The following is a 144,179-nucleotide window of genomic DNA, read 5'->3' as shown; positions in this document are numbered from 1 at the left end:
TTTGTTTCAATTGGGAAAGCGATCTGACCACCTTTTTCTGTGTGTGAGGCTCCTCGGCTGACTGTTTACTGTCAGTAGAGCATTAACAGCATTGTCAATTGTAAGCAATTTAAATTAATGGGAGTTTTTACAATGCACATCAGGAATTACACTATCACATAAATGGTGCCAATTGTGGCCAGAAACATAGATCTACAGTATCTACGGCAGCAAACTCTGCTAATGTACAGCTCACATCAATCCAAGATGTGATTAAAAGAATACGTACATTACAATTTATTGTTGCATTGGCAGACTCAATCTCATAGCCCACTTAATAACCTTGAAGCTCAGTGGCTCTGCAGATGTGATGTGATCACTTCAGACATATCACAGCTCATATGACCAAAGGCCTAATCCAAGTACTGAGTGTGTTTTTTTCTGAACCAGCTAATCCTCACCTGTCCTTTGTACATCCAGGGCACATCCTCAGGCCTTCTTTTTACTTATGCCATTTTATCTGCCCGCCTATTTGTTGGTTATAAGCTGTCTCAGTAGTCCAAATAGGACTGTGAATGAACCATAGAGGTTTGAACTGCAGATGCTCGGTATCGGTAATTCCTTCAGGCCCTGACACCATGTCGGGCTGTCGGTGGGCATCAGTGGCCCCAGTGTTTGCAGCGTTTCCCGCACCGTTGGTACTAGTCTGCCCTTGTCGACGGCTTTTCGGACAATTGAGCACGTTGAAGTAGTGGTGGAGCCTGTCGGAGAGAGAAACCGCTCTGATTGGCTGTTCAGCTTAAGAGAATCGGTGCACAAGCCTGAAGCGAGGAAAGCAAAACAAACGAGTTAAGTGAAGCGGGCACACATAGAAGGCTCTTCTCATGTTTCATCTTCATCTCATCTGATCATTTCAATACACAAATATGTACACAATGACATGGCCCTCTAGAATGAAGCTAAATGGTGAGCAAGAGTGGTGGTCGGCAAATGCTGCTTTATGTCGCGTAGGCATCATAACAACATTAGACATGGTCTTCTGGTTTCCTTTTTTTGCGCCACCTGTTGGTCTGGTGAGTTACAAACAAACACAGGACTTTTACTCGGGGTCTGGCGTCCGTGTCCTGTGTAAAACGAGAAGTTTAGTGATTTTTACTCATGCCAGTATACGCATAACTTGCGTAATGCTTCAAGCGTACTTATTTTAGACAACCCGTGTGGTGTTTTCTAACCCTAACCAAGTGGTTTTGTTTCTTGAACCTTACCGCCACCGTCACAATACGTTAATTACATGCAAACCTTCAGCGTCAAGATACAGGGAAAAAAATGCAGAATATGACTAGGGATGAGAACATGCTGAAAGGTGAATTGTGCAACTTAGCCAGAGTTTATCTTAATTGTAACCTCTAGCACTCCATTCCCTCAAAGTTCAGCACGATCAAGACGGCTTGCTATTGGTCACCAGCTTGAATTTGCTAATTAAAATTGATAAAAAAATTAACCTGAAATCAAAGAGTTTCATCACCCTTCACTGTAGTTTGACCTTTTTCCATAAAGAGCTGAAAGGGGAAAGCCACTTTGATAGAAAAGCAGCCATTGCTACAAAGCAAAGGTTTGAATGCATGAGTATATAAGGATCATTGGTCAAGGTTGATCGACCGTGTTATCATATCTGTCTTCTAGGATCAGCAGCTCAAGGCTGGATGAAAAATAAAACCTGCAAGCCGTGGGCTTGGTTTTGTATATGCTTCTGAAGCAGGGGGAGAATGGATGAACAGGGGCGAGGTTAAGGGGCAAGGATAAAGCCATTAAGTGTTTATCCTTCTCCTCAAGTCTGTCTATAGTTGTGTTTTGAAGTGGTGTTTTTGTGTGTGTCAACAAAGAACTAAAATGGAGGAAAGATGAAAGCTTGCAACGGACAAAGACAAGCGGAGAGCAGAAAAGGGAAAGGAAGGACAAAACTTAACAATAAGCAACTCTTGCTAATAGCCTTTTTGAAGGTGAATGTGTGACAAATGAATCGCAAATTTAATATCTGCAATGAGGTGAGTGATGAAATAATCGCTTCTTAACTGTTTTGGAAGCGAGATTCATTTTGGTCATTTATAACCTAGAGACATTTGGATCCGTTTCACACACTTTCCCGTTTATAAACCTGCAGAACAGTTGTTCGAGAAAGAGACAGAGTGCATTGTCATGCAAAAGACCTAACACAGGGAATATCCTTCATTTAGTCCCTGCCATGGAGAATATTCTTTTCAGATAACTGCAGGGGCTTTTTCATTGCGACCTCATCACCACTCTGTTAATAATTCACATTTGTGTCTTTGTGCTTGACTGTTTGTGGATGAATTGGCTATTGTGAGAGCTGCAACTGATTCTAAGGGAGTCTCTTTAGCCTCTAAAAATGTCCACCACTTCATCACATTCATGTGAATGAAATTGTTGTAGTTTGACCCCACCAAAAGCTGCATTGGACAAAACATATTCCCATTTATTTAAAAAATCCTAGCAGTTCGTTTTCTGGTCCAGACTATTGGCCTTCCCCATGACGGGCTGCCAATCGGAGTGAAGGAGTACGGAAATTAAAATGTGATCAGGCATGTCCAACACAGGTCACATTTCAGTCTGTCAGCCCTGAAAGACAACATAAGGCCGAGGCATTTATATGACAAAGTGCCTTTTGAAATGCTAATGTAGGATGAGGGAAGTACAGAATTTGAATTAGATTGTCTTTGCATTGTAATAGCTGCTCTTTTGTTACTGCTCTCCAGCACTGATAATTCATTAACTGCCCTTTTGGCTATAGCTGTGGCATTTAATTAGAAGTTATGTTGGAAATTAAATACTTTATCAATTAATTCTAAGTGTGTTGATTGGATACAAACATTAGCTGACTTACTTAACATTTAAGGGGAAGGTTAAACATACAGTGACAGATGGTGTGTTATAATAGTGCTAGTGTGAGTGAGTGTTTGTCATATAAATTGTACTCGTACACTTTTAAAAGTTTGTTTCTGTTCTCTAATCACTGGAAAACCTTGGGTCATCTCACAGAAATCAGACAAGAAAAGTTACTTAAACTTACTTAGCCCCAGTGGTATGGAGCAAAGCAGGCAATTTGTTTTCCTGCTGAGATTTTGAGATATTGGCTTCATAGTTCTTTGCTGTCAAAGGAGGAGAATGGATTTGTATTTGTGGTTCTTAAGGCATTGCAAAAGATTAGCAAAAGATTTGAATTTTCTACTTTTTAATACAAAAATAAATATATAAGGACTCATTTTCGTTAAAGAATTTGAAATAGTTTTCTTCATGTCTGGACCTTAACAGAGATTTAACCTTTACGCAAATTTGCTGGCCACCAAAGCTTCCCCCACTGTTCCACCTGCTTGTGTGTGTGTGTGTGTGTGTCCGACTGCATGCAGCCATGTGAGTGTGTGGTCCTACCTATTGTAGCTGTCTGCACCAATAAACTAGCAGTCACATCTGATCAGGAAGCATATCACTCATGTTTCCAAGATTTAATTAACAGAGCCTGGGCAAAGCTGCCCTTGGGAAGACAGTTTTCCTTTTTCTTAATTGGTGCATTAATTAGATCAGAAAAGCACATTGTGTTTGCCCACTTGGAGGCTTGACACTATTGAAGCGTCTTATGAGTGTAGGTGTGTCTCTGCATGTAATGTGAAGGATAAGAGGAAAATAATTACACCCTCAAGATGGTGGGGGAGACAGGTTAGTGGGTGAAATCAAGGTCTGATCCACAGGTTCTTCGCAAGCTACAGGTGACGAGCTGACGTTAATGAACATGCTCCACTCTGCGTTCATTTCCTCATATCTATTCAGCGCCTCACCAAGTCACCACAAAGGCAAACGTACTGTATGTCATGGTCCTATTCGCTTTCAGTTGTTCAGTATTCACAGATCGACGTGTTTGCCATATCTAATCATGCTCTGAAACCCAAACAGGATTACACCCTGTGAACCCACAGAGATAACAGCTCATGCTTTGCAGGGGCCCATTACATCCAGATGATAAAAGCCCACAAAAGTGCCAGGTGAAACCCACCTGACTGCACAAACACACAACTTGCATACAAATTTTTGTTAAGTCTTCAGCAGGGGTGCAAAAATGTATTTAGTAGTATGCAAAATGTCCTTTTAAAAAAGGACCCGCCGAGTTATGCAGAGTAAAAAAGAACAGGTCTGCAGTAGTAAGAACTGCTTTAACTGCCTTTCAAGCTGAAGTTGACTTTGGCGCACACATCAAGATATTTGGCTTTTGTAAATCAACCATAGCTGGAATGCCATCCATCATCATCCATATAAACAAATCAACAAGTCACCTCTACATATCGACTATCACTATCTGAATCAACACTGGGATTTCCACTTCACAACAAGCATTGCATTTTCCTTGTGACGGTTGTGCTTCATTCATGATGTGACTTTTTTCTTTCAGCTCTGCAGCAGATCTGTGTTCCAGGGGAGGTGAAGTGGTAGAAGAGCTCTGGCATTGCTTCAGGGTAGCAATATTGCATCTGCTTGCACCTAGAGAAAAGTCTGTCCCCGTTCTTTGTGTTGGGAAGAGAGAGACAATCCACTACCAGAAAGTGATAATATTCCGTATATATATGTATGTATGTATATGTTCAATGGACTTCATTCTAACACCTCTCCTGGCCTTTCTTTACTTAATATTAAATAGGGGTAAAATGGAGGCTTAAGGCTTGCCTCAGTGCTCTCACAGCCTTATCACTCATCCTGGAGTAAATTAAGCTCATTACAATCCATTAGTGAGCGTCTTAGAGTTCCCTGTAGGCTGAGGGGAAAGCATCTCTCATCTCAGGGCTAGTATAGGCTTTAGAAACATCATAAAGACAATTATTTTTCTGACATTGCTCTTGAGGGTGTGGGAGCAGTGTCGCCAGGCCGCCCGGAGATGAGACATACAGTAGATGACGATCTATCGACTACTTGTTCGACATGGATGGTGAGAGTTACGTGCGTGTAGATAACTCTGTGTGTTTAAGTTAACCCATACGATTTTTGGCACCCAGACAGTGCTTCAACAGACGTACATTCATGCAGCAGATAAGACAGTCTCTTCTGATTCAGATTTACATGTTAAACATGAGCATTCGGCCGTCCTTCACACACAGCCTTATAATTGACTCAATTAGCAATCCTCACTGTCCCAATTCTCAAGCCCCGGGACTGGTGGGAAATATGTTCAAGTTATTCCATCTAAACCTTTGCCCGCCTACAAAGGCAGACTGCCTGAAAACTGCCAAGAAATTAGTCCCAGCGCTGCGATCAAACTGCAGCTCAGCTGGAGAGAATAAGTGGAGATCCAACGGTCTTGTCATGTTCTATTTCATACTCCCCAACCCGCCTCTTCTCTCACTTCGTTTTAAAGTGCACCATGCCTGTAGCTATCTAAAGCAATGCCTCATTATCAAGTGCACCCCCTATCTCCATCTCCACTGTCAGTGTATTCATCACACAGCGGGTTATATCCCCTGTTAACAAGGATGAACAATTGGGGAAATGTGGCTCAAACTCCATTTTCCACGTTAAATTGCCCTGCACACATTATTGGAGAACAGCGTATTCACCGAGAACGCGTACAAAATTGACTACCGAACTAACAAAAGGAGATATGCAGAATATATAATAACTTGTAGATGACACTGTAAAATCCCCAAGCAAACTAAATACTGAGAGAATGTGAACTCAAAGTGTGTGCTATTTGTATTGAACACATTTTAGTTTTCTTTTATTCTTAAGCCTAGGCAAGCCAGGTAAAACTGCAGAGTCTGTAGTATTAAGTACTGCTTTAACTCCCTTTCCTCAGCTATGGTTGCCTTTAGCTTATATGCATGAAGATATTTGGCTTTTGTAAACTAACCATTCCCGGAATACCATCCATAGTCATCCATAATAACAAATATCAACAAGTTACCTAGCATTGTATGTAGTAATGAACCTGTAATAGTAAAATAACACATTAATTAAAGGTTTCAATGATGCTGTAGCCTTGTTCAGCGTTTAGTGGTACTTATAGCTCCACCCTCTCATTTTGACTACTGGATGCAAAAACCAAGATGGCAGCAGCCAAAATGTCAAACATGAGGCTTCAAAACCGTAGTCCCCAAACCAATGGCTGACATCCTGGTGTCTACGTCAACTTCTTATACACAGCCTCTGTTGAATACAGGTGTGTCATGCTTTGTCTTGTGAAAAACAAGAAGGAGCAAACAACGCATTTTGCATTTTCCTTCATCAGATTAAATTTGTACCAGGTGTGCCTTTAAATAATTAGGTGCATGTTAATCTGCACCTGTTAATACAATGGTGTCCATCCCAATATCCAGGTGTGAGCTGGAGCTTTGAATTCTTTTGGTTTACTCTGCACCAGCTTGCACCTTGGAGAGATGCACTGCTGTGCCTCACTGGGTATCTTCTATTTCGTTTTATTACATTTTTTAAACTACTTGGTCAAGGTTTGGTTAAGACCATGGTTTGGGTTAAAATGATTGAGTTAATGCTATGGGACCTTTGCTGTCACGGTTACAATAATAATTAGTCCTTGCTGGGCATTTGCTGAAACAAGGAGGAATCTTCTATTCTTTGGAGGATTTGGGGTCAGGATTAAAAACCAACTATATAATAAAATGTCTGCCGTATTGAACTGATTAATAGTGGTATAGTGTGTAAGCTCAAAACAAAGTTGATTTTCTTTCTAAAATGTTGAAAGAGAGAATTATGCGCAGCATGCCTGTTTATGCCTCAAGACAGGTGAGGCTTAATTCTGCTGTCTTCTGGCAGTGTTCCTCACTCCTGAAATGAACAGAGCATCATAAATATGATTATATAACAACGTGAGTGATGCGATTGAAACCCCGTTTGAAAATTAGTTGTTTTCATAGGGAGCTAGGGGGTCAGGGCTCATTGTTGCAAAGAAGTAATTGGCTCCATAGCTGAAAACAGGAACCAAAAGCAAACCAGCAACTTGTGAACGATGGGCTGTTGACTCAGTGAGTCAGTTCGTTAGTGGGGGTGTGAACTCTAGCTGCAGGCTAATCTTCAGAATGCACCAAAACTGTGGTTGTGAACATGTTTTGAAAAGCATACAAATAAATAAGCAGTCAGATATTCATAGTGTTGCTCTAAAGCTGACACGTTTACCCTTTGTATTCATCCGGTAAATTAGTGATCTTATTCCACAGATTTTTCTTAGTAATAATAATGATAACAATGAATAAATATGCATGATAATCATAATATAAATATGATTAATATTGATACTTATTAATGTTATTATTATTATTATTAACTATATGATGTCTTTTGCACAAAATGAGAGAACCAACACTATCTTGAAGGTAGTTGATGCAAAATTTATATTTTGCAAATATCCCACAATATCCTCTGTTTTACCATTTACACAACAACTTCCACAGACTTTAGTTAAATAATTATTTCAGATTCCTCCAGTCTTAATTATTCCAGTATTAGATTGTTTGTTCCTCAGCAGAAGCCTTGAATACAGAGGACAACACTTTCCTCTATCGGAGAATATGTGACGATCTTTCAGACGCCCCACATCATACATCTCACTGTCAACTTCAGAGGACTTTTCTCATATTAAGTTTACATTTACTGTGGTTTGTATTGCACTGGGATCCATCACTGGCAATATTTAACATCTGCTCTTATGTAGATGACACCCAATTATATATATATATATATTCATACTTTATTTTATATCATACTTATATTATAACTTATATATATAACTTTTTAGCGCCATTGCTAACGGACGTTAAGATTTCCTCAGGTTTCCTATTTTTCACAGTAAACTGTTGGTTAAGCTCCTCACTTGAAGCAGCGATAACTGAGGTGAAATAATGCTAACAAGGATATGGGTGGTTGTTTAGGTGGTAGGAATGCATGTAGAGTGGGAATAAAAGATACATGAACGAACATGTTTTTAAAGACAAACTATAAGGTTAACAAACCAATGCCAAGAGAAATAATTCAGGATGAGATGATAAGAAGAATATCTGGTCCATGCCATGCCAAACACCATTTAGGATGTTTTATTTTTGTGATCATCTTCAAGCTCTGTGATGCTTTTGGTATGTGTAGCCTGTGTGTTCCTCGGGGAAGCAATGATACAGAATAATTGCCCTCCAAAGTCTTTTCAAGTAGGAAAATGGTAAAACTAAATGTAATTTGGAACCAATGAAACCCGATGTAACATATTGTCAATTTATTTACCTCTGTAAATCTTCTTTCGGTCACATACAGGAGAATAGAAATTTACCAAAGGCATGCATCATCAAGCTTATTTATCAGTAAGACAACTGTAAAGAAAATGACTAAAACATATTTGATTCATTCGTCTTGTCATGAATGGCATATCAAGCCTCTTTTTATTATCTTTTAATAATGCTCCTTTCCAGAAATCAATAGTCCTTTCCATGATTCATGTCTGGTCATATTAAAGAACTGTGTGCCCTGCACGGAAAGTCAATGTATCTTGCATCGCTGGCTTTATAGCAATGCTCCTGAATGTGAATATGCTCGAATCAAAAGGTTATAAACATGCATCAGCACATGGCTCCTTATCTCTCAACAGGGAATAGCTTAAGCCTTAGATGAAACATTGCTGTTATGCATCGGGATCTGGGAAAAACATGATGTAAGCCCATAGTCACAGTCCTTTCGGACTATATGCCACTCATCTTGTTTTTATTTCTTATTCAGCTATCTCAGTAATACGCCACTGGCAATGTTCTCCAAAAGTATTAAATTCCCTTATCACAATCTTGTACCAATCTGTGTACCACTCATAATTTAGTTGCTACAGCCTGTCTGACCATGTTTTCTTAATTTCAGTTGTAACTACATTGATGAACTGCTTGTATGGATCAAACTTATATGGATCAAAAAGCTTGAGAAGGAATCTTTCTGTTATTTCAATAATTTGCTTTAAATAGTCCACTTGCAGTGTTCATTTTGGGTCTTTTCATACATTACAATATATGGAAAAACTTTTAGAAGTACGGTAACGCTGTATTTTTTACTCCCATGATACTAGCTCGCTGGTGCTGCGTGCAGATTATTAAAATCAGGATGGAAGAAAAGAGTCTTCTCTGAAAGAGAAACTTCTCTCCTCGAAACTTCTCACAAACTGCCAAAAACAAGCCGACGGGATGCAGCAGCAAAACTTGGTGCTGAGAGATAGTCGTGGCTGCTAGTGATGGAGACAGAAGACTAATGTGCACAGAGAAAGCACTTGTGTTTGAAGCCGCCCTCAACAAGTGGACTGATAAAGACCGGTCATGTAACGCCTCTTTGAGTGCACCCTTGCTGAGTAACGGCAGAGTAATTTGAAAAGTGTTTGAAACAGTCAATAAAATTAAAAGTGGAGCTGTCCATTTCAGTCCTTTTTATATTCGTGTAATGAATACAAAAAAAGTCAATTACATGGTAATCTGGATGAGGAATAAAGAAAAATAAATTCCGTTTGTAATAATCAGCGACTTATGGTGTTCAATTTAACTTTGGCAAACACTGTGTGCACTACATTAAGTCATAATGCTGATTAAGTCTCGGATGACTTCAAATTATGATGAAGAGATAGAAACATATAGAGGGATGAGAGAGAGAGAGAGAGAGAGAGAGAGAGAGAGAGAGAGAGAGAGAGAGAAGGGGAGGGGGAGGGAGAGAGAGGGAAACATAAAGGATTTTTCTGTAAAGACTATTAAATTCCATGACCCAATGGTATGTTATGGCTCAGTGGCAAAACTGATATCCAGCTTTGATTAATACAAGTTTATTAAAAAGGAATCCTTTGACTCTTAGAGGAAACCAAACACGGCTGGCTGCCCTTTCCTGAGTGGAATAACTCGGACATGCCTATTGAAATTAGTCATTGGGGAGTCACAACAGTACGTCTTAGTTATTCTATACTGTCGTTTAAGAAGTATATTCTAATTTGCATCACCACTGGAAAACTCTTTTTAAATGTCATTTCGTTTGCCGTTTCTTCTTTTCGTTTATCCATAAATATACTTGAAGTTCTTGGTAACAACAGGTATGAACACCAAGGAGCAAAAACAATGGGGCCAGTTGACTGCGGGTTTTTAATTAGATTCCATTTGCTAAGTAATTGCATCAGGAATGCTCATAATGAACTCTAATTACTTGTGGAGGTCTAAATGAGAAAATCAGTGGCGGGCGGTGGTGGGTAAGGGAGAGTTCAGGCATGCTGCTGGTGACTCTCCTTGGGGAAATTTGCGTGACAAATGACTCAGTGTTCGCCTTCACTTATCCATATTCGAACAGGAAGAGGGTTCCGCACCACCTCCGCTGTCTGAAGCCGTGTAGCATTGTTTCGCTATTTTACCTGTGAATATTGTCTTTTCTGCTTTTTTTGCTTAGATGTAATTTTGTTTGGAATTGTCATCAACTGCATTATAGCCTTTGCTCCCATGTATATTGCCAATCATTTTATCCTTTCACTTCACTTCTTTGTCTCTCCGCCTATATCCCGAGGCTAAATGCCCTGCAGTGTTGCCCGGTTGGCCAGCTCCCTCAATCTCCTCAGGCTCTGTGTCTTGGTGTAGTTTCAGCCTTGTTATGCTGTCAGAACAGGAGATTAGTCATTCAATCAGGCTGAAGAGGAGTTGTTCTGCAGATAAGGCCTGTGCTGAAGGACCTCCTTTTCCACACTGCTCCATATGTCGCCTGAGATTGGCTTCTTGCTTATCGGCACGGGACATTTGCATCTTCACAATTTCTTTTTTCTCTCTATCTCCTTGCACCCTTCCTCAAACTCGCCCTATCGCTTAGTTCCTTCTCTGAACTGTGAGAATTACATTCTTATTCTCCAACTGCTTCTTATTCTGCTCTCACGCTGCTATCTTCAACAAATGCTCCGTCAAATTCTGCTTTTATCTATAGCATTAGGGGTCGGAGATGTAAATTACATTTTCTTTTCTTTTCATTTGCTGCCAGTACAGTTTTAAATTCAGGCATTCAAACGACATAAGAGAGAAATTGTTGAGCCTGCAGCTATGTTGCCCCCCCCCTCCCTGTGTATTATAAGCAGCCATTTTTGTCTAAGTGACTGCGCAGCATGCCTCAGTTAGTGAGCGAATAGATAAATTCAAGTGGCACAGAATATATGCGTGCTCCGTACGTGGAATTAAACATTTCACTCAGCAGACAATAAGGCATTTTATAGTAAAGGCATGTTCCTGCTAATTTTCCCTCATGTAATGTCTGTTTGAATATGTTCCTAAACAGTTATGTGTGTGTGAGTGTGCCAGTATGTTTATTTATTTGAACAGGGACAATGCACAATAAATATTTGCGTTCATTATATAAAATAAAGACAGATGCAATGTTTTAGCAATTTTCTATTTTCTGCCCTTAGTCCCTGGACAGCTCGATAGAATAATACAAAAACCTATATATATATATATATATATATATATGCTCAGTCAGCTTATCAGGCCAACTCTGCATTAGTAACTGAAGATTAACCATGAAGTCACATCTGCTGACATGCCGCCATCAAACCACCATGATTGAGGCTGGAGCTTTCAAGCAATGACTTTTAGTGGGTTTCTTTCAGATTTTTGTCATCACACACGCTGTGATGGTTTTCACACCAACAACGGGTGAGGCAACTAGCACATTTTGTTTGCTAATGAAAATAAAATTGGTCGCTCTAGTCAGAGGAGCATAAATTAGATGGGTTTTATTTGTGATCATAAATAGCAGACGTGAGTCTATCATCCCACACCAAATGGAGACATCTTGCAAAAGAAAGGCAGGGGAAGCCACAGCCAACAGTTATGTCTGTTCACATCTAATACCCACCCACTCAAGGCTATTCATTAAGCTTACATCTTGGCAAGGTAAACATAACCTACACATATAAAACAACAGTGCCGTTAAATATATACTTTTTGTGGATTGATTCTTCAATCTACCCAAAATGTACTATGCTAGTATATGTATCATTTACCAGTGGGATGTGCACAGTAACAGGCCAGACTTTCTGGATAAGGATGGATATCAAGGTAAGCAAATGACACCTGAGGTGAGGAGGTGCTACTCTGTACTTGATTTTAGCCCAAACATTCTCACCCCAGGGACACCAGGTGAACATCATTCCTTCCCGTTCTTCTGTTCTACCTCCTCAGTCTTCTCCTTCTCATATTCCTCTCACACCCCCCTCCTTACATACTAGCCCTCCCTCCTGGGCTGTGTGGCATGAAATATGATCCGGAGTGCAGAGAAAGGCCCAAACAGAGCAATTTATCTTCAGAGACATACAGGAGTAAGGCACAGAGCGTACAGCCCAAACAGCCTCCCAAATGGACCCGGCTACTAAAGGTAATCAGTGGTAGGCCCAAGTAATTTCTGTTTGTTACGCTGCATCTCAAAATGACTCGGCCATTAGAGAAATGTGCAGGCGTGTACAATAAATGAACCACAGGCACACATGTGTAAAGCCTCTCTCCCTCTTGCATTTACCGTTCACGTCTCTCCTAGCTCGTCTCTCTCTCTCTCTCTCTCTCTCTCGCGCTCACTTTGTCTTTATCTCTTCATCTCCCTGTTTCCTTGTTTACTTTTCCTGGCCTGCCCCTGTCTATCTCAAGAACCGCTTCTGTTTTCACTTCTGAGTCGCTGTTCTTTCTCATCTTTATTTCCCCGCATCCGCCGTCTGCGCTGCCGGTCCAGAGTACACAAATACACACCGGTCTGCACATGTAGCCTAAACACCAGGTGATTAACTATAGCCCCCTGTGTGCTTTATTGCTCATATGTGCCCATAATCTCCCCACTCTCACTGCAAAAATCCCCTTTGCAGATCTGGACTGTTTGTTTTGCTCCCGCCTCTTAGCATTAGAGCCTCTCCGTGCCTTGTATAGAAAATACCACATGGAGTACGTGGTTGCATTTGCCAAGTCTGTAAATAAGCAAAGAGTATATGAATGTCTGAAGGACAAATAATGATTATAATAATATATATATATACTGTAAATATATATAATGGACTCCAATATAAATATTAGCAAGATTTCATGATAAGCTGATTTCTGTTATTATATTTTATTTTGTTTTTACGCACGTTGTATTTAATGCATGGATACTCACGAAACCTTTAATGTAAACTAAAATAAATGGAACCATGTCTTAGTCCATGGCTGTCTGGTAACCACAGCAACAAATGACGATGATGCGTTGACACACAAATCAACTTGCAAATTACAGTGTGGCCGGTCAATCCGAAAGGTCAAATATGGGAAACAAATTGGATTTGCCAGGAGCAAATGGACATCATCATTTTTTCTAGTATTGATGACACAAAAGGGTAGAAATAGGGTGACAAGTCAGCTACTGTTAGCTGTTCACGTCACTACGTCATTACATGTCTTACATCTCAACATTGCAGTTGAGATCTGATTGTTCAATGGCTGCGTTTTTTTAGAAACAAACACAGCAAGATTTCATAGTTTTCACCCTGCAACATCAACTTCCAGATACGTACTTCCAGCAGCCAAATAACATTATTTTTTACAATCAACACTTGAAATGATGAAGGCACTTGCAAATGACAAGGTAGTCTTTTTTTTTTACAAAATGTACCAAAACACTCAGAAGGTAGAGCCGGTCGTCCCCCCCCAGTCAGAATATCGGCCGTTCAATCCCCGGCTCCTCTAGTCCACGTCGATTTGTCCTTGGGCAAGACACTTAACCCTAAATTGCTCCCTCAGGCTGTGCCGTCGATGTGTGAATGGGTGTGAATGCTTGGATAGTTTGCCATCAGTGTATGAATGAGTGTGTATGGGTGAATAACATGTCGTGTAAAAGCGCTTTGAGTAATTTACCATTTACCATTCACACCTAAAGAGTTCACTGATCCCACCTTTGACGCTATGAATAGTTTGGAGTGCTGTATCTGCAACAAGTGCTAATCCAGCATCGATTGCACTTGCAGCCTGGTGGTAAGCGAGATATATTAAGAGGAATAGGTGATCCTAAGTATCATCCCCATTTAACTTAATGGTGAGTCCAAGTTAATTGTGTTGTTTCTTCCACAGTGCTTCACTTGTTTCCGGCTAATCCTACAGGCGATCTCGTCAAAATCAATACTGACTATATTCAAGAAAGTGTCAATTGTCTGCACATTTCATGCAACAGGACAGTGGGAAACATGTCATGTGTGAACTCTCTCCGAACACATGAGTGTGTGTGTGTGTGTGTGTGTAGGGTTGGGGCGATGCACAATCACCAAAAGGGCACTTCTGTATGGATTGTGTGCTGTTGTGGAAGGAAGCCGGCTAATGAATCTCAATGACTTGCAATTACAGCTGCTGTACTTACATGCCAGAATCTGCCGAGCATGTCGGGGAGAGAGGCAAGCTGCTGTTACTGCAGTGGGACTCCTTCCCCAGGTGCTGCGCTGCGTTGTGTGGAGAGGCTGTTATTGATTCCGCTGGAAAGAGCTTCTTTATTAAAACCCGCATCTCAACCATCTGGTATGAGGATCCTGGAGGTGTCTGTACAAACTTCATGAAAATTTAATCAGCAGTGTCTGTCCGAAGTGACTGCACTTACCCTCTGAACACAACATAGATTATTTATTCGCCGACATCCGTCATGATGACCTTTTTGAATCGCGAGCCCTTTGATCACTTCATGTGAATAGGCAAAGCTGACATTGGAAATATGATTCGGCATCGCACAATGCTATTGACCTTATGTAACACTGAATATAAAGACCATGCTTAGTAAGGTCATTCACTGCCAACACAAACAAAAGGTGCCATGTTGCTTTAATTCCCTCAACACAATCATTGTACAGACATGCCCATGTGGAATATGTCATGGTCCAACATTGTGATGTAAACAAACATCCCAGAGCCAGCAATTCTTTGCATGTACTATAAACATAACGTATTCTGTTAAATACGCTTTGAAATTTATGTAAGCTTCAGTGAGCAGCACCTTGACTAACTACTTGGTGTGTAAATGCTACAGAGAACACATGCTCATACATCAAAAGAATGTCATGTGTGTCAACGTGTGATAGTTTTCTGCTCATTAATGTCCACACTGTGTAAAACAGTTAAACCCAGGCTATATGAGTAATGAGGCCAGAAACGTGTCATTTGACCAAGACTGTAAGTGGGTTAATTAACCCTCTCTTGCAAAATCACAGCAATTATATTTCATCGTCATACATATAGCTTTGATAAGGTAGATTCATTAAACTGGTTTGTTGTCATGGATGCGAGTGTTGCTAAATTGTCTTTACTTATAAATGGTCTGCAAGCTAAGCTGGGGGCTAAGCATTATCACAGTAAGAGCAAAATTAGGGGTTTTTGGGTGATTTGAATGCTTTTCATGTTCTTAGGCGATTGCATTATAATATCTGTTGATGGGATTTTGTATCAGTTCCCATTGTTAAAATCCCCGTTTGTCTTGGTTTTGTCTCATTATAAGTGCACTCAAGTCAGCACTTACCAGTGAGTTTATTGAATCAACGTTTCCTGTAGATCAGATTAAATAAAATGAATAATACAAAAGCTACTGATGTCAAATTGCTGAATACGTATGTAAAAGAGGACACATGCATGCATTTGACACACCTCTCACCTTTTTCTGAGAAGCTGCACTGTTAAATTTCTTGAATAATTAAAGGACATTATGTATAACGATGTTTCTATTAACCTAGCACAAGGCTTGATTAGATGGCTTTAGAATATTTTCCAATCTCAACACATTGATTTGGTAAGTGGCATTACAGTTATGTAAATATGAAAGGTCAATAAAAAAAAGAAATGAAGGTGTCTTTCTGAATACTTGTCAATCACAGGTGCTCAACCTAGTTTAATCACATTAGATCAAATATCATGTGCATCTGGCTACAGAGCATGCATCTATTTTTCTGTGAAAACACACCTCTATTAAGGCTGTTAGTGAGTCAATACAGACTAGAAGGGCAGCCAAGGGTATGTCGTGCACACTCATAATGCATTATAGTTAATTGTGATTCAAAACACACACTTAACGACTTGACAAATGGTTAAGCTCCTGTGTCTGAGGTTTGGGGACCTATTCCCGATGCACACAACATTTTATTTATCATTCCTTATTGATATGCTGTATGCCTTCAAACAAGGAACATCCACAAGACTGCAACCACACTGCCAAATCAAGTTGTGGCATCTGCATTATATATCATCAAGGTTGTGACAGACATGAATTAGTTGTGATGGCGTATCCTGGACCCAGTATACAGGGCTTTATCTTCGAACCGCTTCCTCCTTGTCTGCCCCACCCCTTCCTCTCCTCTGTCGCTGTGGAACAGAAATGAATGCCAGCATCTTGCCAGCCATTCCAAAGCTCTAACTTTGAGATGTCCTTCTTCAAAGGCGTGTATTGATAATGCTGTCCACTCTCACTTGTTTTCACTTCTTTTGATAAGCACTTCAATGCAAATAAACCCACATCTGGGCATGTTAACCAGGCATTGGTTGATGTTGCTGGCATCATTGAAAAATGAACCAACTCATAACATTACTGTCTGAAAGATGTTTTCCTGCTCCACAGAGTAAACTCTCTTCAGCCCTCATTGACATGTGGAATACAGGCTGAATTATAAAAGCAGGTTTAAAAACACTTTGTTCCCACTCATGTTTAGTGTGCTGATATGTTTGAGTCGACCCAGGTTAGAGACAGGAGGGAACAGAATAAAGACAGAAAGAGTTTAGCGGGATGGAAATACTGAGACAATTGGTAAAATGAATGAAAAAGGCCAGAAGCAGAAGCAGAGGAGGAGAGGACGATGAGAACAATAATGAAAAAAACGATACAAAGAAAAGTGATTCACCAAGATCTGCAGTGGCCCAGCAGCAGCCGCCACTACATTTGTGCCACACCCCACAGCGCCACAGCGCCACGACTGAGTCCAATAAGGAATAATGAGCTTTAGAAATCCACAAAGGTCACTCACTGCAAGGATCTCCCTTCTCGCTCCAACCCAATCAGAAATGCCACCACCAGAGCTCAAAAAGAAAATTCTATAGTCAGGGGATGGGGGTGAAAAATATTAAAAGGAACCTTAGGGAGAAGAAAAGCATGAGCCAAAGACTCTAAAGAAAATATTCACCTTTAACTGACAACCTGGGAGCAGAGGAGCAGTTGGGGGCTACAGCGGGAGATGAAAGGAGAGAACTGAAGAGGGAAGGAAGAATGGAAGGAAATAAAAAGGCAACGAGAAAAGGATAACATTGATGATGACACAGGGAGGGTGTGTACTAAATGGAAGGCAGAGAATGTTGAAATGAGACAGTAAGGCCTTAGTAGTGGGGCAGAGAGAGAGAGAGAGAGAGAGAGAGAGAGAGAGAGATGATAGGATTGGAATCGTTAGAGGGAGAGCAGGGCAAGAGGGAAAATATGCTACAGCCTCAGTGTGTGAAAGAGACACACAGAGCTTCTTCAATCCCAGGTAAGTGTGCTGGCCATCCACTCCTTCACCCGCTCAAACTCGGTGGGAGAAAAGAAAAATAGAGGGAGGAATGAATATATTATCTTTTTCCAGCAATATATCATTCAGGAACATATGACACTTAGTTGTCTCACTTGAACTTTACAACGGTTGAACTATTCAACACCATAGTAATGCAATTCATTTTAATAAAGCCCCAACACGCAATTAATGTACAGTGCTGTTTCTGTCCAACTGTGAATGTCCATGTGGCGTGCATTCCTATGGCAGCTAATGTGGTAGAGTCCACATGATCAGAATATATAATACCTGGACTTTAATTGGAATGCAGACCGTGTGGATAACTGCACACTTTCTCACACTTTGCATGGCTGATTTAAGGCTTTTAAGAGCTTAGTGGTACCAGCAATCCATTTGAGAAAATGCATAAAAATTATGGAATAACTTAGGATCCAGACTGGCCAGTAGAGAGAATGCAAGTTTAAGGCACTTCCACATTGGCTTCACTTTTCAGAAGCGGAGGTTGCTGCCTGATAGTAGCACATCTTAAGCTTAGTAATTCTACCAACTTTGGACCGAGCCAGGCTAACTGATTCAATTTTAGAGCCCAGTTCGGAGCTGAAACGATTCAAATTTATTCAGAAAACGATTTGGGGAGAAATCGAATGTGTCAAGAACAGCCGTCATTTTTACAGTATGTAATTTGGAAACTGTAGGCAAAGACCATGAGTGGTGCATTTGTCCAATCGAGTGTTGGAAGTGTTCATTGTTGGTGAGTGAGAGACGGAGAGAACTGTCAATTATCTATTGCACGGCCTACTTGAGATGTTTGTCTCAAACTAAGTCATCCATGGCACTGCCAAACCAGTGAGGGAAGCAAAACTACGGGGAAGGCTCTCCCAGATCACCTCTATGCTCTAACTCATCAGGCCTCCACACTAACAATTCTTTATGCTTATGGCACGACTCATATAGATAAGTTGCACAACAAAACTGCACCCACAGTGCAGAGTTTTTTTTCTGCACGCATATAGATGTTGCTTAAACACAATAGATTATTGACAGGATCTGTCTGTAAACTTTGGCAAAACTTTTGGGTAGAAAGTTACACTTCATTCAGTATGTTGCACCCAGGATGATTCCAATGTGCCTCCCTACCCACATAACTTTGATAAACCAGATGGAATTAAGAGACATTATATTGCATAACATTAAATGTACGAAAACTAGCTGTAAACGAACAGTACAATTCAAAGTGTCAACTGCTTGCGTTGCTGGATGTGACGATGTACAATAGCAATAGTTAGGTAGGAGGAAGAAAAGAGTGCTCTGCCTTCATATTTGATGTAAAGTATGACATCAATATTAGATGAGTGTACATTGCTCATCCTGTTTGCTGGGGCCATTTAACCGGCTGTGCGGTTTCAATCTCCTTTACTCTTGAACTCTGATTCAACTCGTTTCATGTCCTTTGTTCCTCTGCCTCCTCCGGAGAGTGTTGCACTCGGTTATCAGTTGACTCATCATGTACATAGTTAGAGTGAGTAGTAGTTAGTATGACTACTTCAAACCCTGTTTTAGATTTTTACTGTTTTAAGCTTTCCCTTCACCCTCACCCTGGAAAATCTGCAAAACAGCGATTTCTTGCCTTTGTACTACGTGGCATTGAGGGCTGCTGCTTTTTCGCCTTGTGAAGTTGAGGTAATTTAAGTCTGGCCTGAAAGGTAAGGGCTGCCTCAGCATACATTTCAGTAGTGACATGCCCTCTTCATCATGCCATGCTGCTGGCATCAAAAAAAACTAAATATCAAAGCAATATAATGCTTCTATAAAGAGACGGTGTCAGTGAAATACTGCCACGACTCTAAGGACAAGATTGTCAGTTTCCATATTGTAATTTTGGTTTAGTCTGTACACACTAGGTTTTTGGGGATTTGTGATATTGGAAAGCGAAATTGAATTGAGGTGACATGAGGGCAAGGGATGAATGTCCAGAGGAGACGGGAGAGTCGTTAGTGAAGGTTATGTTAGGTTATGTCTATTAACAGCGGTCGCTTCATTGCTAAAACTTGCAGACGTGTCTCACAAGTTAGATGACCGAAATAGCAAGATGCCCATCATTCTAGCTAATTGGGCCTCGAGTGCATCTTTCTCAGCATGTTGAAATTCAAAACTCTTGATGGTATATATTGTATGACTTGAGTATGCTGTTACTACCACAAACGTGTGTAACTTTATACATTTTTTTAATGCATTGATTTACACTTGAATCATTTGGGCATAAAAAAAACCCAAATCAGTCAATTGATCATAGTTTTAATACAAAAACATGAAGGGTGTGTCTACAGGGTCAGGGTTCTTGGTATGTAACAACCTGTTTAGTAAGAAGTGGAGGAATGGGGAGTGGAATAATAATGAATAACTATAGATGGCAAAGTCTGAGGATACACACTATATGCTGAGGCATGTACTGTCCTCCAATTGAGTTCAGGATGACTTTTTCCTATGCTGCGCTGCAGCATCCCTAATGATTCAACCCACCAAAGTGCTTAGATCATCACAAGTGTGCTTTTACACAACACACTCATTCAAAGTTTGCACCAACTAAAAAACACCCACGGACTACATGAGTCGACACAACACTGACGTACAGTTTTAAACAAAGATCTTCTCTGAGCTGTGAAATGTCAGTATGAATGACCTCATAGCAAAAATCTAAAATATGAACTTCTTAAATTACTTTACACTTACCGCAGGTCACTCTAACGGCAGGCAAGTCGACAAGGTCTGAGTTCTTGCATTTGGAATTATTTTCTCACCAGTGAAACTGAGAAATGGTTGGGTTTAAGATCATTTGCCAAGTTGTCCTATGAATTATGGTTGTAGAAAAAAAAACAAATAAACAATAACATCTTTCATGCACGTTGGCATGAATTCTACAACTCTAAAATGTTGGATGGACGCCTCTTTTCCAAATGATAATCCCTCATTTGGTGTGTGGATGATGTTGGTGGTCCAAAATCTGTCATGAATGTTGAACTGGGTTGAGAGATAATGACTGTTAAACCAGCTCATTTGCAGCGTAGCTGCTCCAGAGAGGTTTTCTTAATCAAAACAGTTTTGGCTTGTTTATAGATCTCAGAGGCCATCACAGAGCACAATTCTAGTTGAGTGAGGATTACCAGGTTAAAGGTTCCTTCTTGTAGATTTATTATAAAGCTTTATTTATTCTGGAAGACTCCCTGAGATCAACACGAGAAGCCTCAAAACAATTTACACACACCCAAGATCACAGCTAAGATGAGTAAATCACACAAAACAATGATTTGCATACAAATACTAAACTATAAATAACTAAAACAATACTATGCAAATATCTTAAAAAATAACTGCAAGTATAATTTAAGAAGTGTTTAGAGCAATGAGAGCCTCTAACTTCAGGATGCTTTGCTTTTCATCCCAGCAATATGTTTCTGTATTTAATAGAGAAACAACCTGTTTTGTTATAATAATGTTACTTTATGAACGGCATGTGTATTGTGACATATGTAGTTGCCAAAGTGTGTATTAATACTGCTATACTATATCAATCGGACTATCATTGATGGCATAGAAAAGAGTCAGAGAATTGAGGATTTGAGCTTTTTACACATTTAGTGTTTCTGGACTTTACAATAAGTTTTGAATTAATTAAGCGACCAAAGACGGACTGTAACCTGGGAAAGACCTAATCCCTATTAAGTCAAAGAGATAGAAGAAGGTATCGTTGAATTGAATATTGAATTGGAAAAACGTATCTATAGACTAAACAGCCAAACCTTTCTGATTACCAACTCGTCACATAAAACTGCTTGTAAAAGATGAGTTTAAATAAGTATTTAATGTGTAGATTACATAACTTGACGTTATTTGGTCTGGTTGGTTAAGATATCAGCTGAGATACATTTACTTCAAAATTGAGCTCTTTGAGCTTGTCTGAGATGGTGGAAAACCAGTTAAGGTCACTAATTTAAGCAGCTCAGAGATCCATACATTTACCATGTAGTCCTCATCTCCTTCAGAGATTTACTAATTGAGCTTGCGAAGGGGTTATTACCACTAGCAGTGACGTGAGCATTCGCTAGAAAACATGCATCCAGAGCATACATCATCAGGCACATTAAAGCAGTTCTTTACATAAATCAATACACCACCGCCTCTACCGTCCTGTTACAAATAAGCAAGGCATATCTAGCAATAGATATATATTCAGCTACAGCATGGGTATGGAGACAGTTTTCTGTACAATTTAAAACCTCTTGGGCAATTTCAAAATTCTTATTTTTTTTCTTTTTAACTTTGTATATCCTTTTAAAACGTAATGTACAACCCCCTGGAGTCCCTCCGTGGTAGTCTTTATGTTCTTTCAACACTCAGAAGAGGTGACATGTAACTGCATACAGTGCAAACACTGCCAGGAGTTCCCTGGGTCAGACTAAAACACATTGCAAGCAACTCACAGAATTAATCAATTTCCACTGTGTGTCCTTACATATAGAGGCTTGGCTGTTACAGTGCTTATTTCTGTCAATTGGCATATGAAAACGTATTAGTTCAACTGCAAATGTTGGGAGAAAACACGTGTAGTTTAATTACACCAGCATTCAGGAACATGCATTATCACCTCGGAGCTATTCATCACAACTAGTGCACTTCCAAAAAAAAAAAGCTGTATTTGTGACACAAGGATGTGCACACACAGACGTAGACCCTAGTACACACACATATTATCTCACTAAGCAGAGTGGTGTGCAAGAGAGTGTGTCCAGACCGAACCGTGGCAGGTCAACCTTGCAGAAGAACATTTTAGGAGGAAGGAGTGAAAAAAAATAGGACAGTTACGTAAGGAAAAGAGGGAAATTAGCCGGCGGACGTCACAGCTCTTATCCTCTGGGTTGATCACAGTCACCACACTGAGATAAGCCTTGGAGAGGTCAATAAGGAACACCATTATCTGACTAATGGCCTCCGCTTCAATGTCATTGTAGACTAGGCCTATAGGAATCAGAGGGTGGATATCAACACATGGAAAGGAATAACAACAGCCTGGACGTTAAGACTAATGCTTCCCAGTGATAATCCCTTACTTCTTACTTTGAAATGATCATTAAGTTGCACTACTCTGATATAAATGGGACATTTCAGTCATTTCAGTACTTTAATCTATGCTTCTATAATCCTCCATTCTGTACTAGAGGCTCAGAGCTCAGGCAGTCTCACTTAAGGTTGGACATTTAGATACGGCCAGCACCAGGCAAAATCATTTCTCAACTTTCAATGTCTTTTTTATGTCATCATAAAAACCTGCTGATACACATAGAATACTGAAGAATAACACTGGGACAGGGTGCCTCAGTAGCCTTGTTCACACACACACACTCTCACCCTTCAGTGATAGCCCTGATGTGGGATTAATGTTGTCATTCGCACCTATTGCTCACACTCGCCCCGCCTCCTCTTCTCCATCCATATGGCTGGGTCCCCTTGTGTTGCCGTTTTCTCTGTAGCCTCTAGCCTCTCACCATCCTCACCTCCTCCCAGCCTGCCTCCTTTCCTCCCTCCACTGACTTTTAAATGAGCAGAGCACCCAATGGATATATCACTAACTCCATTAAGCAGACACTGTTAGCCGTAAGGTGCAGCCCCGTGTGTGAGCATGTGCGCTTCTGGATATGGATGTGCAGTGTGTGCATATAGTGAGAGAAGGGAAGAGAAGGAGGAAAACATGCAAAGAATGGAGGTAAGGAGTATGCAATGGTGTTTGTGTGTGGGCGGGCTGCAGTACTGAGTTCAAATGTGCAAAGATTGAACACAAGCACCCAGAGTCCCCATCCTCAATTTGTCTCAGGTGGAATAGCCATTAAATGAATGACCTGGTCTTCCCGCTTGCATGCATGTGGCTGTATGTGTGTGTGTAAACAATGCATGTGGGTAGATAGGAGCCCAAACAAGAACCTCAAATAATGTAAAATATGACATGAAAGATGAGATGGGATAAAAGACCAGACAGAGGTAAGACCGTTTGAAATGAAAATGAGCAACATGTGATTTATAGAACACCTCAAAACAGCCTTAGGTCTAGCTTTCTAACACATGAATGAGTCATATTTGTCCGTCAAAACAGACATACCCCATTAGTTATGGGTGCTGGACTGGACGATAATCATCTTTATGTGTTTCTGAGTGCGTACTGCCTGTGGATGCAGTACGTACTGCATCTACTGCAGCAGCAATGTGAAAGATGTGTCTTTTCACACTGCAGCAGCAATGTGAAAAGACACACTCTTTCTCCATGCGTCACAGATCACCATTAGTGCCACCACCTTACCTGTTATCTCAACGGTGGAGTCAGATTTGCTGGAGGAACTCTGAGAAGGATGTCACTTCAAAAGTGCTACATTATTTGGATGTATAGGAATCATGAGACATTCTACGCTTTAGCGAGATCGGGTGCTGGTCGTTCGGTTGTATTTATCAGCGGAACTGAATTGGCTTTCCGTTCATGAGGTGTTGATTAACTCCACACTGCCCTTATTGCATTCTACCACAATCACTTCACACTGTACTTATCTGGTATTGTTATTATGTTAGAGATTGTGTGTGTGTTTGTGTGTGACATGAAGTAGAATTGTTGTCCCTTGTAGCCACACCTCTTCCTTTTCTGGGTGTATTCTTGCCAGAGGGTCACTTGAAGACTCTCACTGGTGTCACACACCAAAAACAAACTTTTTAAAACATGGATAATGATTTAAATACTTGTTTTTTTCTCCTGTTGTAAGGGCCCAAGGTGAGCGAGAGTCCTAATGCACCTTGAAGTGTTCTGGTTCAAACACACCTGGAGGAAAAGTATTTGCGTTCACTTTGTTTGTTGTTTTTGTATATGAGGCAGCATTTCTGTGTTTTATTGCCTATATATTGTGAAGCGAATGAACAACATTTTTTCATAATCATGTGTTCTTGTTTTTTTAACGAGGGAGAAGGAATAGATGTACTTTTTCATGAATTGAATTATTGTAGAAAAAAACCCCATATCAGACACAAGTTGTTATTCCAAGCAGATATTTTTAGTATGTCATAAATTAATGTCTGGAGGGGACCTATAAATGATTTTATAGCAAATAAACTACACAACTTTCAGTTTCCCCTTCACCCTACACTCACTACTGTACTTTTCAGGAAAGTGCAGTGATAGTGAGGCAGGGGAGGAAATGAATAACATTGAAAATTATCTTTGGTACAGCAGAAAAAAGTGTTTTTTTCTCCTTCTTGTCCAAACCTGTGTGGCCCCGCAGTCAGTCACACACAAATAAGAGGACAGAACATTGGCTCCACTTACAAACCGACTCAAGCACAAACCGGCTATGTCCAATTACGGGAGGCACAAATTAAAAAGTGCAAATTGCAGTGTAAAAATCTCAGAGTCAAATTTAAATGTGAAACTTGAAACCAGGGTGCGTGGAGCATTCTAATGAAGCCACTGAAGGGGATTAATATGCTGGGTAATTGCCGGATCTCTCCTTTCTCTCTAAAGCCCCTTTTTAATCAACAGTCAACTAATTACTTATCCCAGGGATGTTAGGAATAAAAATGCTGCTGGTTTCAAGAATATGGGTGGACAGAGAGATAAGACAATGTGGCCTTCCCTGATGTCCATTTAAAAAAAAAGGGAAGAAAACAGAAGGAAACTCTGCTCTGAAGGATGCAAGAGCAGAGGCGAAGCTGCAAATTCTGGGCCTCTGACAACAGCTTAACAACAGCTCAGACACAATAAATATCTACAATCCCTGTTTTGTTAGAGGGCCTCTGTCCAGCTCTGGGACCATTAAATCGTTCAAATCATTTTCCCCCTATATGGCACCCCTGTGCAAAAGTGTCATATTACCATGTTTGCAGGTCTTATGAAACTTTGAAGCTCTTTTGGACAGCAAGCTCTAAATCGATCCGTTTATTCCGTTCAGTGTTCCCAACACTGTAATGGTAAATTATTTTCATATCAGCCTTGGAAGCTGACAAATCCCTTTGGAAGGAAGACACAGTGTGAGCTAACGCTGTACAGAGCAGCAAAGTGGGCTGAGTTATATTGGGCAGCCGGCGAGTAAAGGGGTACAAGGCCTCTGCAGTGCACTGCCAAAATTTGGATGGCACCAACATGTTCCTGCTAAATTATTAGTGCAATTTGTATCAGTGTTGTAAAAAGTGCTGCTTTTTGAAACAAGTCAAATGTAGAAAAATGTGTGAATTAAATATTTCGTGAAGAAGTTAAATATTAATACCACTGAGCATCGCATCCAATGGCCCAGCTTAAAAGTGTGTTCACTGTGCCAATAACGAAGGGTTTACAGTCAGAGGTTTAAGCTTTTTAGAGCTAATTAAATACATTCAGCCATAGACGAGCACTGTCTATGGCTGAAAGGACAGACATTTACAGACACACTAAATATAAAAAGGATAAGTAGTGTACTTAAAATGACAAATAATTGTTATTTTCAACCTGTGTGGGATGGTTTCTAAACACTAAATCTCCTGGTTAATCTCACGGACATGCATTAACCACCAATTGTCCTCAGTGTGTCCCTATGAATGTTCCTTGAAAAATGTGACATATTCTGTACTATTTAACACCTGTAGCAGAAGAAAACAAAGGCCTAGATTTTGAAGGTAGTTGCTGATTTTCAACAGCGGTTCTCAAGAGAAGTCTAACAGGCCTCTTTCAGGCAGGACTGATGCACTGATGTCATTCCGCCTAGCTGTTCTGTATAAAAGGTACAGACACGGAATGCGGGGGGAATTGTTGTCCCGCCCCTAAACCTGAAAGGTAGACACAGCGCTACATTGATGTCTGTGTATGAGGGAGACCAAGCATGTCATGAGTGTACACACACACACATACATACACACTAGACACGGCTGGGCAGCATTATGCTGGCATCGTTTGGTTCAAGGTAAAATAGAAAAGCCAGCGTACTGGCGGATCTTCGTTTTGTGAACTCTCTGTGTAGAAGGGGCCACGGTGAAGCTATGGGGTGTATCCACCATCAGGTATGAAGAAGCAACATGTGAATACAATGACTTTGGAGTTATGGGGAGGAACATTCCTCTCGGTACGCCTTCAGCCCATCAAACTCTTAAGACGGCAAGCAAGCAGAACCCCCACATTTTTGAAGTAACAGAGTGTTGATTTTCAACTTTAGACTGGTTCCCTTGCGACGTTTTGGGTGGAAAACAAACCGTAATGACTGACAGCTAATGAGGGGATCATGAAAAGTTGTTTTTGTGCCGTACACTGCTCAAATCGCAAAAGTAATGGGTGGAAAAAGTTCGCTTTAACAAGATGGAAACCTCCCTGTTAGCTCAGACGACATAATTAGCTGTAGTATCTGGCAATCTGGTCCTGGGTTTTAATAAGGTGGTGGACAGTTCTGCACAGAAAATGCAGGAAGAAGTGTCGAATTTAAAACAGCTCATATTGTTACTGCACGTTGATGGCTAATTATTCAACACATTCTCACTCCCAACTCGTCACATGGGACACATGGTCAGGACGCCTTGCCGTCACATTCTAACACACGTTATTTTGAATATTCGAGGGGTTGAGTGTTCGAATCCACCCTGGAGAATCTTTTTCTTTTCTTTATAAAGACATTACCAATTAAAACCCTTTGATATATTGTAATCCATACTCCTATCCATTTACTAACCTAAAACGTGGCGTGCCTCCCTCAAATGTGGTGCGACTCCCTGAATTTAAACATGAAATGAAAGGTTATTTTATAGTATATATTAAGGTGTACCTATAACTATGGAGAACAAATGTAAATGCGCACCAGCTGCATGTGGTGGGGCAAGTAGGGCTGACACACATTTTCTCCACATGGAAGGGCATCTTATCACAGTTTATCTATAGGGGCATCATAGAGGGCACTTTTGCAGTGTTTTATTTGGTGCACTGGTAAACGTGGCACTGACATGAATCCGCTAGTGCATGACACTGTCTTTCTCTGATTTATGTTACAATGGCGGAGTACCACTACTCAGTAAGCTGATCCAAGTGCTGCTCATCCATACACGCCCTGAGGTTCACCACCATCACATCCAGTCAAATCCAAACAGCAAATCAAACAAGTAATTTCAACCCTTAAAAACACTGCTGTTACAGTTCTTTAAATAGCAGTGTTATCATGTCTCCGTTATATTTTAAGCATGCATTGCCCACGTTTGTTTACTTGGCTTGCAGTTGGTCTTTTTTTCCCCCATTCACATCATATCGGAAGAAGCAGAAACATGGGCTTCTTATTGTGACGACTTGAAAGCATTCCTGTGTTTTACTCACTGGAGCACCCACGTCAAAATTCATTTTTTATATGTGTGAATTTTGTGTATGAAATCAAATCAAAAAATTGGCTGAGAGCGAACATGACAGATGATTGTGACCGTTCCAACATATTTTGATTCCTTGTTCTCTTGGGAACAGACATCCATTAGTTCTGATGCCAAAACAACACCGTTCTCACAATTATTTCATATTCATCCATACAGCTTTAGTCATTGACCTATTTGTGCTTCTCTGACACCTGCATGTGAGCAGATGGTTTTGTCTGTGTTGTTCGACAAGCACCTCTTCTCTGCTCACGATGTACTGCTCCATTTGGCATGTACTGTACCGGAAGAGGGTAGCGTAGACCCGAGGTCACAGATGATTGGTCATTTTCAATCTGAATGGCTCATACATAAGGGCATTGTTAAAAGTCAGTGACTCTTGGACTCCTGCTATGATCACGCCATACGTGGTAATAGTCGCGGCTTGGGATATCTGTCTTTGAAATGACAGGCCTGATGGTGCAGTATATTCAAGGTTGAGGCGTCATGGATAATCAGCATGCCAGATTAAAATGGACTCTAGGCCCACTGTCCATCGTTCGGTATCACATTTCCTTCAAGTACGCTGGTGGCCCAATAGTTGGTTTCATAGGCGTCGAAGGTTTATGGTCATCTAAGTCGTAGTTGAAGTTAAACCCACATCGCCTGGTCCCTAACAAGTGTCCTCCATCACTAGATCATCTTCACAGCTGACCAAAATGAAGAACCAGTGATCAGGTTGAAGCTGCAGAAACTTCATCTTCATCAAACTGCAGAGAAACTAAGTTTACAGGCTGAAACACTGTGATGTTTTGACATTAATATCTCACCTCACTGGCATTGTCTTTTAGATAGCTCAACTGGTAGAGCAAGTGTTAGCTACAAAGGTTGCTAGTTCAAATCCATCTTTTGAAGGAAACAACCAATTTAAGCCATTTTAAATGTTCTAATCCATTCGCTTAAACATTTACATTTCAGCAGTTATGTCAGTAAAAAACAGCGACGGTTGTTATTTTAAAATGTCCTCTGTATGTATGTAATGTAATGGACATTAACTTGTATTTAGTACGTTGTATGGAGTCAACTGAGCCATTTGTCATCTTGGAGTTGAACCAGGCATCTTTGAGAAACAAGTACGAGACGAAAAATGTGCGCGTATCTCCTGTGCGAGTGACAATAACGGGAAAAAAGTGTAGTGCGATTGATTTGTGGCTGCATGCTGTTTTCCAAGTCGTAGTTTAGAGGCTAAGCAGCAGTACTGCTGATTTCATTCCTACTGTAGTCAAATTGTTGACAGTGAGGATGACATTTTTTATCGCGAGTAAATCTTGTTTATTGATGAATTCAGACCCGTGGCATGCTCTCTCCTTGGTGATGTTGATGTTGTTGCCGTTTGACAGATTACTGTGTGGATTACAGCCTTGTATGGCCTCTAGTTTCATGGTGGTAAACTGGTAGTAAAAGCCGTCCTGGGTGTGTTGACCCTGACGTGTGTGTGTTTTATGAATATTCTGCCCACCTTGTTCAGCTACTGCTGCAGCACCTGAGACTGGCAGATAAATCTCTTCCCCGTTATCTGAGGAGACTCTGGGCAGCAGGCACATTCCATATCATAAATATGTAAATGTCGGATATTCTTTGTTAGGTAATAATATTCACATCATATTATATGATATGATAAAATAATACTAAGCTAATGTTGGGTACGCTGAGGTGCACAAGGAGTAAATACAACAGAGCAGTTAAAGACTATATAGAGTATTTTATTAAAGTGATAAAAGAAATGATGTAGCAGAATGTGACATTACATTACAGTCATTTAGCAGACGCTTTTATCCAAAGCGACTTACAATTCAGATTCTATCACATACACCGTATGCACAGCTACAGGAGCAATTTTGGGGTTAAGCGTCTTGCTCAAGGACACATCGACATGTGGCTAGCGGAGCCGGGGATCGAACCGCCGATCCTCTGATTGAAGGACCGCCCTGCTCTCCACTTAGCCACATATCGTCAATATGTGTCACTATACCTTTAACTAATTGCAAATTAGGGAACTGTGCCTAATATTATTCAGGATTTGAGCCAACATCCTTCAGACTATACAACTGTTACTCTACCTGGACACAGTGAGTCAGTGTGAAGATGTTTCAATCTGTAAACTTGTTTGTTTCTGCACAGGTTGATGACGTTTCTGCAGCTTTAAATCTGTTTCTGCAATTGAATCGTCTTTCTCTCTCTGATTCTCAATGGTCAGCTGTGAAGATAGTCTGGTGTGTAGCACATCAGCTGGAGACGTGGGATCGATCCCCTACTCAGACATCCTGAAACGTGACACACGTGAGTGGGTGCAATGTTACATTGTGCGACGATTGACGGATCAACTGATCAAGACTTATTGGCGCACTTGTGCAAGCCCCTGCTGTGTTTAGGTAACAAAATCAACTACTTGGTAAGGTCAAGTGAAAGATCCTGGTCTGGGTTAATAATAACTTCTGGGTTTCACATGGTACACTAACAGTGGTCTCCTGGGTGAAAGTCTGGTGTTTTTAGACCCAACCCTCTACTCTGACCCACTCCCAATATAAAAATGACTCGGTCACCATTCCTGGCTCACAATTAAATGGATTACATACAATTCTATAATGTGAGTTATGTATGAATTATAGTGCATCACTTTTAGTAAGAATAGCTACAAAGAGTTTATGAGAACAGCCTGATGTGTGTGATGAATGTGTGTGTTGTTTTGTTGTCTGCTCCAAAGAACAAAAACAACACATCTCAACTTACATCTACTAATGAGGAGGGAACACAGAAAAGGTGAGCCCAGATGGGTCAAGCAAGCCAGTGAATTAAAAGTGCCACAGAAGGCATGACTCTTCTCAGAGGTTGAGTTGAGAAACACACAGAATTGTCCTGGTAATCTCCGAGTATTATTCCGTATTCCACTCATAATATTTAGCTAGTGGGAATATTTTTTCGGCACACTTTTTTCTGTCACCAGCATGTGAACATTTGTAGCTTTGTGCGTGACAATGTTGCAACCACAACATAATTAAATACAGTCATACAGTATAAACAGAGTCGTTATACATAAATGCAAAAGCTTGTTTTCCTTCACGCTGTACCAGAACTTTCATAAAGGTGTGTGATGCCAGGAAATCTTTGTGACGACGCAGCGCTTGTGCAGCGCTCATTATTTTGTCAGATAAAGCTTTCCCTGCGGGGATATGGCAGCTGCCTCCTGCATTGCAAAGTGGAGCGCTGACAGCTGTGACATCAAATCACTGTTTGAAAGCGCAACTCATCGCTACGACATTGTGGCATCATGAAAAGGAGGCCGTACCTGCTAGTCTCGGTGCAGCAGGCTTCACATGGTGACAGCCCGCTGCACCAATCTGCGGCATGAAAGGGGTAGGTGGCAGGTGCAGGCTAAAGGATCTGTGGCACTGAGAGAAGTGGAAACGAGGATGTAAGACGCATAGGGAAAAGGAGTAGAGAATGTGGGAGGGCAGAGAGGAAGTTTGAAGTGTGACATGGCACCGGGGGAGAAAGATGTCAGTGCAAAGGCAAAACAAAGGACAGAAAACAGCAGGGTTGAAGCAAATCTGAAGTATGAACAGACTGACAATTATCTCCATCAGAAATTAACATTCTGTTCATATTCACATTCAGTTGCAGAGAGGCTGGGACCAGTGTATCACGAGAGTCAGACGCTTTGTCTAATCACTGGTTCAGGCAGGGGTTCAAAAAGAGCTGGCCTTGCTCCGGTTGACACATATCATAGCCAAATGTAGCGCAAGCCAGCCAGGCGGCTGCAAACGCATCTTGTCTCCTAAACAGAGATGTATCAGTTTTGTGACATCATGATGCCTATCTTTTCGGTACAGAAAAAAAAAATACCAGAGTGTTTTGTAACACTGATTCAGGAAAAAGTGCATGTATACGAGGTGTACGTTTCTACATTTATATCGTAGTACGGGTATTGCGCATGTGACTTTCAAAGACAACTAGTTTGTATGAAGCCAGAGAAGTGACTCTGCTGCTCGGATTGTGTGGTCTATCTTCTGTGCAGCTCTGTGGTTGGCTTGCCTAAAATGGTTTCGAAGCAGTAGGGGGTCCCAGGGAATAGTATACCCTTGGGTGCTTTGCAGACGTTCCCCCTAGTTTCTGCAGGCCCCATGCAGAGCTCATTCACCCAACTCAAACACTGCCCACAATGTTCAAGTCAAGAATACGACTCTGTCTGTTGATTGAATTTTTTTTGCGGGGAACAATTTGATTCCCCAGCTTCCCGGATGAGTCACAGGTTACATCGAAATCATTATTCTCGGCGGATGAATTCTGCACTATCATGCTGACTTAACAGACCTAGACAGGCCAACTCATCTGCAGCTGCCCTCGAGAGAAACTGCACTGCCAGTTTCTGATGTATAGCAACATTTTCCCACATCGCCCCTTCCTTGCTCAGTGAATGCAATTCTCTTTTTGCGTATCGTTTGAACACATTGTCGTCCCATGCAACAGTTGTGTTCTCACATACTGCACGTGGCCTACAGGTGGTGTCGTAATGAACCTACTCAGTGAATAAAAAGTGTTTTTCCAGAGGTATTAGATTATTCATTATAATGGCTGATCCACACGCAGCCAAACAGATTTGACGGCGAGCGTGCCCTCAGCCAAAGCCGGCAGGATTCCACTGCAAATTGATGTGGTCCCTTTTACAATGTCCCCGCCTGAGTACTGATAGAGCCCCAATAAATCAAGGCAATCACAAGGAGATATGGGAAAGACTTTGCCGTAAATCCCACCGGGATCATAAATGTATAGCATCTAAATGTGTCTGTCCACACTACCTGTCCCTCTCTGTCTGGCGCTATCTGTCTTGACATTACTTTCTTTTGTTGTTCTTCCTTTTCTCCCTGTTCTTCATCTCAAACACTCCCATGACGACATTGATCCAATCATCATTTAGAATGCTCGTCGATTTGTGCTATCACAGTAAATGTTCCCGGGTTTTCTGGGTGATTGGGCCAAATTTCTAAAGGGATTCGGTGACAGTAAAATCATTAACGAAAAGAGGATTAGAATGCGCAGCATTATAGATTATTATGTTGGACTTGTCACTTGTGGGACTTGTTATACGACTTTGACGATGTAGTCTGCACGGCTCTACACTCTCACACTGCGGTTACCACTGATAACGCCGTCCTGACCCACGGCGGCGTCGTGAAGCATAAAGCCCCCCAGGTCAACACTGTCAGCTCTGTAAACACTCTTGCTGCTGTTTGCACTGTTCTTGCTGTTAGCTTCGATGGCTGCCCCGTCGCTAGTGCAGTCCTCGCCATGTTGAGAGCCGTGTGGGGGCAATCCCTCAATATTAGATATGCTCTGATGTGCTTTTTTTTTTTTTAAACACATAACTTGACAGCAAAACATTCCCAGCGATGGAACAATGGGGCTATTACCACAGTTGAACCAGCAGATAAAGAATCATTAACGAGTAGATGTGCACAGGATCGGTGACCATGATCTCCAATGCCTCTACTTTCCGTTGTGAACTTTTGAAATATAGAACACGCTTTTAATTCATGGCTAAGTCTAATCAAACACTGGCGGATGGGATGCATAGGACCCCGAGCAGTCCGTATGAATTACAGGGATATGCAAACCAGTTCTCACTTTCACGGTGGCTGGGCCTTGAGTGGGTATTGCTGGAAAAGCAGTGCAGCTGCTTCAGTCCTCTATTTTTGCAAATAAATTGTCCCTTTAGGTCACCGAACTCCCCTGAGCGACATCTCTTTATGGAGATGACCCGTGCCGGCTGAAATATTCCAGACACTTTTAGCACCTCCAGTCTTCCACTGTGAATCACTGCAGTCAGCATTTACCAGAACGTCCTGCTGCAGGGCCAACTGCCAAGCACATTTATCACCATATCGATGATATTTTGCGTTCCTGTAAGTGCTGAATGCAGGCGCTTTGGTACTCACTACCTCAATGCCCAGAGGTGTAACAACCTCACTCTAGGATTATTTAAAGGCGTTATACAATGTTTTTTTTCCTGTCAAACGACATTACCGCAGTCTGCTTTACATCTGAAGCTAATAGCGGTGCGGTGCTTTTGTTGACCAGCAGGTGGAGAGGTTTTCATGGACTGTTCTACCCTCCGGCCCCCACCCTTGTCCCTCCTCTGTCTGTCTTATGCTGCCCCTGATGAGAGGAGTTCCTGCACAAACTTCATTCCACTCCACAAAGGGAGAACACATGTTGGAGACTCACCAGAGTTAGGGCAGAGAGAGCAGACTAACAACACTCTGGACTTATTTCCTGTTGTTGGATTTCTTCTCTCAAGTAGGGTCTGCATGCGTTTGTCTTTGCATCGTAGTGTATAAATGGTAAAGTTTGTGTGTGAAGTGTGAGTGTAATTCGAAGTGCTTTTAGACATGGAAACATCCTTTGCCGTGCGTTCTCTTCTCCTGGCCCTGCTTCTCTCTCTTCATCTGCACCGCCGCCTCCTTGTTTGGGCCGCAATGGACTCCTGCGTCGATGAGGAGGGCGCCCTGAGCCGTTGCATGCCCAAGTTCGAGAACGTTGCCTTCAATCGCACTGTGGTGACATCCAATGTGTGCGGCTCCCCACCCGAGGACTACTGCATGCAGACCGGCTCGACGCGCTCATGCCACCACTGTGACGCGTCAGATCCAGACCGGAGCCACAATGCCAGCCTCCTGACAGACTTCCACAGGAATGAGGAGCCCACATGGTGGCAGAGCCAGTCCATGTACTATGGCATCCAGCACCCGGGTTCTGTCAACCTGACCCTCCACCTGGGTAAGAGCACATCAGCACACCCTTAGTTCAGCCTCACACCCCCCAGAACTCTTCGGTTTGACTTCCCTCCACTTGCAGTGTTTGTGGCCAGGCTGAGTGATCTAGGCCAAGCATGTGTGTCCTCAGGGTTCAATTATGGTCTCTGTTACTATAATGTTGTATATAATGTCCTATTTCATTTTAAAGTGCTTGAGAGCTCTTCATGTGCACTGCATTTGCTGTGTCCTGGAATAAAATATGATTATCGGTAATATATTTAGCGCTCTACAGAATGCAGGTGGTTTTTTTAGTGGTAAAGAGCCCGGCGATGGGATTTCACATCGATGCATGTTAGAAGTATAGCTGAGTTGAGGTTTCAGCACTTTTTTCACTTTTCTTTTCTTTGCAGCAAGTACATTGCTTTGAGTACTGCAAGTCCATTGATGTGGAAATATTTAATACAAAACAGCTGTGCTTAAGAAACACATTCTTTGTATTATTCAGTCGCTCTGTATGCTCTGAGCTGTCTTCGTCAACACACACTTTGGCCCAGACATGGCTTAGACTTGGAGTGTTTGCGAGCACATAGCCACAAGGGCATGTCTGAGAATTTGGTTGGATTTAAAGTGGTTGAGAAAGACACACACTTGCATCTGGCATGCCTAGATAGCAACTGACTGATGGTTCAGTGCTGGCCCAAGTTCACATTTTAGCCCACGTACCACCATGGGTATTGGTGATGAACCCATCCGAATCTGGTTGTCACAAACAGTCACAACTCAAGCTAACGAGGCTTTTTTTTAGTTATGATTTGGGCCAGAACGCGCAGCCTTCATAGAAACATGTAGCACGATTTGGACCAGGCCATGGCAGAAAATAGACCTTTTTGTAAACATTTTGGATTGATATCCACATTTCATATTAGATCACATTACAAATTCAACATCTTCTGCTGCAGGCTCCATTCAATGTTCTCATCTCAGCAATTTTCAGGTTTCACCGCAGCAAATATACGGTGCAACGGGCTGAAAATCAATACTAAGCCACTTCATTTCTTTCAGATAAATTCCAGGAAATAAGTAGCTGATAATCTTAGAAAAAAAGTCCCGACTTCGGCAGGAATAAGTCTATGATAAGAAACCAACTGAAGTTAGCGAGGCATTTACATAAATGTATTTAGAATTCTAACGATACGCTTACTTTCCAGGCAGGTACATTTCATTAACCCCCTAGCCAGAGACATTTTTGCATAGCCAGGGAATTGGTCAGCAGGTCTACTGTCACTTGAAATTATGCAAATGGTCCCTTTACTCTGGGGAAGGTTGTCTCAGAACTTTTGGAGAGAACCCGTCAGCTATGTATTTTAAACAAAGTTGAGCTTTTGGAGTTTTTGAAATGTTGTCAAACGCCTGTGGTTAACACACAGTCACTGTCAAAACTCAAATCAACCAAAAAATTACAGCTAAATATCTAAACAACAAACGAATTGTCTTGGCTGGATTGATTTAGACCAGCAATATATTAAATAGCCAATAGCCCTTCAGGAAAATGTGCAACTATTGTACCAATTGAGAAAGTCTTAGTTTCTGCCTTTTCCATTTGCAGTGGTTTTAATCGATCCAACTTATGATACAGTAAGCATGAGTCCAAACGGAGACCGTTGGGCATATGGGGAAAAGATGTTGATCATAATTGCAATATCGTATGATATTTTGTAAAATGAGCCAAATCATTTTTTGTTGGCACAAATTATGTCAACATAATGTTTCTCCAGCATGAAGTGAATTCTGTGGCATGTGCTTTAATTCAAACACTTTTCTTTTGTTCAGCATTTGAAAAGCTTGACTAACTGTTACTCATATGCATGTCCAGTGAATTTTATCTGGGCCAACTCTCCTTTGTTTCGGATATAAGGTTGAGGCTTTCTTGATTACAATAAGATCAGTAAAGAAATGTGTTTGGGGTTAGGATTGAATCATCGTATAGTGGGAGAACCGTCAGTTTAAATAATTAGACTTCACTTCATTTGAACTGAACCTGGGTCTTCGCAGTTCAAAACAAATACGTAACCGTGCACCACTTTTACCACGCTGCATTATTCCTGTGTTACTAAGTCTACGATTACCTCCTTCACGCACTCTTTACCTTTGAGCAAATGCCTTTGACTTACTTTTTGTACATCGTGTATATATTTGCATTTGAAGACATTTCTCACTTCACAAAATTTTATGAGACCAGCTTGAGCCATTAGCATTATTATCCCATTACCATGCGGTGCAAAGCTGCTGGAATAAGTAACAGACCACATTTGTCACTTTAACTGAATTAAATTGTGGCGATTAATGTTACAAAGCATCTATGAAATTACCTTTCCTACTTTCATTTATTTACTGAGCTGTGTGTGTAGGTGTGTGTGTGTGTGTGTGTGTGTGTGTGTTTAAAGGAATGTCTCAGCAAGGGCGTACACAGGAATGTGGCCCCCTCTGAAGAATATTGCTCTGGGGCCCCTTTGTTTATTAAACTAAATGAATACTAACTATTCTTTTTTTCTGTAAAGAGAACATCTAATATATTTCATTTATTCTCGGTTAGAGGTTGAAGTCAGCATTTCCTGTGGTGCTAAAGTTATCTCCTCTGGCTCTGTAAATGTCAAACACTTATACGATAGAGTCTATTACCAAATAAAGAGAACTCAGAAGTGACTTTCCTGTAACTTGCAACAGGCCGGCTGCTAACAAGCCGGCAGTACCACAAGAATAAACCTTTTCACAATTACTCCTCCATCTAATCTTAAAGAAATAACCCTACATTTTGGGAAATGTGCTTATTGGTTTTCTTGTTAGATGAGAAGATCGCTCTCACTCTTATATTTGTCCATTGAACATAAACATGGAGGCAGGAGTTGGTTTAGTTTAGCAGAAAGAATGGAAACAAGAGTAAACAGGTAGCCTGGCATTGCAAAGGTAAAAATAATAGCACCTGTGAAGCCCACTAATTAAAATGATATAGTTATATTTTGTTTTTAGATATGTTGTCTTCTGGACCACCACCATATGGCAACACACAAATGTTGACAGATTATCAACCTTCTTGCCTAACTCTGGGCAAGAAAGTTAATTAATTTTTTTCCCAAAATGTCAAACGATCAAAGTCCTGAGATTGAGCACTTGTTAAATAAAAGAGGGAAATCAATCAGCCTGAACATAGTTCATTTTAAAAATGTTCTCAAAGTCATAGCCAATTAATTGTGTCGCCAGACGAATGTTGGCCGATAATAACAGCTTAGACCGTGTGCATGAAACACTAGGGAAACAATACACAGGGATTTCTGACAAATCTCAGATTGACAACTCAGATTAGCGCATTATAATTTTGTATCGGAAAGGTAACCAGATTAGGTTGAGTGACTGCTTGTCTAATTGGTAGCAGTATTTCGTTGAATTAAATGCAATGTAAAAAGGTTTGGCTATTTGAATATCACCTTAAACCTGTAATAACTATTTCTGGTCACTTGGTGGCAGCGAAAAAAAAAGCTGTAAACACAGACATTAGCAATAACCTTGATAAGGCGAACTTGTTAGCTAACAGTTGCCAATCTATACTTCCAGTAACTGTTATTTACGGAGCAACACTGGAGAGTTGTGTTTTTGGCTACCAACCTGGCGAAAGTTCCATATTAACTCTCTTTTAGTTTTCCTTTGTTGTTGTTCATCTCCACAATCTCCTGGGGGAAATATATGGCTCTTTAGCCGCTAATGTTGAATGCTAACGTTACACTATGCTAACTCTGTTGCCGCTTAAGTTGCATACAGTGGCATGGAGGGTTACTTGCTAAAAACAGCTGCCTGCTGTGACCGGAAACAAACGAAAAACGAAAAGAACGTGTTTAAAAAATGCAAAAGATAAAGAAGCTCAGGGAACTTCAGAGTCAGGTGCTAATTCTTTGTGGGGTTGTCAATATTGATTATATTCGCTATAACTAAGATTAGAATCACCTTAACTGTAAGCTCCATAGCTGTGTGTTTGTGTGTTTGGACTCAATCAGGGAAGACGGTTCTTGTTCGAAGCTGGACATTTTTCTTGACAGTTTAGATTTCCTCCCTCCTCTTCCTCCTCTGTACCGGTGGAGTGAGCACTGCCCATCAAAAAGCTCTTCTTCAAAGGAACAAGAGACAGGGACAAAATGATGACAGAAGTTGAAAATGTCAGAGCTTTGACCGTTGCCGAACTGTCACATCACGTGCTCGGATGGCGAGCATGGCTTCCATCAAATGGAGAATATTGATTTCCTATAGCAAGCAGATGTCTGGCTGTGTTTTGAGGCTTTGTTGTTTAGAATCTGCCGTTCTTTTAGAGAAATCCGCCAATGTTTGCTGCTACAGAGGTATGTTGTGCGGAGGGTGTGTTATTCTTCAGACAATCACAACACCCACATGTCTCTCTTCCTCAGACTAAATTCACCTTTGCTCCCCTCTCCCAAACATGTGTTTTACTGGACCTGACGCATTTGAATAAATCTAGCAGTCTTAAAAGAATGATTATGTTTTCTTAACACACAAGTGAAAATCCCGGAATTGTGGACGTGTGGCATCTCTTTGGTCCAAGTGAAAGCTCTGTGATCCATCTGGGTTGGTGGTGGGGGGTGTCTTCGACCGCTGCTGTTTTCTTTTGCCTCTCCAAACAAAACAAGCTCTCTCTGAAGGGAATACAGGCAAATGCTGGGATGATAAACACAGCAGTAGGACGCAGGGACACACATTGCAGCCAGGTCAGACTGGTTCTGCAAAAGACTAGAAAGAAGGGGGGGGGGGGGGGGGGGGGGGGGGAGTCGGGCTGCTTCAAGGGGAGTAAACAAAACATAATGAGGAAGAAGGGGGTAGAACGAAGAAAATGCTGGGCGGTGTGCTGGTGAGGAATTGGGGTCAGGTTTTTCCCACAAAGACTTGTTGAGATACACACAGACCCTGCAGCTGGTTCTCATTCAGTGCCATCAAAGAGAAGCAACATCCTGTCTCGGATGTAAAACAATGATAAAAGTCTGCCACAGTTGGCACGACGCTCTCACAGCCAGAATATCGGCATGCTGCATGACTCACAATTCTCTGTAAAGAGTTTTATTTTACTTAATTCGCAATCCTTGAGACGCAGCATGATTGGAAGATAAATCCACTCATCCGTGTATTTGCTGATCCCAAAAAATCTCTCAGCTTGGAGTAAACAGATTGTAAATATTGATTCTGCGGTACTCGTGGTGAGTTTAGTCTCAGCCTGTCTCGGTCTGGGCAGACGAGAGCAGCTGTGTTAAGTTGACACTAATGACTCCGAGGAGGGTCGGACGCTGTGCTTCTGCAGCTCCCAGCTTTTTACTCTTAAAGTCGGTGTCCAAACAGTCGTTTTATTGGTGCGCTTGTGCGCAACGCGAACAGCTTCAGTCGGATTTGTGTTGCCACAAGATTCTGGATCAGCTTTGGAACGATACACCATGCTGTTCTTCTGGGTTTCCAAACTAACGCTCAAAGACCTATCGCTTGGCAAACAAAGACAGACTTCTGCTTCAAACTGAGCTGTCCAAACTGTCAAAATAAACGTGTGAATTCTATCCTAGGGCGTATTTTATCTACAGTATATATGTTGTTTTGCTTGGTTTGTGATTTGAGGGCTGAAAAAATCCCCTCTGTTGTGGCCACATAAACTCTGATGAACACAAAGTATGCACTCCTGAAAGACGATGAATCACGAATCATTAAACATAATGCATGACAACGTAGAAATATGATTTGCAATTACTCTGCATTTCATCACGGGATATCCAACAAATGTTTCATCTTCTGCCTCTTTTATGCCTTCGCCTCGGTCCCAGCAGGGCTGAGCTCACCTCATGCAGGGAGTAAATGAAAGCTAAATGATCTTCGGGCTCCTAAAGGAAAGATACCATTAGAGAGAGCTGCGGAGACAAGAGACAGAGCGGCTTCGATCTGACTTGGCAGAGAAAAGCAACAGATGTCATTATGGCTGTGCCAGCGGATGGCATCCCTCTATGAATGTGCAGAGCAGCAGAGACTTAGTATCTAATGATGTAGAAAAAATCCCCAAGAGTGCAATGAAGACGCCCGTTAAGAGAGTTTCTACATGTTACTTATCATTCTGGTGTCAATATGACTTCAGCTTGTGTCTGCCCAGTCAAAAGTAAAGCTGCTGAATCCGAACGTGTGCTCATATTCAGGACGTATAACTCTGCAAGCCTCCCTGACACGGCTCCAGGATTACAGTTTGAAGTGTCCACAGCGAGTAAACAATGGGAGGAAATGACACACTCGATCGAAAAGAAGCACTGACTATCTGTTTGCCCTGAGATTAGGGAAGAAGATGCCATCTTTCCTACAAAACCAAATGAGGACAACGGCTATGTTGCAAATCGATGAAGTTCCCACTGTCGTTTTCCACACAAGGAGACATTATGAAGCAAAATCACCAAATAATTCAAGCCATCTGAGTAGGCACAATGTGAAAAAGATGCCAGAAGGCATTCTTTCCTAACCTTTCCCCCCCATTACCTGTGAGACTGATCCCTCAATGTATTACACCTTCAGAAAATACTTCACAGGCTTTTCTTCAATTACAATGCAACACCAATTACATCGCAACTTAGTCGGATCTGCTAAATCCCCCAATACCAACTCAAATGGAAACATGGCTACGCTATATCTCCTCGTCTGCAGCGGATCTTCTTCCATATGAGATTGGAATCTGAAACCCATTTTCCTTCTTCACAGATTGAAGGCAAATCACTGTTTTCAGTAGAATACAAATCTATGAAAAGGTCTCCCTTCTCTTTCTGTCTCTTTCTCCCCTTATACACAAATGGCTGATGTACAACTGAAACCTCACGTTTGCTATATCAATCAATGATATGTTTAATTCTATGCCATACTCAGCCCCCCATGACACTCGTTAGTGTTTTGCATGTTTGACCAATCACTATTTTTCCTATTGATTACATCTGTTGCTTTCCTGTCGCACCACCAATGTTGCATCAGACTACATTGTAAATGAGTTGAGCAACAGTTTCCACTGTGATTTTGCACTCTATTGGGCCATTCTGTCCCACAGTTATTATAAGAAAAAGGAGACATTTAGTCTCTTTTCATTTGACCTATGTTTCACTTCTGGGGCCCATTATAATCTGGATAATGAGAAAATAATCCTGGGTATTCTTCTACTCCTGCAGGAGCGACATTCATTTACCTTGCATAGAGGCACGGGAAATTAAGTCTGTCCCCCATTGTTTTTCTTCTGTCTATAATGCAATTATGTCTTTTTTTCCCCACTTTGCTCCTGGGCCCTAAACTATCACCCTGCAGTATTTGTCTCTTATATGCAGCCCTGATCTAACTGTGTAACTACAATGGATCTAGTTCCAGCAGTAATTCTTTCAATGATTCCATTCAACGCTAATCATATCTGTTTTCCACAGGGAAGGCTTTTGAGATAACCTATATACGATTGAAATTCTACACCAGTCGGCCGGAGAGCTTCGCCATCTACAAGCGCACGGAAGAAGACGGGCCCTGGCTGCCTTACCAGTTTTACAGCGCCTCGTGTAGGAAGACGTATGGGAAGGATGCCCAGGCTTACATTCGCCCGGGAGATGACGAGAGGACTGCTTTGTGCACGGACGAGTTCAGCGATATCTCTCCCCTCACTGGAGGAAACGTGGCTTTCTCCACGCTGGAGGGACGGCCCAGTGCGTACAACTTTGACCAAAGCGTGGTGTTGAAGGTGAGGGCACATTTTAGTTTTGTGTGTTTTTATAAATGTAATGGCTATGATTCTTTTTTTATCAACATAAAGAATCATAATAACACATTTTTACTGCAATGGAAAAAATCGGTTTGAAAAAAAACATTTAATTAAAAAACTAATCAGTGCTAAATAAGTTTTTCTTAGAAGAGACAAATGTTTTATATAGATTAAATATAAAAACAGCCCAAAATGTTTTGCTTTAGTTGAATGCATTGCGTTTGAAAACCTTGAATCCATACTTGATGTTAGATTTTAGCTTTAAACGTTGCCATATTTTGGAGACACAAGGGCTGCACACATCACATATAGATAGCATGTTGTAACAGTGCCGTGCAACTGACATCGTTACCACCACCTAAGGCGTACACTTTTACAAAAACAAACATGTATACCAGCATGACTTCAACCATATTTTCAAAGCAACTGAAGGGAATCTAATGTTATATTTAGCTCTGATTAACATTGATGAAGCTTTGAGAGGGCTGAGCTGAATTAATGGCGGCCTCTTGGGGGAGAGTCCAGGAGGGGTGGGCACAGTAAAGCGTGCCTGAAAATGAGTAAATATAGCACTTAATGCAGCCCTTCCTCTTTCTCTGGCAGGGCTGTAAGTATGCATGTGTGCATCTGTCCACCCTACTTCAGTGAAAGACTTTTCTGTGAAAATACAGTATTATTTCTAGGCTAATTGACATGAAAATATACAGTTGGAATATATGCAACACATGCATTAAGTAACCCATTAGAGCAGAGATCATAAGAAGATGAAACGTGTATGTGTGTCCAGAAATAGTAGATGAGGACATGAAATAACGATGGTCCAGCTTCACAGAACAGCCAGTCGATTCTCAATCACATGCAGAAATCTACAGCAAGATTTATTCTGAGACAGCTCTTGATAATTCATTTTCAGGAAGTTTTGCGCAAGTTTTATTGAATTTCGGCGTTTCCATACAGCTTTTCTTATGCGATACTTCAAAATGTGTTAAAAAAATATGTGAATGAAAGGCTAGTGGCGTGATTTTTTTGGCAGCAGAGACCAGAGGTTTGCATCCTGAGTGCTGCGTGTGATTAGGGTTCGGCAACAAAGGCTTGTAAAAAAACATTCTGTTTTGTCCTTCATTTCACAGTGGAGTTTTTCATTATTTAACCAAGAACACAATCATTTTCTAACCATAAATGCGTGCTTTGAGTGCTTAAAAGTTACCATGAAATCATTAATATTGCTAGATGCAGATATTGTATCGCAAGAGCGGTTATTCTAGGATAAATAAATGGAAGACCATTTTGCGAGAAACTTTTTTCTCATTATGTTTGTAAAAAAACTGCAATTCAGGTGGCATTATGTGTCCCTCAAAATGCAATATTACAGTAAAACAATGTAAATGACGCATTATTAAGACCCTGCATGGCATTGTATTGACCAGGCGTCCATGCTCGGGGGAGGTAACCCGATTTATTCAGATCCTACGCCCTCATCAACGGGCTATCTTGACTCCGAAACCATTCAAAATCAAATTTATTCTTTCTCGGTAAAAGTCCCACCACCACCTCCATAACCTGTTTTGCAGGATGTGGACAGACTGTATACAGGCCTCCCACAGCCCCAATGTACTCATTCTGCATTTTGCATCTTTCCGCTGTCCCTTATCTGAACGCTGCTATTTTTATTCTCCGTCTCTACAACAACAAAAATCTACCCTACCATGTAGTGGACATACGTCTTCAACGATGATTTTCAATTACTTTAGGAACTATGTGCCGCGATGATCAGTCCACAGACATTGCCCTCCTCATGTTAGCTAATGACAACCTATTCTCCTGTGTGACCTTTCTCCCAAAATGCTGTGAGGGAATAGGTCTGGCAATGCAAGACTGCCGCCTCTGTAGGAAGCTGTCCTCCTCCACATCATTAAATAGGACGAGTATGGTTGTCTTTTGGAGGATGTGTGGCGGATCTGCAGAGTAACCCTGCATAACCATAACCCGCTCCCAAAGACAGAAACCATCGTCCAAAACTTAATAAAGTTACAATGAGGTTTGTTGTTGTTGCTCCGCCTGTCAGTATATTTGCAGTGTACTCTATACGGCTGTTATAAATCAATTTAAAGATGATTTAGCTACAGCACACCCAGATTCCAATATTCCTCTCGGCTCACTCTTGATGTTTTGAAACTCAACTATGAAATATGTTGTGTTTCAATTCTCTGAATGGAACCTTCAATGAAAAACTGCTGAAGACTAGACTCACAGCAGAATAATGACTTTGCGTCTGCCATCGCTAGTGTTTTTTGATTCTTTTTTTTTTCATCCAATCATTCCCTTTAACAAATTATATTTAGTTTGTGCACACAAGCTGCAATATGAGGTTAGATCTGAACAAACTACTTACATGTAATCTTCAAATACACAAATACACATTATGCCAGATTTGTAACTGATGAGGATTTGCTGTGATGCCATCCTTGTTTTGTTTGCACTCTTGAACCTCACTAAGCTGTACGATTTCAAAAGCAGAACAGTGTGATGCAGCTGACAAGCCCTTAGGGCTACACATGGTATCTCTGCCTGCACACATACCTTTATCCCAACCCCCTGCCACCCTTACACACACATACCTTCCGTGCCGGATGCTGTCTTCTCATAAACCCCCCCCCCCCCCCGCCGCCCCTCCCATCAACCACGGCACTTTGAATGGGTGACATCCCTGAGACCTCCCACAGAGTAGAAAGCAGCAGCTTTCCTCAAGAGTCATCCCATTTATAACTGGGAAAAGATGGAGGATGAAAAGACATCAGTGGTAAAGCCACATCAGCTCTCAAGCATGAGCTAAGCTGCACTGAGGAGCAGAGTAAAGATACTTTTGCCTCACGTCTGCTATGTGGGGTCCTCTTGCGTCTATAACGAGTGAAAATACAAATGAAATGCTCCGTTGGATTAGCTTTATCATTGCTATGGGTGGTGCACATGTGTGTGTGGCAGGCTACTGTAAGTAAGGCCACATACAGTCACAGGAAAGAGGAACCTGTACGCAGGACTGGATTGGGCTCTTAATCTGAAAGTCCAGTTCATCTATTCTTTTACGTCATGCTTGGACAACTAAATAAATGAGAGTGAAGGAAAAAACAACTATTAGTACATCTATTTATGTTGCTGAGCAAAAGCCACTTGTCCCAAAAAATGGCCTCTCTTTTCATAAGCACAAGGAGGTTCATCATCCCCTTCCTACTCAGTGTGTTTTCCTTTGCTTCACATCCTGCGCTGTTACTTCTACATTTTTTCTTTTGCTGCAAGAGCAGTTATAAAATGCCTACAAGAAAAGGTGGCAGCAGCCTGGTTTCGGTGTTCAGAGATTATTAAACTGTCCTTTTCTGATTAATCCCTTCACACTAGTCTTCTACCGCTGTGCTATTTGGGCCTCTCGCTCTAGCTGTTGTATAATTCTGGACTCTGGAAGGCTGGGACAATAACAGACTGGAGAGCCGAGCTTTGTAGGACATACAGAATTGATCCTGCTCTGCTGAGATTCTGTAAAGTGAGCATTATGTTTTCAGTTTGGAAATACATGCTCCATGCTTGAAAAGAGCTAGAAATACATCTTCTTACCATGAAAGGATAATGTTGGGTTAAGGAATTAGGGGACGAAGGAATATGCAAAGGTGGCATTGGTAGAAACAGGTAGTCTGAGTCTGAGAGTCAACAATAGCATGATGGGAAGAAATGGTTCTGTGGTCAGGGTGCACTCGCCTTCATATCCAATGACCCGTAGTCATGTAACAAGTCATGGAAGAAAAAGAAAATACTACGTATACTTGTACATGCTGTACACTGGAAAAGTGTAAAACAAGAGGAGGACATTTTGGCGCACTTTAAGCAGTTATACATACTCATCATGAGGGTAAATCACTTTGTGAGTAGCAGTGTTTACTGGGCCTTCTACGACGTTATCACACCTCGGGTGCAATGTGAGAGAATCCCAGAAAACACCTTGTTGTGTGAATAAGCTGTCGCTGTTCTCCACACCAAATAATTCAATAATTCTATTTTCTCTGGGCTCTGAAGCTTCAGCAATCAAAGCTTTGGCCAGGTGGCAAGCAAGACACAGAAACTTGGCTTGGTTACTTGAGGAGTTGTAGCATTTATTCAGCGACAAATAAACTGCACAAAAACGGCACTGCTACATTCACAACTATAACGTTACCGCTCACTTCAAACTCACCGTCACACTATCACACTATCACACTAGCTAATGTAATGCACACACACACACACACACACTGAGTTATTCCTGAAAGGCATGTGCTACATGTGTCACACAATTTAGTTAAAAGAGCATCTTAAAAGTACATAAAAGATTTCTGATGCTTAGGCCTGGCAAACCCTGTGTTTTATGCATGTTTATAATCCCGAGAATTTTGGTTGAACAACGTCCAATTTCTGCACAAAATAACAGCTTGTTGGCATTGTGATGGTGAGCACGTCTGTAGACTTTGTAGTTGACACTGAGGGGGCACCACTGACCCTGCAACATTTATAAAGAATTCCACTGATAATTTCAGCAGAAATAAAAAGGTGCTTTGACACCTGTTGAACCGTTGATAGACTCCAGTGACTTCAAATTAGAGTTTTCAGTGGATCTTAAAGCACTTCTATTATAGCAGCACCTCTTCTCATTCTGGCTTCTGAGAGGGGCAATGCTGCTCCAGTAAACATCCTTATGACTCAGTCTATTGAACTGCTGGTGCTTTTTACACTTCAGAGGACTCATCCAAAAACTGTCTGTCAGGAGAGTTAGATTCCCGGGAGTGTCCGTCCACAGCTCTGAGCTGGTCCCTGTCTCTCCTAGTCCAGGTCAGCAGCATCACAGCGTTCACTCTCTGGATGAGGAACAGCAACAGCCACTTTTGATTTCGGTGTCTGTTCTTCAGTCAACATCTCTGTGAGCATTGCTGTTGTTCTGCCTATGTGGCACCACGTCGACCAGCCGAATGGCGGGGGCGGGGGGGAATTAATGCATTAGTCAGTACGAGGGGTTAGCTCAACAGTATTCTGTTGAAAAATATCTATTTTCCTCTAGCTTATTCATTTCTATTCCATTTGGCAGTTTTACTCTAAAAATCATGTGATATCTCTCCCAGGACATCAAATCTCTCCTGAGGTAAAATACGATTACATCAATTATTATCGTAAAGGATTGAGTCATTCATTTTTTGTGTGCAAAGTAATTAAGATCACTATCAAAAGTCCAGATCAGATTCCGTGTCTCTAGATGTGAGAACTGCTGTTACACATCAAATAATTATGTAGAGAGAACATTTTCTTTTTTTTTACAAATGTGATTTGTCTACTGCATCTGATTTGAGCACTATAGCCCACTGAAGTAAAGATAAACATTAATATTACTCTTTCTTTTTTGCTGTATGCACATTATTATTGCATTCATGGCGGCTGATATGGAAGCTTTGCAATGAAAAAAATGCATTTTACGCAAAACAACATAAATTAGCAGCTGAGTGGGTTGTTATGACATTTGCTTCGATAAAATGCAATAATTGCATCTTTATTTGTGCCGTTATATAAGTCTCTGCAGGATTGCTCGCTTCATTTCAACAACTTAAGCCTGTGGTTGCTCGTGTTGATTGTAGTTACTGTACAGAAATGTACAAGCCACCTCTTTCCTTTCTTTTCTAGGCAGTCTATAAATGGGAACTTTTTTTCCCCTTACCTGTCGCAGTGTTGAAAAACGCTCGGATACTCTTTCATAACAACAGAGCATATATTATTTTCACATTACTATCGAACCTTTAGAGGTTTTTAATTTCATGGTGAGGCCATGTAAAGACAGACATACAGGTCTGGGTGATCGGTAAGGAGGCCTTACAGTACTTACATTAAGACCTGCCTACTAATGGTGTTGTTGGCTGGATTTCAGTATGCTTTGGATGACATCGACCCACTGATTGTAAAGCTGTGGGGGGATCAATAGAAGCCAAGAATACATAGATTGGGTGGTAAATCTCTCAGCAGACCCGCCAAACACCCCGTCTCCTTCACTCCACCTTCCCTCTCTGCCTTCCTCTTAAACAACAAGATGAGAAGACCCATAATTGACTGTGATCCGTACTCCCATTAGTATAAAAGGCGGATCAATTGCACCATTTCTTTCATTAAGCCTCTGATTCTCATTCTACTTTGAGGGTGATGGGACAGATGGGTGTGGTGAGCAAATACAAAAACCTATCAATGCCGGTTATGAATATTCTCCTTTTAGTGAATCATCAAAAAACAAAAAAGGGTGGCGGGGCTCTTCTTCTTCAATGACGACATACTGGTTGCCAGTTGAGCTACAAATCCTTGAAAAAACAAGAAGACAATGGGCAACTCAATACAAGGGTCGAGGGTGAGAGCAGCACTCAATATAATTCCCAAAACAGCACTATTTCTTGAATACAAAATGAAGGGCGTAAAAAGGAGGGAGGAGAGGGCAATGGAGAAGGAGCACATGTAAGGTTATAATAGCTGTTGGTTTTAAACAATCAATACAACCTCTGACACAAATCCAACAAGCTTCTTTTTTTCTGGAGTGTAAATAGTGAATAGTAATAGTGATCCACTCAGCATCCTGAATAATAGCGCATATCTAAGAAACAATTAATAAGACAATCAATACATTTCAAACGGGCTGTACAGTGTGTTGGTCACGTGTATCGGTGTACAGGTTTTCCATTTGAAGGCCTGCAGGCTACTTTGTTCGCTTGTTGACCTGTCAAGCTGATCCCAGTGAGCGTCACTACAACACTGCAGGCTTTTCAAATACTTTACAAATACTTCCCGAAATAATGACATTGCTATCAGCCTCGTGTTTACTTTGTGTTGAGTGAGAATTAACCAATCTTAACTCACTAACAGGCTTACGTTGGTCGAACTTTGTCAACATTACCTGCTTTAATTCAGCATGTCAGCCTTGTTATTGTCGCTACATTAGTATGCTAATGTTCTATTCAACTCAAAACCCCTGCTGTGCCTAAGCACGGCGTCACAGAGCCGCTAGCATGGCTCCACACGCTCAGTCTTGTTGAATACAGGACTCCGAGAAAACACACCACAATACTTTAATTGTGTCACAGTCATTGTTGTCATGTAGGAGTCTGGCAATCTTACTAAATAGCCCACCGGCATGCAATCACCTGAAGAAGTCTTTCAGTTTCAAATACCTCCGCATTAAGTCAAACCTTGTGTGAATGTGATTATATTGCCATATACAGGTGATTGTGGCTGTTTTTTTATGTGGCTAATACGGGATAATGGTCATGGGTGCCTAGTTATAGTTAAAAGTGTCGGTGCAAGATTAGTGACAGGCAAAGGGAAGTATGGCAGGAAATGTTTCGTTTTAACGCCGGAGAGTGCTATTTCCTGCAGTATAGAGCCTATAATCACGGGTAATAAAGCTGCTCTTCTTACAATCAGCATACTGCCACACTCCCATTTATCTTCATAATAATATGTTTGCTTTGAGGTGTATAAGGTGCAGAGTACATGGAATTCAGGTAAGATAATGTTGATGAATCCTGGACCTGTGCGTAAACTGTTCGCTCGGTTTAAGCACGGAATCGTGCGTACCAACATTGGAATGTAGCCCATCGTCGCTGAGCTTGACATTTCCTCATGTCTTATTGAGGTAAAAGAGCTGGAGAACAATCCATAATACCGTGTGGTTCGGTGTCTGGGATTGAACTCTTGAATTCCTCAGAACACAAACCTCCAAGAGCTAAGCCCAAGAGGACAAATGTCAGCGCTGTGATTGTAAAACAAAACAAGCCTCAGCCTCTGATTTTATGACTGTGTTGCTCAGTTTGTGTTGTGTTTTTCATTAAGTTGATGTAATCAGAGGAAATGCCCGAAGCACTCACCGTCCATTTTTTTCCAGCATTGTTTTTAGCAATATTGCATCTGACGTGAGCAGTTATCCCGCTAATGCACTAAAATCATACCCTGGAGGTACAAAAGAGGCCAAAGCCGACCATATTTCACCCGTCTGACCACAGAACCACAGAAAAGGGACACATTTGAAAATGAGTAGTCTTGACTAAGTCTTGAATGTGTGGTTTAGTTATACTGTAAAAAAGCCACTTCTCTTATAGGTTTTCAAAATGTGTCTATGGCAGATCATTAATTATCGTTTTCCTGCAGTGAGATAAAGATCGGCCACTTGTGTCAGGGGTTAAAATCACAGTCTTTACATACCGATTGCCAACGGAGCATAAAATGATCCCTGTTCCTCTCTGCGGCATGTCAGTGTGCCACTTCCTCTGCATATGGCTCATACAGAAGCATGCATATTTCATGAGGCTTAAAACAGGAATTGCATCCCGCCTGTTTTATTAGCATTTTAATCCCTTTGCAGATTTAACGCTTGTGGCTCAGTCTGAAGAGCGCGTAGTTTCAATATAGAGACTTCACACGCTTCATCAGCTGCTGTTAAAATATATCTCCTTGTCACTTTGAGAGGTCAAAAGCAAAGTTACATTGAAAAACAAAAACATCATGTGACACTTGAATGCACAGGTGTTTTTGTCTCATGTATATGTCACCTGAACAGTGCTCTGTGTTATACCAGTCCTTTAACGTGTCGTGTTTGCGTTGCCAAATGATTTGAATTTGGAATAAACAACACTCACCTTGTAACACGGCATTTAGATGGGTTTTTTTTTTAAAGTAATGGCTTACTTCAAAGTGGGCTCTGTTGTCAAGTTTGTAAAGCTCTCTTTTTTCAATAATAACGCAGAAGATGAAAGCTGCTTTTTGAATTCTAATTTAATTTGTTCAGTCATCCATTAAAACGGTTTGTCTGTCTGTTCTGCCACCAGTCCAACAACCACCCCCCCTCTCCCCACCTCTCTCTCTCTCTCTCTCTCTCTCTCTCTCTCTCTCTCTCTCTCTAGAAAGCTGTGTGGAAAATTGGAGCTCCAGCGTTGAATGCCAATGAGTAAAAGGGGAAAAAGTACATATTGAGGCCACAGTGAACATAAGCAATTAAATTAAAAAGTTATTAACTTGAGAATGAGGGACACTGCTCTCTTTTCCGCCAGTGCCTGCAGCCAGAGGTTTCCCAGTTCAAGGAAACCGACTGAAGAAGACAGAGGTGAGGAGGGAGAAGGGAAGGAGACAGACGTGTTGGGGGGAAAAGGTAGAGACAGACGGGACAAGAGACAAGAGATATTTTCGAGGTGAGGGTGAAGGTTATGATCCCCCGAGCAGAAAAACGGTGTTTGATATCATCCAAAAATGAGCTGTGTGCTGCCTGGTGCATGTCTATGTGTGTGTGCACCTGCTAGTTTGATCATTAGAGCGTTATTGTCTTTAGCCAAGGACTGGCTCATTGCCACTGAATGAACGCCTCAGCCTATCCCTAAGTCAGCATCATTGTAGCATTGTGGGCCCAAATTCCAAGGGAGTGAGAATCAAAGTTAATTAAGCTTTTGCTGTGGTTGGCAAAAATTATACGTAATGGACTGACTACTAATTAACCCTAAGAAAGTGCTTCCTTTCAGTACAGTATGTGATATTTGCAACTATGTCTGCTTTTCCTCACATAGTTAGCACAGTTCTACCAAGCAGAGCTAATAACTCTTCCATATGATGATGGTCTTGCACTCTATGATGAATGGAGGAGAGCATTTGCTTTTATTGTGCTGTAAGTAAGAACTTTAATAAAATGCGAACAATGCATTTAAGAGATTTGATCCTTTCTGTGCGCTCTAAAGCGTGGGAGCTGGATGTGGGACACGATGGTAATGCAGTACCAGTGTTCAGACTCCCCTCTTGTTATGAGGGGCGAGAATGTCTGATGGATCCGAAGGGAGTTCCATTCACAAAGAATGGTTTGCGGCCACCGATGCACCATGAGCTGTATTTGCAACCATCATCTGCGCCGTTTTAAGGTAGAATTCACAAAATATAATATGCTAATGATATTACAACCCAAGCCCTTAATTTGTAAATGCATATGGCCAGTGGGTCAGTTTTGAGGGGTGAGAGTCAGCCTGAGCCAGAGGCCTTTTCAGGAGCAGCCCGTGTGCCATTTCATCCAATCCTCCCAAGGGCATTAACAGAGAGGAAAGGGAAACATATAATCCCAGGATTTTGGAAAGGAGGGAGAGGGAAGACATACTTTGTTTATTTGTTTATACAAGAACCTTATTGTTCACTCTCATGTATTTTCAAAAATTAAATGTAGTGGAGCTTCATTCATTTATTTATCATGACGCCTTCATTGCATCCTGTTACCGCATCCCAAATGAAATGAGTTGGAGCGGACGCCCCTTGTAGCCTAAATGCGCTTCAGTTACCACCAACTCTCTGAAGACGCTAATAATTCCACTGTAATGCGTGCGTCTATTAGTGTTGATCTTTGTGAATTGGAATGCTTTTGCAATGAGGCTCATTTGCATAGAAAGGGCCCAATTTTGCGCCAAATGTATGCATATTACCTACTTTAAATAAGTGCAAATAGCAGAGGAGCACCGACACACTATTTGCTTGGCAGCAGGGGTAATTTACAAAATTAGACGGTTTCTTTTTGTCTAATTTGTGCAGGTTTGGCCCCCATTTTACTTTCCACAGCGTTGCTTCTTTATTCAATACCTTCACTTATTGAAAACCTCACGTATTGTGCAAAGGGCATGTATTATCATTATGAGAACATTATTTCACTTTATGCCAGGAGTGCAGGCTCTGAGATAACCAGGCACTAGAAAAGTACAGCACAGATGACAAGATAGAAATAATGAGCATATCGCACAGGGTGAGAAACAGGATTCTCGCACAGGATTCTCTTGTTCTGACCCCTTGTTTCTATTGGAAAGTTAAACCACTTCTATTGCCTCTCCATTTTATCGGCATAACTGCCCCTCACTTCACCTAAAAGTCTTGCCTTGCAGATACGTTTCCCATCCCAAACCCCACAGCTCACCTCTCATAAACCATGGAAGAAAACCATGTAATGTCCAGGTAATGTAAAACAAAATAAAGAATTAGCATCTGTTTTCCCCGGCAACTGCAGTGCATCGGGGTCATTCAGTGTCTTCCAAACCCCATTAGCCAGTGGAGCCATGTCAAGCAGGGGCAAAGTCGATAAGCAAGGGCCGGGAACAATAGAAACGCCAGCCAACGGCACTCAATTCTCTGCAACACTGTAGTTACGCTTACGACAAAATAACAGCTCCATAGCCCTCAATAGGCTGCTAAGGCACAGAACCGTCTGGAAATCCTGAAGTGCACTCCAGCTAGCGGAAGAGTGCAGAGATAAGGCTGTGAGAGGGAGAGAGAGGAAAAATGACACAAGGTTTAGGGGAAAGCGAGAGGGCATTTCAGGTAATGACACTAAAGGTGGGATGACTTACGACTGCAGAACACTCAGTATTTTGCTGAAAGGAAGCCACCAGCTGGCCTAGTTAAAATAAAAATAAAAAGAATGTCCTCTTGCTTTCAAATGACCTGTTAATTAGAGATTTGTATATGCTCTGCCACTGGAAAGTCGACTTTTTACTGACAATGCTGACGCCATTCATGCAAGGTTTAAACCAATCAGGAATACATGTGTGGCATATTCACACCAGATGCTCCAGTAAGGGGTTATGACCTCTTGATGCCCCAGCAGTACAGCTCTCAGGACTGCAGGCACAGACCCAGCAGGCGGTCTGAATCCCAAGACCCTTTACTTTGAAACAGGAGGACCGTAGTCATGCTGACAGAAGAAGAAAGCCCCTGAAAAGCAGCTCTTTTACAGAGAACTTGGTTGTTAACTTTTACTGCATTGCTATTTTAAGCTGAGAGAGATCATGTTAGGTAGCTGTAAAGAGAGCCTCAGAGGGCAGTAGTGTCACCTTTGTTCAATTTCTTACTACTAACCAATCAAGCCCCTTTCTTCACTTGCTAAACAGAGAGTATTGCTTTGCTTTAAATGGTAACGGCCATGAAGCTAACGAATCCAAATGGTGTTACATTATCTCAATGCTTATTATGGACTTTATAGGTTCTGCAGGGGCATTGCATCCTAATGAGCAAACCAGCTATTCTAGTGCTGTTTAGTCTATTAAACACAATCCTGTAAACTTTGTGCTTTTACATTGACTTTAACCACCAGAGAGATACTGCTAATGTTATCTTCTCTATAGTATGAACAACCTGCAGACATTTGAAACTTGCTTGAGATCAATAATACGTAAGTTGACTCCTGCCAATTATTTCATAATGATAGTTGTCAGCAGGGACAGTTGACTCCAACAAAAGACCCAAGATCAGAGTAGGCTGCCAAAAGAGCCATGTTCTGTTATTGCAATGTTGGAGTATCCCTAAATGCACTATCAGTTGTCAGAATGGTTATTTGCTATCAAATGCAGTAACATTTGCAAAACATACATAGATAGTCAGTCTAAAACAAGACTAATAGTCAACAGCCACGCTAATAGCTTTGTCAGGCTGCACTTAGGCACAGTGGTGCTTTAAGCTAAATGATAACATTACAATGATAACGTGCTGAAGTTAATTATGCATAATGTTCACTACGTTCACCATCTTTACTTAATGACAAATAACAATACAAACAACAATACTGCAGAATTACGCAAGCCCTCGCTGCCGATGCAACCTCCAGAGGCTGCATTACGCACAGGCTTGCACCCGGGCACTGCCGGAGAGAAGGTGCGCAGTGCGCGGAGACACCAGCCTCAAAACACGGCCGTTCACGAGGAGAGGGTACGTCTTACACTCGCACACACAGAGGAATGAGGAGAGGAGACATCTGGGCATGTGCACTGTCCACTGTTGACCTGATGGCGGCGCCAGTTAAAATGTCTGTGGATCACCGACGTGATTAGGATTCATCCTCTGGAGAACATGAATGTCTGTACATATTCCCCAAGGGCCCTGCTGCTAGCATGGTAAAGCTATGGTAGGATATACTTTATATTGTGCAGTACACTTTACCAAATGATATAAGGTATACAGAATTTGTACTTTTAATTAAAAGGCTTAAACCCCAGTGCTATCTGATGGGCTTTAGCACTACAAAGCCAAGCTGTAGTGTCTGAGAAAAACATGAATGGATGAACTCACCACACATGTTTTTAAGTCTGAGGCCCATCCGTTCCAATCTCCCATTGCCACACTTCAAAGACACCTCTGGGAAAAGCTTCAAAACGTACTTATAGACTTTTTCAGAACTGCCACGGAGTCCCAAACCAGCCAAGAAACAGACAGAAAGTTTCTCTTCAGCTATTTGTTTTAAAGTTGGTTCTGTTCTGGAGTAAGAGATTCCTCATGTAATTTGTTCTCCCTTTACCTGGCCTCACTTTCATCTTGCACCCCACTATTGCACTTCCCGTTCGCGTTTTCTCTGTTTGTGTTATCCCTCTCCACTTTCTTCTCCCACTCTTGCTTCATCCTGTCTTTACATTTGCAGTGAGCTCAAACATAGGAGCTTAAATCATATCAGGAAAGGGAGCTTTACCATGTGCCATCCATTATACTGAAGCAGTGCTGCGGTGTTGTCTCTTTTCTCACTTTTTTCTTTCTGTTTCATATTTTGTCTTTTGTCTCCATTAATCCCCTTCTTTCTTTGCCCCTCTTTCTGACTTTAACTTAATTTCCTACACCAAACTCATTATCTCCCCATTACATCTGCTCTCTCCCCTGCTGCTACGCCATCACCCCTGTCTCCTTTCCTTTATCCACCAAATCTCCAATTCATTTCTTCTTTTCTTTGCTCTGTCCACTTTTGCTGGATGACACATCCTCGCACCTCTTGCCTTTCTCAACTAAAGCCCAGTTGGTGTTTTCCTCTTACATCCTGTCTGCTTCCTTGTGCCTCCAAGAGTGGCAGCAGCCAACACACTGACTCAAGTGGATGACATCAAATGGTGTTTTCTAACATTACTCTCACCTTTTTGGTCCTTTTCTTCTTCCCTACCTTTTTTCTTTTCCAGGAATGGGTGACAGCCACTGACCTACTCATCTCTTTGGACAGGCTTAACACCTTTGGAGACGAGTTCTTTAAGGATGCCAAAGTGCTGCGATCATACTTCTATGCCATCTCTGATTTCTCTGTGGGTGGCAGGTAAGAGACACCAGAAAATGTGCCATCCAGGATAATAACCCTGCACAGCCGACACTCTTTCTGAAATGTAAAAAAATGTGTCACTTTAGTATTTTACCTTGAGCATGGTCCCATGAAACTCTGGTTGAGCCAAAAAACTAATAAAAACACAAAAACTTATTTTTTTGTGCCACGGTGTTTTGTTATATATATTTCTTTTTTTGCTTAAATCATTTTCAATTGCCTGCTTCCAGCTATCTCACACGAGATAGTGTTACAAAACACATTTATATCATACTAATTGACTCTGCCAAATGTGATTTGGAGGAAACGCGACTGCTGCCTGAGGAGGTAGGGGTGGGTGGTTAGGCGCACAAAGCGCAGATTTTAAGGCCAGAGCATGCATGAAGGGTTTATGTCCTACATCTCACATATTAAGCTCGTGAAGAAAGTAGTTAAGTGTCGGAATGATTATGGATTTGGTTAAATATTGAAAAATCCAGCATGTCCCATCTGGTGTTTCAAGTTGGCTTTGACTTTTTCACTATTTAACCAATACAATCAGAGAGGGTAAGGCGATTAATACCATTTTATTTTCAACTAGGATTTTGACTTCCAACCATGATGTCTCGTGTTATTAATCCAGCGCGCCTCTTTTTATTATAGCCGTGCTCTTTCAGGTGGCCGACCCTCACCGGGGCCTATTCATTCTGTGGTGGAATAAATACAACCTTTGGGTTTTTGATACATTCTTTACAATAACACATTCTTCAAGGATCTAGCCTCTTCATATTTCTCTCCAAGTGCACAAAATTGATGCATTTTACTTTAAATGTACAAAATATTTGCTAAATGCCAAATTTCCAAAGTCATCCAAAGTAGTTAATCATGATAAATAATCATTATTTCAGAATTGACCAGAATAATCGGTATGATGATTTTTGGCATATTTGAGCAGCCCTACTTTCAGTATGAACATGTTGCATTTTCAGTGAACAGTTTGCAGATTTCCTTTTCCTCTTTAGAGATAATATTATCCCGGCAGTGTTATCTTTTTGTTCAAAACATATTTAGATACGTGCTGTATTTGTATGAATATCACTTTTAGGGGACAGGGGTTTTGGGTTTTGTACCACATGGATACTGTATGTGTCGAAAGCATGGCAAGCAATCAGCACCGTCTCCTGGAAAGCGGTTTGCAAAACTGATTAAAAAAAGACAGCTTGCTGTCTGTCAAGCTGCCATTAGATGAGAACAAAACCAAGATAGTCGTCCGTCCTGCTTCCATTTCTTTTGCTTTATTACTCAAAGTAATGAGAGAGGACGTGGTGCCAAGGACCAGGCTGCACTTTGGAGCTTTAGATGGAAGTAGACGATTAAGTAGTTGAGATGAAGCCTTCAGACAGAATATAAATGCAATCCGACACATGTCATAAACACTTAGGATCACTGCAGGGACAGGACAAATTACCCACCAATGCCGCAACACCTGAGGGAGAGACCCCACATGACAACATGTTAGCCTTGTCCTTTCTCTGTGAGTACACATGCCTTCACACCTCAGCGCTACACCACGCCAAGTCGGCCCGTCCTACTCACAGATGCTTTGAAAGACTCCTCATGATTTGTACAGAATGTCAATGCAACCATAACCCAAGTTCGACTGCTACAAAAATAACTGTGCTAGAATTGTGGTGGCAACAATCCTCACGGGAAAAATGGTTTTCGTTTACTTGTCACTCGGGTAAAACACGATAACTCAACATGTTGTTTTTGGAACAGCACATACGCCGACTGTACAGCTCAGGTCACCTCCCTCACTTTATATTCAGTTTGAATTATCACCGAGCAGCTCACGTCTACTCCAGCAGAAAGATCTGATATGTGGATTGGAAGCACTTTGGAGTTACTAGGGTTGTTGTCTGTCGTCTCAGCGACAACAGCAATAACTGGGTCTGAGCCTCAGGCAAGCAAGCGTCTGGATCCGGGACAGCTGGCTAAATTTGACAGAGCCTGCCACTCAGCGACAAGTCCCCGTCCCCTATCGCAGCCACTTGACAAAACCCGACGACGCTGCCAGGAAATATTACACACAGGAGGGCGTAGCTGCCACCGTGCTGCAGAGGAAATTATAGGCTTTCTACATTCAGCGAGAAAAGAAATTAGCTTGTTAGTGAAAAAAATGCTTAATAAATCCTGTATCCCAAGATTATTTACTCATCTATTTTTGGAAAAAAACTCAACATCCACGAGTTTAAAGATGCTGTGTGCACAAAAAATATAGAAAGCAAATATAGGCATGCTTGTCGGTACACGATTAAGACAAACACACACCCTTCCGCTCACATGCTCGATGCTGTGTCTTCTACTGTTGGACAGACTGAGCGCATTACCACAGAGTGCGCAGTTGAATAGTTCAGTTGCTAAAGGGAAATGAAAACCCCACCTCATCTCGAGCCCTGTTTATGCCCGTTATAGATAATAGGAAGTGACAACTCCTTAAGGTGGAAATACCTTCTCACTTTGCCATCTCCTCTACCTTCAACACCATTCACTGTGTGCATTAGTCTGTCTACACTTGAGTCAGTGAGGAGAAGCAAAGAGAGAGAGAGAGAGAGAGAAAGGGTATAGGAAAAGAAGTTCTTACCTCCCTAACATAGCTATGTGCCTGTGTTTCCCTCAGATGTAAGTGTAACGGTCACGCCAGCGAGTGCGCTGAGTTGGAACATCAGGGCCTGGTGTGTTCCTGCCAACATCACACGGTGGGAGACGACTGCCAGAGATGTCACCCCTTTTACCAGGACCGGCCCTGGGCCAGGGCCACTGGGGACTCCGCCAACGAGTGTTTGAGTGAGTAGCCTGCTCCTGGCCCTCTGTCACAAACCCACCGGGGGAAACCTGTCGGGCAGATTCAGCATTTGCTGGTTGAGCGAGCAGATACTGACAATCAGTATTGCCCTTAAGTATTTATAGATATTGAAATTCATTGATTCTTACTATGCTGTAAATTGAATGGAATGAATTATGCTGAACCTAGCTTCATATAGCATGTAAGTATTTGTCTACACCTTTGGTCTCATTTATTAAGTATTTAACATGTGTATACAGTATGTATATCTCTTGGAAATGGCTGGTTTACCTATTCAAGATAATGTAACGTGATGCGGAGATGGCAGTAAAAATGGTTAGGAACATTCATTCGCACACAAATTTCGCTCTTCTCACTATTTATAGATTAGGCCTTTTGTAAAGTTGGGTCTCGATGGTTTTTCATTTTAGAGAGTGGCTCCCCAGGAAAAAAAGTTTGTGAATCACTGCCGTAAAGTAGACGGAGTCCGGCCCCAAGTGTTCACCGGGAGGAAATGCATCTCTTTACAGATGGATAGAAACACACAAGACGTATCAACCACTATAGATGCAGACGATACGTTACACAGCTAGCATTCTACCAGTAGTAGCTATACATGCGATAGAACTTTTCACCAACAAAGCATGTATAGACAGATCTGTATTACAAGTATCAATCAGTTGATAAATCACCAATTCCATTGGCACACAGTTTGGAGCAAAAAAGGAAAAAGAAGGAGGAGACCCATATGATTGAATGGACTTCCTGTTGGCTCTCGTTGACTCAGGCCTTTGTCTTTATTGCCTTATAAATACAGAATTAAAATAAAAAAATATAACATTGAAACTTATAACTGCAAAGAGGAGTATAACTTTTATACAATGACATTATCGTCAATAAAATCACACAGCGCCGAGGTCTTTATTTTTTAACCTAATCTAGTTTTCCAATTTCATGTTGAACTCATCGTCTTTTATTCTTAGAATAAGTGATTTTTTTTCCCATCTCAAATATGTCTTGTACCATAACTAACCACTGTCTGTGTCTGTTTCTTGTAATGGCCTTTCTGCCAGCTGTGAGTAGGATTTTTGACCAAGTCGTTATCTTCTTTCAGCACCACTTTAGCTATATTGCCCCGGTATGAAATGGAACACTTCTTGAAGATTATATATCTTAATACCTCATTCAACTCTGAATTCACTCTATCCCAGAATGGCTCTACTTTTGAGAGACCCCCAGAGGTATGTGCACGATTTGCATCTGGATGGACACATTTCCTCCAGCCTGTTTGTTGCATTAGAAGTTGTTTGCTTTTTATGTTTTTTGTAATTAAGTTAGACGAATACGATTTTTTCAATTAAATTCATGTGATTTTGTGGTCTGTAGTGACACACACGTATGATGCCAGTCTTCTTCTGAAAAGGTGATGTTCAATCCTTTTACCACATAGGTTTTACATTACATGTTGTTTCAGCCTGACATTCTATTTAACTATAAAGTTAAGAAAGAATCCTTTATGTTTTTCGATGATACGCATTGACCATCACTTCTACCTCTGGATTCTTTTCTTCTGGCCCTCAAAGATATCTAATCAAGTCATGGTTTGGAAGTGCAAATTGATTCTTCAAACTTATTCATCAATAACAGTAAAATGCAGTCATTCCTTTTTTTCATCCACTCCTTAAATGTTGAATTATACATCTACCTTCTTTTTGTCCTTTTTCAAGATCTCTGAGTGAACCAGATTTCTAATTTGAATATTGTAATTGGATGGATCATCCTCATAATAGGTCCAAGGAGCGCTTTTTCCCCCAAGATTGTTTGGATGAGGTAGAGAGGGATATATGTCTTAGTCTGATCTAACTGTAAAGTTATACACACCAATTAGTGGTCCTCCATAGGCTGCATAGAAATATATCTTAAAATCATTATCCTTTGGCAACTGGAGTGTTGTGTATCAGACTCTGGCTTTCTTCCCTCCCCAAATGAATCCAGGTAGTAATTAATCCCATTCTGTGCAATGCTTTAGTGGTATTGACAGGGATTGACATGAATACAATACCCTTGGCAAAATATTCATATTCATATTCACTGCACTGATCTGACAGTTAAAATCCATGTGGACCATCTTTCTATATCCTCTCTTATGTTTCGCTTGATGTGATTATAATTGGGCCCATACAACATTGATAATTGTTCTGTTTTATACACCCCTAGGTATTCGATTGATTTTCAATCACATTTAATATTAAACCTCTCTTTCAGAGTATGCATAATTGAATAGAAGAGTTTTAGTTTTTTAAAATATTCAATGTGTATCCTGCAAATAAATTACATTTCTCAAGATCCCCATCATCCTTGGAAACAAGGCATTGGCGTCCATGAAAAGGACAATGCCGTGTCCCCTGTCCCCAGTAGCTCAGTTCCAAGTCTTGATGGATCTCTTGGGTAAATGGTTCAATATGGAGAGCAAACAGGGTAGGACTGAGACAACAGCCCTGTCTCCTTCCTCTTGCTAACACAAATGTCTAAGTTATGGAGCCATTCACCTTTACTTCGGGCAGGTCGTCCTTCAATCGGAGGATCGGCGGTTCGATCTCTGGCTCCGCTAGTCCATGTCAATGCGTCCTTGGGCAAGACTGAATCCTATGTGTCACATGTAGAATTATTGTAGTACGGTCCTGTGTGTTTGTTGGCCTGTTATTAACCCAGTCTGGTCTTCATCAATTCAATCTGGCATGAACGTTTGAATCGCCTATAAGTAGAATTGATTATGGTCTGTAATTATTACAGTTCTCCTTGTCTTCGTATTCTTTGATGACGGGGCAGTCTTGCCTTCTTTCATGAAGTTCTTTTCAGCTCATTCTGAAATGTTTTGTACCACTCCAAAGGAAACCCGTGCTGCTCGGAGCCTTGTTTGTCTTTAACCTGCCGGCAGCCTTCTCTATCTCCCCCGTGATATTTCTGCTCTGATTGTTCTATTTTGTATCAAAAAAATCCTCATTTATTCCCCATCTTCTGTAGAGGTTTGTGTATACAATTCTTTATAATACCACGGGAATATATATGCTATATCTTCTGGCCACTCTTCAATTTGTGTGTAAAAGGGGTCCTTCATTTTGTGAGTTGTAAGCCTGTTGTTTGCGTAGCCTTCAGCAAGTCATTTGGTGGATTTAGGGCCCAGCTCGTAGTAAGCCTGTTTTACGAATCTTGCATTTTTCTGTAACTTTGGACCCAATATCTCATCCATCTATCTATTTGTTTATGAATCGAGTATGTAGCATGTATGTTCTCATTCTGGACTGCTTAATGTGTGTAGTCTTATTAACCAATGGATGGATCTACCTCACCATTGTCATTTTCCTGAAGAAGTCTTTCTATTTCCATTTTAACGTCACAGTTTTTACAGTCGTGTATTTATTCGCCAGGATGTATACTGTCCATTTGAATTGTTGGTGGTATTGTAAGGGATATTTCATTATAAGCTATAGGCCAATTCTTCAGTCTGTTTGCCTACAACAGTCTTCTTTCTGCCTTAAAAGTAGTCTATTTTGGAATAAAGTCTGGCATTATAGTTACTAGCATATTTACTAGCATCATAACATTATTTTCCACTTTGCTCTTCACTACGATACATCTCCATTCTTTTTCTCTCAGTTCCTTATAGTTTTAAAATTTTACTGAGTTCGATATCCACATTACTTCCCCTCTTTTATGGCTGAGTGTACGTGAGGTGTAATATATAGTTTTAGACCCAAATCTTTTCAGTTTCTCATGCTCTTGTTGTGGTAAATGGGTTTCTTGAAGAAAAGTATTATGCATCTTCTCTTTTGTCATTATGTTGGCTTTTTAAATGGATTACCCAAACCCTTAACATCTAAAGACATCAGCTTAAATCTTTGATAGTGTATCATTACACTTGATGTGATTGATTTCACTGCATCCCCTCATTTCTACACTGGAGCATTTTTTAACCGCAAACTGGATTATATATCAACAAACAAAAGTATTTTGCCCCGGGGAAAAAAGAACAGAGATGGAATCCCAAAAAAGGGCATTCTGTCTCCCCTCAGCTCCCGAATCCCTTTCATATATTAGGGGGAGGGCCTAACACGAAGAAAGGGCCCCCTCACCCACTCATTCTAGCTCTAAAATGATTCAGTTTGATTCGTTGAGGTTGTGTTTATAGCACTCACATGTCTGTAACGTTTGCATATCCATGCAGCTATATCACGTTTGTAAACCTAAATGTTCACTCTTAACTGTAGGAACTCAGTATTTCAACACATTGTGGTGGCTGATTCTCCCGTTATCACTTTTCAAGCATAAAGACATGGCGATAAAATAATTTTTTAATTGCATTGAATTCATTGAATTTGCATTTTGGCATCTTGGAAGATGTGTGTGTGTGTGTGTATTCAAATCAGCTTCTTCAGTTCTCGTTTTCAGTAGATATTTGCACATATGTTTGCCCCCCCCCCCCCCCTCCTCCTTGAGAGCTTCACTATGTATGAATTTGCATTATTAGTATTATCAGGTTTGGCTCATCACACTGTGCACATTTACTGAATGCTGTTGAGGATGAATTGTAATTGGCTGAGGGATAAAAACCATAAACGAGAGTGGCTCACAAATTGTATTTGTTTTTTGTTGAAATTCCATTAAGCAGCAAGCTTGTTTTAATTACTCTTACTCTTGGTTCCAAGCAGATGGCGTCTTAAATAGAGTACTGCGCCCAACTTAATCAATGCGGTATATTAATAAATAAACAAACACACACACACACATACACACCATATAAAAGAGACACAGAATATGGAAACACAATGTTGAATGCTCAGCGCAAATGCATATGTCTATCTGGCACAAAACTCATTTTGCCTTGGTTTGCCCCACTAACCTCTTATATGTCCCTTTCAGGCCGGAGCGGCCGCACACCATTCTCTCTGTGACATAGTTGTGTGTGCTGATGATGTTGATTGGCTAATTTGCATCAAGGAAATTAAAAACACTAAATAAACCAAGACGTTAAATATGAACTAAATATTTAATAATGCACTTACGAACAGTAGAAATGCAGTTGCTTTTTATATTTCTTGACAGAATGAGATCATAATCTGTGTTATTTTACAATCAATTAAACAATTGTGTCATCTTGTGGAAAGGTGTCAATCACAGCATTATACAGTTTGACAGTTAACATGAAAGGCTGAAAGGAGAACTGCCTTTGAAACAACGGAACATCTAAACCACGACGGAACAAGAATTAGGATTACAAAACATTTAGCATAGATTTAAAATAGTTTTTTGGAATAAATTGCTTTATACAATTATCTCAAAATGTACCTAATTCGGCATCTTCTCTTTCACAAAATAATTCTTTCCTATTGATTCTCTGCTTTTAAGATAGAGTATTGTGCTGTGCTGTAAAAAACGCATAGACTGTGCACAATGTCGTTATTTTGTCCACCTTTGTTGCTCCCAAGAGGTGAAACAATGTCAAGATGGTCCCGCCTCTCTTCTTAGTTATGGGAGAGACGTCTTCATACTAACAAATGCGGGCTGAGAGGTCTAAGGTGTGAAACATTTGTGGGCTCGAGCGGACTGAGGCCATTTGTTATACCTGATATCAAGTTTGGGCAGCAGCAACAGCACCATTTGCAGCGTGAGACTGCTTCGGCTGCACTACTTCTGAAATAAGAGATAAGGTTCAGAATATATAAAGCAGGTTGAATTGAATATAGGGAACATGATTTTTGGCTTTGCAGGAACTAAGAGAAAGAAAAGTAAAGTCATGCACGGGCTTAGTTTTAGACTATGCATTCGTTTTGCTGAATTTCAATACGTGTGCTGTTTTTGTTCATGTATTTGCTTATGTTTGCTGTTTATATAGCCCATCCGCCATTGTTTACTGTAGCACCTGTTGGCACATGGATTGATGTGCATGATGTTTTGTTATGAATCGGTTTTGTCCTGGAATATGCAGGAAAATCCATACAGATTAAAAGAGAACCAGGATGGTTTTGTGTGTCACACACACACATCTATAACGAAGCAGCTTAGGAAGATCAGTGACTAGAATCAAATTGGGAGCTTAATACTTTTACCTACTTAATGCTAATCTTGCTTTGTATGTGCTAGTACCTTCTATAGATTAGTGATGATCACAGTGGTATTATTCTTACAAAGAAATGGACCTTTTCTGACACCTTTTGCTTCCTAATGTAACTGCATTCCCTGTGGAAATGTCAGCGTTACAAGACTCTCACCATAAGTCAAAGCTAATGTAAAGCACATTTGCATAGTTCTTACATCTTCGACAGTGATATAGTTATGTATATGCAAGTAAGAGGCAGCCCCTAATTCACAAACACTTTGCAACAGCGACTCCAATTGTTGCGGCACAAAAAACACATTTTGAAAGGTGGTGGTAAGTCACAACACGTGCAGTGCAATTGTGTTGGCTATTTACAATGACTGCCATCGCTGCGAATAGAAGCCGACAATTTCCTACAAATCTTGCAAAAGTGTCTCTTTAAAGCAATGTTTTAAGCAAATAACCGTTGAGCAGAGAGAATAAACTAGAACAGACTCATGACCTTTTGGGGCTAACAAAGACATGGAACCCAAGAAGAAGAAAATAATTGCGATAAAACCTGAACTTAACAAAATAAACAAAAAGTGACACACAGTTAATAATTCACTTAAATGTTTTCACCATTTAACTCTTCAACTACACAACCTCTTTGTCACATACAAACACCCTGGAAAATACAAACGCAGCAATCTTTTTCTTAAATGTGCGTTAGTCTCTGTCAGTGCAGTGTTTAATATGTGTTAAGCATCATATTCCACAAACCCGTCCAATGAATCACCACCACTACTAATGGCATGTAATTTCTCAAAGGCTCTGCGTGTCAGAACAAGATCAAATCATAGTGGGAGGTGCCTGATTATGTACATCAACCAGAATGCCTGAAATAGCGAACAAGCACCATAATTCAAACTTGTTAAAGTAACCCCAGCGGTGACCCTTGGTGGAGTGTGCGAGTATATTGCTTTGATCAATTAGGCAAATTAGCGTATTCCTCCCACATACTATGACACAATATCAACTTGCTTCAGTGATGCAGTACGGTCCTTCTTATTTCTCTTCTGTATCTGTTTGTTCTGTCTCCAGGTCACCAAACATTATTGTTGAAGTTGTTTTAAGACATTTATAGCTTCAGATTCAGAATGTGTCTCAAAGAGCAAAAAAAAAGCAGAACGGGAGTGACAATCATGTGTGATTATTACAGTTATCTCTGCAACTGTTATTGAATAGTGAATAGTAGTAGCAGGTGGTAAATGGAAGCTTTAGGGGGGCTTTTTATGTGAGTGTTTTAGTGTTATGTGAACATGTCTGAGAGCTTTTATTATCAGTCGAGGTTGTTTATCAAAACTGGATATTGAACGGCTGAATTGTTTTTGCTTGCTGTTTGCTTTGTGGTCTTAAAATAGGTGTGGAGAAATATGCAAAGGGTTGGTTGTGTGTGTGTGTGTTTATGTTGTGTGTATCGGGGGGTGAAATGTGATGTCATTATCATCAAGATTCTCCCCCTATGGGACTGAAACCATTTATAGCCCAGGTTGCATCGGGTCTTCATGATTTCCGTTGTGTGCTTGACGTTGTCATCGGCTTAGCCGGAGGCTGCTCCGGTACGAAGACACTTTAAATCTTCTCTTGCCACAGATTTAAGGTTGAAGGCTGCAGGTGTAGCTGAGAGACTGTGATATTTCTTTGGGAATATCAAATGTGAACTCATAATACTGCAGATTCTTATCATCTAAGCTTCCTGGTAGTATTCCGACTGTGACATATATAATAAATACAAGATTTAAAAGCTTTAAATCTGGTTTAATCTCCTCTTGTATGATTCTTTAAGCTTTTGTGTTTGTGTCGTGAACTCATAATCTAGCTAGTAATTTAGGACAGTACAAAAAAATGACATGATCTTCTATTGAACTCCCAGCGCTTCTGCGCAATGCTGTACTCATTTACAAACAATCTAACAGTGGGTAGGTAGAAAACGAATTGCCGAAATGTCATGATAACTTGGATGACTATATACACTGAATTTCTAAATAATGTAACTTGCTGGAAATCAGTAAAAGGCTGTTTTAGAGGTGACTTTGTGGGAAAACAGCAGCTATAGCAGTGATGATGTAATCTACCTGTGTGTGTGTGTCCCAGACAATCACCAGCTTCAAGCACAGGAGCCCCTCATGCAAGTAAAGGAAGCATGAAATCCATGCTGTTGGCCTGCTGCACAAGAGCAGAGGAGCCCCCTCTCATTCTGCATATTATATTAGTAATGTACGCATGTATGAATACTTGAAATGTGCCGACTGTGTTACCTTAAGACGGTAAAACTCATGAGATGGTGACAATACAGGATTTAATCAATATTTTATCAGCCCTTCAAGATGATAAAAATAGACTCGGCACACGGAAACTGTAAACGCAGATCAAACTAAACATTCATGAGATGAACAACATCATCATAGAGCAAACCGTTGCAATATGCATAGAAGAGCCAGAGGTGTAGCAGCAACACCCATTCAACAGCAATACCACCAACCTAGGCTAGCTCTGTCTTTCATGCTAAGCTAAAGAGACTGGTATCAATCCTTTCTAACTCCCATCAACAACGCAAAACAAATTCAAACTGCTCCTACGATAAAGGGCGTCAGCCACACTAAAATGACAACAATATAAACAATATGAAAGACTCTTTGCTTTAACAAAACTAAAGTAACATTAAAGATTAAAACATTTAATGGCCTAATGTATGTATCACTGCAGACACCACCAAATGATGAGGATGTTACAGTTAAGAGACTTGAGCACTTATCTGGTGTGGTAAACAATGTCGATGGACAACTGGGCTGATTTTGATGGCATGTGCTGCTTTTTTTGTAAGATTAAAAAAGTCATAATCTTAACCCACGCACAAAGGTAACAGGCGCAATAGTGTGTGGGTCAGGTAGAGGTGTCATTTGTCTGTAACAGTACACTAAAGGTCGCACAGATATCTATGCAGCATGATCCCTCATAGACCGCTTTCTTATCACTGCCGGTGTCCTGCTCTCTTGGCTAGTCCGACATCTCATTCGTCCAGCAAATTAGATGTAAAAATGAGAAATGATTGTGCCTGCAGGGGCCGTGGTTCCTCTATGCAATACATTCTGCTCCAACACTAAGAACGTATTCATATAAAAGGGGAGAAGACAATGAGATGGTGAATTGCATCACTTCTCATGCAGGTGATGTGAGGTGGCAAACTCCTTTAGGCTCCATAAACCATGCCTTGCTGCTGAAAGACGGCTGATGCACATTGCTAAATTTCATAATCCAATCATGAAAGGGTAGTGCAGCTTGTTTGTCACTGACATTACGTGTTTCATCAACCACTTAACTTCTATCATTCCAGCCTTTTTGCTTTCGCCAATAACAAAATGAAACATTCATAGATTGGTGTCAAACATGACCTGGGTTCCACTTATTATTTCATGATGCTACCACTGACACGTTTGAAATCAACCTTGATATTCCATCATTCTATCTCTGTGACCTGATTTAACATAGTGCTATACCACACTGGAGTAACAGTTTATTCTGGGCTGTAAGAGAATGTGTGCTGTTAAAGGTACAAGGTGATATAGAAGGAACATGGCTTTCACTATGTGTCCAGGCTAATCTCCACGAGACAAAGCCCCAAAGAGCAATATTAGGGCAATGTCCACATCTATCTGAGCTTGATATGTAAATGAAAGAGTCCTTAAAAGCCTTAGGAAGTGCTGCCGTACCGGCCTGTCAAGAAAGGTGGGACCGTCCCTTTTTTCACACAGGAAGGTTTTTTTGTGGTGGCTGCACTTAAAAAGTGAAGTTGTACAGAATCTGTAGAAAAGGGTGATTTGAAAAGTGAAGGATTCTTAGCTTTTGGTTTCCTGCTGCCCAACAAACCACCTGTGTGATACAGGGCAATGACTTTGTGACCATTTATACCAGACTGCTTTCACAGGTTGTCAACATTAACACCAAACCTTCCTCTTGGAAATTGCATTACAAATACTCCAAATTTCTTTTGCCAGGTAGCCTATACTGAGGAAACGTAATCTTTGTCTGCGTTACGTCCTGCGGTAACAATATTCAAAAGGGAGGAAGTGTCACCTTTGCATATGGGAAGAATAAAGACCCTTTTACAGTTTGTGAACCCACGTACAACAGAGTGCAATAACTTGTCAAGCTCAGCAAGGCCATTAACCACACAAAACTGCGCATGCAGCCTAAATAAATAGACTTTCCAAATCTGTGTGCTGAATGGGTAGAATACATTTGCAAGTGTACATTTGCAAGTTTGCAAATATTTCCTTTTAACACAAGCGTACATATCAACCTTAAACCTTAAAGCATACCAGACTTTGTGTAAAGCTATGTGAGAAAGTCACAGTTCAGTTTCTCTACTTGTTCACCTCAGCAAAAATGCAACTACCACTTGTCCCTGTGTCTATGTAATGGAGAAACAGAGAATGTATGGCTGAAAAAAGCTGCAGGCCACCTCAGGAATACTCCATAGGGTTTTATTCTAAAGTATTTCTATTGTAATCCTGTCAATTTCTCACCAAAAAAGGTGTAAGGCATACTGTTTAAGGAGGTGGCTCCATCAATCACAGGAAAAAGTCCTTTGGGCACTATTGTATTCACACGGAGTGTGGAGCTAAGTCTGCCTACTGTGGCAGTGATGCACAGGCTGAGCAAAGCATGTGGAAGAGGTGGTTGTGGGCGTGCAGGCCAAAATATGGTCAAGATGGACAAACGGCTGTGGAAAGGTTGTAAAGGTCTTTGTGTTGCATCTGTTGAAACACAGCTTTAAGTGATTTGCCGTGTCCCAGTTTCCCTCTGCCGCACTGTGTGTGTGTGTGTGTGTGTGTGTGTGTGTGTGTGTGTGTGTGTGTGTGTGTGTGTGTGTGTGTGTGTGTGTGTGTGTGCACTGCTTGTAGCAATCTTCATCCCACATGCACCACCTTTAAACATGCATTCATTGTTCACTCCTTTACCTAGATAGAAGACATGCATTTTACGATGCATATTATGTGCGTAATGGTTTAATGTTTCTTCATTCAAGATAAGAGGTTGACATGGTCAAAATTGCATTAACATCAAAGGCTGTTAATGTACATTATTCTATTAAAAATACACAATTGTGAATGATCCAAAATGAAGCCAGATGTTTAGTTTGCTCTGAAGCTCATTTCAGGATCAAGGACCATAATTAAACAAAGTCATTTTCCTTGCTTCGGTTCACACATGAAGTAACTTTTGACATAACCTGTTGATTGTTGTTAAGCGAGTAAAACATCATTTTGAGATAATTGTGAACTTTTTGGAGGATAGCCTGAGAGTATTAAACGATCTGGTATAACAGTTCACATCAGGTATTACATCACATTGTATGAGGTGTTGTCAGAGTCAACATACATGTTATAAAGGAAATGCAACAGGGGCTCAGGTTGTTGACAGTACTGCCGTCTGGCTATCAGCTAGCCTGACCAGCAGTGGCAGCACCACTAGCTGGCTCGATAAAGATAGAGTGGAAGGGAGCTGACAGGTAGAGCTGGCTGGTCGTATTTGTGCTGTAGTTGCACCACCGGAGCCAATCAGAATGGAGTCATGCTGCTGCGACTTTCTTTGCAGAGTGTCAGTTTTTGTCTTTGCCTGTTGCCCTGTCAGCAGAGGGATTGCAGATGTGATAACAAGGGACTCGGCATCAGTCGGGAGGTGCATGTTGTGTTCAAAAGGCCACTCCTAGCCTGTGCAAAGGCTACTGGCTCCTACAGTATCTCTTCATTCCATCCATCGGGACTACAATTTCAAGACAGATGCTTAAAGCTGCAGCAGTCATTGTTTTTATATTAACAATGGTTCACATTCCCATGTGTAATGTGAAAGGTGTAGCTCGTAGTAAAGAACCTAAACAGAGAATAATCACCTGACTCTGCAGTTCCCTTGAGCTCTACGAGGTGATTTAGCACCTTTCAGCTCGTTGCTTTAGTTTTTTGGCAACGACCTTACCGTATTGGATCATTCTGGAAGCTCTCATCGGGGTTCTTCACAGACTCAGACGGCAGATGTTTTCAGTGATAAAACTCAGATAAATTCACTGTACTGTCAGTGTTCAACAAGTTACCTGACAAACTATGAATTACCCTTTACAGTTCACCCATAGAGAAAGTAATTATCTTACTCAACACCAAAAGTGATTATGTTTAATTATTTGTTAATTAGTTTCTTGACTTACAGCTCTATCAAAAGGTGCGTTTAAACAACTCCACACCCATACGTCTCATGTATTTGACACATCTAGGAATAGAAAATGAGACAATATGTTTCAACAAACAACCAGTTCACAGTTTTGAATAACAATATTTACCAACAGCATAACTCTGGTGACTGCACGCAGCATTTCGCATGCATAGAAGCCTCTGCCTTGCTGTGAAGATGTGGATTTTGCACAGCCTGAAGAAAAGCCAGATGATGATCCATGTAGGTTTACCAGTGGCTTTATTGTAAGCTAAAAAGAAACAGTGTGTGAATTATACAACTTTAGAGTTAAGGCCTACAAATAATGACAAATAACGCAAAAATGCAGCGATGCGAATTTGGGACAGTCGCTAAACTTTTTCTATTAAATGTTCGAATTGAGTTGTGTGGGCAGAGGACCAACTACCAATATCCTGTTGACTCAGAGCAGCGTCTGGCACTCTGTCTGAGGTAGGTTGTTGTGTAGCCGAAGCTACTGTAAGATATTTTATTGAGCTTCCTTTTAGTGAAATGGTCTGAGTGAATTTGAGTTTCCTCTGGTAAACGGTCACACAGCGTATCTGTCTGTGGCTTTTACTGTGTAACGTCAGAATGGAAGAGATGGATCTGGTATATAAAAACATCGCCTTTTTGCCAAGTAATATTCACATTCAGTGTGAAAGTATAGTCATGACAAAAAAACAACAGTTCGTCCTGTTTTGGTCGAGGCTAACCTCTTAGCGCCAAGCTAAACCGCTCTGAATCCAGTGAATTCACAAAGACATTTAATAGCTTTGTCCTAAGAGAGTAAACAAGCTGACCACACAATTATAAAGAGTCATTCTGTTGTTAACTGAGAGTTAGTCTCCTTGGACTAGCAATTGTACTAAAATGTCTAATTGTAAAGCCTATTACTCGTTATTGATAATAAATCACATTGGAGATATTTCCCTCAGAAGTTGGTAAGGACCAGACAAAGCTAGAGGGAGAGTGAATATTTGGATTTTGACAGGTGGAATGAAAAGACAACCCCAAAGGAACGCTTATGTCTCCTCCTGCTTGCTGGATGTGTTGGTTCACTGTTTGTTTACATGTTTGCAATATCAACTGTGTGAGGTGATGAAATGCCGACGGCGGGTTTATAGCTTGTTGTGTACTTGTGTGTCCAAGTATCCCAAAAAAAAAGATGTCCGCTTTAATGAACGTAACATTGGTGAGATCCAAATGAAACCCATTTTTCACCATCAAGCCAAAGTTTATAACGCGTTGGGTTTCAAAGCAACTGGTGATCTTTTTTTTTTTTTATTTTTAAAATAAGGTGAACACTGCTAAGACTCCTTATGAACAGGGAGGAATACTCACATGGTTATTGCAGGCACAACAGAGAGCTTGATTCATAATAAAATGGGCAATTTCACCTAAATACCCCCTCAGGGTAACGGGTGAACTAAGGAGGGATTTGATGTGAGGGGTATGAGAGCTGTGATGGTGTGTTATCAGCTGAGTAATTTGCTCTTGTATAAACATGAATTACTGTTATCTAAGTGCCCCCTGACAGCCGATTGGCTCCTCATTAGGCCTGTGTGAAATGAGATTAGCAGCGAGCCTCTAAATTATGATCCAATCCCAGAACGCATAATCTCTCACACGCATATCTTTGTCTCTTTCCTCCCGTCTATTTCTGGATCCGTCTATTTTGCCCACTTCTTCCCCCGTGATTGCTCGTTCCTCGTTCTCTCCTCGCTTGACCTCTTTTTTTCTCTCTCTCTCTCTCTCTCTCTCTCTCTCTCTCTCAGAGTGTAACTGCAGCGGGAGGTCAGACCAGTGTGTGTTTGACATGGAGCAGTACCGGAGCACTGGCAGTGGGGGGCGCTGTGTGAGCTGCAGAGACAACACTGACGGGCCCCATTGTGAGCGCTGCAGAGAGAACCACTTCAGGACGTCTGCCGAGGAGCCCTGCCTACCATGCGACTGCAATATCAATGGTAAACTGCGGCTACAAAACCCTTAATTGTTTTGATAATAACTTAAAAGCCCCTATTATAATCCATGCAAATATCATTACTCACTATTTTTGTTTTCTCTGGCATGAGAAAATTTAATTATGGTTAGATTGGAATGCTGTATTGGCACAATTACGCAACCGTATGCAAGATTTAGCTACTCATGGGATTAGTTGTAGCAGATTTTATGGCTAAATGCTTTTTAAATCATTATTAATATTACATTACACTAACCCATCGACTACTCAACTGTCAAACCTAGCCTGAGAGTAGAGGCTTTCTGGTTCATAATTTATACAATCTTGTTCGTCTCATGTCTTGCACATCCCATCAGATTTATCCTCGCCTCAGCTTCCCAAATGACCATTAAATAAATCCATGACTTTGGTGCTCGAGCCTTGCTGTTGTAAATTGATCCAGTTGACTCACTGGACTTTATCAGTGAATAGACTCAGTGCTCGTTTAACAGTCTAATTTTAGGTGGAGGTACATTACATTCAATGTTTGGTCTCTTAATTACACCATCGCCCGGGTAAAGAAAGAGAACAAGATGAAGAAATGGACAAATACATCAGCAATCTTTTCCTCTACATTTACTAGTGTCAGACGATTGCCAAGAGTTGTTGGAGTCCATTATATTGATCAAAGGTTATAAAAAAACTCCATCAGGCTTCCTTTTCTCATGTCCACAATATCCCAGCTGCTCTTTTTTCTCCATTAACTAAAGTATGTCAGCTGCAAAACTCATCTCCCGGGGTTTTTGAACACAATTCAATAACAGGTATTCAGTTATCCCCGTCATGGCAAATTATTAATGATACATTGATCCATTTCATGTAATTCACCATGTGGATTATGAGGTACATTCCTCCATTTTCTTGAAAATACTCCCCGTTTCCCTTTTGTCGTCCTCTCTGTGTACCCTTTTCATTCCCTTTTCTTTTTTTTCCTGCCTGCTGATCCATATGCTGTCCCCCCCCCCCCCCCCCCCCCCCAGGTTCAGTGAGTTTGCAGTGTGATGTAGAAGGAAGGTGTGCGTGTCGAGTCGGCGTGACAGGGGAGAAGTGTGACACATGTCGGGCCGGCTTTCACTCGCTTGGCCATGGCGGCTGCAGGTGAGCAACACGCATACATCCTGATGTGCTCACACAAGAGCCACAAAAACAAAGCAAACATTTAAAGGATGACTAAATGATAGACAATAGAGAGAAGGGGTTATTAAAACCGGCAAAAACAGACACAGACTTTGTTTCATACATCTTCCCTGTTTTGCAGTTATATCCCCAGACCTGAATCGATCAAACTACAAAGCAGCCGTAAACAAGAGCATTCTCATTTCTCTATGTGACACCACTGTGAATTAGGGACCTTCTTATCAGCGACTACCAGGATGTTTTGTACACTATCAAACTGCTAACAACCGCTGTAAAAAGCAAGCCGACGCAGAGCTCTGTAATATTCCGCATGGAAACATGAACTTGTGAATAAAAGTTTTCTTTCTTTCAATTTAATCAAGATTTCTGCAATATCATCTCCTTCCTAGAAAGAATGTCCATTTCTTCCGTCTTACCTGACAAGACAGTAGGACAGGGCTGATGTTTATACAATCTGATTCATCTTTATGGTTCCATACTGCATTTAGTGACGCAAACGTCATATGATGTATAGGATCTATTGGCATAAATGGAATATAATAGTAATAAGTACGTTTTTTTCAGTGTATAATACCTGGAAATACGAATCATCTTTTTGATACCTTTAGAATCAACTGTATACAAAGCGGGTCCTCTTCATGGGGTCTCTGCTATGTTGCACCGCCATGTTTCTACAGCAGCCTAGAAGGGACAAACCAAACACTGGCTCTAGAAAAGGACATTCGCGTTTTTGCGCCAGCCAGCGTAGTTCTCATACGCGCTTGTTCACACGAGGAGAAGTTTCAGTTGTAATCTTTAATCTTGCCTAAAGAGTTTGCTGGAGACAAAAATATGGCTGAACAGAGGTTAAATATTGGACTTACATTCATCAAGTGGCCTCAAGCATGACTCCAAATAAATGCTAATGTTTAAATATCTGGACGATGTGTGAATATTGAACTCTTTTCAATATCTGCTTGAGAAAGGTAATATGTCAGTGTTGCGTTTACAGCTACCGTTGCTGCCCCCAACTGCCCAAAACAGGTATTGTATTGGTTTGAGGAAAAAACTTATATAAAGTAATTTAAAGACAATTAAATAGTTTTTCTTTTCAATCCAATGTTCAAAAAATGCCTACTGGAAACACATGAAAAAAAAGAAAAGAAAGCACCATTGGTCTACTCTATGGAGACTGTTGGTTGGTAAGCCAGCCCTCCTGACGAGGAGGAACAGACCTGGTGTTTGAAGATCTCGTGCGGTCTCCTCCACCTGTTACCATGGTGACCGGATCGAGCCTCACCGCCTTCAGAAACTTCAGAGAACCATTTTAGCCGCAGCCAACCCCGAGGACAAACTTGGCTTCAAAAACCTGCTTTTCTTCAAAGAACAGTGTCATGCATGACGCTTTAGTGAGGAGAGGTTCGTGTTGTATAGCTGTGCATGTAGCATTATCCCATAATAATCTGGTTTCATTGACCCGAACGTCCATAAACTCTTTCTACTGTCGCCAACTATTATTAGTAAGCTATCTATAGATCGTGAATGATTCAACTCAGTAAAACTATAATTCCTGTTTTTTTCTCATTTATTTAATGTTAAGTACTGTTTGGTGTTCCTTGCAGAGACAAAACGAATCGCTGATTGGAAAAAATATCACGTAATTGTCAGATTCATGGCTGATCACAATTCTCTAGCGTCCTGAGTACGAACAACATGTCTATTGAAGTATTGTTTTTTGTATATTTGTACTTGGCTCTGATTTGGATTGCTTCAGTGTGCTACATGGATGAGCTCAGTGGGTTTAATTGATTTTAAGATAGGCAGAGTTGCTTTCATCCCTGAGATATGAGGCTGATTTACCCCCGAGGCTTTGCACACTCACACACTCAGTCTGGGTTTTGCGTCCTTTGTTGCAGCTTGAAGATGCGCTGACCTGCTGCATACATTTTGATGATGAAAAGCACATTCCTACTTTCTCTGACCTGAGAGTTCTCCTACTGCGTATGCATGCATAAGAGCCTGCTTGTAAATGTATATGATGGTGCATATGTGTGTGCCGCGGGTATGAGAAGTATATGTTGCAGTATTTATATTCATAAGAAGTCTATCCAAGCTTTCCCTGACCTCCTCTCTTTGCCGAGGGAATTCTAAGTTGCGACGGTGTTGAATTGCATATCAATGGCTGTTTGGTGTTTACATTATTTCTCAACACCTAACTGTGGCAAAAAAACAGTGGAACTGTTAAACAGAGAAGTAAAACTTCATTTTTACGATCTACGATAATTCTTTTGGTATAAACAAAGGATGTGTAAATGAAAGGGTGACTCTTAGCAGGGATCGAAAACAATTCTGGTCCTTTGGTTGCGATTATTGGCCTCCACCTTTTAGCGTATAACATTCAGCCCAATATGAATATATAATCTTTTAATTTGTTTCATTAGTGACTTAAATATTGCTGTAACAATGCACATGCCTTGATGCATTTACTCGCGTGTGCAAAGGCATCTGTTTTAGAGACAGCAGCGAAGCAAGTTCAGTTGTTTGACTATAGGGTTTACACTGCACAGTGTCAGCTAATCACAACACATGAGGGTGGGAACATTTAAACAGACTCAGATTTTCTGAGATCAGAAATTCGCCAAATTCTGTGGAAAGAACAGCAAACACATCCGTCTTCTCAAGGAAAGTCCAGTTGATTGTTCTACCTTTGGGGAAAATATACAGCACGATAATGGCTTCAACCAAAAGTTCAACATCAGCGCTCAACAGTGCTCCTCCGTACAGTCATCGCCTTAAACATGCCCCATATTAGATAAACTGTTGTGATTGGCCCAGAGCAAATAAAACAGTTCCCAGACAAGGTGGAGACCAAACTTCAAATAAAATGGGAGTAAATATTGGGTTTATATTAGCAAGGTGGGTAAAAAACACAACTCCAAATGAATGCTAATGTTACTTCATATCTGGATGCGTAGGAAACTGTAGCTAACATGTTCAGCACATCAACTTCAGTGTTTTTTATAGCCACATACGGCTGAAGTTAATGACGGTTTAGAGTGGGGCTCACGATAAAGGAGGCTTTTCTGAATATCACAAGTTTTGACGAAAACAAATTCATAAATCAGAAGTGTACAATAATTGTACAGCTGACTCTTAGTTTGGATTATCTTCACAGATTCTTTCAATACACACATATATGCATGCACACATGCTAACGTCCATGAACACACACACACACACTGTTTTTTCTCATTCATGCAGCAAAATCAGTCTGTCGAGTTGAGGTGTGAATTATTCAGACCACTGGAGCAGAGACAAGTGCAGACGGCTTGCCTTGGGATAATTTAATTATTTGTAATAGCGCCTCGTTAAAACAATAGATTCTGTGTTACAGTTCGAAAGAAAAGTAATCAATCAATCAATGAAGGTGATCAAACCCCGCTGACGCATACTGTACACCTCGCTTGCTTTTCTTCAAGGTTGGTCACACGGCCTTTACATTTTTCTGACAGATTGTGTACTAAATCTCTCATCTTAGTGTTGTTGATGATTTGAAAGTTATTAGGGAGACCCAGGTTCAAGGCCCAGGACAAGTATCCATGTTGTTGAGGCTTCCTTGAGCAAGACACCCCACGGTTTCCTGTGTAGCTGTGTAGCGGACCATCTGTGATGTGGAAGGGGGCAAGCCAATAGATCCTCGTGGAGTTCAAATGACATTATCCCTGTCCTGTAAATTGTTGTTCACACACACACACACACACACACACACACACACACACACACACGTTTGTTTGGTGCAGTGGATTTAAATCTTTCATCTTGACTTCGCTTGTTGTCTGTAGGCCTTGTGAGTGTGACCCCAGCGGGAGTGTGGACGACTGCTCTGCTCTGGATGGACGTTGTCACTGTAAGCCAAACGTGGAGGGGCAGAGCTGTGACAGGTGTGTTATCAGTTCGCTGCTTACGTCACGTATGTGCGCACATCACCCGAGGTTACCGAGGCAACTGTTTAAGTCCTTCCCCTGTAGAACAACTGAAACCCTTCCTAACCATGTTACAGAATACAGTGTTTTTAATAATGCATGAGCTTGAAACATTTATATTATCACTTCTAGATTTGATAGTAATGAATACAAATATTTGTTGCAGCATTTTCCTTCCTGCAGGTGCAGCAGTATGTTGAAGGTTTAAGAATAATTTGTCTAAAGATTGCTCCATGTTTTGGGGCTGTCCGTCATTGTGACTACTTTGACAGTGAACATGACTTTTCCAACATGTCAATAACCCCGCCTCTGCTTCCCCCTCTGTCTGTTTCCGTCTTGCTCCTCTGGGGATTTGGGATCAAACAGATAAACCCACCGTGACATTAGCAATACACACAGCCCCCCGGTCTCAAACTATTGAATAATTCTGTGCTGCCCGTTTGTTGACTTTTTTTGCTGATTTCACGGCTCGTTGAGCAGGCCCCTCTCCTGTGTAATGTGACCAGTGTAGTGGCTGATTTTTAGCGGTGTTCCTCTCCCACCCATATGGCAGCTAGTGTCTGTAGGTCAGAGCTCAGGGTCCTTTCATCTGAGCTCCAGTCGGTCCCTTCTTCCAAAACACTGCAGTCCGCAGCACTTAAAGCGATTAGTAAGAATAACACTATAGCAAGGATGTGGTAAATAGCTGCAATGAGGCGCGTGTGCAGCATATGAATGTTAATTACTTTTTATGCATGAGGGTATGTGTGTGTGTGTGTGTGTGTGTGTGCACCCACAGATGCAAGCCAGGTTTTTTCAACCTACAACAAGTGAACCCAGCAGGATGCCAAGCGTGTTTCTGCTTCGGCCACTCGCTGGTCTGCTCCTCGTCCGATCACCATGCTGCTGTCAACATCACTTCTGACTTCTTTGAAGGTATTGTCCTTGACTCAATAATGAGGTTTCCTTGTTCATGTGGGATTGTAATTACTGCAGCTAAAATTAACAAGACCAACGATGTTTACTTTGTTCTGACTGAATTTGCACCGTCTTAATTTTCCTTAACTACCACCTGTTTTATTGTGTGTTTTGTTCATCAGTGAGTGTGTACTGTTTTGTCCACGTCGCTGTGTTCCTTTCTCTATATCAACTTATTGGATATGTGTTTATTTTTTGTTTTTAGAGAGCCTTTTTAACATGTGGCCAAGAACAGATGAGAACTCAAGAGCTCAACGCTCTGCAACTTAAGAAAAGGCATTCAAACAGACAAAACACTGACTAATTAGAAAATCAATTTGACAACACATATGCAGCTTAACGAAAAACAAGCTGCAGACGCAGAAGAAAACAATCAATTTTAGAAAACACAAAAAAGAAGTTGACTACCTGCCAATGGTGTTGGAAAATAAGCAATTTAGGTTTATTTCAGTTTTAACAGTCTGCGTGCATGATTCATATATTATTGTATATAATCTGCTAAAAGCTATGTGTGTTTTTTCTATTTGGTTGTTTTTTTGTATATCCATCATGTTTCTCTCTTTGCATGTGTTTTCTTTAGTTGCAGTGTGTTGATCCCTCAGAGCCACTGTGTACACTTGTTGTATTTTTCTCTGTTGATCACAGATAGTATAAAACTAATAGAAAAATAATCTGAATTCACATCTCCGGTAAGAACTCAAATGTTTAAACCCTTTGCGAACACTCGTATGTGCCATATCTATCCAGGCTGTTTGTGATGCAGAGGAAATCTATGATTCATGTTTTTAAATGTTTTCTTTTGTCTCCAGATCAGGATGGCTGGTTGGGAAAGTTCTCCGGAGGGCAGGAGTACCCCCTGCTGTGGAAGGAAGGTGAAGTCTACCTGCTGCCTCTTACCGAGGAAGACATCGGCTTCTACAAAGCCCCCGGTGAGTCAGAATGGAAAATAATAGAGATTTGAGTTCATCCATGAAGACAGATCGTTACCTCAGGTTGGGTCAAATGGGTGGGAGACTGTCCCCAGGAAGCAATGTTAGTATTGTTGACATTTATGTTATTAGGTAAATAAATCCTCCAGTTGTTGCTCCTCTAGCCAATATGTAAATTGTATTGGTGTTAGTAGGGCATCTTTAATACCCGTAGCTTGTTCCTGTTGTTCCTTAGTGAGATTAATCAGGTTATTTGGCAGCGGGTCATGCGGCGGTTATTCTGACACCATTTCCTCCAATCCGTTATCAGAGCCATTAGAAGATAAGGGAATAAGCTGGCCCAGCTACAGGACTTAGGGCCCATTTCTATCAGCCGCCCCAGCAGCAAAGGCCTGATGGAATTGGATGTCTTGGCCATGCTGGAGAAGCAACAAAGTGAAAATTGGCTTGGTTTCTTCTTGTCTCCACTAAGTCGATTCTAGGCATCAACTCACAGCCCCTCCAGCCGCCATGCAGTCCACAGCCAAAAGCAAAACAGGAGCAATCCCATTAACTCCGCATCCTGGAGGTTTAATGCCCAAAACGCAGAGAACGACTCCATTTGGAGGAATCTTTTTTTAGAAAGATGAAACGCTTACAGCAGGATGTGACAAAGCCTGGTGGTCAGGCGTAATTTGTATAATATTGTTATGAATGCGCTCATAAGGCATGGATGTGCAAGTTTGATTGCTGTGTGTGTGCATGTGTGTGTGTGTGTGTGTGTGTGTGTTTACATGTGCAAGTCCATAATGAATGTTTACATCCTTTGGCATATGTGTAATTATAAATATACATATTTAACAGCGTCTTTTAAAGTTGCTTTCTTCTTCACGCGGGCTATAGTGACGTCTCTGTAGGCCACAACACACAGATTAGTGGCCCAACTGGCTGAGAGCAGCTTTGTGGCAGCCTGCTTATCTACTTCGCGCAGTGCTTGTTTATGTTGTTTCTCCACATAATAAATGCACAAATCTATTGCCTTGCCATCCCTATTAACGATCTCATTTTCTCTCCGTTTTTCATAGTGGTGCATGTGTACAGTAACTTTAAAGATTACACCAGAGTTGCAGCGGCTTTGAAAGCAGCTCTCAAATTCTCTCTCTTTGCCACTGTCTCTGCTCTTTTACCGTTTAATTTGTATTTGTGCTGAAATCCCTCCACTGTGTTCTTCACCAGAGTACGAGATAATTCTGAGTGACAACTCCGCGTCGAGCATCATGCGAAATGCAATTTCTGTGATTCCCATGAATGTATTTGTCACCGTAGTTTGTCTTGGGCTTCAGCTGTCACACAAGGGACCGGATTCAATCATAGGCTCTTTTTATTGAATTCTTAGAGAGAACGAGGGGTTTGGGATCTGCGTAGCTCACCCAGCTCCAGAAATATCAGCCGACACTGCAGAGGACAAGAGGTCAATATTCCCTCAATTGTGCCTGACAAGGAGTTGTTGGACCAGACAGGAAGAGTTTGAGACAGTATGAAAGAGAAAGAATTTTTATTAAGTCTCCTGAACTCCCAGTGACAATGAGGCCAACAAGGCGCTCATGCCTTCGTTCTTTTCACCTCTTCCTTTCTTCACCCCAATTGTCAAATGACCAACTCAGTCAGGACATCACTATTCCTCCTTCTTTTTCACCGCATGAAAACGTTTTATTTCTGTACACGTCTTACATTGCCTGCTCACCCTTTCTTCCTGTCACTACTAGTACGCCAAGTGTACGCCAAGTCCTAAATGTATGTAGGTAGACATGTGAAATGTGTATGCATGTAGACACTCGGGGACACAGTCTTCCTCTGACGCATGTGCAATGCGACTTGTCCTGCTCCTGATCCTGGACATCTGCTTGACAGTTGACACAGGCGGAGCTCAAGTCTCCCGTCAACAGACTGAACACTTGAGGGCAGCTGCCAGGAACGATCATAAACAAACATGAAGTACCTCCCTAAACAGTTGCTTTGACCTGCCTCCAACAACTGTGGTCACCACTTGATTCTGCTGGACAGTAACTGTGGCTCTCTTGGCTGAGCAGCGTTTCATGCTGAAGGGGAGATCATCTAACATAAGTCCTTACAGCCATCTGTTGAGGAGCTTGCAATGTTGATCCTTTTCATATCTGCAGCGCACGCCAACCTGCTAAGCCCGAAGCAACAGGGAGTCGAGCAGAGGAAAAACAAAGAAAAAAAGTCTGAATTTAAATGAAACAACCCTCTTGTAGAAGGCAAGAGAGCAGCATATGGCTGCTCTTGTGTTCACTTTAGGAGTGAAAGAGAGTAAGGATCCTTGAGAGCAGCTCCAGGCTACCTGTCACTGTGATTCAAGCAGCAATTGCTAAGCTAAGAGCCTCACACAACCTGAGCAATACCTGCACCCATGTCTGCATATAAACCGGTCTGGGGGCTTTGTCATCTGGAAACAAAACAGAAAGGAGACGTAGCGAAGGGAGATGAGAAAAATGAGTGGAGGGATAGAAAGAGAAAGTAGAAAGAGTACCTAGAAAGAGAAGCAGGGGGACAGTACACTAACCTAGAAGGTGAAGGAGTGCTTGAGTGTGGCTTGAGAGGTACAGTAAAGTATGCTTGAAACAAACTCAGTTGTGCAAATTGTTGTCTGGCCACATCTTACTGTAAAAGTGTTGATACCCGTTCCAGATGTGCCTCACTCAAAGGCCTGCTGTAAAGCCTGCCATCATAGCCTCCTCCCGGCTGCATCCCAATGCATCCCCAATCGCTCTCCGAGAACTCTGCGTCTCTTGCATGTTCTGTTGTCTTGACACAGATCATTCTTCGGCCAGTGTCTTCATCATGTTGTGCTTGAGAGAGCTTGAGAGAGCTTGAGAGAGTGACGCAAACCCTGCCTACTTTCTTCCCCTCCAAACACTTGACCAATCACTGCGTGGTCCTGCCAATTCCAAGGTTGGAGAGATTTTGGCTGAGAGGACTTCAGAGGCTTTTAGACAATCTGTCGACCACTTTGTTAGAGCATTCTGAGGACTTCAGGCTGTTCCCACTGACAACAGCGCTTTGTCCAAACACATCCAATATCTTCATTCATTTTAGATCACAGCATTGGCACAACGGTGCAGATGCAAATGGTAATAAATGAGTGTATGGTGAAGTACATGGCATTCATTGTTTTGTTTCTTACGTGGTATCGAGAATGTCAGTGGTATCGGTATCGACACTGGATTTCTAGTATTGTAACATCCTGTTAGACCTGTTTAAAAGTTTAAAGTTTGTCCATCCAACCTTTGTCCTCAGGCTGTCTGCATCGTTGGTCGATGTTCGAGCCTCAGTGGGGCTTGTGTTTGTATAAGGCGGCTGGGATTTAATTGAAATTGAGTTGATTTAATTTGGTTGGAGCAAAGTCTAAACCCCCTGATTGATCGCAAGCTCCTCTGCCATTCCCCAAAAGTTATAGGGGAATCTATCACTTGTTATGCTAGAGACTGTACGTGTTCCTGGCAGAGTGTCAACGGCAGCACAGCCGGTGGACTTCAGATCATTCTGAAAGACTCTGAAATGGAGTGAATGGCACAAGTTAAAGCTTTGGTTCTCTTCATTCTGTTCAGTTTCGGTAGTTTCAGTTTCAGTATATATATATATACATTTTTTACATTTAAAAATGTTGGGAGTTTTGCTTTAAGGATTCTTTGACATGGTGAGGAACACTCAAAGTTTGCACTGTTAACAATGTTAGTACCGTTAGATTTAAGCCGCTCCCTATTTCGTATGATGCAACCTGTAACAAACCATTTAATGATGAATTAGCTGATCAATTCATCGCCTAATGGTTGAAGTACTACACATTTTCAAAGAAAGTGTACCTCAGCTTTGTGAGAAGAGAAACATCCTCATATACTGTATGTGCAGCCAGCACACTGTGGTATTTAGAGATTGCTAAACTTTTTAATTCTCTCCAATTTGTCATGTGAGATATAATAATGAATATAAATCCACAGCAATACACAGACAGCAGATCACGCTTACACATGATTAATCCTTTCATTGTTTTTTTTATAGTGATTCATTGCTTTGGAGAGGGGCCCGCAAGTGCGGCCATTTTTGGATGGTCTATTAGGGTTATGAGTAATTATGCTGTGGTACCTCCGTCCTCACAGACAAAGAAAGAACCACCAGGAACCACACTGACGCAAATCCGACCTCAGCAGAATAATGGCCAGCAAGCTGAAACATAACCACTCACAACCATAAGGGAGCACTTTAGTAAAGAATATTAGCTTAGTCACACAACAGCATTACTGGGCTCATTACCCACCGTTATGCAAGGAATGTGCACTACATATTTACTATTAATCATTTCAAAAGTAATATCTGTTGACTTTTATTTTCTGTGAACACGAGTTTCCTGTATTACTCATTATTACAGTGCATCACTTCCCAAATATAGGTAATTGCCTCTTCTCTTTTCCCAAAAATGGTGGCTCTGCTGAGACTGTTTCCACTTATTAACTTAATGTAACAATGATCATCTGTTGGCCGATGTCAGATATGCAGGACCTAATAGAGGAGAGTGTAGAGATTGTGTCTAAATTGTATTAAAATATCCACACAAAGGTGTGCTGTATGGCGCTCAGAAACTACAAAAGGCAATTACTAAATGCTATTATTATTATTATTTAGTAAAAAAAGGCTATTTTACGCTTTTATCTATTTATTTTTCAGCCTTTTAGTTTTCCTTGTCTTAGGTCTTGGTGCACACTTAATCATTCATTGATTCTCTCTTTTCATCCCCCAAACATTTACTGTTCTCTTGCCCGCATTTCCTGAACACACTAAGCGCCAGCCTTCTTAGCTAGCTACCTAGCTGCTGCTAGCTTTCATTATCAAATCATCCCAGCCAGTGGAGCTAATGTTCATGCTAAATGAGTAAATGTAATCCATATGCTGTACAAACTTCTTCATATTAGCAAAAACGTCAGCTAAAGCATTTTAGGAGCTAGATTTAAATGGTGACTATGAACACTGAAGACAGCAAGTTACAGCAAGTACGAAGTAAGAAAATATATTTTTGGGGGAAATTTGGGCAAATAGTTTTAATACTAAAAGCAGTTTGTTTTGTGTTTGGGTCTGACTTTGCACTGGTATGAGTGGTGGCTTGTTGGAGTCAGGAATGAGTATTGATCTATTGTTTGTTTTTTTACTTCATCCGTTTCAGTTGTTTTTCCGCTGGGTAACATGTTTCGATGTGAGAGCTCATTGAAGGCATTCATGTCTAATTGGTGATGGATTTAATCTAACGATCTTTTCTTTTCCCGACTGCCTGATTTTTCTTATTCTTTGTCATCAATATGTATTGATTCTGAAACTACACTGAGATGTATGGAAGCTCGTTTCTCTTGAGAAAGCGTTTTTGTCTTTACTGCCGATGATTGGTGGTTTTTAAGCCGCTCCCCCTGCTCCTGATTGGCTGTAATTATCTATTTTCTATTGATTCTGAAGTCACATTGACAAGAATGATGCCTGACTGGACTCGGAACAGAAAGTGCTATTGATTGGTCATGTAATTGAAGCCTTTCCCCTTCCATCACTGCTGGTTTTTCATTCCTTACAAATACTGATCCCACAGTGTTGAATGGTAAATATAGATAACACATTGTGTTGTACTTCAGTCATGTATCCCTCTCATTAAAATTGAATTGCTTAAAGTAACAGCTGAGACGGAAGGCAGCAGGATATTTTCTTTTCTGTACGAATATGAAAAAAGCTCAGCTTTTTGAGTTTGGTTCCTTATTTGTGAAAGTGTGCAGCTTATTAGAGAGAACAGAGACACAGTAATGTATCATTGTTTCAGGGAGAGTGGAGCAGGTGGACTTAAATGCAGGAGACAGCAGGCAACAGGAACAGAACTTTTTTATTTAAAGTCTGTGCAGGCAAGGCAAAACTGAAAATTACAGAACAGAACCAAGGATTCAACCAGGACTTAAATATGACACCACTATAAAGTAGAAGTAGTCACCGTGGTGTCACTCATTGGTTTGTGGAATACGGATTGAAGCCTCGAGTTCAGCATATTGACCGGTTTTGTTTGGTGTCATCTTGTGTTTTTGGAACCCGAAGTGATACGAGAGTGTGGAGTTGAGTATAACCGAACGCTGAATAAGACATTTTTAGGCGACCAAATCGTTAAAATTTACTTTCATGAACACTGTGAAAGGGTTAAAGTTCTAAGACGAAAACAACATGAACAACGCCCAGACTGGACAACGCTGTGGTAGCAACCTTTCAAAAAGCCATGCCCTAAGAACATAAGCACGTTTTGTACTATTTTACTCTGAAGGTCCCCCTGATGGCCAATAGAGAGAATGCAAGCTTAAGGCACTTGCACAATGGCTTCACATTTCAGAGCCAGAGGTTGCCGCCTGATTTAAATACAAACGTATCTAACGAGGAGTGAAGTGCAGGTGTGGAGATGGGCCAGAGAAGCTCAGGTGAGGGGAATGTGTTGATTGGCAGGGGAACAGGAAAGGACTAACGAGGCTGATTCAGAGCAGGTGTGTAAATAGGGAAACAGAAAACCCCAAAACCAAGAAAACAAAGTCTACAACTATCCCCGGTCTTCACAATAAATCTGAAGGCATCTGGACACAGAGCCAGAGTGTGACAATTTTAACACATGAGAGCAATTTAATTTTAACTCTATGATATATAACTAATATATGTATAATAAACCAAAATAACTGATTTGTAAAGCCAATATTTATTGGACCATGAAACAATAATAATAACAAAAAAACTATTGAAACTAATTGAAATACTAATTACATTGCTCTCTACTCAAAAATAGAGAATATAAACTTACTACTAATAACTTCAACACATCACTGATTAGTACGTGGCCTTACAGAAGTGCAGGTCAGATGAAAACACTGACTGATCTGGCCGTCAATGTCACAGTGCGAGTGGGCTGAAGATGTACTGAAGGGGGGCGGTTGGTTGAGCAGATATTAGAAGATCAGACAGTTGAATTGCTCCGTATGACGCCAGAGGCACCTCGCAAGCAAAATCACCCACTCAAGTCCTTAGCCCTTCCAACCCCCAGAAGAGCTCAGGATGTACTTCACACACGATTACACTCAAAAACAAGGTGGCAACCAAGCGTGCAACCTGTCGGTTTTGCCCACTCGCTCACCCAGAGCAGGTAGAGAATGGCAGCATAGTTGTTTTTTTTCCAAAGATTGTTGTGATTTTTTCATTTTTACTGCTCAACTGGTGCAAGATGTTCTACAATAGCATGTGATGTGTTGGACGGCAAGACTTCTGTCTATTTTTATTTATCAAAAGCACCACTCTCCACTCCTTTTTGCCAGCTTTGGGATGTTGGTAGTGAGGTGGGGTTATGCCTAGTGGTGGCTAAGATCTTTGAAGTCCTGTAAATGTGCTGTGATGAGCCAGAGATGAGAGGGTGGGTAATTACACATAGACTGCTGCAGTGCTTCATGTGTGCTCAAAAAAAGCCTGTACCCCTCTGCCCTGATGAACACACACACACACACACACGGACTGAAAGAGATAGGAACGGGCAGAATATTTCTTAATACCCACAAAAAATAAATGCTAATTCAGCTTCCACCACAACACACTTGCACATGCAGAAATCTGTGTGCCCTCTGTGTTTACCACATTAATGGCAGAGAGTTGGCTGATACTTCAACAATAAAGCTGACTCCACTCACCTCTCTAACATCCAACCTCTCTGATCGCCCACTAGAGAAATTCCTGGGTCATCAAGCCTACAGCTACGGCCAGCTCCTCTCCATCACCTTCACCTCCGAGACCTCCGCGCTGCTCCCCGACCACGTCACCTTGCTCCTCCAAGGCTCTGCAGTCACCCTATCTGCTGACCTTTCACCCCAACCGGTGCTTGACCACGACCCTGGCCTCACATTGCAGCACTCCTTCGTTGTCAGGTACTAGGGTGCAGGCACGCGGCTGTCAGTTTGTAAGTCTGTGCACATGCTTTTCTTTTCTTTTTTTTTACTGTTGAACTTGTGTCTCTCGAGAATACCAAAGCACTTGCCTTAATGTGTGCATAAGAATGGATGTTGGGATGTTTGTTTTTCTCTGCAGCTATGCAACTCCCTGTTGCCTGACTTGTTCCTTGTTACAATATATACATAGAGTCCGCAGAGAACAGACTATCCAGGACACCCATGCACAGACTGCAGCTCAACTACGTTGACTGTGCTGTCACGGTCCCAGCGGTATGTCAGGATATAAATGTAGTGATGAGCCAGCTCCCCCATGCGCTAGCTGTCATGTAGATCTGCAGGTACAGAGCAGCAGCATTACATTTACAATTTTCCATTTTATACATTTAGCAGATGGTCTCACCCAGAGTGATGTGAAATGTGTACAGAAGTGGAATGACTCAAAAGTCACCTAGAGTACAAAATAGGTGATACAAAGGGAGCACAGGAGTCAAACGTACACTTAGCTGACAAATTATCAAGGAGGTAAAATTAAGGGATTACAATTATTATTGCAATTCCTCCTCAGGGGGATGTGAATGTGTGTACTAAATCTAATTTTACTCAAAACCACAAATTTTAACCTTCTTGAGACTTGTCTGCACAAGATTTTGTATCAATCCATCAAGCAGATGTTGAGATTTTTCACTGGTGAAAACTTTGACCTGCAGTTGGCGCCAGTTTTAAAGTCAAAGGATCGCCTAAGCCTTTATGGACTCAGGGGGGACCATGAATGTCTGTACCGAATTTCATGGCAATCCATCAGATTGTTGTTGAGATATTTCAGTCTGGACCAAAGTGTTGGGCCCGTTGACCGACCATCCCTTGAGCCACGGCGCTAGCATGGCTAAAAACAGGTTTGTATAAGAAAGATGGGATTCTTTTTTTAAAAGGTCACATCAGGCCACAAATATATAAATATAGGAAAACTTCTCTGAAGCTTGTAGGAGTTTGATGTCTTGACGGGACCGGCGAGGTCACTCTAGTAGTATGCTCCAGGAGGCAGGGAAAGGAGAGCTAAGTGGATTATAGCGACAGCATGCAGAGTGCTAGATTGAGTGTCCGTGGCCTGGAAGTACAGTTATGTGGGCAGTGGTCCCTTTGCAGCATGATATGCCAACCCCAGGGCTTCAAATTGCATGTAAGCAGCCACGGAGACGGCAGATGAATTCTGATATTATTGATTTTGATGAAACTCTGTCATTGAAGGAGCGAAGAAAAGGTAGAATCTAGATTATACTAAAAGGGGGTCATGTAAACAAAACTGACAAAGTTGATTTTTTTATTTAGGGTGGGGTTTAAATGCACTTAATGCTTTATTCATTTATTCATTTAGGTTCATGGTTAAAATATTATATTGTTCTGTATTTTTATTGGCAGTTTAACCTTTTACATATACCTACATATGAGCAGGACAAAAGAACAAAAGAAACAATAAAAATGTCTCTCTAACCACTTTGTGCAAAGTGTTCTGTATGGACAAATCAACACAAATGTATATATATATATATACTGTATATGTAGAAAGTATGACCATGAATGAAACATTGATGAAATATCAATGCAATATTTGTATAAAAGTCACCCGGTCAAGATATTATCTAGGCCTGTACACAGGATATATTTATAAATATAATGTTGCAGTAAAGAGCTGTACATCTTATACATTCTAACAGAATATTCGAGTTTAAATGTGCACATGCAGGTACATGAAGACAATTTCCTCCTGAGACCCTGTAGAGGTTTGTAGGTAGGACATATTCCTAAAGGGAATTGCAGTGTATGTGTGCTCAGGCTGTACAGAACTCTGATATGCTTTACGTTTGAGCATGAATGGCTGCAGCCCACATGCCCCGATTTAGCTCAAGGATTTTCTCACTTAAGTTAAGTTTGAATTACATTTTTTTTTATGAATGTCTGAGTTAGAGCATCTCTGACCTCCGACACTTTGCTGTTAAGTTTGTTTGTGTTGATGACAGTCAATTAGCATCTCTATTTGGAAACTGGTACTAAAGCAAGGCAAGGCAACGCAATTTATGTTGCAAATTTCAGCAACTATTAAAAAGCGTTTTCCATAAAACATCAAAAGAAAAAAAGTGCAAAAGAAATACTATGAAATGACATTTATATACAATTAAAAATAGCCATTTAAGAGCCAAGAGAATAGAAAATAAGAATCTAAAATCAAATAAGACGGGTATTAAAGGCAGCGGCAAACATAAAGTCTTCAGCCTTGATTTAAAAGAAGTGAGACATGTAGCTGACCTGCAGCTTTCCTCTGGGTTTATTCCAAATTTATGGTGCATAAAAACTGAATTCTGCTCCTCCGTGTTTAGTTTCGCCTCCGGGGACAGAAGGCAGACCAGTGAGGTCTGGATGGTTCATAATGTAGCAGAAGAGCAGATCATAGAAATGTAAACTATTACGATCCACGTTCTTGTTCCCGGTGAGGACTCGAGCAGCAGCGTTCTGAATCAGCTGCAGCCTTCTAATCCATTTTTTAGGGAAACCTTTGAAGACACTGTTACAGTAGTCGAGTCTTTTGAAGAAATCCTGCTGAGACATAAGTCCTTTAATCCTTGATGTATTCTAAAGGTGATAGTAAGCTGACTTACTAGTTGTCTCAATGTTGAATGTTGAAATTCATGTCTGAGTCCATGACTACACCAAGTTTTCTGGATTGGTCTATTGTTTTTAACATTGCCGATTGGAGTTGAGTGGCAACTTTGAATTGTTCCTTCTCGGCTCCAAAAACAACTACCTCAGTTGTATCTTTGTTTAAGTGAAGAAATTCCTGGCACATCCAATTGTTCATTTGATTGGATGAGAATCGTCTTGTGCCAGCATGCATTTAGTTTTTTCTTTACTATATTATGACCCTGAGTTTATTTGTATCACTGTTTAAACACGTTTGTTCTGAGACATTCACAATTGTTTTTAATGTATTATTTAATTCCAAGGTAATCCCAGATGCAGTTATCTTGAAGGATATGTTGACATAATTCTTCCAATATACTTATGGGCATGTGAGTACTGTCTAAAGATTCAAAAACATGTGAACCTATCTTGAGCTTTTGCCTTCGGCCAAGTGACAAAATCAGCCTCTTCCTTCAAGATGTTCACAGCGTCTGCCTCACCGACAGACCAAAAAGGCAGACGGTGCTAGAACATGTAGTTCCTTCCTAAAGGAAACAGCCGACTCTCATCGTCTGTGTTGTGAGACCAGTCCAATTTGTTGCCGTGACTGACCGTCAGCTATATGAAGGACTGTTCCACCTCCACTTTCTCCGCTTGAAATCCTCTACACGAGTGGTTCTCCTTGCAACAATTTGCTCTCTTCTCCTGCAAGCCTTTTTTCCATCTTGCCCTTCACTACAAAGTGGCCAATCCGGAGGCGGGAGTGATTGGGGCGGAAAAGCTGACCCCTGGTGTGACGGCCTGTGGGGAAGCGGGAGCGTAATCAGTCATATTGTTAGAGAGAGAGAGATCTCATATGGTCCGTCAACTTGGGGGAGTGGGTGGGTCTCCGCATTCAACCTGTTAAATACAGACTTAAGTCATTCACTCTATTTTTGTTCTCTTCCCCCACTTGGCATGGCGCCTTGTAGCCAGTAATCCTTCTCATCCCACTCAGCACCTCCTTCACACTGTTTTGTTGCAATTTGTCTTCAATTTTGCCCCAGTGTTTCTATCTTTAATTCTCCTCCTCAGCACACGCGGACCAACATAACTTCCTCCCTGTAGCCGGCTCTGCAAGCCCTCCTCTCCCCTGGGTAGGGATTTCATTTTCTTTGTTTTCTACAGTTTGTTTAAAGAGAACTGCAAGAAACAGCAAACTGTTCAATGGCATTGAAGGGTCCACATGGAAATTGACATGTTACGCAGCCAGGGAGCTGGGTATGTTCCAGTCCATTAGCTCGAAACAGTCCTGTAGAGCCTCCACATACTTCTGGGATCACACTCTTAGAGTCGTGATAACAATCGGCAGCTGTCTGTTGGCTGCATGCTGAAAGGAATCTAAAGTAGGGATATGTTCAATTTTAAAGAAACTGAAGAAACAGAAGGCTACAACATCTGAGTAGGATGCACTTTGCTCTAGTTGGGGAGCTGCACTAGTTCAGATTGGAGGTGATTAAAGCATGAGCAAAGCGTGGTCTGACTGATAGGGGTTGTGAAGTGTAAACCTGCAGAATCGTGTTGTGGTTGTAAGGAAGTGCTCATGCAGCCGTTGGTTTTCTGGAATCACACTAAGACTGTTGGCAGTTTGGGCAGGAGTCAATATACTTGTACTGTCTGTGGTGGTGGGAAAACACAATTTGACAAAGGCCAGGACAATGTTGTTGAAATTGCTTTTAGTGTGGTGGGTAAAAGAAGAGATGCCCCTTCAGCTGATGGGAATGTTTGTTACAGGCAAAGTAATGACAGTATGATGGAACAATACCTGCTTTAGTGTGGAATATAACGCTTTGACTCTGCACATTGAGCTGCTATATTTGATATTAATGCATTTGCTGCATGCAAGCCGTCTATATCCTTTATAGTTTGAATCATTTTAGCCGTGCTGCTAGCTTGGCCCTAGAGGTCTGATCAGTTGTCAGTCTGGTCATGACTGTTTAATGATTATGTCAGCTGCTGACTCCCAACAACGTTGGTGATCCCCTGACTTTTCCTCTCGAACCACCACAGGCTTCACATTTGTGGTTTTGAGTAAATGTTTCACCAACTATTTGATTTATCTCTGAAATTTGGTACAGCTCTCCACATGTTTATAGGTTTTGGAAGCTGCCCAGTTTCCCGTACTGGGCTGACAAAGACTGTTTGATTACAGCGTCTCAAAATGTATGCTCAAAAAAATGCAATTTGAATTCAATGGACATCCTCGGTACAGCAGAAACAAGCTGTACGCACACAACATTGGTGCTGAGCGGGTACCTACGGTGGGTTTGTAAGAGCTGCATGCTGCGGTGAAAAACCTTCCTGATGATCAACATGTAAATATTTGACCGTACAAGTTGACAAGGAGCTCTTGGATGCACCATTAGTTCGGTTCCAGTGAATAGTCTTAACGTTGGGCAGAGGCTCTTCAAGTCTAGTAGGATGCATCTTCTTTGCCTGCGCCATCAGGGGATCTAGCCCCTGAACAGGGACACTTCTGGTGTCTTCCTGTCCCCTCCAATATTTCCACGCCTCGCTCTGGTGTCTGCGCACTAGTAATGACTTTCCCCATTGCACCATGAGCCGCTGGCTAAAGAAGCTCTTTGGTTCCTTTTCTGAAATGCACTGGAGCTTGGGGGACAGAGACTGTCATTAAGTGTTCCTCTCTGGAGAAGTTCTCCACAGATCTCATTACACGTCTCAGGTACATGCACAGATGCACTCCAGTGCATGCTCTCTATCATTCCCTCACACTTCTTCTATCTCTTCCTGCCTTTCTCTGCCACACACACACACACACACACTCACACACACTCACACACGTGTCTAAGCTTTCACACAAGCACGTCAATCGATGTGGCCATCTGGCCGTGTGATTTGCAACAATCCGATGCAACATGTGTCGAAAAATAATCACGTTTTTCGAAGATGTGTACAGTATGTACACATTTTCAAGCGTTTCGCTAAAAGCATGTGAAAGCTTAAATTAACATGAGCAGAAACACACACAGTCCACAGCTTTGTTGACTGACTGCATCTTTGTTCATGGCTGACAAACATGTTGAACTGTTAAGTGGCCATGTGTTCCCACATGGTGTAGAGATCATTTCAATATCAGATGATGGGTAAATATATGGAAGCGTGGGGATTTGAGCGCAGGGGACAGATGAGAGGGGGAGGTGAATAGCTTATCTAAGGTAGCATCCACTCTTCTCTCTGATGTTCCCTCTGTTCACTTTCAGTTCCCTTGAAACCAGTGGGCGGGGAGGTTTTTATTGCCTTGCTTGTAGCTGTATGTTTACGTCTCCCGCATGTAAGCATAATATATATGCCATGAAGAACGCCACAGATGATTAACGTTCCACATACAGTGATCAGCTGTTCACTGCTGTCACTGGCAAAAGGAGTGTTTCAGGTAACTGCTCATATGACTGCCTTTCAAAGGTTTGAGCCAATTTGCAGGAGTCAGCAGAGCTGTCGTAGCGCAGGCATGTGGTCCATCTGGCACTGAGCTCATTTCTGTCATGTTTTCAAAATTCACTGACTTTGATCATAGATCAGGGCCGGCTAAATATATTAAACAGAAAGCGGGCCCATTGCTGCCAAAAATAAAAAAAAGAAGAAAATAAATGTGATGAGTGACTGAGCAAAGCGAGAAGAAACATGGAGTCACTATGGGCCTGGGTACACCTATGATTCATTTCTGATTCATTACATTCCCAAGCTCACGTCTTGTATTACTTGAGTTTACAATAACGTTTTGTGGGTAACCAGAGCTGTGGTATTTGTCGTCAATAATTGCATTCCTGATTTATGATATGAAATACTGTATATGCAGATTTTAGGTTTGCCTAGAACATGTCTGTTCCAAACTGCATTTTATTAGAATTCTGATAGTATCAAATGTATAAATGTATAATTGGCAGCAACGTTTGGCTTTCACAGTCTCATCACCAATAAAAATAAAACGAGGAGAAATTGATATGGTAGCCTTACAACAACAAAGCTTTACTTAAAGGAGCTTAGACTATAAGACATATCGCTGATCTTTCTAAATTTGTTGAGGTTAAGGGTCAAAACCAACAGGTTAAATAGTTCATCAATAAATAAAGCAGGCAACTATTCAGTAAGCTCTTTACAGTCTCTTCCATGGAATGAGTCACAAACTTTGATGAGTGCGTGTTGCTTCAGACGGCGGAACGATAAGGAATAACAAGCAAGCGTGATGACTAATTTTACTTGTGAGGATCAGAGAGCCACTGAAAACTTGGCTGATAGTGAGATACTCAGTAGGTTGGACGCCATAGTCGGTATAGTTCTTCAATTTGTATCGACAATCTAATTAAAATGTTGTTGTTTTTTCACAAGCAGATTGGCACAATTAGAAGAGGCTATATGTATATGTTAATGATTTGTCCCCCTGCACATTTTATTCAAGTAACTCTTGTATTTTCGATATTAGACTAATTTGCATGCATACGTATTTTCCCCATTTACCATTTCTCTGTTTCTCTTTCTGTCTCTCACACACTGTTCATGTCTTGCTGTCTTGCTCACCTTGTATCTCTATCTCTGTTTTCTCTCTAAGGGTACTTGTGCGTGTGCGTGTGTGTGTTTTTGTGCGCAATTGTCCAGTTTTCTTTTCGGCTTTTCTCTCCCGATGATCTCCTCTCATCCTCAGCGGAGCAGGCTTAATTACAGTGTGGCTCTCCGCGCTCTGCTTGGTGCTGATTAAAAGGGACACTGACGCTCCATAGGGAAAGCATGACTGGGAGTTTGTTCACTTTCATGCACACTCTGCTTATCTCTGTCTGACCAGCTCCATTACCATGGCTTTGAGGCCCAGTTTGTAATTGCCTCTCTTTATTACTGCGCCTACATGTCAGGCCAAGGAACAAGGACCTGCCGCACCAATAGAGAGTGTGTGTGTGTGTGTGGCAAGCTAGGAATGCACACACACACACACACAGGGATGCTGTCATGTGCACCGTAAATATGTGAATGCTGGGACAGAGGCCATGTACCAAAAAAACAAAAAACATTTTGAAGGTGAACTAGTGTCGCGCTGAGAACTGTTGACCTAATAAAATAGAGGCCATTAAACACGCACACATGAAAGGCCTGACCAAGGCTGATATGGTCAACAAACTTAAGGTTTTACACTTCATTCGTTCCAGGTTTTTGCCTATGACTACAAGGTCCATATATTATAATTGATTGCCACTTTCAAAAAAGACGCCCTCTTTAATTTTGGTTTATACCGAATGCCTCTACGAGTCTACAGCCTTAAGGCCTTACTTAAGGGGCCAGTATACTCAGTCAGGACTGCTTGTCGAAGGTCAAATAGCTTTGGAAACCCTCTCCCCCAACGTATGTGTAGAATGTTCACCATGTTCACCATCTTACTGTAGTTCAAAGGGGTTTGCATGCTAACATTTGCTAATTATTGCTAGACACAAAGTACAGCTGAAGCTTCAGGTATTTGGACAGTTTGGACAGATACAATGTTCGTGCCTGTCGCCGGATGAATATTAAGAATTCGCCAAAGTTGCCACAATTCATCCTGACGGGGACACGAATGTCTCCACCTAATTTCCTGGTAATTCATACAGTAGTAGTTGTGATGTTTCGCTCAAAACACTAAATGAAAAGTCCCTGGTTGTGAAAAAATTCCTTTCCTTTTTCCTTTTCTCCTTCTGGAAAAGAGCTGCAGACCACCTGGACCAAAATCCAGTCATTAACACCTGTATTTATAGCTGCACACTTAGTGGCTTATTAGAAACTGAGACACTCATGAATTCTTATTAATGATTAGGGAGAAAATGTTACCTAATTGTGCTTCGTACACCTGTACGTGAAGATTACATGAATCTGTTCCTTCATGCAGCAGCTCCTCTCCCTTGGGACCTTCAAACGAATGCTGGGAGAAAACGTTGTAACACTGCATCGTCTGTGTGGAGCTGACACAGCAACTCTCATCAAGATGGAAAGAGTGCATGATTCCTGGAGTAAAACAGGCAGATGTCAGCTGTGCAGCCTGGCTTTGCGGAACATCCCTCCGCAGATGGCAAAGCTCAGAGATCAAGACCCTGAATATGTGTTGAAGTCAGCACATTTCAGTTTTTCGTCACACTGTGTGTGTTGCCTTGGTAGTGCTGTAGATAACCTCCCATAAAAAGGTTAAGCACATTTGTGACGGGTCGTGCGGTATCTTCTTACTTGTGGAGAGTAATTAAATTGCTCTAAAAACCACTCCAGTTGTTGATAAGTCTGCCACACACACACACTTACACACACTTAGGCTTTTGTACTTTTAAAATGTTTGTTTGCATGTGAACGCACAATACTGTCACTGATGTGTTTTCTGTTTTCTCGTCTCACAGGCTTCATGAAAATGAGATGAGATTTAAGCCTCCATTGTCTGCCTTTGAGTTCCAACAACTCCTCTACAACCTGACAGCTCTCAGAATCAGCAACGCCGGAGGACAGAACTGTAAGTGTCTGTTTGTGTGAATATAGTATAATAAAACATTTAATTAAATTAACACAACTAGTCTAGGCTCTATTTTGTCTTTTAACTTCACCACTTTGTCATTTACATTACAATTAGAGTTTCCTTTTCCATCGGGGGTTTTGTTGTGTGTGCATCTGCGAGAGCACTTAGGCATTATGGTTGGAAAATAAACATTGTGTAATATCATTGTTAAATGCATGACTATGTCCAAACAATAACAGAAAAATTTGAAGTGACACAGAAAGATTTCCAAACTTTGACATTATTATTTATCAAATATACATTGACATCACAAAGTAGCTACAGCTGCACTAAAAATACTTGCAAAAACAATGTCAGTGCCTGTATTCGGGGAATAGTTCCAACTGTTCCAAATCTGGCTCAGCGAAGAACGGGACATTTATTCCCAGATGTTAGTAACTAGTTCTCGAAATACTCCTCTTATTTGTATCATGTCCCTGCTCCCTCTCCATCTGATAGTCTGTGTAGTAACGTACAGGCAGGATCTTAGAGGCATTACTGCGGATTAGAGCACCAAGAAGACAGAACAGCTGGTCAAAATCACCAGCTCCCACCCACTTACTTACACCATTTTAATTAGTTGCTCAGTGCAGGCGTTGTGACGCACACACACTCTTGTGGGGTTCCACGGGCACTTGCAAAAAGACTGGCACAGAAGTCTGAAGCCCAGTCATGCATATTCCACCAAATTGTTTCCTGTAACCAACCCACACACATGAACGTGCAAACAAAGTCATGCACACAGTTTACACTGCATCTCCTGCACATCACAGGGGAGAAACTCTGTTAATGATTTGTGTTAGGTCTCAAACACTGTGTTGAAAGTGTCTTATCGCTGCAGGCTGCGCAGCAAACTTTAATTCCAAATTCTCATAAAGCTGTCCTCTCATCTTTCTCCTCTCTCCCGCTCACACTCTCCTTATTCTTTAAATTCCTCTGCATCGCAGAGAGAGCGAGAGAGAGTCTCCTCGAACAGAACTGCATTATTTTAATGAGAGTATTGTCTCTGAGACTATAAAGGCGGGCTTTGACAGCAGTCACAGGAATTGTCCTTTCATCTTTTCCGCCACATACAGAGTTTTGAAAAGAGAGCATAGCCTTATTGGGAGTTTATGATAAATGGCGTAGTGTGCAGGTACCAAAAGAGAGCTAAACTGTCATAGTCCACAGGGCTGCAGCGAGCCATTAGAGATTCAAGGGAATTAAAATCTTGACTTGTCTGACAGGGTTTCTTGTAGAAAGGATTGATGGCTCGAACTTGCACAGCCTGACTTCAAATTAAATCATTTGAATTAACTGCGATATAGGGTTCAGTGTCTGAATATTGTTTTAATTTCACATTTTCCCTCGTTGAATGAGCTAATGTAATTCAGGATGTAGAGGGGAGTAAAGGGTAGAGGATAAGGCGAGTCGTGGAGAGGGAAGAGGACAGGCTTGCCTACTGATTATCCCTCAGAGGTGCAAATGAACTGGGTTTCATCACCACTGAAGGATTGGCTGGATCATGACTTCTTAGAAGTCAAGGTCCGTCCTCTCCTCTGGATCTTCCGCACAGATTTCCCTCATTATGCAGCCACCCATTCACACATGGTTAGTTCCTTATCGGACAAAGCTACATAGTCAATCGTGCGGAGCATTCGATCCGTCCACCTATCCATCCTTCTTGTGTGTCTTCAGTGAGAGCAGACACAGCGTTGGCCCAGGAACAAAAGTAATTTTGTGTTCTGTGGCTGTGGTTTACAGAGTGTAGGGTGGAAGGGATTCGGTTCAGGATGGCCTGCCGCCATCACTATTCATGAGAGGAGAGAGGGATCTTGAAACCCCACAGGAACTGCACATCTGACATACCTCCGCCGAGTCTCCTGTCTCCTTTTCTTCTTGTCTTGCTGTGCTGCAGTGATTTATTCATTTGCTATATCAAAGATTCCCTGGGTGACGAGTGTACGTGTGCGGGCGCATTGCGTGCGCTCGTGTGTGCAAGTGAGCATTAAGTGTGGCATTTACGGGCGTGTGGGAGAATGAATCTGTTATTGTGTGTTTCTGTGTTTGTGTGTGTGTGTGTGTGTGGGTGGGTTTCAGACTGTTAACTGTAAACACAGGCCAGAACCTGTAATGAGACAGGGAGGGAGGGACAGCCCTGCAACAAATGCGAATAACCTACTGCTTAACGAGATACAGAGACCCACAAACACGAACAGACACACACACACACACACACACACACACATATATCTACACATACCCTAATTCCAGAGAAAAACAGATGCCCTAAACACTTCAACAGCCCACTGAGGCAACAATTGGTCGGTTTACTGCTGACTTTTGCAAGCATCAGTTTTATGTCAAAGCGATCTTCCCGTCTTTTCTCCTCCTTCCTCTCCAGACACATCGCAGCTTGCGGGGGTAACCCTGACCTCAGCTCTCATCTCCTCTGGTCCGGCCAACCCTCCCGCCCCGTGGGTGGAATCTTGTTCCTGTCCCCCAGGGTTTGCAGGCCAGTTCTGCGAGCGGTGTGCCCCGGGATTCACCCGGGAAGACTCTGCCAGAGGACCTCTCTCGACATGTGTGCCATGCAACTGCCACCAGCATGGAACCTGTCATCCAGAGACAGGTGACAAGTGAAACATGAACTGTATATTTGTTATGTACACAACTGTGTTGAAATATCTGTACGCATAATGACTTTGGTTAAATTAAGTGCACAACTTTTTATATTTAAAGGAGAACTCCGCAGCCCGTAAAAACAGCTGTGCAATGTTTTCTATGGCTTTTGAGTAGGTTTGCGAGGTTTAAGAAAATAACGGGATCAAGTCATATTACTTAAGTATATCAGCTTGAAGTTGAGGCTACAAATACTTACCGAAAAGTTAAGTTTGAAAGACACGTGCTGTGCCGAAATCCCTCCCCTTTAACGCTGGGTAAGTAAGCTAGATTTTGAAAGTTTCCAACTGTGGAACCCAGCCCAGTGTTGCCAAGTCCCTTCAGCTAGCAGCACTAACTTCAAAAGTTGCTAAATCTAGCGGGAAAGTCGTCAAGTTGGCAACACACTTACAGCCCCGTCCCTTCAGGCCTCCCTCCAAAGCCACTCCCCCAAAATTATCATTATGATTGTAAAACAGCAAACATGACTCACAGCTGTCAAGCTAGCAGCTTGTGGAAAACTCCGGTGACACGCAATGAGTGCACTGGCAGAGTACGCCGCAGTAGGTAGACAGGCAGGTTATTACAGTCCTGCGACCACCATTGGTACCGGATTTAAACAAATATAACAAAACTTTTTCCAAAATACATTACCCATCCTAGTTCTAACCGTATACTGCACTATATTCAGTGTATCGGAATTGTGTGTGCAAGTTTATCCACTATGTAGTACTCTCCACACTGAAAGAAAGATGCGGCGTATTCGTTGTGCAAGGCAATTTAATCATACTTGTAAGACAGAAATGTTCTAGTAAAGTCATTTAAAAGTCCACCATTTCACAAGTCAGTGCTCAAAACGGTTACCACTATTGGCCATGACAACAAGCTCCGCTCATTGTTAAACAGTGTTATAAAATATTAAAACCAATCCAAGTTGCTAGTTAGGCAACGATGCCCTTCTTCCGAAGCATTCAGCCGGCACTTCATGAGATGAGGGATCATCAGAAGTTGTTGAGACAATATTTTCTGTCACTGTGCCTCTCAGAGAGCAGAGGGAACAGAAAGAGACGCAGGCTGTTCGACTGAAGCATTTTTCTGTGTCTTCCCAGAGCTGACATTCAGTCATCATCGCTTCAAGGGAATGTAACTCAGTCATTCCTCAGGTGTATTGGCAAGCTATCACTCAAGCGGAGAACTGGAACGCTGGGCTAATACAGCAATACCTTCATTTCACACAAGAAATCTTTATAATAACAGCTAAACTACTGTAGGCGAGTGTACTTAATGCACCAGACATCTTTTATGGGGGATAATAACAGCCGCTGCAGTATTCTTTCAGATTCATATCCTAAACGCAGCGTCCCGTAAATGACAGAAGTAAAACAGCAGCTGTTGGGTGTGTAAACAAGTCAACCTCTATGCTGTTATTTATTTGCAGTTCAGTCTTTTTTCACACTATCTCACTCTCCCAGCTTTATATATGTCTCTCCATCTCACCAAGAACAGACAACTCTCCCATCCAAGGTCCCACCCTCCATCTTTTATCTTTCCTCAATCTCTCTCTTCCTCTCTATCTTTGCCTCCTACCCTCAGACTTAAAGTATCAGAGATCTGACCTAGTTAGGAGATGCCTGAAGCTTTGGCTGTGAGTGTGCTTTGTGACTATGTGTGAGTGTGTGTTTATGTGTGTGTGTGTGTGTGTGCATCTGAGGTCCGGAAGCAAGTCTGGTATCACTGCCTGCCTGCTTCCCCCCTAATTAGACTTGTTAGCCGCCTCTTGGCTAATGATGTCTAATTTGCTTGCAGATTCCCTGTGTGTCTTTTGTCTCTTCTCAATCTGGATGTCTCTCTCTCTCACACACACACACACACACACTTGTTCTCTGCCTCTTCTTATTCCCCAGACTCCCTAGTCAGCTGCTCTCTGGCTTCCTTCTTCCTCTCAGCTAGGATTGCACCTGCATTCCCCAGTCACCTTGACTTTGTTTTTAGCGTCCTTGACTCCCTTCTGTGCAGTCTCCTCTCAAGTTTCCTCTCCTTGTATATCTTTCACAGACACATTTCCTTTCTATTAATACAGTATCCAACAGTCTGTTCCTGCACACGCTGTGTAATTTGTAAGTGCTTTAATGTAGAGCAGGATTCAGTGCCAACAATAACTTCAACCTGAATCCAAGAGCAGATGTGAGAAGAAGAGTGGTGTGATTAAAACACAAACACATTTTTTTCCTGTTTTTTTTTTTAAATATTGAAAGTGTCAGAAGATAGGAGAGATTGCGGTCGAAACACAAATGTGCTTGTGTTCTGAGTTGTTTGAAAGAAACCCACCATTATTTATTAATGAACCCGTTCAACTGCAGGTTGAGCTCAGCTGCATTTAGCATCTTAACGGAGTTCACACCTGACAAGTCCCCACAGGCTGTGAAGATTTTTTTTTTTATATACACCCACAAACACACAATCGCTTCAAAGGATGCTTTTGAAATATTTTGAGTGTTAAATATGGAACACGATGTGTCCTCTTGAGTCATGGATCGAAATTCCTGTGCTTGTTGTGTTCTTTGGCATGACGCTCGTGGTTTGAATAGCGTTAGCTGACTATCAGGAAAGGAAGCAAGTTAAAATTAGCCCGTCTTTTTTTCCAATGGCATGTCATGTTCTGACAGCCGGCTGGCTTGTCTTCAATAAAAAGGAAAAAAAGACGCTCTCCATGAGTCTGAAAGTTCAGGTCAAGGGGAACTATCAAAGTGAGTTGATTAGAGACACCCTGCTCATCATTTGTCACCAGGAGGGCGGACCAACCTGCTGTTTCTCCTATCCGAATCTTAATTGCTGTATAATTACCTAACGACTTGCATCATCATGCAGGATGTGCCCACAGACAGAATTGGGATGGAGTTTATTCACTGGCTGCCGAGGGAAGCTGCAGCCAATGGTGCTTCATAATCATGATTTATTAACAGTCTCTGAGTCGTATCGGTTCTATTTGCTGTAGCGCAACACAACAGATTGGAAATGTTAATATTTGTGGTGGAACGAGCAAATTGCGGTTTCTGCCGAGCACTTGTGCTGGGGGGGGGGTTGATGAAGGCAAACATATGTCCTTCAGATGCAACAAAAAGTGTGTCTAGTGCATGTGTTCCCACCGTTCTGGACATACTTTAATTTCGGTGTACCACTAGCCTGGACATGCCTTCTTTGCAGTGTGTACACCGTGTTAATTGCATACACACAATCCATAAAATTGGACAGAGGCCACGATTTATCAGGTGGAGAGTTGAGGAAAACAAATGAAACACCTTATGCTCTCGACACTCTAGTCTCTGCTGGGTATTGAGCAATAGGGTACTGTAATCGAGCTCCTCTCTTAGCCCTGCTTCCTAATAGACATGTGTAAGTCCTCCATTGTGAGCCAACTTACATCTTAAAAGAACAATGGCATCTGAAGATGTTTTCTTTTTCTCAAGAGGGATGCCAAACATGAATCTAGAAGAAAAAACCGCCAAGTAATTAGGTGGGGCAAAGTCAAATTACTAGCCACGAGGGGTACTGCTAGTCTGTGAACATAGTCGTATAATGTCTTGTGCGGATCTTGAGGCAACTTTCTGAAGTCTGAGGCATTTACTCAAGCTCAAGAGGGAACACATTTTCAACAGAAAGTCTGTGTTACAAACTGGGGGAATGGAGTTTGAAAGATGTGGGTATTTAGCAAGCTGGGAGGGTCTGATGAAAAGATGCTATCTAGTTGCATTATGGTAAGCGTATGATCCGGTGTTTATTTGGAGCTAAAAGTCAAGATATCTCGGCCTCTGGTGCTTTGATTTGGACCGTTTCTTGTTAACCACGGGGCTTCGGGGAATGCAAAGTCAGGCTGTCGGGTTGACCCACCACTTTGGTCCAGACTTAAATACCCCAACAACCATTGGATGGATTGCAAATAGTGCACACCAGCGAGTCAACATGTATTTGTTGTCCAATACGTAACATGACATCTACATCAGCCTCAGGTGTACTTTGTGTTTAGTGCCAATTAGCATATCTAATATGTTTTTATGAAGAAAACCACGCACAATCAGTGAGCCAAACCGAGGGAATCGTTTGATTGATTTCCTCTTCTCTTTTTTAATGACACATTATAATGTGCATGAAAGGTTTGACGTGGATTGATGTGGATCTAAATGATCGTTCTTTGGGTCTCTACCTACATCCAGAGACTGACTGCTGTGTGATCATTTGCCCAATGCATAGACTTCCAGTTAAACCACCGTTTTCGACACTTACTTTGGATCTAGCGATAATCTTGCGCCTATTAAGAAGGCCAGCTAGAGTTAGCCCGCAAGTACCTGAATGCAGCATGTGCATCTGCTCTACCAACCCCAGAATAAATAAGGTTCCTTGTTCTGTTTCATAACAGCATATGCTTGTTTCTCACCATGACATTTGTGCGGGGCCACATTTTTGAATAATGCACACTGGTTTTGCATAGCTAAATGTCACGCCCACTGCAGTATGGTGGAGGAGGAGGTCGGGGAACGGCAGCTTTTGCTTAGTTCTTGGTCTGTGAAGGGGAACGGATCACCAGGGGGCTCCAGCAGCGAAACACACTGAAGTGGTCCTAATAAAGGCCATCACCTAGAGTACCTGTCTCATTGCATCTATTAGGGCACAAATGAAGAAATGACCAAACATGCTGCTCATTGCAGTCCTCATTAGAATAGCTTTACAAATGGAGGATACTGTGACTCAGTGTTTAACAACAAAGGGCCGCTTCAGAATGAGACCGAGTAAGCCAGGGCGTGCATTTCCCAAACGCCTGCCTAAATGCCATCTTCGGCTCTCTAAGGTCATTAGTTGGAAAAAAATGTATGGGAGAAAGTTGAGGCAGACAAACTGATAGAGAGTGAAGCCGGCTCTAGCACTGGCTTATTCTGCTCCCTAATCTCTCTGGTGGGCTGCATTTGTTGCAGGCTAAGCCCTAAGATGCCCGGTCTGTATCAGCGTGATGGGATATGAGGAGCGACAGCGAGGGGGGAAAAGAAGTGAGAAAGAGCAAGAAAGACAGATGTAGTCAGTTAGAATGAATCTCACCATGTAATTTCTCCTGCTGATCCTATTCAGCACGCTTTACTTATCTCCTCACAACCAGCGCATTTATTTTACACCAAAATAAACAGAAAGATAAACAATGTGCACACTCTGCCTGCCTGCCTTGGTTTGCAGTCACACTGTCAGAGACCGCTGATTTGAAAAGGTTTCAACCTTTCCCTTGATGAAATTAGTTTAGACAAGGAACAGTTAGCACAACCAAACTGGCGCATCACCGAAATGAATGAAAATGAGGAGGTTTCCCCCGCCTGAAAACAGCAGGTATGAAAAGAAACCCTCTAGAAAAGAACAACTACACACTGTATCTTACAGAGAAAGCCACTGAAAAACTTAGAGCTCTTCCACCTTGTTGTAGCAGGTGATAGAAAATGAAAATAGAAGGAATTAGAGAGATGTTGTTCAATTAAAGGGACATTCATTAGAATTGCACTTTCTTTAATGTCAGGGGATGTTCAAGAGACACATTCAACAGAACGCTGTGAGAGCCTTTTTTGACCTCATCCTGGACGTCACCAAAGTCGTTAGAATTCGTTATGTGGGTTTTGAAAATGTTCCATTTCATGGTGTAGCAAGATTAGATAGACCCGACTGGATTGAACCCTCGAGGGTCAGCCCGCCACCGCGGGTAAGTGCTTCAGAGACATTCCAGTGTCTCTGAACTGGCCATTCATCACAGCAGGGGAGCTTTTGAGTAAACTTTCTCAGAGACTCTTCACACAGACCGGCTTGGCGCTCTTTCTCTGCAGCCAGTAAAGGCGACAATTTTGGCGGTCAGAAAAACATCTCAAGACAGGATGTGAAGACACCTATTGATTAACCCAGGTATTTCTTTACACGCACACATAACCTCTCTCTCTCTCTCTCTCTCCCCCCCCCCCCCCCCCCTCTCATTCTCTTCAACGAATGTCAAGAAGACCCTGACCAGAACAAGTCATAAACTTTGGAGCTGCAAACAGGAACTGACTCTGGTTGGCGTCCAATATTCTTCAGTAGGACGGAATTAGAGAAAAGTCTTCAAGTTATTAAATATACTCGCTCAAATTATTCAACAGATGATTCCAAAGGAGTAGGTCTGTTTCCCGAGTCTGTGAGATGAGAAATAGACGATTTAACGATCAATCGTTAAAGTTAGTGCATGATAATAACCTTATGTTTAACATTTCGGTCAGTTACATGGAAGAACATATACTTTGCCTCTGTATTATTGCCGTTTGTATTGTGTATTAACCATGTGTTGTCCGAATGCCGTTTCCATATACTGTACATACATTGATGCTTGGTCCATAGTGGGGGAAAGTATGTGACTTACTCACGTAAGATAGTAAGTTAAATAGTTTCATAAAGCAAGAGTACGTCAATATTGAAAGACAAAGAAGTTTGAATCGTGGCTGAGAGTTACATCACTGTTCGGTCGTAGAATATCGCCTCACCTTTCTTCATTCGTTCTTCGCAGATAATGTCTGAGTTTATTTTCCCTTCGTAACTTCTTACTCACCTTAAGTATCGCATTCTAATCCTGCTTAAGCGAGCCTTATGTGTTTTAGTTTGTAAGCCCGTGACCCTCGTGTGATATTACCTTTGAGTAGTGTCGTCCAACCAAACGAGATTATTTTATCTATCTAAACGAGTCATCTTAGTTAAACAAGTATTCAGAGCGTGATCTGACCCCCGGCTCATCGACAATCATCTGCCACGGATCAAGAACCTGAAATAAGGCCATATCGTGAGCCTGCCTCCCATAACCACTTTGCACACAGCAGTGTATCATCTTCAAAGACGTCTTCCAGTCCCACTGTGTGGGCATCTGAAGCCACAGAGGACCACCGCTTCCTAACGGGAATCACCACCCGTTGGAGAGCCTTGAACCTCAACTGGAGCAGAAACAAACGGCTGAGCCCACCGCAAGGTCTTTTGGAACTACGCTGCACAAAGTAGGAAACTTACATCTTCTGATATGATCAAGAGTTGGTGTCGGATAGCGCTCTGAATTATTCATATTTACATTTATAGGTTAGAGTAGCGTCGGTATATCTTATAGGAAATCCCATTCTTCCTCCACTATCCCAAATCATTCGCATTTGCAATTTGAAACGAAGTTCCTTTATTCATTTGTTAATCTATTTATTCTTTCATATGATTTTACTATAAATAAACCACACATTTATCGGCAAGTCGTTGTCTGTCATATTCTTTTAAAGCGGGAACTAAAGATCAATTAACTCAGAACCTACTACTGAGATATTGAGACTGATTAATTGATTATCAACCTGTTGAAATCCTTTTATTTATTTTGTGCAAGATTGAATTTATAAGGCCGTCATAACCACGACAATTGCAATCCATCCGGTAGCTGTTGAAAGATTTCACTCAGGATCACAAATGTCAACATCATGATGGCGCTAGAAGAAAGGTCAGGTGATCATCAAAGTCGTAAAGATGCATCATCTGTTTGTTTGTGCCCATCCATCCAGTAGATGTTGAGATATTTCACCGGTGACACTAGATGAAATGTCAGGGATCAACAAAGGATTCATCATCTGGGGACCGCGAATGTCTTCAGTAAAAATTCATCCAAATAATAGATTTTCAGTCTGGGCCGGAGTCGTGGACCAATCCGATCTGCTAGCGTGGCTAAAAAGAGTACGAATATAAACTCAATGCAAGAGGAAGGCAGAGAAAGTCTTAGAGTTGTTAAATCAGCTGAATAACAAGATATTCAAACACTGACATTTGATCGGAGTGAAATACACAGTAAATCGTTTATCCAGCTCCTCTATAACAACTTGGGGACCCAGAGAGAGACAACATGAAATACAACCCCTGCTGTTAGGGTTTGCGTCCCTGATACCCCAGGGCCCTGGACATAACAATTTGGATGACAGCCGCTATACACAAAACCGGAATTGATGCATTTTATTTTCCACAGTCACAGTATGACAAAAGACTTATCCCCAGTCGTCCATATTGTGCACATTACGTATGGGGGTGGACAGATTATACAAACCCTCCTCCCTTCCTTTGACATCGTCCTCTCCTCTGCAGCCCCCCCCCCCCCCCCCCCCCCCATTCAGACCCCACTGACGAGCCACATCTGCAGCAGCAGGCGCTGGCAGCAAATCTGTGTTAAATTAGAGAGCAACATCCCCATCAAACCGTCCCGCAGCAGATTTACCCCAACTTTTACCCTCGAGGCCTCAGAGCTGCAGACCGACTTTTCCTCTCACTGCCTCTCTCTCTCTCTCTGTTGTGTTTCCTTCTCTCCTTCATTAAAACAGGGAGTTCACATGCATTAGTAAATACATTTCCTTGGCCCGAAGCTTTTTAATGTTCCACTGGGCTAAGTAGACAAGCCTCCCGGAAAATATGTGTTGAAAAGCTCATGTTTTTTGACTTCACATCCATGCTGTGTATATGTGGAGCGTAAGAGAAATAAACTATTCTAGTTTAGAACTATTTTGTTGAATGTCTTATTATCACTTGAAAGCAAAAAGTAGCCCGGTCATATAACTCGCGCAACCATATGTTGCTTTGAACTTGCGACTTGTTTCTTTTTGTATTTCTGGGCTCACGCGTCATCAAAGGCCCCACACATTGCCCTTCTCCTCCGGAGAGACCTCCCAAGATGGTGCAGAAGGACATGCAGCGATCTTTCGAAACTCAATTTGGTCAGTAAATAAATTTCGATTTTAGGCGCAAGGACGTAATAACAGAAGAGAGGCCCCGCTCTTATCTTCTCCTAAACAAGAGCATACTTATTTAAAATCCATTTCTCTTTGGATTGTCTTTCCCACTTTTCCATCTCCATCTGGCATTGAAGCTGTGACAAGCTGCAAACAACGATAACCCCCATCTTTGGAAGAGCTACGCGTCGCACTTTGTTTGAGAGGGACACTGAATGACGCACAAGTATAAACACACTCAATGAGGGAAATGTGAAAAAAGCTTGATGGCAAAGCTGCCAGTCTTTTCATCCGTTCTCTAGTGCCTCTCCGTGCCCCTGCGGCTGTAATACAGTGATGTATTCAGTCCTATCCTGCACAAGTGGCCTCCTTAATGAAGTGCATTAGACCTGGATGTGTGTGTACGTCTTCAGAGAGTACAATGAGAAGTGCAGGGACGAGGTACAGGTAGAATGAGCACAGGTTAGAAAGGAGCTCTGTGGAGTGTAATGTGTATATCAGGCTCTTTGAAAACAAAATAAAAAACACCTCTAGACTGCTTGTCTCCCATACAGAAATGTTGCTTTGCCATCACACAAGCAGACAAGCTTCAGGCGGAGAGCGGAGCACTGAAGTGCAGCGCTCCACACCTGAAAGGGGAGGAGTACGAGAGGGCCGGACGAGAGCAGAATAGCGGGATTGTGTGGATTTGTCGAAGGGTTTCGAAGTGTGCGGCGCCACGCGGGAGCTTCGCAGAAATCCCAAAATCATTAAGGCTGAACGAACGCTCATTGATTCATTGATGAAACGACTCTGAAGTAACTATGATTAGCGTGACGATGAGGAATACCGTGCGAGGAGCCAGACTGCCATTCAGCGTCAGTTTGTGATGCATGCCGTTAGCTTTTCCGAGGAGCCGACGGAATGATGATAGTGTCGAGGAGGCCCTCTGTGGCTCTACGGCCCCATATCACGCTCAGTCATCTTCACACTCAGTAAAGTCAGCACATTTCTGCTGCCATTAAATTTACTACGGCTCATTGGGGATTGACACTGCACGCCATCAGTGTCATTGTAATGCCTTGTGAAATTCAAGAAAGATTCACTTCTTTCTGCTAAGAACAATCATTACTAAATACTCTGTTTAAATGACTGGCATTACATGCTTGGAAGTCATGTATTATTCACCTCACCTCTCCGAGAAACTAATGATTTTTACCCAGACGTTTACACTTCATCGGGCAACGGGGATAATTGTTCCCCCTAATGGCAGTGTGATCAGTTTAGCTTCGCTGCCGTTATTCTATCTCATACACTTGACTTGCAGGTCTGACATTAACAGGGCTTTATTTAGTGATGGCAGACAGTGGTTGCAGTGACCCTATAACTAGCAGCAAGACTGTCTTTACTCCCATGCTCAGTGGTGTGAGCCCATTTGAAAAGGCACGGCAAAGAGCTGCTCACTGAATCACACACCGTAGGCGATGAGGGAGTGATGGGAAATTTTAATGAGGACTCTGTAAAACCGCACGCCCGCGGATTATTCGCCATGCATCGAGATGTTATTGGTGTTCTCTAGAAAATCAGCGCAATTATTGTTATCAGCCCATGCTGAAGTCTTTTCAGAAATTTTGAAATTTGAAAAATGATTCAAATAATTGTGAGTTCTCTGATATGCAGGCACCCAGTGAATACTAAGCACCATGCAGCGCAGCAGGAATGCTAAATATCTTCTTGCAGCAAAAGCAGCAGTTCTTTTTGGTTCCATTTTAAACTGCACAAATGTTGATTAAATACTGAATGAATGTCTGCTTATTGTGATCTTCTGAGTTGCATTAGCTGTTGGTTTTTTTTTCTTCGTGGTTTTCCGGGAATGTAAACACTGATTACTTTGTGGTCCTCTTTAAGCTTCAGTCAGTTATTAAATTAGAATGCCACATCGTGTTATGTCACATTTTCACTGTTTCATTTCAGAAGTCGCCGTTGCACAAATTCATCAACACGGAGGAGGTTTTGAGGGTTCATGTGGGTCCGATCGTCTCAGCCTGTGACGTTAGAGCCACTGAACTGCAGCAGGAGACAGAGTTGTTTTTCTCGGAGTCCTTTTGCTATTTCATAGTCGTACAGTGTGCTCAGACATGATGTCAGTTTCTTCACTGTTGTAGATCTTTTCCCTGTTTACCATGGTGTTATTATTCAACTCTGCCTGCACCTTGCTAGATTTGAAATGTGGTATAATGACGACTGACAATCTGCTCAATGAACTGAGGAGAATCAGCCAGAGATGTGGTGTATGTACCTAGATATCGACACATGCTGCACGTGATCGAATCCCTTTAAGTGGTTTAAAGCTGTGAGTTGTTTTTTGTGAGGCTTTTGAAACAACAGTTTGTTTTTCAAGACATCATAGAATTTGTAATCTCTCCCACTTTGTGGGGGAATTGCTTTACTTCTTGAAGGTCTTTCGGACTGGATTTGGCTCTGATATTTCCCAAAGCAATTATAGTCGGGGGGAATTTAGTTGTCTTCCGCTCTCCATGGTGGGCTGTGGGGGAATGTTTTTTTTTGTGTTTTTTTAGTTTTGCGCTGTGGAGTAAAATGTTTGCATGGACTGGCTGTAGTTATGGTCAGAGACACAGCGCACTCTGCTGGCGATGGGGAAAACACCACCGTCTCTTGTCTACTTGTGTCAAACCTTAAGCGGGAAAAACAACAAACACACATAACCAGGTGTGTGTGTGTAGTAGGAGTGTGTAATCCTTACGTTCCTCTCTGTTGCAGGTGCGTGTGAGTGCTCAGACTTCACCACTGGGATGACCTGTGAGCGCTGCCTGGATGGTTACTACGGCAGCGCTTTGATTGGCACGCCCGGTGATTGTCAGCCTTGCCCTTGCCCGGACCGTACCAGCTGTGCCGAAATTGCGAAGACAGGACAGGTGGTCTGTACCAACTGCCCTACAGGACAGAGAGGTGAGACGAACCACCAACAACGGAAAACATATTCTTATTCTGGCACCAGTAAATAATGGGCTTTATGTCGAGAACAAAGCTATGAGAGCAGCTCCACCACACAGCTTGATGATGAAAAGACTGTGGCTTTAAAGCAGCTCGTTTACAGGACCTGTCATTCCACAATCCCACCTGTAATTCAGACATTTATAACTTTAACTATGAAAGAGCCTGAGGTGACATGGGGATGCCCTCCAACAGTGTTCAAGCTCAGTCATCCATTTAAATCCTTTCTTTTCACCTTCCCCCCCTGTGTAGGGATGCGCTGTCAGATGTGTGAAGATGGCTACTACGGTGACCCCCTGGGACAATCCGGCCAAGCTCGACCGTGTATGAGATGCGACTGCAATGGCAACGTGGACTTCAACGCTTTGGGGATATGTGACCACATGACTGGGCGATGTCTGAAATGCCTGAGACACACAGAGGGCGACCAGTGCCAACGCTGCCAGCGGGGCTTTTACGGCGATGCCCTGAACCAGACAGCAAGCCAGAAGTGCAAGCGTGAGTAACGGAGAAAGAGAGAAGTTGTACTTCTGCAGGACAATGTTAAAGTCGCCCTCCACTGAAAAAGTGCTTACTCTTACTTCACCTGGATGTTTGACTGTCACTGTGCAGAATGATGGATGTGCAGAGTCCACAACAGTCTCAAGCTTGCGCAGTCCAGGATGAGCAAGTAAAGCAAAACAAAACAAGTGTTTTGAATATGAGACTTCGGTTGAAATGACGTTTTTCCCGTTTTTTGATTTGTAGTTCACTGTGGAGGCAAGTGAGAAAGTTTTCTTTAAGAATTCAAGGTGACAACGAGAAGAGTAATTGATATACACGTTTTGTAAGTGAAGTATTCCTTTCAATCTGAGTTAAAGACGTTTTCATGAAGCATAACTACATCACATTACAAGGACACCGTATTCATGGATGAAGACTTTACAGCAAAGGATAAGAGGTTGATATCATTTAATAATGTTCAACACGATAACTGAACTTCTATTGAAAAAATGATACCATGATATTATTATTTAAATCTTCCTTTTTTATATCTTGGATGAGATTTTTACAAATTCTTGAGTCCTCTCTCAAGACTTGCATGACATGCCTTTTAGGACTCCGATTGTTCTGTTCACCACATGATAGGTAGGGTCAAGTAATAGTAAAATACTTCCATTAAAGACTACATGGCCTTGGGTGTAGCTTCTAAAGAAATGCAGAAAATGTTGCATTCACATGGATCAGGAGTTCATATTCGGTATAGGAGACACTCAGATCTCTCCTTGACATTATTCTGTACAGAAGAGGTAGAACTGAGGTATAAAATAAATCAGAGGATGAACACATCACATCTATTACTATTTGGGACTCTCTCTGTCTTTGTAGCTTAATTTCAGTGTTTCATTCATTTACACCTTTTTTTTCTTCTTTTTAATTCTCCTCACCCCAGGATTCCCTTTATCTGCTCAGCCATGTATTTACCCCATTTGCAGCTTTTGACCTTCACAACTCATGGGTAGTGCTGTCTGCCATTTTCTTCCATTTTTCCCTCAAGCACTCTGGAATGAAATCAATAAAAAGATACCAACATTTTAGCAGTAAACAATGTAACATTTTCATTGTTTTATTTGTTTTCTTCTAGCGTGCAGCTGCAATCCTAGCGGAACCTCTGGGCATGTAGATGAATGCCACCCTCAGACGGGAGATTGCCAGTGTCTCGGTCACGTGACCGGACGGGATTGCAGTTATTGTGAAGTTGGCTTCTTCAACCTCCAACCAGGTGTAGGATGTGAGAGGTATTGAGATCACCTTTGAACAACTAGGTGTTTTTTTTTGTTGTTAATAGACATAACAACTGAGCTTATAAACTGAACCTATCATTAAGACATTTCCCTGCCTTCCTTAGGTGCAAGTGTAGTCCAATTGGCTCATCGTCCACCGCGTGTCATCCAATCACAGGGCAGTGTGTGTGTCGTGCCGGAGTGGAGGGGAGACTGTGTGAGTCTTGCCGTGTGGGCTTCTTTGGATTCTCGTCACGAGGTTGCAGAGGTACAGGACTTCACTTCAGGCATCGCAACTGCACTATGTGCCGTCCTCTAATCCTTTAATACATATTCTAACACAGATCACACAGGAAGACATTTCTAACTCTTTAAATGTTGTCCTCTGCTCCCCCCATCTTCCAGCCTGTAACTGTGACCCAATGGGCTCCGTTTCAATGCAGTGTCACGGTAACGGCACCTGCCACTGCCGACAGGGCTTCGTGGGTTATAAGTGTGACAAATGTGAGATGAACTACTTCCACAACAAGGCCACACACCAGTGTGAGGAATGTCCAGTTTGCTATGGCCTTGTCAAGAAACAGGTGAGTTTATGGTTGTTTGTGATTGTTTTTATGTGGGGTTTTTTGGAGCACGGGCCAACACAAACAAGATGTGAACACACACATTGAAATATCAATAAACCATTTAAAGGTGCAAGATACAAGATTGGCAGCATTTTGATTGCCTCTAAGCTGCTCTCACGATGGCAACGCCTGAGTAGGCGGATCATCGCTAGCAGTGCTCACAGTGCTAACAGTAAACCGGGGAACCGAAAGGTTGGGGTGGGTGCTACGTTTCCACGTCAATGCTGTCAGCCGATACGGCGTTATCAGCTGTTACCGCCATATGAGAGACGCTCACGTGCACGAACGTGCTAAAAGCACATCAAAAAAGGTTGGAGAAACATGAATAACAACACACATATTCCACTGTACTGACATAATACACTATACTCCACTCTATCTTTACTTAGCAAATAGATGTTTGCTGCTTTATTAATGCTTTGAATGTCATATATTGCTCCTGTTACTCAACACTTACTAATGTGTGTTTGCTGCACAAATGTATATAAATGTTTTCCTCACCGTCTTGGCTCTCACTATTGTATTATAAGGCTGCAATTTGTTCCTGAAATAGCCCAGTCCCCCCCCTGCACAGCTTGCCTTTGTAGACCCTCATGAAAGCCATATGGCTCCTTTGTATTTGTAGATTGCAAGTAAACAGTAGATGTGCAGTGAAACAGAAAGAGACATTTGCCCTAATGATCTCCTGGGCGGCTTCTTTCTGTCCCTTTAGATTTGTTGCAACCCACGTCTGTATGCTAAGGTGCTGCATCCCTGGATTTGCCTCCTGAAGTCAATCCAATACCACCAACATGTTCTGTCTTTCCTCTGAACACGTTCTTTTTCCAGCTAAAGGGGCTGTGTGTTCTCCCTGGACCGACTTGTACCTGTGTGAATACCTACTGTGATTTCTACAGTATTAGCAATTCAGTGAACAGCCCAAGCCTTGTCTGCTCGGAACACCTACAATTACTCCTCAGTCTCCCCCGGCTCCCCTTCTCTGCCTCTCCCACCTTCTATCTCTTCTCACATTTTCATCTGGCTTTGCACACAGGAAGGACAAGACTAACAAGCGCAAAGAGAGGAAGGTTGGAAAAAGACAGATATATACAAATATATAATATGTGATCGATGATCAAGAAGGCAAAATACAGAATAACAGCAAAATACAGAATAGGAACTAGCTACATGGTACTTATTCAAAGACAGAGGAGCACAGTATCAGAATGCTGGACTGAAGATGTGAGCTCATTAACACCTTGGTTGCTAACTTATACGATCAGCAATCACAGTTATTTCTGCCACCAGAGCCGACACCTCGTTACCACACGCATGTAAAACAAACATGGCGGTTTGACAAAGAGGTGTGTTCACAGCGAGATTGCAGGCTCCTTTTATAGGTCCAGACCATTTAACCTCCAGGTTCAACAAATTGGTGCCAATCACAGCACCGTCATTCAATTTTCAGACCTGGACTTCCATTCTCTCAGAAGTCTCATCCAGTTATCTTCTGAAGCGCTTTCTTTGGCCACATGCTATGCAGAGGACAGTGTGAGTGGACGTGGATACGAAAACCGTGTTCTATCCTCACCCTGTTGTTGCGTATTCATTTATTCATTGCTTTTGTTGAAATACTACATTTTAATGTCATGCTGTACCAAGAATCAAAGTCCTATCTGTGTCTGAATATAGCACAGATGTGGATGGATATATATTTTTGTTGTAGTAGTTGTTGCAAAATCTGTATTCTCATTGACGCCGTCAGTGATAAATCTCTGTGCTGTTACTGTACAGGCAGAAACGATGAGGACTCGCCTGCAGGAGTTGGAGAAGCTGCTGGCTCACTTTGATTGCCGAGGTAGATTTGGGAAGCAGCACCACCTGCTGAAGTATCACATGGCCAAGCTTTATGAGCATGAGCACCAGAAGGAGGATGCTCTACCAAATGCTCTGGAGGATTTTCTGGCCTTCCAAGGTAACAGCGGCCAGAATGGCCGAGATGATTCCACTTGGCCCGTCTCTCCTTTTAATAGTTTCCTACGTGGTCGCGCAAGAGACACTCGGCAGCCTTTGCTTTGTGAAATGTGAAGCTCGCGTTATGTGCCTTTTGTAAGTATTGTGTCACATTTTGGCTGTGAGATGATAATGTGCCATATCAGTACATACAGAACCAGCGAGCATGGCTAAGAAATTTGACACGAAACCGCCCACGACGTTCTGCAAAACAGGCTGTTGCGCTGTCTGTGTCGCCTCGTTGTGACACTGTTACAGATATAACAAAACAAAAGCGATTAAATCAGGAAGAAGGCAACAATACAAACCTCTCCCAATTACTGAACACAATGCTGATATATCCTCATTATCTTTGGAGGGGAAAGGGCTTACAGGCTCAGCTGCACAGGCCAAATGGAGACAAATCATAACAATATAGAACAAGGCGCCGTGTGACCAACTTAATCCCTATTTATATGACAGGCGATGCATCTCTAATCCCTGGTTTATTATGATTATAGTTGCAATCACGATAATAGTTGTCTTACATCCCCCCCCCCCCGCCCAACACCCACATACACACATATAGTTACCAGCCGTGGCCTTTATGACACTGGGTGGCCCAATAATGATTTAATGAGTATGTGGGAGCGACGGGCTCACTGTGCGGGCACACAGGAGCCAAACAAATCACACTGGGGCTCACACACACTTGTTATCTCTTATTTTATGTGACACAAAGTCAAAGAGACAAGCAAAGCGTGCCACACAATGAAGCAACAAACACCCAGACATATTGTACTAATTGTACTCATCCCCAGACTGGCTAGGCAGCCAGTAACACAAGAAATACCACTGAATACAAAGTGAGACTGTGACAAACGTGAACAGAATTCCCTGTGGTTTGGGTTTTTTTTACTGACGACCAACAGGTAGACAGAAAGGATGAAAGTCTGAATTCACACAGAACATGAGAGATGTGTTAAAATACTGCGTTCGAGCTACAAAGAATTGGAGGAATGATGTTCTTGGTGAAATAATCCGTGAAGGATTTAATGTGGTTTCATTTGTTTTTTTCTCTTTGTTCTTTCAGAAGCTCGGGAGGCCTTCATAAAACAATTTTCCTTGCTGGAAGCTTCCGCAGGCACACTCTTAGCCCAGCTGCATGGCATTACTTCCACTTTGAACTGCAGCATCAGCATGACGGAGGAAGAGGGGAAGGAGAGGAGGAAGGATGAAGGAAGCAGGAGTGTGTGTCAGACCTTCACGGAAACTACGTTCATGGTCAGAGCGTCTCACAAACAGCTAAAGCAGGCAACACTGGACCTGGACCACATGGTAGGCGAATTAACCATATTCTTTCTTCAACATTGTGTTCATGGTCCACATAGTTAGAATGTATTCCAGGTATGTCATTGCAGAAAATGATAGGAGCAGCTATAATGTTAGGGTTCACCCAGTCCACAAGCAGGCTGATGTTGTATGTAACACAATTGATTTTTTGTCCTTATTACTGGGTACTGCAGTTTACTCCTTTTGGTGGAGCTCCTCTGTATAGATCACAGAGTTCCCCCAAGGCAAAACAATATTTCTTACCCACACCTCGACCACCCTCCTCCCTCCTTCCTCCTCCATCTGCCTGGCAAATTCCTGCTTCCAAAGGAAAATCCAAAAGACTGTTTGATGGATGCTAAAATTAACAACTTTTCACCATCTCACCAAGACGCTTTGGAATCTATTATGGATACTGCTGCCATGTTATTCAGATTCTGGGAGATGAGAGAGAGAGAGCTTGTTTTGCCAGTATATAACTCTCTATTTCAGATTGTGTCTGTCTGTGTGCGCGCAGGCACATTGTACCTCCATAGCCCTTATCACTTGGGTAAGCCTGAAGCGGCAGCAATTTAATTCCACATTAATAAGCAGAGCAGCCATCCAAAGTGAAGAAAAAATGCAAGAGTGTCAATTGGTGATTCAGTTTTCCCATTTTTATTTGCATTTTTCTCAAATGAAATGTCACTCGGGGAAGAATTCTGCATTTGACTGTGTACACATTACATTTATCAGGACAAAACTTGAGGGGATTTATTTTGAGGGAGTTTTTTTTTTCCATATGCATCTGCTTTGAACCTTTTAGAATACATATGTTTAAGAGGTTCATTAGATGAGTTTCATTATTTGTAGGATTAAAGCAATCCACAGGACACCGTTTTGAGCCTCGCCCATGACGGCAGTCCAGAGAAGCATTTTAAATCGAGCCAAAGCTAATCTAATGAACCTCTACTCTTTTTTACAAATCTGTGCCCAGATTCCCAGAACCGCTTTCACACAGATGCTACATTTTCTGAGCAAACAGCACAGGGTCTAAAGAAAAACTCTCCACTCAGCTGATGAATATTCCCCTAATGATTAGATTAAGACTTGAGTTCACATGATGAAAATCTACATGTCAAAACAGTCTGAAGTCTCTTCAAGGCCCGCTCAGCATGTTGCATTCCCTCTCTTCCTTTTTCATAGATCATTCCCTTTGAGGTGGTGTCAGAACCCAACAAATGGAACAATTTGGTCAATGACTCACAGGCCCTAATGAAAAGGTAAGACAGATCAATGGACCATTACAATAAAAAAAACCACTGAAGTAATCTGTGGAACTTCATCTCTCTTTGCTTCTACTTTTAGCTTGTCACTGACACTGGGGTTAAGCCATTGTGAATCGCTGCCCTTGGCCACTCAGAGTATGCAGCATTATTATGTGGTAGTTACAGCAATCTGGACTGCAGGAGAAAGTCGTTGACGCTTAAATCCATTTCATCTCTCCTCAGGCGGTTGTAATGCTCTGTTATTCACCGTTACTCACTTCCTTTTTCTCCTCCTTTCACTTTGTCTTCCTTTTTTTTTCCCCCCCCCCCCCCCCATCCTTTGTAGTCACAGAGAAACAGCAGACCACATTGAGGCCATAGCCAGCAGGGCGGTAAGAGCCTCGGAGCAGACCTTCGGTTTCCTGATGGATCTACTGCAGGACAACTCCACAGAGGAGTACATCAGGAACCTAACGGAGCAGTGAGCACAATAAGGAAGCCAAACACACGCCCACAGACGAGCACAACAGAGAGTGTCTCCCATTCACATAAAGCATCCTGTACTGAAAAATCCCAACAAGCTGCATGACTCCCTAGATTATTGTGCTTTCGCAGTATATTTCTAACAAAGTGCACCTATCCCTGTATAACAGCTCGAGGTCCTCTTCTTCACAGCAGCCTTTTAAAGCACATTGGAGTTTAGGAGTAAGACATTTAGCCACAGGGGGACAGCTTCTCTCCACTGTAAGCCTATTGCTTTCTTGGATTTGCCGCACGCTCGCTGCATCTCCTAGCGTGTGATTGCTCTGAGGATTATCCTGAATGCCAGACAGAATGATGCAAAAAGCCCTCCGGTGGCCATGATGAGAGCAAGAAGCGAGGAACTCAAAATTGATTACCCCCTTCTAACAGTAGTCAGCTCAGTTCAGGAGAGTTCTGTTAATCTCTGGAGCGCTGCTGTATGATAGTGTGTGTGTGTATGTGTGTGTGTGTGTGTGTGTCAGTTTGCAGGATGTGAATTGAGCAGTTTATGCACAGACGGGCAGCATGAAATTGTATGTCCTACACATATGTCCCCATGTGTTGGTACTTCAGCAGATCAGATATATGTTGTAGGCAGGACAGCTATCCAATCAGAGAAATGACAAAAGTGTCTAACCAGCCGCTAACAACAAGCATGTATTACAAGGCTGCAGTTAAGACCACTGTCCTTAACAGTAGTTTAGAAATGTTTGTTTGAGCACTTAAAATAGCCCCATGTTAACAATCAACCTCATCCTTTATATTCAGACAGCAAACGCATAAATAGTGTGACATTAAACCACCGCGAAGGTGTGTGACTTTAAGAAGAACGCAGGTCAGCCGTGGAAAGTAACTGATTTATTCAAGTGCTGTTCTTAAATACAGGTTTAAGAAACTTAATTTGATACAGTATTTCCACTTTCTGCTACTTTATACTTTATATACAAATATTGTAATATTTACTCCACTAAATGTATTAAACATATATAATTACTATCTACTTTTGAATTTAAGTATTTACATAAAACGATTAAGTAGACTAGACTTAGACCCTGGGTTGGCAAGATCTGGACTAAATTACCGAACTGTATTAAAGTAGTTAAAACTATTCTTGACCCGCTACGACAGTAAAATAGTACTAATGCATCAGTCTCAACTATCCTATGTAGTATAAGATACAAATATATTAGTGACAGGAGACATTTCTCTTCAGAAGCAGTGTTTTTATACTTAAAATGTATTTATGTGATACTTCTTTTACTTGTAATGAAGTATTTTTACATTGTTGTATTGATACTTTAACTTTTTTTGCCATATGGGTTGTTTTGAAAGGCATCTTCCAGCATTCTAGTGTTCTACCAAACATATTCAATTAAAATATTGCATAAATGAATAATTTTAACTACCCAAGAGAAGGACGTGTGCTTGCTGCTGAACACATTTGAAAAAAAAGCTGGTGTCACACTGTGAATCCATGCGTTTCTGCTCTGTTGAGGCAAAACAGATAGGATATCATTACAGCTGTGGAGGTGATAGAAATGGCACTTTAACATCTACTGCGCTGTGCCTTTCGTGAATTCATCACGCTTTCTTTGCACAATGTCGCCTTCCCTTTTAATCCTCTTTACTCAGTTATAACGAGCTGCCTTGTCTTGTTCCCACGAGTATATTGATTTAAATATGGCACAGCATGATGCTTTTTAGGTTTCTCTTACCAACGCGATATGAAATTGAATATACTGAATTATGTGCAAAATATGTGATGCTCTAATGAATCTTTCATGTTTTTTTTTTACAGTTATAAATCAAGTGAACAGAAAACATCCTGAGGTTTCACAGTGTCCATTACAGTACACTGCATTTTACAGCGTTTTCTTCTGCTGTCTTTTTCTCCGTCTTTCCTCTCAGAATAACACAAAGGCAGCAGCAGAAGGAGAACCTGACAGCACAGGTGAATGAAACTGCAGCCAAACAGCTGGCCCTGGAGGAGGAAACTGCTGGTTTAGAGCTTGCCCTGGGTAACATCACATCATCTTTACATCAGTTGGCTCCGACAGATGCCAGCCCATCACCGGAGCCTCACCAAACGCAGCTCAACCAAACACGGCCAACCAACCGTACGACGGAGGTCAGTTTGGACAGCACCTGCAGAGTACAAATGGAATTTGAAGCATTATTATGTTACATTATAGACCCATGAGTGGATCATTTAGTCTAATTAAAGCTGGTTTGACAGCGGCACATATTATATAAGAGACCATTCCGGGACATGTAACTAGGCTAATATACAGATACAAGTATCTCGTTTTTTTGAAGAGTGGGCAGTTACCTCCACATCATTTTTTTTTTTCTTTCTTCATTTTACATTTTGGCAAGCAAAGAGGGACACTGAGTAGGCACAGGAGAGAGGATCCTGGCAGGATTTGTTGCTCATGGGGGTACATGTTGTTCCAGAGGAGGGTGATTAACCACCGCAGCCTCTCTGAGCAGACAAAACATTGTAAAAGGACACAGAAATGGGCCAATTTGCCCTGTGAAAATGACTGATTAAAGGCAGAATGTTTTGTAAAACTGATAGAGAAAGCTAAATGGGATTTGTTTAATAAAAGCATTAAAGCTGTGTATTTTTTTTGCTTCCTGTTTAGTGGGGCGAGGACCTGCTAAAACAAAAAGAAGAGCTGGACAAGCAAATTCAGACCCAAGACAATCTCATCAGTAAGATCAGAGAGGAGATGGAGCCTCTAAAACAGACCGCCAGGAAGAAACTGGAAGTGATGGATGACATTAGTGAGGTGAGTAAATATACCGCACATGTGACTTTATACTTTGAATGTATATTGAATTTTAATTTGTAATGCTTAAAGTGAAGTTTATTAGCCATGCTAGCAGCTCTGTGAACAGCTCTGTTCGTCCAGACTGAAATATCTCAACAACTGTCAGACGGATTGACATTTTGTACAGATATTCAAGGTTCCCAGGGGATGAATTGAAGTACCACCGTGAGATTCACTTTTGTGGTTGAAAATGAAAATTTAATTTACAACATTTTCATTGAATCATAAATCCCATTTAACATCTGGTGAACTCCTGGAAGGATTTCCGTCATACTTGTTGCAGACGTTCATGTCCCCCTCAGGACGAATTGTAATGACTAAACATTTTGCTCCGTCATCAAATCAAAATTTCAATTTGTGCAATACTTCGCATGATAACCAAATACCTGCAAAACTACTGACATTTTCATCAGCCTCTTTGCTAGTTAGCAAATGTTTGCATGCTTGCTAAGGGTGACCCTGAATAGTCGACTACTCGATCTACGGAGCCTGATTTGACTACAAATCTCGCAATCGAATCTCCTCGTGGCGGAGAAATGTGGTTATGAAACAAAGGATCTTTCCATTCAGGCTATATGGGGGTGATGAATGTCTGATTTTTTTTTTTTAGTTTCTTCCAATAAATGTGGTATAAATATCAGCCTATCAATAATACTCTTAATCAGAATTTGAAAATAACTCCTGGACTTAAGTTGCACTATCAAATAACAACAACATATGGCTACTGTTACAAAATCAAAGAGTACATTTATATTTCAGACCACTCGCATGAGAACGTAACACTATCAGAGAGCTGGATATTTTTAGAATTTATGAAGGATTGTCTTCAATCAGCAGGGGGAGGCACGTAGAAACAACTTTTCTCCCTCCCCCAGTTCGTCTTCTCTCTGTGGATTGCTACGATGATGGGAAAATGGAATTAGGGCCAAAAGTCCAATCCACTACCACAAACACAAGCAAGCAGGCTAAGAAACCGTGTCTGTGGCTCTGTTTCAGCACTTTGGACGGCGCCACATCTACACACACACACACACACGCACAAAACAAACCGCGCGGCCTATTATCTGAAACAACAGCTAGGTGATTGCCAGATGTATCTCGGCCCGTACATTTTTTGGCTTCATTAATTTACTTTGAAATCAATGAGCAAAAAAAAAAGATAGCTTGCTGACGTTCGCATTTAGCTCAAAATGTTACATCACGGAGCTGCTAGCATGGCTGTAGACTATTTCAATGCTGTCGTCTCCTCACTTTGCCTTGATATCAGCTCTGAATACACTTTAACTGAGGTCATGTTTCCTCTTATGTGTCTTTCTTTCAAGCTGCAAGCTCGCGCTCAAGGGGCAATGCTCACGGCGTTGTCGTCCGTGGTGACGGGGAAAGGGGTGGAATCCGACGCCATCGCCCTGCACAGAGAAGTAGAATGTGAGTCTCTTTCTATCTGGCTTGTTTCTCTTTTTTTTGCTCTCTTCACTGTCTGTCTTGCAATGTTGTTTTTGTTGAACGTCCAACTGAGTTAGAATTGAAATGTCAAGTGCAGAGTCTGAAAACAAATATAAGAGCAACAGACTGAAGTCTTAGTATAATAAATATGTCATCACCATTGTAAGATTTTGACCTAATTGTCATGTATTGAAAGCAGCAGCGTCTTATGTAGACAATGCAATGAAGTGAAATGTTTGGAGAAGAATTTATGATACGTGAAGAGAATCTTAAGAGATTTTGTCTCCTCAGACTTGCGTTGAAATAGTAAAGTAGCACAGAATAAGGATGAATAAAGAAAATCTCATTGAGTAGACAGTAATCTAATTTGAATCCACTGTTTTATTAATCAAAAGTCAGCTGAATCTTTTACGATGAATCATCTGGTCCTACATGAACACAAATATTTCTCACAGTTTGAACATGTTGGGTTATTGCACATGAGATAAATCTGTATTTGTGATGTGATTTGTCTGATCTCTTCTCACTGATTCAAGTTGGTGGTGCTCAGTTAGAAACATGTGATGCCCCATACATCAATGCACCAATCAGGATTTATTTATTTGACGCTCTGGATGCCTTTTCCCTAACTTTAATTGTGCTTATTTATTCATGATTATTTCATTTAATAGAAAAATACCATTTAAGACAAAATTCTCCGGGCTTTAATCCTACTGCCTGCCTTCTTCCCGATCTCCACCCAGACATGGTGAGGGAGTGGCCCCGTCGGCAGGCCCAGACCAAGGCTGCAATGAAGAAGGAAAAGCCCCTGGAGGAAAAGGTTCTAGCTGATGTCAGGAAAAAGGTCTCACAAATCGAGATGATGCTAAAACCAGCGCTGGAAAACTCCAGCCTCTCCAGCAACACCACAATGGAGGCGGAACAGACAGCCCATGCTGTGGCAAAGGTATGTGTGCTGGGAAATGTCTCAGGAACTTTGGATGGATTGCAATGATTAACCTTTAATCTAGTGTCATAATAGGGATCAAATCTGTAATTTATCCAATTGGTGGTTTGATACCTGGCTCCTCCTGTCCACATGTTGAAGTGTCCTTTGGGCATATGGGATGGGATAAAAGCATCATAAATGCAGTTATACCAGCATTGTCATTGTGAGCATATTTGCACACTGATGTGCTAAAACACATCCTCACAGAGCCACTTGCATGGCTGGAAACTTTAGCGTCCTATTTTACACCCGGCACAAAGCGAAGCACAGCACAACTGTCATTGCTAGTTTCAGACCGACGAAGTTGTGTGTCGTGATGAGTGCACAAGTGATATTTTTATGCCTTGTGTTGGACGGTGCACACACGCGCCCTCTGTCTGCGCTCAGCATTTCGTCATCTTTCTGTGTTTGCGAGTGTAGACGTAGGCTACTTCAAAGTTCGAGCCTTATATCTCCGCTCATTACGCACCATCTCTCCCTCAGAGCCCCGCTGCAAGCCCGAGTGTAATGCAGCCTCTATATTCAGCATCCTCTATCAATGGGACAAACAGCAGACGGAGTGCCCTTTTAAATCTGTAAACACAATATGAAACGCGTCGATACAAGACAATGCTAGGGCTGTACCGAATCGTTGGAAGCTTCATAGCTTCATTCATAACGTTTTCATTCCAATTCTAAATCAACATTTGAAAACTGCACTTCTTTTTTCCTTTTGCATGCCTATTCATTCTGTTTGAATACAGCGTTTCTGCACATTTGCAGATAGAGATCAGGCAACACTAATATGAATAGTATTATACTATTTGTAGAATTAAATGCCAGTGGTGGCTGCATTGGATTGTTTCCGAGTCGTGGGATCCAAACATGTCCAATAACTCCAGAGCTGACATGTAATCATTTCCAAAATTCACAACATGTTTTTATGTAACAAAATATTCTGTTTCAATCCATATTTGTTGCGTGCCAGGTGCAGCCACATCACCCAGATTATGGGCCATTTAAAAGTTGAGTTGGACTCGCCCTAAATGCACTCGCACCATTCTCTTTAGACCGTGCGCTATAGTTTAAATAAGGTCCTTAGTCTTGCTCTGTAACTAATCAAAACATCTTCAATATCCGGTTATCGTTTGTCTTTCCTTAGTTCTATGATTCCTCTCTCTTTGTGTGCAGGAATCCAAAGCCATTCTGACCCAGGCCAGGCATACCAGGACTGCATCTGCTCACCTTAGCTCCCATATAGACTCCGCTTTACAACAGCTGGCTGAGCAGGAGACGCTAGCTGACACAGTCAACTCCCAGATCATCTCAGAGGTACCTAACACAGACATGTATACATTTAAACAGCAGAGTCTATGCTTACTGATCTGTCCTTCCTGTGTGCAAACTCATTTCCAGCCTGACGTGTCGCTGAACAGCGTTATGGAAGACATGGAAGCTGCCAAGCTCCAGTTAAAGGCCTATTCTGTTACACTAACCGAGCTAATCAGCAAGATTGGTAAGTCACTCCCTTACAGATCATTGTCACTGTTGGCACCTTTTTAGTCTTCCATATCTATAAAACTCGTAAATCTTCATTACATCTTAAATGTCAAATCATTAAAGAGCTCTTTGCTTTTTAATGCCTCATTTAACATGGAAATATTTCCCAGATTGGTACCCCCATGATAAAGTGAGAGTAACTGCCGTTAGCAGCATTTTCCTTGTGGGTAAATATCAGTGTTGTAAGAATAATTCATATATTATCTGACCTATTCATTCAAACACATTTCTTGTATCGTGTTTTGTACAATTTGTTGAATGAAGTATAACGACAGGGACCTGGCACTCCGTGGTGCTTATGTTAACATGCTTGAGAGGATAATGACCAAATCACTGTAATTAGGTCATCATGGCTGATCCCCCCACTTGAATCACTGATGTAGGACCGACGCTTACAAACCACGATCTAGCCAAACTTCGCCTCCATCTGTGGTTTGCCTCTTTCTCCAACTGTCCTCTCTCTTGCATGTCCCGACCAGATGGGAACGTGCCGCTGGAGCGCTTTGACCGGATCTTGGATGAGACAGCGCGTCGCCTGAGCATGCTTCGCGGGAGTGTCGAGAGCCCGACGCTGGGCTCGAAGATCCAGAAGCTGCAATTGGCCGCTAAGGAACAGCACAGCAGGATGTCCTTCATTGAACAGGACTTACAGGAGATCAGGGAGGAGAGAGACAGTCTCAGGGACATCACTTTAAACCTGCCTCAGTCATGCCCCTAAGCCACAGGTGCAGGTAAAGGCTAGATACTGTAGATGACAAGCATTGGGTCATGATGAAACAGCTGAACATCATAGAAGTCTGAGGATTTTCTTTAGTAAAAAGGGGCTGGGCCGTTTTTTTTAGTATTATTCTGCTTCAAAAAGGTCAGTTATATCCTTAAATTCTTTTCTTTTTCCATCTGTTGCCCCAGGGTACGTTTTATTTTACCACGGATTTTGTTAATAAAAGGGTCTACGGTCGTTTTTTATTATTCTGCTTCAAAAGTCAGTTATATCCTTAAATTCTTCCTTTTTTCAAGCTTTTTGCCCCAGGATAGATTTTATTTTACCACCTTGACACACTCACACACACTCCCACCAGCAGACGTGGATTCTCCACTGTCTCCTATGATTTACACCTAATCTTTTTTCTTTCCCCTCTTTAATTTCTTTCTCCCACTCAACAACATCAGAACTTTAATTTCACCGTGAATAATACGCAGCCGTTCTGAACTGCTGAAGTGCCCTGTCAAGTTTAAAATAATGCTGATTTTCCTTTGTGGGGGTAAGAGGTGAGTCTGAGTGCTCCTCCAGACTGACACATTCATTTACACTTGAGCTCTCTTTCATCAGCCTGGCTTAATTAACAATTAGTCCTCTTGGCCTCAGTGGGGTTCAGGTCAGGCTTCAAGAGCACACAACCTGTGTTTGGGATTCTCACAGTGCCTACCTCTCGTCACTATCAAATGGTCAATATTCCTTGTCTTGGGGTCACGGTCTTGGTCACACTTTCTGACTTCTGATGATCAAAATGTGAAAGCTAATTACCTTTGTATTGTGACAATGACTCATGGAGTGATGGTTGACCAAAATACACTTTTTTCCTGTTTTTAATCATGTTGAATAACTGATCAGGAATCAGATTCAGGCAAATGGTCTCATCAGTTAGACATCATCATCTACTTATAGTAATTGTTTTGAGTATGTAAGGCCTTCACATAGAAACCATTACAAAATAAAGTATACTTGAAAGGGCCATTTTGCATATTAAAATGTCTCTTTGTTTTTACTGGACACTATTGTACAGCAGAGCGATGCACAATGGAAATAAAGGAGCTGCTCACAGCTGGTTAAAAGCTTACATTTGTAGAGGAATTCTCAAAAAGATAATAATAAATTAAATATTCAGCCCTTAGAAAATATTCTTGCTGTTTGTGATATTTCAAAAATGGAATGTGGCTGACCTCCAAAAGGACTTCAGAGTTTGATTAACATCTATTAACTCACATCTCGTTTCATTTCTTTTTAGGACCAAACGGTTAATTACGTTTGTCTCTTCTGTGTTAAAATAGTGCACAGTGTCAACCTTTGTACATAAATGAGCATGTAGTTGTTCGGAAGATTTTAGGAAATACGCATATTTGCTTCTTTTCTTTTCTCCATGAGTTGAATAAGAAGAAGCTCTCATGTCTGTACGCTAAACGTGAAGCTACACCTTTTTGACTTTTTGCCAGCACCTCGAAAGCTCACTCATCAACATGTTACATCCTATTTGCATAATCTGTAAACAACAAAGTGTAAAAACCACAATTCTCCAGTGACATACCACTGTTTGTTAATAGTTATATCTCCTTAAACAAGATATAGGATGTTAATTAGACCCTCTTACACATAGATTGTGGAGGTTTAGTCTATTTAGATACTGTACAATTGTAGTCAGCATTTACCTTTTTGAAACACGGGAAATGAAATGTGCACAGCCGGTACTGTTTTCTTTTCTTTCGACACATCTAAGGCCGATGCGCCGCATGTGGTACAAGGTCGGTGAACAGCAGTTGTCTCTGAACATTCATGGGAATTCATCATGAATTCAGCTCTGAATGTTAGGAAGTAAAAGTATTCATTTTCAGTCCGTTTAGCGGCAAAGTAGAGACGAGTGCCATTACCATATGAAAATGAAATCCAAATTCAAGACTGGTGAGCGGTAAGGAGATGGAAAATGGCAAAGTTCTTAAAGCCATTGCTTTATGAAAATAAATTATCGTAGTCGTACTGTAGTAAATACTGAAACTTGTTTTTCTGATTGTCTCAATTTTTGGTAATTTCAGGTCCAACTGAGTGGATGCATCACCTGCTGGACTGCCGTTGAGCTTCGGTTTCACATTTTAGATTCAGTAAGTAGTCAGCAACAACATCGTCGAAGGTCATTTTGGCTCCACATGTTTTAAATTTATAGAAATTGCGAGAAAGCCTTTTGAACAACACTATTACAGCTGTATTGCTGTGGCACAGGGAAAAGGTTTCAGCAAATTTCTTTGAACTTGGATGATTAGTTAGACAGTAAACAATTATACTGGAAAAGAAAGACGGTTTTGTCTCCCAAGCTACATTTGTTTTTTACCTCACACATCTCAGATCTGTTACTTGGAGTTCTCATTAAAGGAGTTAAAAAGAGAAGAAAAAGTTTGCTGCTGAAGAGTTCAAGAAGAGAAATGAGTGCATCAGAAGAACTCTCACTTATTATGATCCCACCTCTTTCAACACTTGCAGAATACAGTAACAACAGTCTTCCAGCCTGTAGTGTGTTTCTATCAGCGTTGCTTCCTGCTAACTTTCAAACCGCATCTCCATCTTTCATTCTTTGATGAACTCGTCTCCATCATTACTACTGGAAACACAAGCAGTTGTATTGTAGTGTCAGTGCTGAAGATGGGGAAATTCTAAAAAGCATGGTACCAACAACAAATGTAGAGGTTTTTAAAGACAATAACAGTGTGTTTGGACAACAAAATTGTGTGTTCAAATGAAAGAAGCTAAAGAAATTTAGAATGTGCAGCTCCTTGCAAAATCACCGTACCGTTACATAAACCTAAGGGCTTCTTGTCTTAGGCATCTCTTTGAGGCTGTCAGTGTAAAGGTAAGAATGAAACAGCATACATGAATAAATATACTGTTTGATTGAACAAACAGTATTCTAAGACATTGTAGTAAAACTGACATCTCTTCAATCAATCCCTGTGGAACACCCCCACCCATAACACTTCGACTGTCAAAGTTTTCTATTTTGCACAAATAAACTCTGGTTTTGCCAAAAAAAAAGTTTCTCCCACAGAGAAAAACCCATGTCCATAGAAGGGAATCGCCACGAGCAGAAAAGTAAGAGTCGGTTGAGTGATATTAAGCCGAGAGCCAAACAGAAACTGGCAGTGAACCATAGATGCTATTTGGCTATCCTGGTGTGTGTGGGAGGGGGAGGGGGGGTAATTACCAGCCGCTCCTTGACATCTATAGGATGCATCAACCTTCACATTTCTCCCCTCGTTTGTCAAGATGAACGCTGGCAGTCAGACAGTGTGTTGGATCTCTTTCACACAGCTACCATGTGCTGAGGATAGATTGCTGGAATGAAAAAAAAAACCCTGTACCTTCCTGGGAAAAACATGTCTCTGTCAATTTAGCTGTTTTAAAACCAACAGAAAACTGGTAATGCCACAAAAAAATAGCACAGAAGCCAGATACCTGACATGGTCTGAGCAGGCAGCACAAGTGCAAATCCTCAACATCAAAGATAGTCGCTGACACGCCCCCTACTGCGCCTCTCGTCCCACCTCACAGCTAGTCGTCAAATGAGTTAAGGAGAGGAAACTAAATATGTGTGTGACCCTAAAATATCTTTTCCACATAAAACCATGACATGCCCCGTGTCAGGAAAAAAAAAAAGTGAGCCGCTGTCTTCCTCATCCCTGTTATTTTCTTTGGTATCGAGCAATAACACAGTGGCTGTGAGTGTGAGCATGCTGTAAGTACGGACTATAGATTAAAACAGGTTCATAACAAGAGGAAAACTAAATGTCAGATGAGTCTCGAATATAAGTCCACAGGTTTAAAAAACAACCTGCACACATAACTGCAGAGGGATTTGTGCTGTGACTCACCAATTCAAATCATGTAAACATATGCAAATAAATGCTTTTCAGTTGCCATCACATGCATTATTTGTATATAAAAACAGAAATGTATTTTAAACCCTGTCTCGGGCATATTTCTCCTTCTTGCAGGTCGTTATCTGCCCCACAAGATTGTATTATTTTCATAACATTGAAAATAATACACTTTGCTTAATTTTACTGCAGAGCGTCTGTCCTCAGAACATGCTGCAGTAAATTCCTCACTTCTAAAGTTCTGCACAAAAGCTATGAAAACAAAATGTTCCTATATGTGTGCTATTTAAACCAAAGCTAATTGACACAGAATCACAAAAATCATGAATATTCGTCCTTTTAAATGTAATAATTCTGTGTATTCGAGTGGTTCCACTAATGATAGTGTGTAATGGAGGAGTCAGACTGTGGCGCGCCGGGACTGAAAACAGATCTTCTTCCTGCATTGCAATGCGTGGAATCATTCAAGTTGAAACTATAAAGAACGGGGCTTTGCATGATGAAATCATTGTAACCTCATTTACAGTCGCACCTTGTGCCGAAAGTCCTGTCGCATTTCCCGTTGATGATGAACATACTGTGAGTCCTGTTGGGAAACGTTAAGCTTTAACAGAGCTCTAATGAACTATGAAAACTAGTGTGCGTGTGTGTGCATGTGTGTCTTCAACGGAGAGTGATAATGTTAATAAATAATTGCCAGATGATAGTGAAATATTAATATCAAACACAAAATCATATGGTACCAAAATGATGCCGCAGGTATGTTTAAAAGACAGAAGCCACACATAGATGATTGATAGGAAAGCTGACCAATATTTTGTGAATGTAAAGATTCTTTGGGGGCAAGCTGTAAACACAACACTGACATACTATCATCTTATAAAGTTGATAAGGAAATCCGGTTCAGTTCATAGTTTACACATTGAGTAGACACATTCTCAGTCATTTGGAGTCGTGTTTCTAGCCGCTTGGTAAATGTTAGTCCAATCTTCCCTTCCTTTTTAACTCTGTCTTGGTCGCTACCAACTCCTGAGGGAAATATCTCTCTTTAGCTGCTCTTTGCTGCTCTTTTATCAGAGCAGAAAACATCTGCCTGCTACATCTAGAAACATTGAGAGCATTGAGCGTCAACCAAAGCTGTATTTGTGCGCCGTAAAACCAAAACAACGAGCTGAAAGTCGCTAAAATGCACCGTAAAGCTGAACTGTAGAATCAGTGATTTGTCATTTGATGTTACTATAATATTAAATAGTGCAGCTTTAAGATTAGCTGTTCAAAAGAAATCCATAATAACTAAATAAGATTTGTCTTTAAGTTCTCTCCTGACACTTATGTTTCAACCAGTAACATTATTTATTATTATTTGGATGAATACAATATTTTAAATTACCTTTCCAACTATTATAAAGCACTTTTGGAATAGATTTTTCTTGCAGTCATCAGTTATATAGAATATGAAACACTGAGAGGCTTCAGAAACACAAAAGTGGGGATACGGAACACAGATTTAATGAATTCAATGATGCACGTTTCAGGCATTTCCCTACCTTTTCCCCTACCTGCTGGCCTGAGACCTTTTTTTAGGTCCCATAATTCTCTTGGGGGGCTGTCAAGTTGTCATGTGAATCTGATTATGGCATGTTTTTGTGTTATTCTTGGCTGGAGCTCATTTTGAAAAAATATATGCATTCAAATATTGTTTGAAAAAGAAATGGCTGAGGTTGACTGACGTGTTATACCCTCTAGTACAGGCAGGTAGATGATAAAGCAACGTTCTACACTCTCTCCTTGCTGTTCAGGTCTGTATTACAGATGTATCACTGCTCTTTGTCTCTTATCACATATTTTCTCAATTATTTTTTACAGTTTATATGGAATTTTTAGCCCTGCGTGGGTACTAAATGTAATGGATATGGAAAAGGTTTTATTTCTCTTATTGCAAAGCAGTCATGCAAATATAATTGTCCTTGAGAGATTCACTTGCGAGATAGCGACTTGAAGTTTGGGAGATCTCAGAGGTGGAACAGCTTTTTTTAGTCATGGTTTAGCCCGCTCTGTTGGAGTTTCTATGCTGTCAAATACATTTAAATGTGTCCTAGAAACACAAGCGCCTGCTGGGGAGAGATGAGGCACAGTTGTAGGCTAATTACAACATTCGTCATATGTTTGTTTATGTGGATAAGGAACGCACGTTTAACGGGTCACAATCCCCGTGGTGAGGATTGATTGTGATTGACGATTGGAAACAGGTGTGCGACTTTATTTTACTCCTTCTTTACGTGAGCGACTGTCAGATAATCATCAGCGTCAGATGATATTGTGTTAAGGTCTGTGCTCTTGGATAAATTATATATGTGTGTGCTAAATTCAGACGTCATCAGTAACTGATTTGTGGTTTTGTACCTTCTGTGAAAGCTTGCACCTGTTTAGGTCGCCCCATGTTTACCTGGGCAGATGGTACGACCCAGTTTAGGCTCGGCTGTTAAGGTGAAATGCCAGTCACTGGTTTGTAATTTAGGAGAAAGAGGAATGCTTGAAGGTGTGTGATTTCTTTTTTACTTCACTTATAAGTTGTTTTTGTTTCACCTCCTGGGGTTTGTTTTAGTCATTTGATTCTTTTTCATTTAGAATTTCATAAAAAGTTTTTGCATGGGATTCTGCCTACAGTTGTTGTTTTTTCATCATCCCGCCCTAAGTTTTCTCTTAGCACATAACAACCTGCCAGCTTTTATTTGGGGTGAAGAATAGCTCTATAATCTCTCCCTGGATTCTGACAACATGCAACATTTGGTAAAATATGTCTCCGTGAATAATTACATAAACATGGAAGGAAGTAGGAACCTTTCAAACTAAAAATCAAATAAGTCAAATATGTTTCTTCAAGTCTTATCCAGCCATGCAGATTGTGTTGGTTGTTACTAAACAATGAAAGAAATAACATTTTCCAATGGAAACACTATTTGAAGAAGTAGGGGACTGTAAAAGGATGGTGTGATTTACTGTATCTACCCAGCTCAGTGCATTTTTCTGGAGTTGAAAGGCTTAGAAAACCATCCCAAGGACAGGTGTGTAATGCAAAATATGATGGAGGAGCTTTCAGTTTTTAGTCCCCATATATATCCAGTATGCCTTGCAAATTGTCAATGATGGAGTCGGGTCATAAACAACAATACACTTTGGAAGTTCTGTTGAGAGCGTAAGAAACCTGAGCGAGTCGGAGGGAATGAAACCTGAAGCCAAGTTGTTTTTCTCCTCGACAGGTAAGTGCAGTTTACGTTATCTAGCGTTTATTAGCTGGACTATTGCTGTCAGGGGAACTTGTATAGCCTCAATAACTCCACTTCTCATGAAAAACAAAAAAAACAGTGCCGAGCTGTGAAGGTCTGAGCCTTAAAAAGACAAAAGCCCAACTGGTTCGTTATGTGTTTTACTCAGCTAATAAATGTTTTTGTACAAGTGCTTCTTTGTGATTGAGGACTTTCTGTGTGTTGTCTTCTTTATCTCGTGCTGCAAAAACTGAATACTGCTAGTCCTCAGAGCATACATGTCATTCAATAATGGGAACAAATAGAAATCCTCTTTCATCAGATCTTATAACCATGAGACTGCAAAGAACTTTAGTCATTTGAATATATATTCAGAGTGGAGAGGAATAGATTTTTCTCGACATATTAAAGGGACAGGTACCACTAGGAAAGCAGATATTTATTGTAATGTGACCATTTACAAGGTCTACTACAACCCTCTTGTACAGTACAAAACTTTAGAAATGTGGAAACTGTTGAAATAAAGTACCAGAATGAATAGCTTTGACATGGCCTTTCTCTCATCTACTCTGCTGTGTCCTAACATGCCAGTCTCTTCAGCTGCTTGGGCACGCCAGGCAAATAAAGAAAAGATACACATGAGATGAATAAAAAGTGTAATACCCACTTCAAACACCCCGCTAATCCCCACGTGCACTCAACCTTCACAGAGTCCAAGTATACTGCTGACACTTGGACACCGACATCACCCACTCAGCTTTGCGGAGCAGACTTAACAACGTAGCAAGAGACTGGAGAGGTGGGAGATTATTCACCAAGGGAAAAAAAAAGAGACAAGACACTGCATCTGTCTGCGCTTTTGCCCGGCATATGTCCTTATCCACAGATACAAGTGCTTTATAAATCAGGTGGCGTTGTTGCCTGCTGACGTCAACTACTGAACATGGTCCACAAAGTATCCATCCTCGCCCGTCCCCTGCTTGGAGGTCTGTATAGAATACACAATCACATGGGAGATGACACGTGAGCCCAAGATCTACGTGTCCATCAAAATGTTGAGGCAAATGATGTCACCACAGAACTCGTAGAGGGCTGCAGGGACGACGTATCTTTTGCAGGCCAGCCCCCGGAAATTGGGTTTTGGATTCTTGCGGAAATTAAGCTCTGTGGCAAAGAAAACGTCATCAGTTTTGTTCAGCAAGATAATCTTCACGAATAACCACCACTTTTATGATTTTTGGACTGTGAACGCAATCGCCAGAAGTAAAAAGCCAATGTGTATAAACGTAAATGAACTTAATCGTGGCTTTATGAACACCATTATATGCAACACAACGAGAATGTAAAAGCGTACTTGTTGGTGTGATGACGTTTCCTTTAGCCACTTGTTAGCAACTGCCTCATCGCAAGACACTCATCGCTTCAAAATTCACAAGAGGGGTATCCACTGACATATTTTATATCGTAGAAGAAAACGTTGAAATATCTTAAGCTTGTGTTAAACTCAGACATTGGTTGCCTCAGAAATTCCACACTACCATGCTATTTAGTTCACTTAAATGCATTGGAAACGATTTTGGACTCACTCCTTCAGTACTCCATCTAATGTCATTTAAAGAAAGTTATTCAGCCATGATGATTGGCTGTTATTGGAGGTGTTGAAAAATAGTGCTAACAGCATGCTGTGCAGGTGAGAATTGCTCCTACAACCTGTAGGCTCCCCTAATTCCTCTCTATGAATCCCTTAAAAAAAGATATTTACTTGTACATGAACGTAGACTCCTCAATCCTGCTGGACCGACCAGTGGATGTTACAGCCTCATGGATCTCACGTCTTCATTAGGTCACCTGAGGAAGAGCCTTGCTGGGTTTGAATATCTGTTCATACAGTTTGGCTGCAAGCTTATGGGAGGAGTTTATTTAGATATGTACCCTTAAGAAGAAGTAAAGCATTGCTTGTTAGACCGAAGCCTTGCATTGATTTGGCAAATAAGATTAGACTGTTATTTCATCCTAAGTGGGGCTGGCTGCTCAGCTTACATAGCCTGTTATTTGTACTTTTTAAACAGCAGGATTATGTTTTTTAATATTACACAGAAATAGTTGTTAACAGTGAATTTTACTAAAGTACACTGTATCCCCACTAAGTAAAGCAGGTAGTTGATTGGCTTGGAGGCTGCGCTTTGTTATTACTGATTGCTAGTTCTGGTAATAAGTCGATTGGAACATTGTTGCATGGGAACGGTTAATTGGTTTTGAAGATATTGGGTCAAATCTACCTTAAGGACAGGTAGCAGATGATTTTGGGGGACCTTGCTTCAGGCCCCTCAATGAATCCTTTTTCTTTCTTTTGTGGGATTTCAATTGTTTGTTTTATTGTTTGTATTACAGGAGAAGGACAGACTCAAATATGTACCACTGAAAATAAATAGATAGGCTACTCAGACAGGGAAAGCAACAGCTGAAGCTCTTTTTATGACCACGCATGTTGATCTCGGTTCAATAACAATCTTCAAAAGAACTGCAATAAGAAAAAGGTCTTTGGGTTTGACTGCCACTATTGACTTTTTTTTTCTTTGAATACATTGGACAGACATTGTATTAAGTGTCTTATATGTTGTACTTTTCAAAAGAATTGTGGAATAAATGTATACAAGCATACCAGGACAACTTGGCCTTGGTACTGATGCAGATTGTGCCAGCCCACTCTTGGATGGCACATTACAAATAATGTGTAATCAAGGTCACAAATGGGACAAATACTTTCATCTGAGCATGACTCACAATTAAGGCAATACAGAAAATGTTGTTAGATTTCTATGGCACAGTGGTGCACATTTTGGGCCCCGTGTCCTGTCAAGCTACAGGGGTCAATCTGTCCCTCGCCCTGGTGTGTTTATTCTGGGCACAATTTTCTTCACAGCCTCCTCATCAGATACCAGTTTGCCTCAGGTGTCCGTAACAGCGGCTCATGTTCGTGAAAACATTGCTCTCAGGGTCACCGAGGCGCACGCTCACCGGCTCCGCCATGATATGGTTACAATTCAAGAAGCGACTGAACAAAAATGTGGTTTATTCACAAGGAATTGAAAGAAGGATCACAAGACTGACCCCAGTCAAGGGCATCGGCTTCAGTAATACAGACTTTGTATGAAGTGCAGTTGTTCACAGGCAGCTGAGGCACACAGTAAATCTTTCAACTGACCGCTCAATCTTAAATCTGATACTCGCCCCACCAGCTTTGGGAAGTGACCAACAGATTGCGCACACGGGCAGATAAAATGAGATTCTTCCAGAGGGCGGCTGATTTCTCTCTGCTTGATAGGGTGAGGGTCCAGCAGCAGCTTCCTCCCGAGTGTAATCTGATCAGGTAACAAAGGGCTTGTATTTATCAAATATCTGGTGGTGTTCCATCGTCACCATGCGTTCAGAACACCCACAAAGACACGTCGCATATACAGGAAATCCTGTCAAAATGAGTTCTCTGAGGCAGAGATGGAGACATAACAAACAATGGTTTATCCTTTATTAGCTGACATAATGGGGTTGTCAGGGCTGCTCTGCTGTTGCCGTTATTGCTTTTACCTGAAAAAAAACATGAGGAAAATAGTTGTATTAACATTATAATTGAGGTGTCAATAATGACACAGTTAGGACAGCAGCCACACTACTGGCACGGTGAGGCTGTGCTGAAATGCTGATGTTCAGCAGGCGTAATGTACACCATTAGTTGTGCGTGTTAGCATGCTAACGTTTGCTAAGTAGCACTGAAGAGAGCTGAGCATTATTGGAATAGTTTTGCATGTATTCGCTCATAAACCAAAGTATTGGACAAAACAAAATGGTGAAAAAATGTGAAGTGACCATCATTTCTATTACAATGTTTCCTCAGGAGGACATGAATGTCAACGATATCTAAATACCCAATGGATGTCAAAACATTTCATGCAAAACCTTAAAAGTCAACTTCATGGTGGTGTGAGAGGAAAAGTCAAGAAGATCGCTAAAGTGAGACGGATGTGTCGTCTGGGAACGGGGAATTTGATACATTTCATCATTTTCAATAGTTGTTGAGATATTTTCCATCTGGTCCAAAGTGGCTGACCGGCCGACAGACGTCGCCGTCCCTACAGCCTAAACCAGCGATGGCACATTTACCGGTTCAAATGATTCAGTATGGGAGAAAAAAAGCAAAAACATAACAATTTAGATTATCATAATTTTATGCTGTAAACCGATTACATGACCCAATCAAAGATAAAGGTAATGAATATTGGTAACACTCATAATCAGTTTGAGGCAGTGCATCAGTCATCGTTTAGAAGTTAATTGCCATCTAATTAAACAGCGAGGACTGTTTATCAATTTCCTAGATTGTTTACTGATAGTGAACGATCTAATGAAAATTGTGAAGTTAATTATCAATGATGTGACATTAAGAAAGTTAGCCTAATTATCTGTTTTGTATTTACATCTGTTTAAATAGACCAGTCAGTTTTTCTTAAGTTAAAAATTTGAGATCTCTGCAAAAGTCTGACTTCAACACTTTAAATGCCGAACTGTTGGGTCGTGAAAGATAAATAGGCCGATATTATCAGAAGTGAGGTTGAGTCTAATCTTTTAAACACACAGGTTTAGTGGGGGGGGGGGGGGGGGGGGGGGGGGGGAGTAATATCTGAAAGGGTTTTGTCCTCTGTTCAGTCTTTTCATAATCTGGAAGACTTGATGTGGATTTTCTGATGTGATTTAGGCGAGAATTTACCCGTCTTTGACATTCATCTTTGTAATCTCAGCAGCTCAGCAGGACACTCAGTGAACTAAGTCTCGTACTCCATCAAGTATATATATATATATGCTGAGGAGACGGGTAGCTGACTACTCCAGCAGTATCTGGCCTCTATACTCCTTTTGATGAACAGCATGGTCAAATATGCCAATATAACTTACCTTTATTGGAAGGTTTACCTCTTGGGCATCCAGCATATATAACGCTGCATGAATCTACCTCAGCCCCACATATACACACCTGCGGAGGAGGAAGTTTGCGTGATTGCCAGTAGTGTCAATATTGCTTTCCCCTTCTCCGTGTTCTGTTTTCTTGTTGTGATTTCTTTATGACCAACTTGTTGTTGCACTCAAACACATTTTATAATAGTTGTGACTGATCCTCTCAACGCTCTGCTTTTGAGACGATGTACTGGATGCAGTATAAACGTGGCTCCACTGTCAGACAGGCGACGGGGGGGGGTGTGAATCAATGCTGCCCTCATGTGGTGTGTTTAGTGTGTTTCCATCTGCCCGTGGGGTCAGAGACTTGAACGCTTGGTTGGGGGTGTTTTGTTTATCGATGCTCTGACGTATCTCACAGTCTGGTTCTGTATTTTCTGCAACTAAACCATTGTCTTGTCTATCTTGGTGCCTCATTTGGTTTCCAGCTCATCAGCTTGTCTTGATCTCCTGAATGATATATGCTGTCCTGTCCTCGTTCCCTCTTGTCTCACCTCATCGTATGGGAAACACATACTACCCTTCCCTTTCCGTTCACTTCTCATTTTCTCCTTCCTCTCACTTTCTAGATTCTGATGAAACCTTTTGTGACCTCGGTACCCCGTTCTCTGTTCACTGAGGACCGTGTCTCCCACTTTGAGAAGGAGCTTGACACCCTCCAAGGATGTAATTACCCTTTGACCCTTGACCTAATTCGCTAACGGTTTCCTTTTTCATTCAGTGATTCTGAATTAACATCTCCCTCTGTACAGGTTTTGCAGCCTGCCCTAGTTTCATCTTCCCCCATCAAAAGTCTGATTGTCCTTAACCTGCATGACATCAAACTGCAGACAAAAATGTTCCACCTCCTCACACAAATGCCCGTCGAAACCCAAGTAGCCGGTTTTCAAAAAACAGGCTCTTGCTGAAACACCAGCCTCTGCCGTCTCGTCACACTGCTGCAGACGTTTCTCCACGGCCCTCACGCCCCGTTAACACTGAACCACCACATGTTCACTGTTGACCCGGGGATCTCAGGGGACTCTTAAAAAACAACAACAGGGAGCATGTGAATCATGACCCCCACACATACATGAATTAGCCCATCTATATAACTCTTTTCTTTATTTCTTACTTTCTCTGTGGCACTCACTCATCCAAATTACATTTGTTCCAGTTTAAGATGTAAATCTTAAGATTTCTTAAGATTTGGTCAGAAATATAGTTAAACAGCTGGACACTGTAGTTTTTAAAGCTAATTTGTGAATTGTAAGTAAAGTGTCAAGCAGCACACTCAGAAATCGACCTTATTCAGGCTGCACATTGTCTGGTACTTTATTTTGTAACTTTTCCAGTGTGACACAAAACCTCATTAGAATTAGTATGAAACTGCCTTAATGTGGGATTTACCAATACAATTCTGACTCTAATTTACAGTTCATTGTTCTTACCTCAACTTTGTCAGTAGGTTGGACAAAGCGTTGGGCATGATCGAGTCTCATTTAAATCAATCTTTCTGTTGGCAACATACTAAATATTCAAATAGAAAACGTGTTGTCCACACATGTCCACACCAAAAATCACGGGGAGGGCAACTTATTATAATTTAAAAGTGTTTTTCAGTCAGTTCAATTCAGCACAGGACCGTGGTCTTGCCAAGGTCATGATTTATTTAAAACCAGCTGCCCTGTGATGTAGCACTGAATTAATGAATGTAAAAAAAAAAACGCTCCAGTAGCTGAGTCTCATGATTAATACGATGCAGGCTAATCTCTTTAGCTGTTATTAAGGAAGACCAGTAGACCCTTTCATGTAAATCAAAATGAGTGTAAAAAATGTCTCCTGGGATAAAGTCAAACGCATTATTGTAAACTGAATAAACCGGCTTTCAAGTCTACGCCCATCAAAACAGGTTTTATTTTATGTAAATTCTGTGTTTTGTTGTGCAGCTACAGTGACAAGAGATTCAGTTTAACATGTGAATAAACATGTCGTCACAATCACCCACACAACCCTGATTGTGTTACTCCTGAGTTATCAACATATGCAAATGACTGTCATTGAGTAAATGAAGTGGGACTTAAAATAACATGTATGCCCTGAAACTGTGTTCATAATCACTCCTCCTCCTGTGAGCATCTATGTTCGGCATTTACAGCAAGGTGCATTACACTCACACAGCTGACCTACTTTCTCAACTTATTTTTCCACTTTAACACCAACAGCAAAAGCTTTTTAAATGTGAAAATGCTTCCCATTGACCGATTATTGTAAATGTGTGATTTTCTGATTAAGTTGACATTTACTGCAACAGCTAATTGCCTTGAGCTAAAACGCATTAAAATTGTTCATTTAAATCTAGTAAAAATAATTTACTGCACAGTAATAAACCACAAACAGGCGTATTAATTAATTTTCTCTCTGCTTGTCTAATGCTCCAGGATCAGTCATAAAGTCCGATAGAGACCCGAGGTAGATTTTAATTGAATTATATAAAACAAACTGAAACGGAGTAACTCTGTGTGGAAAACATCTTTCATATACTGTAAAACGTTCCAACGTGTTTTACAAATGTATACATATACATAATGGTAATAGCCCATAGCTCTGCAGTATTTACACATACATTCATGTGTTACCCAAATTTCACCAAATAAAGAAAGTGCAGAAGCGCCCTCATCCGGACGCAACAAGAATAGAGGCTTTTACAATAAATGACCACAAGAGGGTGACAAACTACCCCTAAATTACTCCAACACAACTTGACTATATTATTATGTAATAATAGTATTGATAATATGTAATTTATCTTATTGAAATTATACATTTAGTTATAATAAATGGTGGAAAAATGATGAGAAAGTTTACTGTGTTTTATTTGTGTAATATCTACACCTTGCTTTATGCTTTGGTGCAAACTAGAAAAGATGAATGTGGAATAGATCTGACTGTAGACTGAACTGCGTGTGGTCCAGAAATGTCATTTCAGTGATAAACATTAGATGTTCTCTCAAGGCTGCTCATAATCTCTCTTGTCACAAAACATGTTCCACATTGGTCTCTTGTGTTTATATAGAGGAAAACATGCCTGACAGAATCTTTATGTTACAGGTTCATGATATAGACACATCCACCACTCTCGGCTCATAAACAACTTTACACCACCAGTGAAGCAGTATTTTTATTTGTATTTAGATCTGATTGTTTGTACTCTGTGGTCCAGTCCAGCCTTCTCAGACAGCTGGAGACAAACAAGATCAGGAAGCAAAACTTAATCCTCATTCGAACATTTAATCTGCAGAGTTAAGACGATCATTTTAAACACACTTTAAAATAACAAATGATTTAGATAGAATGGAACAAAATTACCATATATTCATAATTTCAGAGTATTCTGATGTTTCCAATTAATTTCATTATATCACATAGAAGAAGCTTCATAGCTTCAGTGATTTAGCTCTTTGAAATCAGGGACTTAAAGCTAAATAATGCATCTTTATTTTAGTCATGCTACTGATAACATTTTATTTTTGCTGGGATGAATAAGGGATTAGATATGGTATTGTGGGACACATTGTTTAATTGGCTATCATGATGAAAATACATGGTGGGCCCATTAAAATACTAATTAATACTATTGATGTTAGAGTTGTGGGTGTCTACTCTTTATATCAAAGGCTTGAATGCACTTTGAAGAGGTCTGTTATGCTTTGTTTGTGAACGGGCAGGTGGATTTGAATGGCGCTGTATCGTCATGAAATCATCCCAAAATGAGTTGGAAATTTCCTCCAGTAAACAATATGAATCCCCAAAACTGCTTTGCTGTATGAGAAAGTGTGTGTTTATGAGGCTGAAATGACATCACATTAAGAGGCACAAAGCCTCATCTGGGCCATGTTTTCATTCCCAAATGATATGGAGACAAAGAGTTGGACAAAGAGAATGTGAATTATCTGCATGCAATGTGATGATGAATGTCATTTGTGTGGCATGATAGGGCTTCATATCAGTGTTTACAGGACATTTACTGGAAAAACAGGCTTTTTAATTGCGGATTGAAACGCTTTGTTGGAGGATGGATATGAGCAATACGGCTGTCTTACTTTTATTGCTATGAAATATATTTCTGCTCACTGAAAATGATTTAATTCGTTGGAACATATGCTGCTGTTCGCGGTTGATTCAGTCTGTTTACTTTACCCAGTTCTGCCGAATTGTGCCTGCTTTGGTTTGGGGAAGCAATACGAATGAGACAGCATATCACGTTACAACGACAAAAAAAAATATGATGTACAATTGTGGGTATTTATCTCTTTACTCTCTGATTTGAACGTCTACCAGGTTCTTTCCTCACAAAACTTGATGTAATTTCAAATAATCTATTTACTCGTTTTTGTCAAAACAACTTCAATGGCAAAATCAAATTATTGATTAATACATCTATGTAATATAATCTCTACGTTTTTTATGTTCCATCTTTAATCCTTAATGTTTTTGGAGTAAATGTAATACCCCAGGCTGAACACATGTGCGTCCTCTTTGTTTACCTTTTTTTACGTCACCATGC

The 144,179-nt window shown here is 41.4% G+C and overlaps 1 protein-coding gene across 1 annotated transcript; it reads left to right on the top strand.

The window, feature by feature from the left end:
- Positions 1 to 34,221: 34,221 nt before the first annotated feature.
- Positions 34,222 to 128,506, top strand: lamc3 (laminin, gamma 3). Its single transcript, XM_079178626.1, has 28 exons — positions 34,222 to 34,750; positions 42,204 to 42,508; positions 56,515 to 56,645; positions 59,308 to 59,474; positions 73,612 to 73,800; positions 74,816 to 74,933; positions 78,794 to 78,892; positions 79,713 to 79,849; positions 80,701 to 80,820; positions 88,589 to 88,787; positions 97,886 to 97,995; positions 100,421 to 100,648; positions 112,224 to 112,412; positions 112,710 to 112,955; positions 114,082 to 114,235; positions 114,346 to 114,488; positions 114,626 to 114,804; positions 116,620 to 116,800; positions 117,911 to 118,155; positions 119,335 to 119,411; positions 119,743 to 119,877; positions 121,827 to 122,046; positions 122,564 to 122,710; positions 124,075 to 124,177; positions 124,939 to 125,141; positions 126,354 to 126,494; positions 126,579 to 126,678; positions 127,202 to 128,506. Exons 1-28 carry the CDS (start codon positions 34,363 to 34,365, stop codon positions 127,438 to 127,440), a joined length of 4,893 nt encoding a protein of 1,630 aa, XP_079034752.1. The 5' UTR covers positions 34,222 to 34,362; the 3' UTR covers positions 127,441 to 128,506.
- Positions 128,507 to 144,179: the final 15,673 nt, after the last annotated feature.

The sequence above is a fragment of the Pholis gunnellus genome (genome assembly GCF_910591455.1).
Source record: "Pholis gunnellus genome assembly, chromosome: 18".
NCBI classification, from domain to species: domain Eukaryota; kingdom Metazoa; phylum Chordata; class Actinopteri; order Perciformes; family Pholidae; genus Pholis; species Pholis gunnellus.
Note: the sequence above shows the minus strand (reverse complement) of the source record. Positions and strands in the feature narration are given on the sequence as shown.

Bases quoted from the DNA above. Each gene is read 5' to 3' on its own strand.
- lamc3 (XM_079178626.1), top strand. From the start codon at position 34,363: ATGGAAACATCCTTTGCCGTGCGTTCTCTTCTCCTGGCCCTGCTTCTC. The intron at 79,850-80,700 runs GTATTGTCCTTG...TTTTGTCTCCAG, and splicing joins CACTTCTGACTTCTTTGAAG to ATCAGGATGGCTGGTTGGGA. The intron at 126,679-127,201 runs GTAAGTCACTCC...TGTCCCGACCAG, and splicing joins CGAGCTAATCAGCAAGATTG to ATGGGAACGTGCCGCTGGAG.